General features: G+C 44.0%; 1 long non-coding RNA gene across 2 annotated transcripts; it reads right to left on the bottom strand.

Annotated features, from left to right (window-relative positions):
* Positions 1-49,532: 49,532 nt before the first annotated feature.
* LOC148539625 (uncharacterized) lies at positions 49,533-112,645 on the bottom strand. 2 transcript variants are annotated; one of them, XR_015870097.1, is made up of 3 exons: positions 112,528-112,645; positions 72,923-73,054; positions 49,533-50,616 (listed from the first exon to the last, which is right to left on the bottom strand). It is a non-coding gene; the product is annotated as an uncharacterized LOC148539625 (long non-coding RNA). The 2 variants fall into 2 exon arrangements; XR_015870094.1 differs by lacking the exon at positions 49,533-50,616 and adding an exon at positions 54,109-54,505.
* Positions 112,646-144,179: the final 31,534 nt, after the last annotated feature.

Genomic DNA, 144,179 nt, shown 5'->3' with positions numbered 1-144,179 from the left:
TGCATTTAGTAAGGGTGGGGAAATCTGCATTGCATTTAGCAAGGGTGGGGGGGATCTGGGCATTGCATTTAGTAAGGGTGGGGGGGATCTGCGCATTACATTTTATAAGGGTGAGGGTATCTATGCATTGCATTTAGTAAGGGTGGGGGGATCTGTGCATTGCTTTTAGTATGGGGGGGTATGTGCATTGCATTTAGTAAGGGTGAGGGGGATCTGTGCATTGCTTCTGGTAAGGGTGAGGGGGATCTGGGCATTGCTTCTGGTAAGGGTGAGGGGGATCTGGGCATTGCATTTAGTAAGGGTGAGGGGGATCTGGGCATTGCATTTAGTAAGGGTGGGGGGGATCTGTGCATTGCATTTAGTAAGGGTGGGGAAATCTGAATTGCATTTAGTAAGGGTGGGTGCATTTAGTAAGGGTGGGGAAATCTGTGCATTGCATTTAGTAAGGGTGGGGAAATCTGAATTGCATTTAGTAAGGGTGGGGGGATCTGTGCATTTAGTAAGGGTGGGGGGGATCTGTGCATTTAGTAAGGGTGGGGAAATCTGAATTGCATTTAGTAAGGGTGGGGGGGGATCTGTGCATTGCATTTAGTAAGGGTGGGGAAATCTGTGCATTGCATTTCATAAGGGTGGGGGGATTTGTACATTGTATTTAGTAAGGGTTGGGGGGGATCTGTGCATTGTATTTAGTGAGGTTGGGGGGGAGGGGATTTATACATTGCATTTAGTAAGGATGGAGTGTTTGTGTGTGCACTCTTTGCATTTAGTCTGCAGACTGCAAATTAAGTATAATTGGTGGGATCTCCATACTGGTTAGATGTAGAACATTAAATTTGATACTGTGCACTACATTTAAAAGGTATATTTCAGAATATCGTCATATTACAACAGCGACATATAGAGAAAATTATTTTATTTGATCTTTTGTTTCGACACTAAACAGTATAATTGTTGTGCACAGGACACTTTATCATGGGCGTCAAAAATGATTTATGTTGGGGGGCCTGTTACAATCAGTGAGGGGGAGGCGACACATAATAAGTCAGTGGCTGAGGAATTTTATAGGGGATGGAGCCTGCTACAATCAGTTAGGGGGGGTAAGGGGGGAATGTAATAAGAGGGGATGGGGATATGGCGCTATCAGTGAGGGAAAGGGGACATTGATATATAATGCAGACAGTGAGTAAGGTGGGTGTAATGAGTATTACAGTTAATGGAGGCCTGCTACAATCATTTATGGGGGGGGGGGGGGCGATTAGAGGTTCCCCATTGCAGAGAAACCCCCATTATTTTATTGTTATTTTATTAATATAATCACTTTAGTGGGTTGGAATATATAATTTCAATACCTCTCTTTGGGGCCCATTTATTAATGATCGCATTTTGTAATGCGATCAGGGCCTACAGTACCGCCCATGATCACATTGCAAAATGCGATCATATCAGCCGGATGTATTAACCGGCACATGCAGGGTGACGGGTTCCCGCGGACTGCACATGAGTGGCGCCCATTGCCGGCTTATATGCAGTAAGTGCCTATAGACTACAGCGGCTAACGTTATCGTAACATGGCGTTAGCTGCTGGTGCCAATATCGGGAATGCTTCGCATTCCGGATATTGGTACATTTGGCAGCATCGCATCCCCCATAGAAACCTATGGGGAAGGCGGCTGCCAGTGGCAATGGAGGGATCGCAGTAGGTATCGGAGATACCTACTGCGGTCCCTCCTTCATACATCCGGGGGATACTTAGTATTTGAGGTAGACCCCCGAAAATGTGTGTTTTCAGGGATTTTACCTCAAATATTGAATGATAAATGGGACCCCTAATGTTTATTTTTACATTCCTTTAATTTAACCCAATATGCTGCACACACCTCCTCTCTGGAACACATGCTCCGGGCACCCTGGCAACACGGTATTGTACCTCTGCAATAAAAGACTACACTTTACCACATTGCTATTGTGTTCAGAATTTTAACTAAACCAGGTCTGTGGTCTGCCAGTAGTTCTGGTACCTCATTGAGACACCCTTGTGAGTCATCGGAAGGAAATTTGCCTCTCTATTTAATTTAATTGCTCGGTTAGCCATTTATTGAAGTGTCTAGGTATTTATATTTTGAAATGTATATTTCCTTGTCCATTGAAGTGTCTATTTAATTACCAACAAACAAATGATCGAATTGTCCAAAGAAACTTCATTGTCCATAAATGTGTGTTATTGAACGTGTTATGTCAGGGTTGTCTTTAGCCATCTTAACAACTTTTAATCTAGAAAATAAAGGGTTAAAGGATCTCGATGTCAGTAATTGAGTTGGGAGTAAGTAAGCTTTGCCAGTACCATTGCCTCTGTCACTCATATTCATTCTCATATCAGCTGAATCTACATTGCGAGGAAGAACGAAGAAACGTGTGGAAGAATGAAAGTCTTGGCATTGTAGTCACTCCCTTCCTCCAGAGTGTTACAGATGACTAACTGAACTGATATGCACCAAACGTCATTGAATATTTACTATCTATAGCTTGCACATATATAATAGTTGCTTTTGGCTTTCACCGTATCTTAAAATAACAGTATACTATGATATTGTTTTATCATTCATTATATATATATATATATATATATCCCCCCCCCCCCCCCGCTCCGGCATGAGTGTGCACCCATGCACTAATAAAGGAAGGCGGCACTCCGATTCCTGAAAAAAGATGAAATTGTATTCAAACAAGCGACATAATCATGGCAAATACATGTGTCGTGTCAACGCTTCAAGACACCTAGGCCTTTTCATCAGGACATAAACGGAAGACAAGAAGACAATAGTGTCCTACCTTAAATAGAAAAAGGAAAAGTGCTGGAAAGCACACACTTACTGTACCCGGAGCCACAAGACAGGAGCGCCTGCCAGAAGTGGGGACTTCACCAGACGTGGCACGGCTCTGTGGTTGCCCAGCTACTTGCAACGTGTCTCCTGACAGGCCCCTGGGGATGGACGGTGCTGTGAAAAAGAGAATAGAGAAAACACTAACATAACCCAAAAATGTGAAAACAAAATAAAGTGCATGCAGAGTATCAGAAAGAGTCACTATATACAGATAAAGACAAAACTATAAAGAATATAATTCAATAGCAAACAATACATAATCACATCAATAATGCTGGTAGTATATATCAAAGAAACACAGATCCTACAAATGCAATCTATTTGAGAAGGCCTTACTAATTGTTAGAAACGGATATTATATTAAAGAAACACATTTAACATATTCTTCTCATTAAGGCCCCTAAGCGCTATGGTATCTAAATGGTGAATCCAACAAGCCTCACATTGACTCAGACACTTAGCTCTGCCCCCTCCACGAATGTCAATAGGAATGTGATCCACAATCTTATATTTAAAGGTAAAGAAATAGAGCAACCAGTGGCACAACATTTTCGGCAGGCCAACCATACTTTAGCCAGTCTTAAATATAAGATTGTGGATCACATTCTTTGTCCTGAGGAAGGGGACTTGACCCCCGAAACATTGGCAATAAATCACCCTGTCATGGGGCTTTTTGTTTGAATAAGCAAGTCTCCGAGTGCCGCCTGCTTTCTATACACACACACACACACACACACACACACACACACACACAATATATTTACAATGGGAAACGTGTCACTTAAGTACACGGATGTTTGTTTTTATCATGTGGTCTCCAAGATGTCGGATTCTACATTTAGCAGACATGTTTTTATTATTTCTTTACATGCTGCTTTCCTCTTAGAAACGGTGTTAGTCCCGGGACCCGATGACATAACTTCCGGTGTGAAGTCATGGCCGAACCTGGAAGTGGTGTGCTGGATGCCGGTAGAACGGGTTGACGCGCTGAAGGATGAGTGCACCTGACTGAGTATAAATCTGCACTGTGTTATATATATCACTGTTGGTCCTGATGATGGGGTGTCCCAAAAATGTTGTATTAAAGCACCAGCTTTTCCCTTGCTGTACAAGTCCTGGAGTGCTGCTTGTTTACTTGGAGTGTAAACACACACATACACACACATATATTATAGATACATATACACACACACACACACACACACACACACACACACACGGTATATATAAAAATAAATGATATATGTACACATACACACATGCAAGCACATACATTTTGGTAATTGAGCCTTTATCCATATATCGGGAGCATAATAGTATGGTAATATTTTCTATGATCAATTTGGAAACTGACATCAGGGTAGTGATTCGTAGTTTGTTTAGTCAGGTGGTTGCAACGCAGCTTTTTCACTATGATTAATTATCAATTTAGAAATTGTTTAATTAGCACCGGAGTGGTAGTAGTGAGTATACAGATATGCAGCACTAATATGCTGATCTGTGGTCCCCCCCCTGCCACAAAAAGGCTCCTTCAAACCACAGCCAACCCAAATAAAATACCATACAAGAGATTGTAAAATGAACCTGCCCTGGCTGACAAAATAGGATCATTTCGAATACAACATAGACCGACTGTAAAGAAATTGCCTCCCATCAACAGAAATGGACAACATCACTGTAAGCAGGTTGTAACAGGGCTGGGGAATCAATACCATCTCCTGGGGTAGATGGCAATGCACAGCAGCTGAGAGATCACACAAAGTCCATTGGTCTGGTGCAACTGGCCTAGGCCAGTTTTATTATAAAGCAAAAAAACAAAATAAAAATATCAACACCTTTCCGTCCAGCAGTAACTAAGCACAGAATGCTCCTAGCTCACTAATAAAATACAATACGTTTTAACAGGCATAGTTTGCTTGATTTTGGCAGCATGTTTCTCACACAGAGACACTGTAGACTCTCCTATTCCCCAGGTAGTGTGTCTCCCAAATGATCAGCCTGACAGCCTTAAAACACACATACACAGCTGCAAGCCCCAATTAGCCTCCTGTAAGGCAAAAAGCGCCAAAACCCAGACTTGGCCTAATGAAAGGAGCCCACCCTCTCTCTCCATTCATAAACCCCAGGAACCCTTTTCCAGCTTTGTCAAAAAGCCAACAAAGCTGTTAACAGACATTTTCCTGGGGTTTTTAGAACACAGGTTAGGAATCTGGGAAAATATGGTGACCTTCCAGCACTATACCAGTGACCTTGTCACAATATGATAAGACACAATGAGGGCTGAAGCCTCAGGACAGAAAAGCCAGAACTACCAGGGCCATGATAAAGTACAAGATCACACAACAAGTTCACTAGCCATCAAAGCAAGCCTGACCTGCACAAGGATTCCCATTATTCTAATAACATATGTAACATATAAGTCAGTACTCCCCAGGTGATAACCCACTAACAGTTACCACAGAATCAGGAAAGGTAGAGAGTTTAGGAAAAATAAAAATGGATGGGGGGTCTCAGGTGAACGAACAAATCAGAGATTCAAGTCACCATTAGGGGGATGCAGTGGGCACCTGACAACAATGGGCAGAGTGGTTACAGTTGTATGATTTGATTTTCAGGGCCTATTGCCAGAGTGGTCTGAACAGGAAAATCTGATGTGGCTATGGTGGGGATAGCCCGAGGGTAGCATGCAGTGCTTGACAAACCACACAGAATAGGTACCTACGTAAGAGGTGTCTACAGGTGGACCAGGAAAAAGTCCTCAACTATAGGGAGTGGCAACCAACTAAGCAGAAGCCATTGACACTGGAGATTTGTGTGTCGCGAGATGTCCCTAGGGAAATCCATGTCCCTGCTGATGTTCATGATAGCGCTTCAACATATAGAAAAGGGTCTGCAGCAAACCCCATAACGTTGCAAGAAGGAAAGGCAAAAACTGCAGCCATAGATGTCACCTCCAGTTTGCAAAAATGAAAGGCTCCATAAAAAAAGGTCAGTGCATATGCCAGCCAGAACCACGCAAGGACCAATAGAAACACCTCAAAATGGGAGAAGCCACAGCATGCCCTCTATCCTGCGTGCAGTAATACTTGATAAAGCTGAATGTAAAGTTGCAAAACAAAAAACCTGTGAGATTAGCAGTAATGAGAACAAATTGTCAAAATTGTAAAACCCACCAGGCAGTAACCAAACAGGATACAAATCAATATGTTACAATGACACAGGTCAGTAAAAGAAGGGAGCCAAGCATGGCCAAATGAATACCACATTAAATATACAGACTATAGGCCAGATGAAGCTGCAGAAGATCCTACAGCAAGCAGTAACCTTATCCTTTCAGGGAATAACTGCAGCGTTAGCAGAATGTAGATGAAGGCATCAGTCAATAACCACACTATAACCTAGGCAGGATGGGAATACTCTCTGTACCTAAAGCATCTATGAAGTGTGGGGAACAAACTAGAGCAATAGCCTAAGGGTGAGGTATTACCACAGACCTCCAATAGTTCTGGAGATGAGTAGGCACTCCGCAGGGTTGGAAGGCTATGGAACTGTCTTTTGTCAAAATACAGGGACCAAAAGGAAATGAGTCCAGGTGACGTTACACATTCCATTAGTGGGGGCAAATGGTGGTGGACCCGGGCGATCCTTCTTCAAAAATTTTTTGCATTAGAGTAGCCATAGGCTACCATAAGCTAACGCTACCCTACAGATGGTGACAGCGGGCAGGGCTAAGCATTCCGGAGCTTGGTAAATCTGACCAATTAGCAGCCTACATAGAAGCCTACTGGGCAGCTTTGCGGTTGGAGTTATCTAATGGGGATCCACCTTCTTAAATGCTAGAGATACTGACATTTTGTGAGGATCTACCGAACAGCTGTTTTTGGGGAGTTTCTATAAATATGCCCCTTCTGTTCCTGCTCCTGTGGACCCAGAAAGAATTCTTTGCTCATTAAAAATCTGCATAACGTTGATCTATTATTCAAAGAATTCAAACTCCCGCCAGAATAGCTCATGAATTTGTTATCATAAGAACTACATGTGCGTCGGACCATTTTTGATGGATTTGGTTTTGATTCGTCATTTGGATTTGCCAAACCGCAGTGACTGGTTTTGGATTTGCTGAAAAGCTGAAATCACATAATTTTGGCCTTTTTTGTTCCTAGAGTATTATCCACCTCAATAACATTCATTTCCAGTCAAGTTTAACCCCCTCACAGCTGTGTGGAGTCAGACTGCTTTTACGCACACAGTACTTACGCACACAGACTGCTTTTACAGTCTACTGGGGTGCAGTGCACAGTACAAACAAATATATATTTTTTTAAATTGCCAGCTTGGCTCACACTGCATGGAGTCAGACCGCTTTTATGCAAACGCTCTGTGTACTGGGGTTCAGTGTGCAGAACAGTACAAATAAATATATATATTTTTTTTACTTTTTTTGCTGACAAATGTGGAGTCACATTGTAAACACAGTGGGTGGGGCCTGCAGAGTCACAGCTGTACCGCTGTGATGGAATTAGACTAAGGGGACTGGACACAGTTTGTGGATGGACACAGCACAGCCAATTAGATGGCCACAATGACAGCACAGTCCCTTAGAGATGGACACAGTGACAGAACAGCCTGTAACAGATGGACACAGTAACAGCGCCACAGCCCCTTAGAAATAGACACAGCCCCAGCAGCACAGTTCCTTAGAAATAGACACAGCCCCAGCAGCACAGTTCCTTAGCAATGGGCACAACCTCTTAGAGATGGACACAGGGCCTGATTCAGAGCCGCTCGTAAGCGGCCGCTCGTTCGCTCCGAGCGATGTTCGCACAACTGCGCATGCGTATGGGTTGTAATACGCATGCGCAAACCAGTCAGTGCGGTCGGAAATAGTGTGCTCGCAAAATAGCGAATGCCTGCTAATTTGAGTGACAGGATGAGGCGTTTGTGGGTGGTAACAGGGGAACGTGCTTGAAAAACGGGGAGTGGAGATCCGAACGCAGGCATGCCAAATGGTCAAAACGGGCGTTTTAAGGGTGTGCATAATTAACAAAGCAGCGTCATCGACCACGTCAATTGGTTGTCCTTTAACCTGAGCTGCTCGCATGATTGCAGTAGGAAAATCCAACCATACGCCTTTCGATGTACTCGATTAATCAAATAAATAGCGGAGATGACGTATGATGCGAGCGGCCAGGGGGCGTTTTTTAAAAAATAGCGAGCTCATGTTTCGTTCGCTCGTTCAGACATAGAGGCGTCAACAGACCGCAAAGAGCGAGCGCTTAATTTAAATAGCCAGCCCCTTTTTCTGAACGAGCGTCCGCAAATAGCGTCCAGCTCTGAATCAGGCCCACAGCCCCAGCAGCACAGCTCCTTAGAGACGGACACAGTAACAGCACCACAGCCCTTAGAAATAGACACAGCCCCAGCAGCACAGTCCCTTAGCAATGGGCACAACCTCTTAGAGATGGACACAGCCCCTGCAGCACAGCCCCTTAGAGATGGACACAGCCCCACTTGGACACCGCAGAGCACAGCATGCAGAAGCGTGACTGGACTGGAGTGAAATGGCGCCAACTCCCAGATGTGCCTCGGATGCGGCTCGGATTAACAAGTTTCAAACGGTATGGATTCAAGGTAACTGCTCATGTCTAATAAGAATCGATTCAGAGAGCTTTTAGCTAAGTGGTCTAGGATCAGCAAGTCCTCATATCAGGATTTCTCTATTCAATCCATCACAGGAGATGACAAATATTGCTTCATTCAGGTTTTGAAACTGTTGGATTTGCAGAACCAGTGTACTCGTTTGTCTCAGACTTCATATTAAATGTATTGTAAACTGGGTCGGATTAACGGGGGGGTTACAGGGGCGGTCATCCCTGGGCCCCCACACGTGAAGGGCCCCCACACCCATCGGGGTTAAAGTGGGCCGGAGGAGACGGAACCAGTTCCGCCTCCTCCGGCAACCTAAGCCCAGCGCCGCAGGGAGGCTTCATTTGCCAGGCGCCCGCTGAGAATGTAACCAGCGGGCGCCCGGCTCCTTCCCCACAGTGGCAGGCGAAGACTGGAGCGCTCCTGGCTCACGCAGTGCACTATGGGAGAGACATCATGATATCTCTCACATGGTGCAGAGGAGCAGCAGAGGGGACTGGATGTGGATGGCAGCAGACGTGGGAGCGGGGCTTAAGGTAAGTATCAGCTTTTTTTTTGTGCAAGCAGCTTTTCTACTGGGGCATTACTCATGGGGCACTACTACAGAGGGAGCATTACTATTGGTGGCACAAATACAGGGGCATTAGTGCTAGGGGAATTTATACAGAGGGTAATACCACAGGGGGCATTACTACTGGGGCCAATACCACAGGGGGCATTACTACTGGGGCCAATACCACAGGGGGCATTACTACTGGGCACACATAGGGGCATGACTACTGGGGGCACAACTACAGGGGTATTACTACTGAGGGCATTTACTGTATACAGGGGGCATTACTATTGGGTACACTACCACAGGGGGCATGACTACTGGGGGCACTACTAATGGGAGTATTGCATAGAGGGCACTACTACTGGGTGCTCTGCATAAAGGGCATCCCCTACTGTGGGCTCTGCATATAGGGCACTACCACTGTGGGCACTGACACTACTGGGGGCTCTGCATAAGGTCCCCATTGTGCATACCCCCAGTTCGTCACATTTAATAGGAGCCCCCACATTTTGCCCAGGGGTCCCCACAGACCTTAATTCGGCCCTGATTGTAAGTGTACTCCCATTTCTGATACCTACCTGCATTCTTATTTAAATCAGTTATAAAGATGTTATGCTACCTTTGGTATATAATAAACATACTGTTGTTTCTTTGATATGCTCTTTTTGCCTGTTTGTTCTGGTACCCTTATAGATATAGTAACAGGATGACCCTGAGAATACGGTCTCTAAGATCCCTGTATCGACACACACCAATCTCTTGAGACACCATTTAGGTAAGCCTCTGAACTGCAAACGTGAATGGCAATGCATGAAAATTGATATCAGGTGAGAGTTTGGCGAGACAACCTTAGCTACTTTGTTGTGTTTTCTTAAGTGATTTGCTGCCAAGCAGTTACTATGGTCTGACCCACAGTCCAAGACAATGTTGCTAATGACATGTTTTTATACTGTAGTACACAACAGACAGTAATTCATGTATACAACTACTTCTTGCCAAATCTAAGTGCTTCGAATATACCAAATGGTAAAGACCTTAAACAAATTAGAAACAGTTCAGGTGTTAAGCCATAAACTAGATTTTCTAAACTATAGAGAGTTTAGATAGAGAAATTAAAACCTAAGAAAATATTAAATTGGGAAATGTACAGCCAAAGAGGTTAGTCAAACTGGGGATTAGTGCTGGAACTACAGCAAACAAGTACAATCAATGGCTATTGTCTTCAAAAGAATGAGAAGAGAATGAGGCAGTTTTGTAAATAAATGTTGTCCCCTTTTATGCTAGTAACATATTGACCAGAACAGTAGTTGCAAACATTAAAAGGGGCCTCTTGTCCATAGCAACCACTCAGCTATTAACATTTATCTAGCACCTTCTAAAAGATAATAGCTAGAATCTGAGTGGTTGCTATGGGCAACATCTCCACTTCTAAAAATTTACCCCTTTGATGTAGTGAAACTTACACATACTGAATTTAGACACTTTCTGCTGATGAGGCCAGTTGTAAATGACATGGGCTGATTCAGCAGTGGATATAATTGCACAACCGCACACAAGCGGTTTTGTAATTCTGTTCTTCTAAGATTCAAATGCTGCAGGAGGGACTCTGAAGTGAAGAGACACCCTGTCAGCATATATTATCCCAGCGCTGTGACCATCGCAACCATTGGTGAGCGGCACTGGCCAGCTGAGTAAACCTTGCAAGGCCAAGAAGTCTGCATCCATGGATCCTCGGCATCCCCGTACGCCCTGCAAATGCTTCTGCCTGTCAATCAGGCTGAGACATAGGGGGGCCTGTGTGTGACCTTGCAGGACCTGTTCTGCACATGCACAGATTCCCGATAATCAGGATACAGTTTGTTATGTCTTCTAGATTTTGTTTACATAATATATCGTTGCTGAAATGTCAATTTGGAAGACAGGATCTTGGAATATATGAGGGATTAACTCCCCTCAAAAAAAGATTTTAATATAGGACAATAAATAAAAGTTAGATGTTGTGTTTCTGCAAGAGAATACATCTGGTTGCTAGTGAGATTGCTAAACTTAATAAGTTTTAAATGGAAAGTACTGGCTTCGGCGCCTTATAACTTCAAAGCCAGAGGTGGTGTTATTCTTATAAAACAGTATGTTACAGTGGAAGTGCTTTTTACTGAGGCTGACCCTGACGGTCGTTTTCTTTTATGTGAAATAGCTGTGGCAGGTCAGAAATATTTATTATGTAATGTATACGCCCCTAATATTTACTCCAAGACCTTTTATAAAACACTATTTGCAAAACTGACCCCGTTTGCAGATACTCCATTAATTATTTGTGGAGATTTTAATTTGGTCTCCTCTGTTCAATTGGATAAACAAACCCCAACTAGAGGCAGAGGAAAGCCACCTAAGTTTGGTATCCCAACATTTGCTCGAAGATTACATTTATTAGACATGTGGACTTTTTCATCCTACTGAGAAAGATTTTTCATGTTTATCTGCAGCATATTGAACAATGTCTAGAATAGACTATGTGTTATGTTCTGCTGATCTGTTGCCGAAAATCCCTAAAATCATAACGGAACCTATTAATTTATCGGATCATGCTATGATTTGGTTTGAATTAAAAGGTAGATGTTGAGCGGAAGGAGCTTCTCCTTCCGAACCTGGCGTTTTCCCTCTGCTTTGACACAATCTTTAAAATTTCGACAAAAAATAGAAACCACTTGGGAGGAGTATAAATTAGATAATCTGCTGACTGCAGTTGAGGACCCAGTACTATTTTGGCAAGCGTTGAAAGCAGTACTAAAGGAATCCATTTTATCTTACACTACCTCTACAAAACGAACAATGAGAACAGATTACATTCAAGCCCAGCAGGCTTTAACCTCAGCTTTTCAGGATTGTCAGTCTTCTAACACTCCAATCACTAAAGCTCATTATCTTGAATCTAAAACTTATTTTGACGGTCTTCTGTCAAAGTTAGAAAGTAGTTACTCTTTTTGGAAAGACTATAGGTTTCATAAATTTGGCAACAGATCCAGAAAACTCCTCTCCAGTATACTTAGGGAACAGAGAGCTCCAATAGTTGCCCGCCCCCTTCGTTTGTCTGATGGGTCATATACGACTTCCAATGCCCAGATAGCATGAATTTTGAACGTTTTTTATGCTACATTTGTATTCTCATCCCCCTTCTTCTCCGCAGATTGTGTCACAATTTGGGGAAAATCTGTCAATTCCCCAAGTGCCTACTTCTATGGTAGACTCCTTAATAGCTACCATCACAGAATCTGAAGTCTCCCAAGCTATTATTAGGCATCTGAAAAATGGGAAGGAGCAGAGTCCCGACAGGTTTACAGCGGAATATTACAAAATTCTTACTTCCAGAATTTCTATATTAACCAAATTTTATAACACACTTCTAATTTCTTATTTGCTTCCAATTTATTTCAGGTCAGCGACACTTAATGTGCTTCCCAAGCCAGGCAGAGATCTGTCGGATCCAGGATCATATCGTCCAATCTCGTTGCTTAATGTTGATTATAAAATGTTAACAAAAAAACTGGCAGATTGATTGAAACATGTCCTATCCACTCTGATCAAACAGGTTTTATTCTTGGCAGGAACTCTACTGTTAACATTCGAAGAGTGTTTGCTGCTATACGATATGTCCATTCTTTTAGTAATTCTCAGCCTAAGGCCATTTTATTTTTGGATGCGGAGAAAGCATTTGATATGGTACATTGGAATCATTTGTTTAACTCTTTGCAGAGATTTGGCATACCCGATACATTTATTGCATTCATTAAAACTACTCTATATACAGCCCTCATCTAATATTTTGTGTAATGGTTTTCTTTCAGACTCCTTTTTAATTCAACGAGGGATAAGACAGGGATGTCCCCTGTCACCGCTATTATTCGCAAAAGCACTGGAACCACTTGATATTGCAAGGCATTTTGATTAAGGACATACTGTAGATCTTCGTATTGCATTACTTGCAGACGATATGCTGCTTTACTTAACCGATCCTGTTTCTTGCTTCCAATAGTATTGAATATTTGACAATTAGGGTCATTTGAGATATAAAATCTGAGCTGATGCCATTACGTACGAATATATCTTCTCTTCAACTATTACCTCCTTTTAATGAAATGCGGATTGTAACTACCCAATTTAAAATATTTGGGTATCAATATTCCACTTTGCCTTTCTAAATTATACTCAATTTCCCGGCGCTGATCTCAGCTATTTCTAAACGATTGGACAGCTGGCCTTTATCGCTTTTAGGGAGGATTGCGGTGGTTAAAACCATTATTTTTCCAAAGTTGGCTTATACCATGCAAATGATTCCTCTTAGCATTTCAAAGTCAGATATTAAAAAACTATATGTAACGTTTCAAAATTTTATCTGGAAGAATAGACGTCCTCGTATTTCTAGAGCTAAATTGTATTTGCTCCGAGTGGATGGTGGTTTGGGTTTGCCAGACTTGTTATATTTTTCTTATTCTAGATTTTTCCGCTACATTGTGGACTGGCTTCTGGAACGTAGCACAAATACTACTTTTGCTTTGGATTTTTTTTCTTGCACTCTATATATTCACCAGGTGCTTTACCTCATGTCCCAAGAGCGCAAATTCCTCCACATTTTTTGCTGACTTTTTTCAGGGATACTTATTTGGCTTGGAGAGCAATTAATAAAATATTAAATAAAAATCTGGGATACTCATGTATGATTCCTTTCTGGGGTAATCCATTGTTCTCACCTGGATTGGAGAATTACACATTTGTAAGGGAATTCGTAGAACGGCAGATGTTATTGACCCATGGGGGGGGATTTCTATATTTTTTTGATTTACAGGATAAATTTGGTTTAACTAAATTTCATTATTATACATACCTTAAGATGAGGCACTTTGTAAATTCATTTCCATTGGTAACATCCTCTTTAGAGAACTCAGATTTTCTTATGACTTTATCATCACTTATCCATCTGTGCCTTATCTTTCACAGTGATAATAGGAAAACAGGATTCTTAAGAAATACTGCTGTAGATACTGCTTCTGCCCAAACACATTTATTCAAGATGTTATCATTCATCATACTGTAGATCGAGCTTTCTCCACTATAGTGTGATTTGCATGCTCACTTACACCATTCTGTTCTGTGTGCAATATACATTGATCAGTTGACGTTCAATGCCATACTTCTTTAGGAAGGGTTCAACAACTTTGTTTTGATATCCTCCTCCATTTTCAGACATGAAGACTTAACTTGTGACCAGTTTCAGTTTTTACTATCTCTTGTAATTTGTAATCTTGCTCATTACTTTATTCTTTGGTCTGATTAAATAATGTCATTCATGTGAAGTCATCAATAAATGTTATGAAGTATCGATATCCATTATAAATTTTACTATCATTGGACCACACACATCTATATGCACCAATTCCAGGGGTTCCTCAGCTCTACATGCTGACTTGGGATGGTTAAACTATTTCACATCGCTTTTTATATTGTTTGATGAAACTTTTATTTGATTAATTTAAAGTAATATATTTTAAGTTTAGTGCACCCCTTACAGATCACAGTTGTTGTATTCTATAGATCTGTGGTAGCACCCGGACCAACAATACTAACACAGTATCATTATTAGGGGAATTTATGACATTGGAATGGTATTACATTTCCTGTTCAACAGATCACTCTCGCTCTTTTTTGGCAACATAATTTTGGGAAGGGGAAGTGGCTATGCTTGCCTATTATATAGCTCTCACCCATTGGTGTTTTTGTGGTCTTTAATTGTTACTCATGGATATTCCTGTCACCAGCATGTTTCTGGATGCTGTCATATCCAAGATGTCCTAACAGCCTGAGACAGAGTTCCATAGATTGTGTGTCAGAAGTCATCATAGCATAATACTTGTCTGCATCTTGGACATAGTTATTACAGTTCTTTTGTTCTGTACAATACACTATCCTCCTGCAAACTGGAATGTTTTCTGCTTTAGGACATTTATGGCAATGAGGTTTGTCTCCATATTGGTATGTATAACACATATTCCAACTCTGACTTTAATTTTACCCACTATTTTGAGGTGAGCCACGATTGTCCCAACTCTTCTGGCTGTAATTACCTTGTCTCCTATTCTTGTGACTGCTATAGTATTACACAGGCTTATTGTAGTGAACCACTCTTGATTGCAACTGACATGTCTTGTGGCACCTGAGTCAATATACCAACAATCTCTTCTATACATGCCTGTGTCACTTAAAGTGGACTTATTCTTGCTGTTACATTTCTTTATCTGTGATGCACTGACATTTTTTTTGCATTCAGATGCTTTGTATCCTACTTTATGACATACTAAAGTACTTATACTTGGTTTTTTTCTGGGTTTATCATCTTTTGTGTGTAATGCATTATTCTCAGCACTTAATTCAACTGGAACACATTCCTGGAACTGCAGCAGTTTTGTCCTCACAATCTCTGTTGGATATATTAACTTCTAGAACTACTACTAGGAAATTGAATTCAGATGTTAACATGTGCATACAACAAACATAACATTTTGCTGAAGACAAGACAATGCATACAATGCTTTCTGTCATAACATGCACTATGAAATTTGCATTTGGATTGGGCATTTTTTTGCAGGCTTTAGATAAGGCCACTCAGTGGAAGTCACACAAGATTGACCTTGGTACTTTCTAAATTGCTGACTTCTATATCCTGCAAGTTGCTTGTATTTCAAGATCACCAGAAACACACTGCAATTTGTTGCGAATTAGAATCACTGAAAATGTAATCCTATTATATTCTCAGGATAGTAAAGGTATATACAATTATCAAGTGATCACAGGTTTAATGCTGGATTAGTAGAATACAATGCTCAAGTACAATGAAATGATATAATTAAACTTGTGGTTTTGAAAATAACAGCAGGAGCTATAGAACAGGTAGCTTTATAATAGTAACTGCAAACAAATGACACTTTCCAATATTAAGTAAGGTGATACTTAACATAGGTGATGCAGGGAAAAGGAGTCCATTGACCAAACTGGATTAGCAGACAGATACCAGCAGTTCAGAATTTTCACCAGGTATTCAGATCAGCTAGTTTACACCAAGGCATGAAGCTATAACTTAAGGTGCATACGCACGTAACGTTTTTTTGTTTGATTTGTCGATAACGACGTCGTTATCGTTAAATCATTCAAAAAAATAGTTGAGTTTATGAGTTATAACGATGAACGATAACAAATGCACACTCCCGTTTGTAGTTATCATTCATCGTCCATTTCAGACTGTCCTACATGACGATTTTCATTAAGGGAAGGAACATTATTCGTTCATAAAATCGTTCATTACACTTCAAAAAATCGTTCACTTTTTCAAGGTTAAATCTGAAAGAAAATCTGACAGAAAATCGTTGGTTACAAAATAGTTATGTGTGTATGCACCTTTACAAAGAGGTGAAAGTCTGGCTGCAGTTTAACACACACACACACACACACACACACACAACAATAACAAATAATCAATTAGGATCAACCCCCTGCAAGTGAAATAAGTTACACATGTGATGCTGCACATAGGAGAGCAACTAATAAGTACCCCAGCAATTAAACACCAGCTACAGACATTCCTGAGCAGCTTCTGATCACATACACTGGCATCCCGGTCTCCTAGCAATGACCAGGATCAGCATTCAAAGCGGCTACTGACGCTGGAATTCAGATTTCCTAGCAACCAGTGGGACCTGAGAAGGTAGTGAAATGCTGCACTGACCACTATGGCTCCTAACAGTTGGGGAAAATGATTAGACCTATTTACAGACTTAGGGCCGTATTCAGTTTGAGGTGAAAAGCCATTATTTTCGCCTATTGTCTTTTTCCCCGTATTCAATTACATTGACTTTTCGCGAAAAGTTAATTTAAAAAAACAGGGTTAATTTTTTGCCAGCCTTTAGCTGGCGAAAAAGGGCAGAATTGGGGTTTAGGGGTGCAGGGTTAAAAAAAAAAAAGCCTTCACCCTTGGGAATGCCCCCTAAAAACAATCTGTGTAAAATAAATAAAAAAATCAGGATACTCCCCAAAAAAATATTTACGTTTTGGGGTTAAAAAAATATAATAAAAAATATGGGAAAACATCCTAAAGTACCCAAATAGATTCCAGAGGGGTTCAGAATTATGCGGCAGGTGTTTGCTTCATTGTGGGGAGAAGCGGCAGGTGCATTTTGAAGAATTTTTAAAAATCATTTAAAGGGACTTAAAAATATGCTTGCATCCATTTTAATGTACCCCAAATTTGTTGGGCATAGTTATTTTTCCCCAAAAAAATTGCTAAAATGCTCTTCTGCATCACCTTCTTCAAAGCCGCATTTATACACCTGCCGCGACTAATTAAAAACCTGACTGCAAAACCCATAGTGATCCCCCATGTCTGGACATAGTTAGGGGGGTCCCAGGATAATTTCCCCAAAATTCATTATTTTTTTTTCGCTGATCCAAGTTTCACCGGTTCCCGTTTTCGCGTCCTTATAAATTGAATACGGGGAATATTGGGCGTGTGCGCGATACTTTTCCGTCTGGAAAACAGGCGAAGGAGGTGAAAAGTCTGGACTTTTCGCCTCAAATTGAATACGGGCCTTAGTCTTCTACTGTACCGTTTAGGGGTTGTCGCTATGTTTTATGCACTAGAGAAGAATTGTTTAATCCAGCATATATGTCTTAAACTCTGAGTGGCATGTAATAACACAGTTCCAGAATATTGCTGCTGAGTGCGTAATCAGTCTTTTGATTAATTATTAATTAAAGTCCTTCAGAGTTGGTGTTCCCATTTAGAAGATAGATGTAAAGTCTACCTTTCATATGCTGCCCCTTCATGCTGCTTACTTCAAGTTATAGGATTCATGCTCAAGGATGGTTTCTATATTGACATATGTCTGCCTATGATTTGCTCTGCATCAATTGCATGTTTTGAGCAGATTAGCACTTTCTTATAATGGTGTATGTGTACGGATATGGCGGAGTGTGGGCTAGCACACGACCATGATTACTTTTTTCATATTAGTTTTGCTGGTTTTTTATGCTGCAAGGAACTACTGTTTTCTGTTCAGGTCCTATTCACTGAGCTAATGGTTCCTGTTGCACATGACAAAACAGAGCATCCATTGCACTTTCATACATTGGCATATAGACACTTTATTGTGCTGCTGTCACCTTCCATCAGATATGGTAGCAAAGTTTCACTAAGCCATTGCTTTTGCTGTTGTGGCTGGGGATGTAACTTTGGACAATGTGCAATCTCTGCTGGGTTTTCCAGAGTTTGCATGCAGGGCGATTCTTATGGGCATTCAACATCATGTCTCAGCAGGCCACACAATAGTATTTGTCTGCCAAATTCAGGAGAGATCTTCTGGATTGGGAACATTTCCTGTTGCAGTGTAAGGGGGATCTTTTTCTGGAACTCTTCTGTGTTGCCTAGTTCTCAGTTATAGTTTTACATCAATGGAGAATGCTCTTCAGAGTTTGGGGCTTATTTGTAGGAGATGCCTGGTATGTCATCTCATGGCCAAGGAGTAGGTTTGGCAGGGCTTGAACGGGAACATTCTCCACTAGCTTTTTCTTATTTTTGTCATTCTTGAGGTGTGGGGAGTCCACTGGAAAAACAACTTTTTTTTTAACTTTAGGTGGTGTTCAGGTAATCAACCAACAATGATTTTAGTAGTATGGGGGAGAAGAAGAAAACTCTCTTGTTGGGGGCACTCGAATGTAAAGGTTATAATAAGAATAATATATAAAAAATAACTTTTATTAGATATATTTTAAAAAACCAAAAACAAGTCTGAGCCTGTTACTTATTGGCATTACTGTTGGAATAACAGCTATAAATTATCACAAGCAGAACACGAACATACATAGAACATAAGACAACATATAATACAATACTTATCACAATTATGTGAAGCTAAGTGAAATATTACAAATAGGTCTATAATTCTCTGTCTCATACAATATTGAGACCTATATAAAACATATACTAGTTCAATGACCTCATAATGTCGTCATAGCACAATGGCTAATCAGAATTACGGCAGAAGCATACAAGGAAATCTTCTAGAAAAGAATGTGATAATAACCATACAATATTCAATATAGGTTACGTGAGATGTCACAGCACAATAACACTGAACAGTAATCAGAGAAATACAATGATAAGGGGGTCAGATGAAATAATAGCTGACCCTGCAAATGTCAAAATGAATATAAGTAAATCACAGGTTGTAATGAGAGGCAGATCACACGTAGGTCGTCTGTGATGCCACCCAGGTACTTGTAGACAGTAAGGTTATAGGAAAAAGTAAAGCTACTCCTTTATGTGGAGTTTGCAAAATAGCAGCTGCTGCATGCCATTGTATAACCATTGAATGGCATGTGAGCGTACTATAAAGGTACTCCCAGGGTAGGGAATAAGTACAATGAGTATCTGCTGTTGGACTGCGTTAAAAAGAAGGTCCTGGTGTAAACATTGTAGGAACCTCTAATAGGCGCAAACTTGTCTCTGCGTTTCACTGTCGCTTCCTCAGTCAGATGCATCTGACTGAGGAAGCGACAGTGAAACGCGCGTCTCAGACCCGCGAATCCGGCTGTGTACAGGCGGGATTCGTCATGGCAGCATACTGACAGGCTCTTCTAGTGGCAGATTTTCTATACTACACACCGGCTCCCTGGAGGGGAGCGCTCAGGTACTTTTCATACTACACTTTCTTTAGCGCACTGAGTGGCTTTATTTAACAGAGACAAGTTTGTGACCCTGCAATACCTTTAGGGCAACAGAGCTCCACTTGTCCTGTACTAGCCATAGTGGAGCTACACTCATACTCTTTCTTCCTATCACTGCATATACGATCTGGGTTTCCCACCACTCACCACTACCTTTGGTATATGACTGGCAGCAGCACAGATCGCAAACCTATGCTGTGTTATTTCATTACGATAACTATTGTCTCTATGAGTACTCTCATTGGGGTGCGCCTATTAGAGGTTCCTGCAATGTTTACACCAGGACCTTCTTTTTAACGCAGTCCAACAGCAGATACTCATTGTACTTATTCCCTACCCTGGGAGTACCTTTATAGTACGCTCACATGCCATTCAATGGTTATACAATGGCATGCAGCAGCTGCTATTTTGTAAACTCCACATAAAGGAGTAGCTTTACTTTTTCCTATAACCTTACTGTCTACAAGTACCTGGGTGGCATCACAGGCGACCTACGTGTGATCTGCCTCTCATTACAACCTGTGATTTACTTATATTCATTTTGACATTTGCAGGGTCAGCTATTATTTCATCTGATCCCCTTATCATTGTATTTCTCTGATTACTGTTCAGTGTTATTGTGCTGTGACATCTCACGTAACCTATATTGAATATTGTATGGTTATTATCACATTCTTTTCTAGAAGATTTCCTTGTATGCTTCTGCCGTAATTCTGATTAGCCATTGTGCTATGACGACATTATGAGGTCATTGAACTAGTATATGTTTTATATAGGTCTCAATATTGTATGAGACAGAGAATTATAGACCTATTTGTAATATTTCACTTAGCTTCACATAATTGTGATAAGTATTGTATTATATGTTGTCTTATGTTCTATGTATGTTCGTGTTCTGCTTGTGATAATTTATAGCTGTTATTCCAACAGTAATGCCAATAAGTAACAGGCTCAGACTTGTTTTTGGTATTTTAAAATATATCTAATAAAAGTTATTTTTTATATATTATTCTTATTATAACCTTTACATTCGAGTGCCCCGAACAAGAGAGTTTTCTTCTTCTCCCCCATACTACGTTTATCTATACTCTCATGGGGAGCACCTCCACACTTTACAATATTTTTGCTTGACACCTATACTAGGGTTTGATATTTATAATTGTGGATTTTCATTATTCTTTTGACTAATTATATCCAATATATTATATCCTGTGCTCAAACTATATCCCCCTATTCCCCCCTTCCCTGGTCATTTATGTTTCAACAATGATTTTAGTCTGAGTGATTTACTTGATTGTATAAATAGTTTTATAGAATATAATGTTTGGACCAGACATGCTCTAGGGGTAGAAAAGGTCATTGCTTATGCACAGTCTAGGTTTAATTGGGTTAGCTTTAGGGAGTTGGTACAAATTGCTGACATGGCTGGTGGGCTATGCCATTGTTAATTGGCAAGTTGTCAGCCTGACATGGATGGACTAGCTCAGCAAGCTGTCATCCCTGCGATGTTACAGACCTATAAATCCATGTGGATGATGCGTGGGCAACTCTGTGAGATAAGGGGAAATAGAGGTAAGCATGAACATCTATTGGGGCATCAGATCTAGAGCAGCCATAGCTAGGGAACTTGCCAGCATTTTATATTTTATTTAATTACCCAACAGTGTGATCTCAAAGGCTTGGCTAGGTCAGGTCCTGCTTAGAAGGATAAAAGGTCATTTTTGGAATTTTATTTGCTTCCTCATCAAATAGCTGTAATTAACAAAGTTGGTTGCTCCAGGTATAAGGTTTTTCTTTTTCAATTGGCCTTTGCTAATAGAGTTTAATTTTTTGGAGCATGTGGCACTAATATGTATGCAGTGACTATTCCATTTTCTAAGGTCCTTGAGAATTCCATTTTGTGCAAGATTCAGCACGCTACAATCAATCAAGTGTGGAAGGGTCTCTGAGTTTCTTTGGTAATCTGCAGTGACATGCATATATGCTGTCACAAAATGTCCCAGTTGCCGCTGCCACACAGTTACTCACCTGTCATCCCGCTCCATGATCTAGCTCTAGGACAGACTTCCCCCAACTGTGACTTCTTCTCATCTCCTGCAGTCTCCCTGGCTTCCACATGCAGCATTCCCACCCATGCTGGCTGCTGGGCACAACCATGGTAATCTGAGTCAGGTGCCTGTCCATCCTCCAACAGAAAACCAGTATGCAGTCACATAATGCCTGCAGCCAATCCCTGACAAGCCCAGGGGTAAGGACTCTCCCTGCACACAGCACTTACCAGTGCAATGTTGTCCACAGCCTAGCTGTGTGCTTCTCAGTGAGCTTCTGCAAATTCCTATTATTCTACAGAGACACCAAGTGCATTTTACCATCTTGCTGCACTGCTGGCTCCAGTATCCAGTTATATCTTGGTGATCCTGCAATCCGATAGCTGTTATCACCAGGGCCTGTCTGATACCCGTTACCATAGGCTCCAGTCCCACATCTATTACCATTGGCTCCAGTCTGATAACCAGCACCATCGGCTCCAGTCAATTACATGATTCCATCCAATCTGGCTTTCAAACCAAACTGATCACATTCTGGTGTTCAAGCCAATCTGGATCCATTCCAGCCATCTCTCATCTAGTTCCATTCCGGTGATCCAGTGTTCTGAACCAGAGCTATTCCTAGAGATTCCTGCACACATCACATCTCAAGTCAGCCAGCTTCAGTCACTCGGACACCAGTCCAGTTCATAGCCCAAATCCGGATCCACAAACAATTTCAAGTACAAGCGTGACAGTTTGCTCTGGCAACATGGATCCGGCAAGCAGTACAGGACTGGCACCAGATCTCTTGCAGGAACCATCAAGTCATCTGAAGGGTCTGGGTATATCAAAGTCCAGTGCTTATAAGAACTTTCTGCCAGACAAGATAACCTCCAAAGTTACTCTGTCAGGATTTGGGGCCCCACCCTATCCTGAACATTCTGCTAACAGAACTTTGGCCCTGATTCAGAGCCGGACGCTCTGACAGAGCGCTCGCTCTGAATCAGGGCCGTCCCTCCTACTTTTTGGAGCGGCCTCCTGGCCGCTCACATAGCTGTGGGTAACCACCCACAGCTATAGCGAGCGGCCAAAATGATGGTCGCGATGGTCAAGACCATCGCGACCATCGGCTTGCGATGAGAGCCTTGCGGTGGGGTCTCGCTGCCGCAAGCCCTGGAGTGCTTTTGGCTAAAAGCACTCCCACTGACATCACTAGTGATGTCAGTGGGGCTGGCCCCAGACGGTAGGCGTTCCCATAGGAATGCTTCCGTCTGGGCAGCCACGAACCCGGCACGCCCACCAAAAGGGATGTGCTGTCAATCACCATTGACAGCATGCCCCCTTTGGTGCGAGACCCATAACGACAGCTTGGCCGTCGTTATTCGGGTCTTGCGCATGCACACGATGGAGCCGCCTCCGTCGTGCACATGCGCACCTGGGCAACATCGACCCGCTTGCGAGCGCTCAGCGCTCGCGAGCGGGTCTGAATCAGGCCCTCTGTTTTATCAAACGCCCAGTGCAGTGAATGCTGATCGACAGAGGATTCTTCATCTAATGCTAGTACAGCTACAAGGTCTTCTGACCAGTATTAGCTCAGTAATACTCAAATTCCTGTGGAATCCTTCAGACACAGTAAAGACTGCCACTACATCTCATGCGTCCAAAGAGCTCTCTCATTTAGGCTCCCTTTGGAACCAAAGTCTCTTCATCCACGCAGAGAAAAGATAAACATCTGAGCTATCCTCAATCCAAGCTGTCCGAAGCAGAATTCCAGCGGCACAAGGAGTTCAATCTCTGCCTTTCCTGTGGAAATTCTGATCTTTGTTAAAGATGGCTTGTGAAGGGTACAAAGAGAAGGTCACAAGTCTCAGTGTCATAGTACTCGTGTCTCCAAGCCATCCTGTGTGCCCTCTGTAGTTTCCACTGCCACTACTCTTGATACTCGTGCCTCCAAGAAGCACTTCAAAATCTGTATCCATGGACACGAGAATTGGGTATACTTCTGTCTTCTTCAAACAGTGGTTCCTCTGAGAATTCAGATCCTCAGATTTAATAATTTACCCAGTATTCCAAGTAAAAGGTGGGTGTACAGTCACAAAATGTCCCAGTTTCCACTGCCGCTGGGTTACTCACCTGTCACCCTGCTCCATGATCTATCAGTGACAGGCTTCTTCCCATCTCCCGTCATCTTCCTGGCTTCCACATGCAGTATTAACTCCAGTGCTGGCTGCAGCCGTGACTGTTAGGTGGCTGTCCATCCTCCAACAGGAGACCAGTATGCAGTCACATGATGCCTGCAGTCAATCTCTGACAAGCCAGGGGTATGTAAGGATTATCCATGCACACAGCACTTTTACATCAGGTTAAGTTTAGTGATGACATGCATAAGAAAAGAGTGGTTGTATATATTAGGTGTACAAGAGTTACATTAAGTAAAACTTCACTTTTAACTGAATGTTTAAAATTGTTGTCCCATTTCCACTTGGGTAGGGTAAAGTCAACAGTGAAATAGAAGAAAAACAAACAGATATATATATATATATATAAAATTGATTTTTGCATTGTATCACATTGTATGAATTATTCATCAGTTTTTTTTCTACAGCTAAGGCCAATGTAAAACTGAGTATCTCAACAGATGTGGTATAATTAAAAAGGATGTATGAAAATATACTCAAACAATAGGGGAGAGATAGGTCTTATCTCCATTAGTTACCAAATATCCAGAAACTTGAACCATGGATCAAGGGAAAAGATGGATATAATTTCTTAGTTATTACAAACAGCTACATATTGATAAACCAACATATAAATAAAGACAGATAGGCACTTGTTTTATACGCTATCTTTATTCTTCTAACACAATTTATAGATAATTTTTCTTCATCGATTTTAACCTTAATATTTCACTGTTGTCCCATTTCCACTGCTTAGGGTAAAGTCAACAATTTTAAACATTCAATTCAAAGATTTACTTAATGTGGCTCTTGTTCGCCTAATATATACAACCACTCATTTCTTCTACATTTCAAGTTTAATCCTGATTGTTAAGGCTGCATCCCACTCTGTGAGAATACCAGATATCACGTTATCTTACAGGGTCATTTAGTAATCAATAACTATATATTATTATGTGTGCATATATTTGTTGTTCTCAAAATTTTCTTAAAGTTCAGAGATGAGCGGTTTAGATTCGTAAGAATGTGACTAACTGTACTTGGGGTTTCAGAGTCAGACCAACTCTCGGCTTGGGTCCTCCCGACAAGTTTGGTTCCCTCGTGGTCAGTGGCGTCACAAGGGGGGTGCGGGGGGTGCGGCCCGCACCTGGGGGCACCCCCCGAGGGGTGACACCAAGGTGCAGGCTCCGCCTCAGTGACAGGAGCCGGGTGCTGCACTTTAGTATTTAGTGCAGCACTCGGTTCCTGTAAGTGAGGGAGCCGGCACCGCACATGCCCGCGCCTCCTGCATCCCCCACCGGCACCACCCCATTGATAGATTTTGGTTACCACGGCCACGGGCCGTGTTCGGGCCACGGGACCATGCTCAGTGTCACGCCCCTTCCTTGAAGACCAGGGCCGTGATGTCACGCCCCACCCAAAAGCCACGCCCCCTTTTCATCAGGTGCCGCGCGCATGGCGTCTCTCCCCGCACCGGGTGTCACCACGGGGAGAGACGCCACTGCTCGTGGTTTCAGGTGCCATAGGAGAGTGCATGGTTAGGGTGTGGGCTGTAGTTGTGCTTTAATGGTCACCACTACATTATTACAGAGAGTTGTAGGTGGTTGGAGTGGGAGGGAAAAAAGCTGTTAAGAAGGCACCATTATATTATTATTATAATTCATCATTACAGAACATTGTAGGAGTCTGAATCTGTGTACGGAATGCTATGGTGCAGCGGCCGCAACTTTTTAAACAAAGTTCCCTTCTGTTTCATTTACAGACTATGTAAAAGTAATATTGCCAAAATGTCATACACCACAAGCAGTGGAAAGGCTCAAACCATGGCCTTTATTTGCAATTTGTGGTCCTGCTAATGCGCTTTCAGGCACTACAGTCGAATGCCTATTGCAAAAGCCAGGGCCATACACAGTCAGGCACCTTCTAAGCCTAGGTGCGTCACCTCTAAAACAGTCAAAAAAATGCACAATAAGTACACCTAGGGCGGTGTTAAAATGAGTTTTGTGTCGGCGATAAAGTTTCGCCTGCCTGACTTTTTGCCTACATCGCGCGTTTTGGATTCAGAAACTTATCGTGCTCGCCCCCACTATTCGCCCTATTCAATTCCAAAACCATGTGAAAACTGCGACATGTGAAGTCAAAACAGGCAGAAAGTGGTGTCAGAAATGGGGAAATCAGCATGAACCCCCCCCAAAAAAGATGCAAAGATTGGGGATCAATGTAGATGTGCCCAAATAATAGCTATTTGGGGTACTTAAGTTGTTTCTATAGCTTCCTATTAGCGTCTTTGCACAAGTGGTGAAGAAAGGCAGTATTTGTGGGTGAAAATAAGTAGTCCTGTCAAATTCGGGGTACTTTAAAATGGGTGCTAGAATATTTAAAAAAGTCGCTAAAGTGAAGTTGAAATAAATTGTGAAAAACGCACCTGTTACAAGCACCTGCAATAAAATAAACACCTGGCCCATCCTTGCAGACCCCCAAAAAATCTTTCGCTAGTTTTTATGCTTGTCCCCCCACTTTTTACTTTTTTGTACCCAATAAAAAGAACATTTTTGGGGTAACTTTTATTTCCTGATTTTTTGACAGTTGTCCTTTGGGGGGCTGTACCAAGGGTTCTGAGTGGTTTCCCCATGTTTGAATAGCAGGAGAAAAAAAAAAGTGCATTTTTTTTAATTTTGGGATGCAGAGGCGAATCTTTTTCGCCCATCACATTGCATTGACTTTCCTCGTACGCGAAAAGCGTTTGGAATTGAATAGACATGGGTTTCTTCCACACGAAAAGCTGAGATCGGCGATACTTTTCCGCAGATCTCAGCTTTTCGTGGCTAATTGAATATGGCATATATCTTAAGAGCAAATTATGTGTTCAGAAACTTCAGATTTCTGAGGAGAGTATAAGGGTGTCCACAAGAGCTATGTGTGAGTCCGACAGTTCTGATTCTGACACTGTAATCTTAGAGAAGAGGAGCAGTAGTAAAAAGTAATGATGATGGTTTTGACAGAAATTGAGGTTGCTACTTTGGAAGTGCAACAAGATGACAGGGATAATTGTGTATCTGACACTAATAAGGATGTTGATGAATGCGTTGGAAAAGAACAACTTGATAAAATTCAGTGATGTTGGTGTGCAAAGCAAGTCAGTCACCAATAGCAGCACTCTATGCCAGTGATCCTATCATGGTCATGTCTAGGCAAAAGACAAAAAAGCCTCCTGCTCCATGTGGAATTATTTTACCCAAATCCAGACAATTTGTCAGGGCATCTGTGGCATTTGTAGTGTCTAGGAAGTAGAGGTAGGATAGATACCAGTGCATGCAATCTCTACTGCCAACACCTTCATCATCAACCACCTCAGTAGCTTTTGAGGTAGTCTTGCACTTGATTTGCAAAACAAACAGTCCCCTGTCCACAATACCCAAGAAGAATCCTTGCACGCTAGGGTTGGTGAATCTATACCAGGGAAGGGGACCGAGAGAAAAACAAGTAGTTTCACACAATTGTCTGTGAAACAATCATTAGCAAGAGGAACCAAATATGACAGCGGCCATCTTTTTGCACAGCGGATCACTGAAGTCATGATGGCTATGTTAGCATTAGATCTTCATTCAATATCCACCATTAATGCTTCTAGTTTTAGTTGATTTGAGGTAATGCGTTTGCACTACCAAATTCCATTTCTATTCTATTTTTACCAGGACAGCAATTCCTCACCTGTACCGAGACATTAAACAAAAAGTTATTTTATGCCTAGAAAATGCCATTGAGTATCCTATTAACTGCAGCTATGTGGACAAGCAGTACTGGTCAAACTAAAGAATTTAGGACTGTGAAAGCCCAGTGGGTGTATTACATTCAGCAGCAGCAGTATATGCTGACTGTGGCCCATAAAGCTTCTGGGCTTTTTAGCCATTCAGCAACCACATGTAGACCATTGCAGCAGCTGCAAGAAAAGTTGGTTCAGCAACTGGAGAAACAGCATCAAGCCATCATGATGTACAAATCAAACCATGTGATAGGTGGTAACATGTCCTCCCTTCCTGCAGCACACTGGAGAATACTGTTATTTTATGCAAGCTACTGAAAACCATTTGAAATTGTAACCTATAAAGTGAGTTCAGAAACTGCCAGCTAGTCAGGTCATACCCTTAATTAAACTACTAGAGAAACAGCTAGAGAAGCTGAAAGAGATACAACTAAGTGATTTTGCTAAGTATGTTAGACTTTTGCCAAATCTTGCATTAGCATAATTACATTTTGGCAGCCATGTTTGGTCCTAAGTTTAGTAAATATACCACTACAGATGACTTAAAGTGTGGGTTTTTAGAAGTAGAAATGTTGCCTATAGCAACCAAATTCTACATATCTTCTAGAAGGTGCTAGATAAAAGGTTTATTAGAATCTGATTGGTTGTTATAGGCAACATCTCCACTTCTAAAATCCCACACTTTAGTAAATATACCCCATCATGTCTTTTTTTCCAACTGACACAGATCTTAAGAAACGCAAAGAGCTCCTTGTGAGCAAGTTGTCAACTGAAGTATCATGCTTTAGTTACTTTTGCAAATACAGCTGCCAGGAAAAAAACTAACATTTTCCAAGAGACAAACTGGTGATGAGTCAACTCAGTGCACCAGAGTGAAATATTATGACATCTGCTCAGGCTTAAAATAAATGCCAAATATATTAACACCTCTTTCGTGACTAAGGGGGAGGATTAGGGGGTATTGATTAGGGATAGGGGTAAAATTCTCACTGGGATGCTGCTTTTTTTTTTTTTTTCGACGTCTCCGCCATAAGTGCTGGTCACATGGCTACTGGGACCAAGAAGACTACGCCGAAGGTGCTGCTGCCACCTGGATCAGGTAAGTTACTGCTGGGCCTCCAGGGATGTTAGGTTGACATGACATCCATGTAAATGAATGTCAACATGGTCACTGTTGACATGCAAAGCATGTCAACTTTGACACTCATGTCAACCTGATGCATTTCAACATGAGAACTGTCAACCTAGCATCCATGCCCACTGTATTAGTGTAAAGACCTCTAGTCTATTACTTCATTTACCTGTTCAGGACTGAAGTGATTTGCTGGTTGGAGACGTTTGTTATTATATCTTCTTCTAGGAAGTCACTATGGCACTTCTACTAGGAAGTCACTTAGGGCCTGATTCAGATCCGTTCGCTATATGAATGTTCTCACAAGCTGCCCGATGTGCTGCGTACGTGCAGAGCCAGCCCTAGCCAATTTGGTGCCCTAGGCAATATTTTGGCTGGTGCCCCCTAGCACGCATATATATATATTTATATACACACACAATTTATTTATTTTTTTCCGTAAGGCTGGTCTTATATATATGTATAGATGACAAATATAATATATCTATTTAGCTATCTATAGATGTATAGATATATTATATTTTTTAAGAAGGGCCTTAAGGAAATATATATATATATATATATATATATATATATATATATATATATATAAAATCACAGTATGTCTTGGGGCTTGGAAGCGGCACTCCTCAACATGTGCAAATAATGCATTAAGTACCTAAAACTGGTGCCTTCTGATCTGCTGTACACAAGTTGCAGAGACTCAACATATACATAATGGCAGCACTCAGGCATGAAAACAGGCTCACAAGGTGAGTTTCCAACATTTCAATGCTGTATTTGGTCGTGCATTTTCGGCTTGCACCCTGACGAAAATGCATGTCCAAATACAGCATTGAAATGTTGGTAACTCATCTTGCGAGCCTGTTTTCATTCCTGCCGCCAGTATGGAGAAAATATATATATATATATATATATATATATATATATATATATATTTATTTAGTAATAATAATAAATGTATATTTTTTTTCTTCAGCCAGTGCAGGGATTGGCCCCGGGGCACACTGTGGGCCTGATTCAGACCCGGTCGCAAGCGATGCCCAGAGCGCATGCGCACGACGGAGCCGGGCAATCCGTCGCTCCGGGTCTCGCACCAAAGGGGGCGTGCTGTCAATGTTGAGTGACAGCACGCCCCCTTTGGTGGGCAGGCCGGGGGGGGTGGCTGCCCAGACGGAAGTGTTCCCATGAGAACGCCTACCGTTTGGGGGCGGCCCCACTGACATCACAAATGATGTCAGTGGGAGAGCTTTCGGCTTCGTTTGAGCCGAAAGCTCTCTGGGGCTTGCGTCCACGAGACCCTACCACAAGGGTCTCGTCGCAAGCCCGATGGTCGCGATGGTCTTGACCATCGCGACCATCATCCTGGCCTGGCAACCCACAGCAATGCGAGCGGTCAGGAGGCCGCTCCATAAAAAAAAAAAAGACACCCTGATTCAGAGCGAACGCTCTGTCAGAGCGTCCGGCTCTGAATCAGGGCCTGAGGGTATACATTTTACGAAAGAGAAAGTATATATATATATATATATATATATATACACACATATATATATACATATATATATATACATATACATACACACATTTCTATATATATATCTATAAATATGTTATGTTTTTTAAGACCCGCCATAAGGAAATTTTACATATTATATATATATATATACACACACACACACACACATACATACATATGTGTGTGTGTGATATGGTGTGTGCATATATATACATCATGTAACAATCAGATTTCTACACACATACACACGCGATCACACACATTAAAATCCAAAACCCACATATTTACTGTAACAAAAAAAACAAGCACATGTTATATGCCTGTTAAGTTGTTGGTCCTTTACCAAACCCCTTCCCTACCCATACATATTGTACACAGACATCCTACACCCACACACATCTTACCTGGTTCTGGAGATTATAGGGGTAGTCATGACCACAGAAAGAAGGGGTATGTCAGCCACTGGGAGGAGAGGAGTGGGAGGCAGGCAGGAGAGGAGGTGCCAGTCTGTAATGGAACTCATTGGTGGCTGGTCTCAGGGGAGGAGCCAGCCACTGAAGCATAGTACTGGCTAATGGGGCTGGCAGGCCCGCAGACAGCTGGGCCCAAGTAAAAAAAAAAACCACACTAACACTTTTGCAGAGCCGCTCAGATCACGGCTGCAGCGCATGGGGGGAGATGCAGAGCCGTGGAATGCCCCAAGGCATTCCAAATGCCCTAGGCATTTGCTTAGAATGCCTAGGGCCGGCTCTGCGTACGCGCATGCTTTGTTCTGCACGTGCGCGAACTACTCAGTGATCGCATACCGCTCGCTCGCCCTGCAAAGACAGCCCAGTGTAATGAGTGACAGGAGAGGCCATTTGTGGGTGGTAACAGGGGCTGTCCTGTAATGACAGGGGGTTGGAGATGCGAACGCAGGGGTGCCAGAGTGTTTCAACAGGGTTTTAGAGGAGTGCATAATTAACTGGCAGCGTCATAGTACACGTCAATTGGCTTTTTTATTTAACACTGAAATGCTCGCAGAGCTTGCGGTAGGGTAAGGCTACCACAAGCACTGCATTCGCATCAGATGGTCCTCGATGTACCAATGTTTTAATACACTTCCTGGAGATGACGTGTGCCAGTGGGCATCTACATACGCTAAGGGGTGTCTGCATAAGCAGAGCGATCGCTCGCACAGCCAAAGTGGGTGTGCTTATGCCTTGGCAAGCGATCACATCCCATGACATCAATTTTGAAAATTTGCATACGCTCAGTGAGTGTACGCATCTAGCGACCGGGTCCGAATCAGGCCCTTAGGCCTGTGATTTACTGTTAAGGGAAGTGTGTAATATATTATCTTTTCTACTAGGCTTTTTCTTTTAGGCTACTAGTTCTGGAATAATTAAACATCATATAGGGTTGTATAGTTTGTTAAACTGCCATCCTGTCTTCCACTGCTTCATAGAAACGTATTGTGACGCTGCTCTGCCACTTAATTTAACCAGCTTCTACCTTTGTCCAATATTGGTGAATACAATATTGTGAGCCGTTTCAGATGGTCTGGAAATGAATGTTGAAGTTAATAAAACACAGGTCCAAATTAAAATTGTAAAAAAAAAAAAAAAAAAAGTAGAAGTAGTAGAAAAAGTCATGTAAACAAGTCCAAAGCTAAAACCAAAACATATGAGGGTGGTTTTGCCGAAATCCAAACAAAGCTACCCGTCTTGGTTTCCAAAGGGTCTTGGCAATCTTCTCCAAGAAAAGGGCTTAGATGAATTTACATGTGGCCATTGCACAGGATCTAAAAGTTAAATATAGTGTGTGATGCATGTTTAGGCTGGTCTTATAATATATCATACCCAGATTTTGATGGCATTGTTGGGTGGAGCGGTCATGGATTTGGTGATGAAAATGTTTAGTGTCTCAGAAGCTCAAATCTGTGTTGACTGTCAAGGGACTTGTAGTTAAGCACAACCAGATTAGTTTTAGGATACCCACTTTTATAGGCTCGATTTAGTCCATCTCATAAATGAGTGCCTTTTTATTGTAGACAAGCAAAGTTGGTATGCAGGTTTTGGTTCTATACTGAGACTATTGCTTTGGTGTGACAGTTCAGTGGCCATCTTGGTGCAGTCATTTGTTGTTTTATACTCTTCTTAAATGTACGGTTAGCCTAGTATAAGGCTACAGGGGTCAGAAACACCAGTCTGCCAGATGGCTATGGCATCAGTCATTTTACGTGGAGTTGGATACCTGATGTTTTGATTGATGTACCTGTGGAAGTTGGCCCAATCTCAATGCATTTAGATACAAATTGAGTGACCAATAAATAAAATGTGTGAAGAAATTAAAAAAAGTAAGTGATCACTTAACTTAATATCTGTTTATTTTATGGGTTAATATTTTGCTAAAACTCATGAACTTTTGAAACTATTTTTTTACTCCATACAAGTTTATTAATAGAGCTGAGAAATTGTAAATCTCATGGGTCTATAGTTCGTTCTGCATAGTTTGACTTGAGGGTCACAATCTGTCATCATCAACTGATAGGGCTTTTAATCTAACTTTATTCCATGCCAACTTTCACGGTTAGTAAAAAATAAGAGTTATGGTAAAACATACCTTAGTTAACTCTTTCGAGGTGCATAGGGTCCACAGGAATTACCATGGGGTGTATAGTTGGAGCGATCCATTGCACCAAACAGCAAAGCTTTGAGGCTCCCAGCATGCCCTGGTCCTCCTCCCTATATACCCCGCCCTCAGCCATTCAGTTTGTAACCAAGCCTAAATGGCAAGAGATGGAAAGTGGAGAAGGAAGTATCCCTGTGGACCTCAAAGTTAGTTAACTAAGGTATGTTATACCATAAGTCTTATTTTCTTCTTCAGGGTCCAATGTAATTACCATAGGAACATCCTAAAGCAGTTCCCTTAAGGGTCGGGATGCTCCTGCGCAGAGAGGATAATCTGCCGCCCAAAGGAAGCATCCTGGGAGGCAAAAAGTATCAAAATAAAGTATCAAAAAGACCAAGTGGCTGCCTTGCACAGCCGTTCAGCCGAGGCGCCATGTCGAACCGCCCAAGATGGTCCCACAGACCGAGTGGAATGTGCTGTCACCCTGTTCGGCGCAGGGAGATCAGCTTGTGTGTATAGATCTGAGAAATAGTCATACGCAACCAGCGAGCCAAAGTCTGTTTGTTTGCTGGCCAACCTAGTTTGTGAAATCCATATAACACAAAAAGAGAGAATCTAATTTCCTGATGGAGCTGGTCCGATCCCCATGGACGCGTAGGGCTCGAACCACATCCAGGGAAGCTTCACCTGTAGACAAAGGCTGGGACTACGATTTCCTCATTTATATGAAAACAGGAAACAACCTTTGGAAGGTAGCCCGCCTTGGTATGGAGAACAGCTCTATTTTGATGATAAATCAAATATGGCGAATGACATGACAGTGCTGCCAAATCCAACTCTGCGAGCTGAAGAAATGACAAGGAGTAAAAGGGTCTTTGCTGTCAGCCATCGCAAGTCTACCCTATCCAAGGGTTCAAAGGGATGAGATTGCAATGTCCTGAGAACTAAGGATAAATCCCACGGAGCCACCGGTGGGAGAAATGGGAGGTTGCAGATAAAGAACCCCCTGAAAAAAAATGTTCTAACATCTGGCAGAGGGGCAATCTTGCGCTGGAACCAAACTGTCAAAGCAGAAATTTGGACTCTCAGGGTAGCCAGGCGAAGACCCAACGCTAATCCAGCCTGCAGAAAACCAAGTACTCTTGATACCTTGAAAATCTTCTGTGGGAATACCAAAGAAAAAATGAATGCCAAAATCTGCGATAGATGCAGGCAGAAGCAGACTTCCTTGCCCTCAGCATCGTCTGAATCACAGAAGCAGAGAAACCCTTGGCCTTTAAGAAAGACGACTCAAGAGCCATGCCGTCAAAGCCAGTCGAGGTAAATCCTGGTATAGACAATGATCCTGCACTAGCAGATCCAACGGCAGAGGCAGTAGAAATGGACTTTTATAGATAGACGTGTCAGATCGGAGAACCAATGCCTCCTGGGCCAGGCAGGGGCTTATTAGCATAATCCTGCCACCTTCCTGCTTGAACTTTGACAACTCTGGGAAGGAGGGAGGAAACAGGTATGCCAACCTGAAGTTCCACCTCACCATAAGAGCATCCACGATGGCGGCTGAGGGGTCCCTTGTTCTGGACCCATACCTGGGGACCTTGTGGTTGTGACGTGACGCCATGAGGTCTACCTCCGGTAATCTCCACTTGTCCACCAGGAAACACGTCCGGATGAAGAGCCCATTCTCCGGCGTGTATGTCCTGGCAACTTAGGAAATCCGCTTCCCAGATGAGAACACCTGGGATGAATATTGCAAAGATTGCTGGAAGATGGCATTCTGCCCGCAGCAGAATCTTTGCCACTTCCTTCATGGCTGCTGGACTTCAAGTGCCTTCCTGACGATTGATGTAAGCCATTGATGTTGCATTGTCGGACTGAACCTGGACAGGCCTCTGTAGGGACCTGGAGAGGAACTGGGCATAAGCCACCATGTCGGATGTGGCTACCATAGAGCACAGAATCTGCACAGCCAAGTGAACTGACACTGTTTGCTTGCAGAGTAGACTTCGCACACAAGATTGTAGTGCCACAACCTGGTCTTCGGGTAGAAGAATTCTCTGTCCCAGAGAGTCCAGCAATGCCCCCAAGTGTACCATCTGCTGAGATGGAGAAAGAAAATACTTTTTCCAATAGATTAACCAGCCGTACTCTTGTAAGCAGACAATGGTCATCCACAGATTATTATTATCCATTATTTATATGGCGCCACAAAGGTTCTGCAGCACCTTACATAGTACATAAATGAGCACACAAGAAAAACAGTTAGTAATAAAACAATACAGGACAAGGACATTGTTTATAAACATAGCTGCATAACACAAGCAGCAGGACATGAGCAACCAGGTGTTAGTGTCATTTACTCCTAACTCCCCACAACGGCACCTAAGTAGAGGGAGGAGAAGCACGTGAGGGAAGAGGGCCCTGCTCGTGAGAGCTTACATTCTAAAGGGGAAGGGTAGACAGACAGGGGCGACAAAGATGGGGTAGACAGTGAGGAAGGCGCATGGAGCAGTGGGTTAGGATATGTGTTGCGGAATGTGTGTTTAAGATGACCTGCTGTTATGTAAAAATTAAGTCCTTCATTCATCTATCTCTGTGACAGAAAATAGATTTTGTTTATGTGTTATTTATATGAGAGATGTGTAAAATAAAAGTTGTAGCACTTTAATTATAGTTTGTTAAATTTTAGCATCTACATACATCCTGATAAAAAAATGCAGCTATTATGGGACTGTCCTGCCATCCTAATACAGTAGTGAATACTTTAGTCCCAGCTGCTGGGTGCTATGCCATGCTCCTGTGAGGGGGTGCATCTCACATGCTAAACCCACCCACAAATGGGTGCAGCCATGCCCAACATGATCTGGTCCCACAGGATGTTTCAGTACCCGGGCCCAGAATTTCTCTTGGCAGCCCTGGAGGTGACAGGCAGAACCAGGGCATAGTGGTTGGGTAACAAGGCTGTGAAGGGAGGGAGGTGGTTGAGAGTGGAGGGACAGGAAAGGTGAGGGAAAGAAGCAGAGGGTTGGAAAGCAGACTGATGAGAGAAAAAAGGGGGAACAACAAGTGGAGGAGACAAGAGGGGGAGGATAGGGATGGATAAAGTAGAGGATTATGTGGACATAGGTGACATTGTAATATCTCCTGAGATTGTGGCAGTATCCTGACTCCTTGCCGTCCTTGCCGTCTGAGATGAGCCATCATGACTGCCATTATTTTGGTAAATACCAGAGGAGCTGTGGCTAGATTGAAGGGTAAAGCCTGAAATTGGTAAGGTTGCTGATCTACTGCCAAATCTGAGAAAGCTTTGGTGGGACCTTGCAATCGAGACATGCAGATATGCATCTTGTATGTCCAGGGAGACCGTGAAATCTCCAGGCTCCATCGCCAGCATAATTGACCATAGGGTTTCCATACGGAATTTGGGCACCTTGATGAATCTGTTGAGAGATTTCAGATTCAGAATAGGGCGGTATGATCCGTTGTCTTTTGAATCAAAAATAAATTTGAATAACCCCTTCCTTGTTGCATCACAGGAATGGGGATTATGGCTCCAGATTTCAGGAGGGCCCCAATAGACTCCCGGTAGGCTAAACTCTGCCTTGGCTACCCAGGCTACAGCCATAGCCGATCTGGTAATAGCTTCAGATAATTTTTTTAAATCAATTTTTTAATTATCAAGTTTTCTGTCTGTAACCTCTTTCAAAGAGGATTCTGCCGGAATGGGTAACTGGTAACTTAGCGCTCTTGATCAATCATGTAACATGAGCATCTACAGTCAGGGGAACTCCCATTTGTTACACTTACCAAGTGCAAATGGGTATCAAGAGGTTATATTCCTTGTAACATGGAAATGCTTACTAGGAGTACTCCATGCTTCAGACATGAGCTCCATCAGTTGCTGAGACTGAGGGAAATAATCCTTTGCCATCTTTGGATGTCTAAAGACGGGAGCCTTAGATGTCAATGAAACCTCCTCTTCATCCATATTGAGGACAGTTCTAATCGCTCTCACCAGAGAGGGAACATTCACAAGTGACTGTTTGAAAAAACAGGCAGCAGCTAGCATACAGTCACATACAATTCATAAATACGCACAATCGCTATTGCAAATGGACTCTGTATCAACTGACCAGCCCTGAGGGGGTTGTGGTAGGATGAATAGTGCTATATACCAGACCCAGGGGAGAGGTATACAGGGAGACAGACCAGAACCTCTGAGACCAACAGCTTCAGCAGTACAAACACAAAAGCTAACTGCAAGCGTCTCCTTACATAAGGTGGTCAGATACAGTGAACCAGGCGCGGGAATCCGTACCCGGAAGTTCACGTCTGGAGTGGAGGAGCGCCTATCTCCCCATGACTGCGATTTTGACGGCCAGGTACGCTGACCTCACAGTAGTAAGATGTTGCTTAGTGCACTGTAGTGCGTCTTACTACCCATTCCCAGCGACAAACGATATGGCCAGACCTCAGCGAAAGCCGCTAGCTAAGCCATGCATGAGGTGTTTCAGCGTCTGTGGAGTCGCGGTACTGCGTCATTTAAGCGGTACCTGCCGTGGATACTCTGAAGTTTCAGAAAACTAAGGTAAATCATTAACATAAGAAAGCCTAGGACTGCCTAAGCAGTCCTGCTGTTATAACAGGTGTGACTGGTCTTGCCACGCACCAAACAAAAAACTGAATGCCTGTGGCTGAGGACAGGGTATATAGGGAGGAGGATCAGGGCATGCTGGGAGCCTCATAGCTTTGCTGTTTGGTGCAATGGATCACTCCAACTATACACTCCATGGTAATTCCTGTGGACCTCAAAGAAGAAAGTACATTAGTATAAATTGCAGAACACAATGTACTTCCTTATAAGTGCTGAAACAATGCTAAACTGAATCTCAATGTTTACTTCTGTCACACCCACAAGGTAATGAATTTCTATCATAAAGAACTGAAAGATTTACAATCTGTGCCTGATTTGTTGAGCAACAAAAGAAAATAAATGTGGAGGATACAGCTGTCATCGGAAATAGAACTGCAAGTACATTACAACGCAATCACACATTAGCTCATGGCTTGTTTTGTTAAAAGTTACACATGAATGCAGTTAATGAATATGTTAGGAGCTACAATGACACTTATTGACTAATTCATATAAAATGTTGTTCTTTCCAACTGTAACCAAGGCTATATACACAACAGTTCACTAAATAGGCATCTGCAGTATTTTTTAGTTAAAGTGTTGCTCTATGAGTTATGAATGAAAGCTACACTAATAGCACAATAGTGTAGAAATAGACATTGCATAACTATGACCTTAATGTATCAGGAAATAAAACATATTTGGCAGGTAATGTATGTATGTATTTGGTCTGGCCAGAAAACGTGGCTCATACATGGGATTGTAATAAAAATATATATTATACTTATATAAATTCTGACACTGTATATATAAACTCCTCAATTTGATTTTAATAGGGCACCCTCAGTTGTAACAGTAGAACCCCAACATATAATTTAACTTTTTAATTTAATGAGATGGGAGAGATAGTGTTGGGGAATCGGAGATGATAACACTTAATATGCTTAATTACCTTGAAAAACCTCTAAATTGGGGCTAAAATCAATTGTAAAAAATCTAAATTCCCCAAAGCTTCAAGGACTACGCTGTCTCTGCCATTTTGTTGCATTTAACAATACTACTACTAAGTTTCCATATACAATGTGAAAACCGTGTGAAAAGGGACAGACACATGCTTTGTTGCGGTGTTTACATTAGTGTAACATAATAAAAGTAATCATTCATTACAGTTTAGTCTATTTGTCCATTTTCACATTGTACAGCACAATATTCAAACTGCATCAGTGAATTTTTGAACTAAAATAGATTTCCATGGAAACTTTCTTCCCATGTACTTATGAGTTTCCCTGCCAAATTTGGTGACATTCTGGGTGTCCTATTGAGCTACAGATATGCCCTTCCTCATCTATCCTCCCTGCATTATGAGTCGTGTTACACAGGGTGCGTGAGAGCTGCTGGCTCCATTGTGACTGCAAGCAATGTGTATAAACACACAAGCAGACTTTGCTGATTAATATGATATGCGGCATGTGTATATTGTGTGTAACAGGTTGTAAAATCATCACCACGGAACGTGGTGTGGAAAATAGCCGCTGACACACTAATGTGGCATTTTGCCTACAGCTGCAGTCACACGCAGAACATACACATGCCGCATATCATTTTAATCAGTAATGTCTGCTTGTTTGTCTTATTCACATTGAAGAGTTTGAGTTATATGGGAAAGTACTGTAGGTAGAGAGAAAGACAAACGGGGCTGACAAAACACTAGTGTGTGAACATATTATATATATGCATCTATATTTTTTTTTTTGGAGAGCACCAGTATATATTTAGTTTGCCAATATTGATTACATTTTGAAATTTGGTTATTCATTTAGAATTACAGTGTAATATCATGTCTGGATAGGTTATAATATATCTTCAGAGTGCACCCAAACTAATTTTCCAATAATCAAAAAAATATTAAAACCAAATTTAAATAAAAGCAAAAACGTATAAAAATGTTCACATAATACAGAATTATCATCACCCTTGAGAGTTACAATGTATACTCGTTAGTTCCCCATTGGGGTAAAGTTCGGATGTTGACCAGTTCGAAACACTAAGCGACAAACGGTATCAACCAAAGCGTTTCGTCAATCATGACTTCTTCAAGGGTGTGTTTAAGAACACAAAAATGGGTGTCAGTGTATAGCAGATAATTTTTTTTCTTCAATGCAATACATCATACTTGCAAAATCATAATGTTAATTTTATATATAATATCCATTTGAATAGAGGTTAGGTACAGAAATATTTACTTTAAAAAGATTCCAAGGGTTTAGGTATGGAAACTTTAGAATGGAAATAGGTCTATATAGATCTGTTAAAACATACATGATAATATAACTTCTAGCTATTAAAAGTACACGAAGAGTAAATGGTGTCAATTCAAGGTAATTTCTTTGAAACAATTATAGTGCTGTAGTTTAACAGCATCTCAATGACATACAATTGGTAACACACATAGGGTTAATTCCCTGTTAAATTAATGTTAATTAACTAAGACTCAATTGGTACCATACCTCTTAGCTATTACAATTGGTATTGATGGCTCAGGCTTCTCAAATTAAGTGTATAATATAATGCTTATAGGTTGAGGTTTTTTTTTTAGTCCTCAAGTAACAATCCTAATAGATTGTTAGAAACTTAGACAATATTTTTTTGAGCTTACACTTTTTTTTATATTTATTCAATTAGAATACGTACTTCATATTTTAATATGTGAAGCTGTTAAACAATCTTTTAAAATCCGCTTTCAATAAGGATTAACTGTTAAGCTGCATACACACACAACGATTTAGTTAATGAACGATTTTAGTAAACAATTTTCTCCCTTGAAAAAAATGAACTAAAATCGTTTACTAAAGTTGTTCATTTACTAAATGTAATGAACGATTTTTTAGAGCTACAACCGATTTTTGCATATTAACTTACTGAAAATCGTTCAGTTGACATGTCTGACTGAACTACAAACTACAAACGTGAACGTGCAATGAACGAAAATCGTTCATCGTTTGACTCAGAAAGTGAACGATTTTTACAAACGATTATCGTTAAACGATATCGTTCAAAAAATCGTTGTGTGTATGCACCTTTAAGCTGCATACACGCAACGATTTAGTAAACGAAGGGAAAAATGAACGAAAATAGTTTACTAAAATCGTTCATTTACTAAATGTAATGAACGATTTTTTTGAACTACAAAACAATTTTTGCATATTCCCTTAATGAAAATCATTCAGTTGGTCAGTGCGACTGAACTACAAACGTGAACGCGCATGAACGATAATCGTTCATCGTTTTAACTTAGAAAGTGAACGATTTTTTCAACGATTGAACGGTGAACAACATCATTAACGATAATCATTCAAAAAATCGTTGTGTGTGTATGCACCTTTAGACCTATTAAAGATCATGATTAAATTATTCTCCAGTCATCATTATTTTAAAAAGGACTCTTACATTATTACTTTCTTATTAGGCTAATTAGATATATACTTACTAATTTTGTAGGTGAAGCCTTTCAAACTTAGTTTTCAAAAGAGGCTAATTAGGTAAGCTTTAACCTATTGAAAATAACCAGATTTAAATAGGTTTATAAGATAGTATTTCAATCTAAACCAATATTAAAATGTAACTCTATTATAAATCAACTTGTCCTTCCATGCAGCTCAAAAGTCTGTGGAAATGAGCTGAAATTGGCACCATTTACTCCGAATACTTTTAAAATCACAGGGGTCCATTTACTAAGCAGTGTTAGGAGCTGATTGGCTGGCACCTTATCACTTTTCACTCTCTGTCTCCTAACTGCCAACTGCCATCTGTCTCCTAACACTGCTCAGTAAATAGACCCCTAAGTTATATTGTCATGTATTTTTAGAACGTAAATAGCTCTATATAGATCTATTAAAGTTCCCATACCTAAACCCTTAGAATCTTTTAAAGTAAAAATTTCTGTACCTAACCTATTCAAATGGATGAATATATGATTTTATATATAAAATGAACATTATGGTTTTACAACAATAATGATGAATTTTTTTTTTTTTTATATCTGCTATACACTGACACCCATTTTTCTGTTCTTAAAGACATCCCTGAAAAAGTCATGATTGACTAAACACATTGGGTGATACAGTTTGTCAATTGTACTCACTCCCGTCCCTAAGCCACCCTGATCAGGTCGGTTTAGCAGACAAAATAAAAAAGGAAAAATAATTGTCCCATATTGGCATTAGGACTGTTCTGATACTCCTGAATAATTTCTATAAGACCCCTAGGGCAGTGTTGGCTAACCTTGACACTCCAGCTGTTGTGGAACTATATATCCCAGCATGCCCTGCCACAGTTTTAGCATGCCCTAATAGCAAAACTGTAGCAGTGCATGCTGGGTTATGTAGTTCCATAACAGCTGGAGTGTCAAGGTTAGCCAACACTGCCCTAGGGTCATATAGGAAGGGCTTCTGCCTATAACAACTGCCAGTTGTTCCCCTAGGAGTAGAACACACTCACCGATACTTCATTTGCCACCAGGGGGGGGTATTCAATTAGGTGCGAAGTGTCAGTTTCTACGGAGAAGTTTCGCCGGTGACGTCATTTTGCCAGGTGAAAACTTATCCCCGTATTAAAATTCCAAAATACTTTTCGCCGGTGCAGAAAGGCAATGCATTGAAATAGGCTAAAAAGATTCACCTATGAAACTTGTCGAAAAAAAGTGCAGAATTGGGGTTTTGGCGTGCAAACTTGCGGGAACCATCCAGCACCCTTGGGACAGTCCCCCAAAGTTAAACTGTCAAAACAAGTAAATAACATCACAAGCCATAGGAGTAGAAAAGAGAGAGCAAAGTCTGGAATACACAAGAAATCACATTCTCACCAGAAGGAGATGGAAAAACCGGTGACCAGAGCAAAGCCCATATGCAGTACAGGCACGACAGGGCGGGAGTCCTGTGGAACCCTATGGACTTCGTAGAAATAGAGAAGTTCTTACCATATCTTATTTTCTACTGCAGGGTCCATAGGGTATCCACAGGATACCTTGGGGAGGTCCCAAAGCAGTATCCTTTAATTGTGGGGACGCTCCTGTGCTGAAAGGAGAATCCGCCGCCTGAAGGAAGCATCCTGAGAGGCGTAGGTATCAAATGCATAATACCGTTCGAAAGTATGGACAGATGACCACGTGGCTGCCTTGCAAAGCTGAACCGCTGCAACGCCACGTCGAGCCGCCCACGAAGGACCCACAGACCTAGTGGAATGAGCCCTAACAGAAGATGGGAAAGGAAGGCCTTCATGAACATAAGCTTCAGAAATAGCCAGGCTGATCCATCCTGCCAACGTTTGCTTAGTGGCAGGCCAACCCTTCTTTCGGAAACCATAAAGGTCAAATAGAGTCGGACTTCCTAAAAGAAGCAGTGCGGTCAACATAAATTTTTAAGGCCCGCACCACATCCAAGGTGGCCTCACCAACCAAAAGGTCCGGAGAATTAAAGGCCGGCACAATCATTTCCTCGTTGATATGGAAACTAGACACCAATTTCGGAAGAAAAATCAGGACGAGTGTGAAGCACCGCCCTGTTTCTATGAAAAATGAGAAATGGAGGGCGACATGACAGGGCCCCCAATTCCGAAACTCTCCTGGCCGATACAATGGCCAGAAGGAAAACTGTCTTATGCGTAAGCCATTTCAAGTCCACTGAGCTCAGTGGTTCAAATGGCAGTCCTTGAAGAGCTCTTAGGACCACAGCCAAATCCCAAGGCGCCACAGGTGGAACAAAGGGAGGCTGAATACGCAATACACCTTGCATAAAAGGTGCGGACATCAGGAAGCGTAGTAATCCTACGATGAAGCCATACAGGTAGTGCCGACGCCTGCACCTTCAGAGAGGCAAGGCGAAAACCTTGATCTAAACCCGCTTGTAAGAAAGCCAGCACCCTGCATAACCGAAAAACCTGAGGAAAATAACCTCTAGGGCGACACCACTGAAAGAAAGCACGCCATACTCGATGGTAGATGCTGGCAGATGAAGGTTTCCTAGCTCGTAGCATGGTGTTGACCACCGAGCTGGAAAAACCCCTGGACCTCAAGAGGGTAGTCTCAACAGCCACGCTGTCAAAGACAGCCGACCCAGGTCCAGATGATGACAAGGACCCTGAGATAACAGATCCAGATGTTGAGGCAACAGCATCGGAGTGTCTACTGAGAGACTCCGAAGATCTGAGTAACAGTGCCGTCTGGGCCACGCTGGAGCCATCAGTAGGAGCGTGCCTCCTTCTTGCTTGAATTTGTGTATCACTCGAGGAAGAAGGGAGAACGGAGGGAAGAGGTACGCATACTTGAAGGTCCAACTGACCGAGTGTCCACCAGATAAGCTTTTGCGTCTCTTGTTCTTGACCCAATCACTGGCAGTTTGTTGTTGTGTCGAGAGGCCATGAGATCTATCTCTGGTAGGCCCCACTTGTTCACCAGTAGCTGAAACACCTCCTGGTGAAGAGACCACTCTCCTGGATGCATGTCTTGACGCCTGAGAAAGTCTGCTTCCCAGTTGAGGACTCCTGGTATGTACACTGCCGATATTGCAGTGAGATGCCTTTCCGTCCAGGCTAGAATGCGGGACACCTCTGTCATGGTGGCGTTGTCTGACTGTACCTGCATGGGTCTTCCGTGCAGGACCTGTCTTGCCTGCTGGAGAGCCTTGAACACTGCTCGAAGCTCCAATATGTTTATTGGAAGAGCAGCTTCTGCTGGTGTCCACCTTCCCTGGAAGAAGTGAGGACCAGTCACCGCTCCCCATCCTCGTAGACTGGCATCCGTCGTCAGAAGGACCCAGTTAGCAATCCAAAAGGGGAGCCCCCTGTTCAGGTGAGTAGTCTGCCGCCACCAGGCCAGAGACAGACGTACCTCCGGGAAAAGCACCATGGTCTGTGTCTTTATCCGCTGAGGCAACCCATTCCATTTGGAGTGTATCAAATTCTGCAGAGGTCTGGAGTGGAACTGGGCAAACTCCACAATGTCGAACATCGACACCATGGAACCCAGTAACCTCATCGCTGAGTGAATAGACACATGGCGACTCCGCAGGCAAAGGCGAACTTTCACCTGTAATGCAGAGATCTTTTCCTCCATTACAAAGATCCTCTGATGTTGGGAGTCCAACAGAGCTCCTAGATGGAGCATCCTCTGTGATGGTACCAGGGAGGACTTCTTGCAATTTATCAGCCAGCTGTGAGTCTGCAATACAAAGACTATCAGTTGCAGATGGCGCTGAATTCTCTCTGGACACTCCGCCAACAACAGGAGGTCGTCGAGATGGGGTAACAAGCGAACTCCCTGCATCTGCAGGTGAGCTGCTATAACTTTGGTAAATATGGGAAAGATTTCTGGACTGCACACCCTGTAATATATATATAATGGGAGGTGCTACCTGATGAGACTAATTGCAGGCACAAAAAACAGACAAATCTCAGGTGCACAACTCCAAACTATTAATATATAAATGCAATAAAATTTTGCAATCAATAGAGGTTTTTAGCATAATCTTGGCCAAGGTTATGGGCCTACCCACCACATCCAGGTAACCTCTTTAGGGTAGGTCCCTAATGTACTAGGATTCAAATCCAGAGCGCAGGACACCCCCAAACTGGCCCAGCTAAGCCGCCCCAGGGCACCGCCATAGTAAGAAAAGTGCAGTGTAAAAGAGATAAAGAGCAGCCACAGCTGCATATAAAGAATGAAAATAAAAAAGTGAAGTACATATATAATAAACAAACAGTGAAGGGTTAAAATGTGTTATAAAAGAAAAATGTGTTATAATGCGGTGCCCTGAAACAGATCAACAAAGGCAATCCAGGGGTACCCACGCCCCAAAAATGAACCGAAGTTGCACTACAGTATATAACTTTTAGGACTTTCCTAGAATTGTGCCTAATACCAGTGTGCATATACTATACCAGACTCCATGGTTTTAAACCAATAAGGTAGGGGTGCCAAGTTGTATAACTTTGGTAAACACTTGAGGCACTGTGGCCAGACCAAAGGGCAGTGCCTGAAATTGGAAGTGGTCTTGGACCACTGCAAACCGGTGGAAACTCTGGTGCACCGAGACAATAGGGATATGCAGGTAAGCATCCTGAATATCCAGTGACACCATGAAATCTCCAGGCTCCATCGCTAAAATGATGGTACACAGGGTCTCAATCCTGAACAGAGGAACCCTCAAAAATTTGTTGAGGGACTTGAGGTTGAGTATTGGCCGGTGGGACCCATTGGGTTTCTGTACCAGAAAAAGATTGGAGTAATACCCCAATCCCCTCTGAGACAAAGGAACTGGCACTATGACCCCATCCTGAAGCATAGAGTATACTCGGAGCATACTCTCTTGAATTCCAGGGCCCTGTCCTGATTGGACTGAAGACCCGTGGTGAAAAACCTGCTGGGAGGCCTCCTGCGGAAGGAGAGGGCGTACCACTGAGAAACTACTTCTCTTACCCACATGTCTGAGGTGGTCAGACACCAGCTCTGGGCGAATTGCAGAAGTTGGCCTCCCACTTTGGGGTCCCCCAAAGAGAGGCCTGTCCAGTCAGGCCGAAGGCTTGTTGTCAGACTTGGGAGCAGGACGTCTGGCCTGCTTCTTTGGCTTTGTAGGTTTCTTGGCGGCCAGCCGCCTCGGAAAGGACTGCACCCTGGGCTTACTCTGGGTTCTATAGGGCCGAAAGGAAGAAGAACCCGACCCTGATGGGACAATAGCCGATGGCAGGCATGCAGACCTAGCAGCCTCCACCGTAGCCGCAAATTTGTCCAGATAAGGGCCAAAAAGGACTTCTCCATTAAAGGGTAAACCCTTCTTGGAATCAGCACCCGCTTTAAAGAACGCAACCACAGGTTGAGACGAGCTGCCACAGCTGCTGAGGAGATCCTAGAAGCAAGAAGGCCTATATCCAAGGCCGCCTCATTAATGTAAGTGGCTGAGTCCCTGAGATTACCCACCAACTCCACATGGTCAGGTGATGAGTCCGGGTCCAGAAACACCTCCAAATATCAGCCCAATGCTCCATGGCTCTAGCCACCCAGCACACAGCCATTACCGGTTTGGATACCCTTCCTGCAAGGGAATACATGGATTTGAGACATATTTCAACCTTGCGATCCATAGGACCATTAAAGGAGGACATGGAGGGCATAGGCAATGTAGCACTCTTCACCAAGACGTGTGACATGAGAATCCACTTGTGGAGGGGTTTCCCATTTGGAGAAATAATTTTCCGCAAAGGGATATGCCACTGCCAACCGCCTCTGAGGCTGGAAACGTTTACCTGGAGTTTTCCACGCCTCCTCTAAATGATCCACTAGCTGACCAGATAGGGGAAATACCGTAGCGTCACCTTTTAGATCCTTGAAAAAGGCATATTTGGATTTGGCCGCGGGGGGGTTCATCATCTTCAATAACCAAGGCCGTGCGGACCGCACGTATAAGGCCCGGTATATAGACCTTAGACTTAGATTCTGTCTCTAGTACGGAAAGTCTCCTGGTCAGTCTGGGGAACCCCTGTATGGGAGACGACACCATAGACTGCTGTAAGAACCCCATTTGGGGAAACGCATGGGGCGTCGCTAGCTGGCCCACTAGGGTTTTAAGTGCCTTAGCAAAACAAGCCCAGGGCGGCTCCTGCACAGGTGCAGTGACAGAAATCGGGCATGCTTGTCGAAAACACGCCTTACATAACCCCTCAGAGTTGCCATCACCCTCCACCAGTGGTACAAGACATATAGTACACTTTGGCTGAAGAGGAAACTCGCATTCACTGTCAGAAATGATGAGTGAACCGGAGCTGTATGTGACACACCACACTGACAAATACTTTTATAGTGAGGCAATAACACCCTGAAACACCGCACTGCAAAGGCTTTAGCAGAGAAGATAGGGATAGGTAAAATGGCTGACAGAGAAGTGAAAGTACAGACAGCAGCACTAGCATTAAGTCACATACAATGCAGAATAAACCCTGCACTATCAGCGCTGTGATCAACTACACAGACATCAGCCTGGTAGGAAACAGCGCTGCATACTCTGACCTTGCACCGGAGGAGAGGTATGCAGGGGGACCCAGACCACCGTTATCAGCGTCCAGCAGCGCTTGCAAAGTCCTTAGAAAATAGCTGACGAGGAGCAGAAAGGAGGCTGGCCCGGGGGAGGAGCGCTTGCAGATGCCAGACCACAGTGGAAAGGCTGTGTGCAGTGGGGGAGGCGCCGGCTGCTGTGCAGGAAAGGCATGCTTGCCTGTCATGCATTCAACCCCCAGGACGCCGGACGTGATCTGATATAGTCGCGGCCCGCTGTCCCAGGGGGTAGTGGAATAGCAGGTTTATGGGGCCTGGCTCCACGCTGCAGCCAGTCCCCAGGGAGCCCCTTGCCTGGGGACTTTGGACTGTGTTGTTCAGCAGGGACTCACCGCTTACCTTGTCTCCCATAAATCCAGCCACAGTCCAGATAACCGGGGTCACCGCTAGCTGTGACCCCAGTTACCCACCAGGATCCTCGGTTCAGTACCAGCGTTCTCGTACCAGCGGGATGTAGGAGTGACGGCATGGACGTCTGTACTAACTGTCCATGCTGTGCACTCATTTGTGTGCAGCCATAGCTGCTAGAAGAAACTTCAGGGGCCTTAACAGACCCCCCTCTGTACAGGTGCATCCGACTCCAAGCCGGGCACCGATGAAAACTGAGTGCCTGAGGTTCGGGGGCGGGGTATAGGAGAGGGACCCCAGTGCATCCTGGGAGGCTGAGAAACTTAACTGTGTGGTGCCCGGATGTCTGCCGCCATCGCCTATACCCCAAGGTATCCTGTGGATACCCTATGGACCCTGCAGTAGAAAATGACTTTGAAAAAGGGGGCAAAAAAGTACAAAGTTGGGGGACAAACTTAAAAACTAGCGAAATAGACTCCAGGGGGGTCCCCAAGTATTCCCCAGGTGTTTGCGGCAGGTGGATTTTTAAAACTTCACTTTAACAACTTCAAAATATGCTAACACCCATTTTCATGTACCCCAAATTTGCTGAGACTTCTTATTTTCAGCAAAAAAACTGCTAAATGCTATTCTTCACCACTTCTGCAAAGACAATAATTAGCAGCTATTGAGATCATTTAAAGTACCCCAAATACCTTCAGTAGGCCTATTCGAGAAGAGCTATAGTGATCCCCAATGTCAGTGCATCTTTTGGGGGATGTCAGGCTGATTTCCCCAAATCAGACAGGACTTTTCACCGGTTTCGAATTCGCCGGGTTCTGTTTTCACCGATTTCAAATTGAATACGGGGATAAGTGAGGACGAGCGCGATACTTTTCCGCATGGAAAAGCAGCGATGATGGTGGAAACTCCAGCATGCGAAAAGTCCAGGATTTTTCGCACCTAACTGAACACTCCCCCAGGTCTTAAGCTTCCGGACAATAGGGGCTTATATAATTATCAGAAGATCAAGGGTGATGATAGTATAATCTTTCGCTGGCAGGGCATAGTGAGGCAGACTTCCTTTTACAGAGTAGGGCCCAATCAGAGGTCTCATAGTCCAGCCCTCTACATGCAGTAACCTGATTAAGCCGAGTGCTGGATGCAGTTAATTGCATCCCGGCTGCTGAGTAACAGCCGCGACCAAGAATCAGTTTGGCAGCTTGGAGTCCCTGGTCACCTAGCAACTTTCAGGACCATCAGCCCCTGCGGACGTGCCAATGAGTCATCCTGGTTGCCTAGTAATGGCCGAGACCCACCAGAAATATGAACAGTGGTGATTCATAACACACACACTAAGAACAAAAACAATAATAAAATCTAACCTTTATTAAAATCATGCACCTACCTAACCCTGTACATGGTTACCATACCAGTAAAAAGCACTGCAACCCCACCACAAGAGACCAGTAAGAATGGTATTGCTGTATGAAGTGTGGCTAGGTTGCCAATGCTGGCCTCTTACAAACATAAAAAGTCAGCCTAAACTGTGCTGAAAAACTCAAAGGGCATAAAACAAGATCACTCAGACAAGATGGAAGCCTCATTAATAGTGGCACATCATACAGTATGTGTTGGGGATTCATGTGTCATGTGTTATAAAGGTAACACTCCATCTCACTCTTTTTTTAATAGGAGCATTGGAGCCCATCCCTTCCGATGTATGCTGCAGAGATGGTATGTGCTCAATTACCAAGCGAGCACTACTCAGGCATAAACTGGCCGATCGGGCTCCACCTCATACTCCCTTTTTGAAGTAAACTTATCTGGCCTTGACATGACTTCACAGTATCGTGACAGCCAGATATCTGCACTCCCTGTAGCACTTCCATTTAGCAATATTATCACAGCATATGACAGATTACAATTCAAATTAGCCAAATACTGTCTCCACAATCTTTTTCCTGTGAGCCAGGGAATTCCACCACCATTCCACCTGGAGTTTATTCACTCAGGAGAGCACCCACAGACTGTTTTGGGGAGCGAGGGGGGGTGGGGCGGGGACTCCAGACTGGACCACTGCTGGATCTCAAGGCCCAGAAATCTGGGTAGCATCATTGTCTTCTTCCCCAGGAGAGAGAGTCCATCCTCTCCAGGAGGTCTTTTTAGGAAACACCGGAGCTTCACAGAAGAAAGAGGTCTAGGAGCTCTTCCACACATCTTGGCAGTTAACACAGTGGGAAATATTTTGACATGTGTCTTTGTTGAGAGTAAATATATTTTAAGTAACATATTTTGCTTTCCTCATAGGAAGCCATGGGTTTTGCATAAGCATAATAATGCGTTTTTCTCCTAAACTCAACATGGGAGATAAACCACTTCAGTCTAGTGGGTCTTTAGCATCAACACATTGCGTGAAATTTAGACAAGTCGGTCTTTGTCGAGTGTGAAGTAATTTCAACTGGGGTTTGATACCTGTTGAAAAAAGGAGTATTGAAGAGCAATTTAGAATTTAATTTTGTTATCAATATTATATACAGTAAACTGATAAAAATAGTTAAAAAAAAAAAAAAAATGGCTTGGGATCCCCCAAAAGCATAACCAGCCCATAACCTCTGAGCCCGGTCTAGTAGAGGAAAATTTAAGGAAAAACTGACATTTTAACCGTCATTTTCCTTTAACCGGCACTGGGCTGAACCAGCTGGGGGCTTGCACTACACAGACCGGGCCCAGAAATCTGGGTAGCATCATTGTCTTCTTCCCCAGGAGAGTGTCCATCCTCCCCTGGGAGGCCTTTTTAGGAAACACCAGAGCTTCACAGAAGAACCAGAGGTCTAGGAGCTCTTCCACACAAGTCTTGGCTAAGAGACTGTGGGAAATTTTGACATGTCTGTCCTTCTTGTGAAGATATTTTAAGAAATAGCCTTTGCTTTCCTCACAGGAAATAATAGGCTTTTGCATAAGCAGTGAGAGACAGTGTACGGTACCCCAAACTGGTCATCTAAGGGCTGGCAACCTTTGGAAAGTGGGGACCCCACAAAAAACTGTCCCCTCCCCCAGAGAATTAGCTCTTCTCTGCATCCTTGGTGGCATTGGATGCAGGGGTAATGGTTTAAATAAATGATTAATATTGTTTTTCACAGTGGAACTATAGGACTTGCAGAACTAGCAAGCCACTTGCACTGGTACTTCCACTGTGGAAAAAATATATGAAAAAAAAAAAGTAATGGACACCAATTGTTTTATTATTTTACTAGCAACCTGATCCGGCTTTGAACGGGAGCAATTTTGAAATAACGGCATAAATCTTTTTTTTAACTAAGGTCTTATAAGATTGCCTTGTAGACGACATTAATCATTTTTCCTCCTGACATCAACACAAAAAGATTAAGATTTGACATGACATGCAAAAGAGCAAAATAAAATTGTCCAGGAGAAAATCAGTCTCAACATGACTAGAGTTAACCTAAGTGAAGTGTCTGTCCCTGTGCTTTATTTATTGTCATGCCAAAGTAGCCTTACTGGTAATTTTTCACAGAGATGAAATCAGAACAGTAACAAAAAAAAAAAAAATCCTGAAATGGAGCTTACATCAATTTTTCTACAGAAACTGGTTAATACGCAGGGTTACAGGGTTTAAAATAAAGTCCTTTGTTGTGATATATTTTTAACAGGGAGCGTTACTTTTGAAAGCACTCGCACGTCTTTTTGACTTGCTTCACTAAAACCTTCATTGCTCGGCTCACTATTGTCATTCATGGTTTCATATGCCTAGATCTTCTTTGACAAATACTGTATAGAATAGTGAAAATTGCATCAAAATCCATCCAGTGGTTCACAAGATTAGCCCAAACAGAAACAGACACCTAACCAGGGACTTTGTATAAACCTATACATAGTATAAAATAGTCACTCACTCATTCACTCGCACTCACCCCCACGACATACTTACCTACTCCCTGGTGCAGGTCAATCCTCTTGTACAGCAAGTACTGATGTGTCTTACGTCATGGTTGTAACAGTAGAGTTAAAAAGCCCTTCCAGTTGCACCTAGGCCCATGCAAGTTTACTCATGCCGTGCGTCTTTTTCACTGAAAATACGGCTTATGCTGGGTATACACTATACCAGAGCTTCCCACACAGAGTCCTCAAGGCACCCCAACAGTTCAGGTTTTAGAGATCTACATGGTTGAGTACTGATGGTTAAATCATATTTACTGAGGTACTAATTAAGTCACCTGCGGTGAAGCATGGATATCCTTATAACCTGGACTGTTAGGGTGCCTTGAGGACCGCGTTTGGGAAGCTCTGCACTATACAATAATCTGTCAGATATCTGTCCAATCTGGCTGGTTGAAATTAAAACCTGGTAATATATGGGAGTAAATAACAATCAACCATTTGCTCACAAACACTGGAAAACAGACAAAAAATGGTCAAATTTGTTAAAACACATCAAGTTGGTTAAATTTAACAATTGTTTTGTTTGTTTTCCAGTGTTTAAAACCATATGATTGACTGTCATTTGCTCCCATACATTACCAGGTTTTCATTCCAACCAGCCAGATTGGACAGATAATTGTATAGTGTATGCCCAGCATTACTTGCAATGTAATGCAAACACAATGGACAAGCAGACTTTGCTGATTAAACTGATATGCGGCATGTATATGTTCTCATGCGCCCTGCAAAATGAGACTCATTATACACAGAGGATAGACAAGGAAGGACATGTGTATCCAGGCTTCAGATAATGAGTTATCTGGAGTCCACGGACCGCTATTCTGTATCTACAGTATAGCGCTAACCGAATGACAGTTCCCACGTGTTTCCTGCACCTTAGCCGTGATTGGTTAAGGTCAGCCTGCTTATCAAGTGGTCATTTTCATAGTAACCGGCAAATGATTGGCTAAGTTCAGCTGAAGTGCAGGAAACCTTATGGGTTTCCAGTCATTCAGGTAGCGCTATACTGTTTGTGGTTTGGTTAAGGCTTTTGTTTCCTTTTCTGAAGACTGGGAAACCTACCGGACAAGAAGACTGACCTGTGACGGGGTAGGTAAGTACGTAGTGTGAGTGGTAGTGAGTGCATATGTAATAAAACATTCATTGTACATTTTTTGTCATTCATTTTATATTTTTGGGGGTACTGGTAGAACTCGTTCTGGCAGCCTGCTTCCACAAGTGCTACAGGGCAAGCACACTGGTACTTGTAGTTCCACTGTTATAAACAATATTAATCCATTTATTTAAACCAGTGGTTCTCAAACTAAGGTCCTCAGGACCAAACACGGGTCATATTTTCCAGGTCATCCAGTAGGTGCACTGGTGTATTCATTACTCAATTAAACATTTAAAAGATCCACAGGTGGAGCTACTGTAGTTATTTCACTTGTGATTCTGTGAGGAGACCTGGAAAACAATGCACTGTTTGAGGTCCTGAGGATTGAGTTTGAGAACCTGCGATTTAAACCATTGGCTCTGCATCTACTAACATCAGGGATGCAGTGAAGAGCACTGGGCTGGATATTGCTCAGAAGGAGGGATCACATTTTTTTTGGGAGGGCCCCACACTCCAAAGGAATGCCAGCCCTGGGCTGACCAGCTTGGGGATGGATTACATTAGGGCAGTGAGCACCCCCTGGCTGGTTCAGCCCGACAAACAGGGTAATCGCAAGAGCCCACTCAAACAACAATTTATGCAAAGTTGTATTCACGCAGTCCATAGCAAACATACATATTTTATAAATATCCACAAATACAAGGATATTATCACACCTCTACAGGTCTAGTATCAGAGACTAGACTCAGTTATCTTCAAGATATGCTTTGTAGTTAGGATGACCTCATAACAGTCCAGAGATGTAGTTTGCATGGCTTGTGGCCACACATTTTCAACATGGAGTTTTCCTACCTGAAAAAAGTTAGAGGCATGATAATATGTTCCTGATAGACAAATTTATTCTCATTGTTGTTTCTTTAGATCAGATCATCAATAAACAGTGCTGTACAGAGAACACAAATAATCCACAACAGTCTCTGGCCCATAGGAGTTTGCAGTCTAAATTCACTAACACAAAAACTCAAAAAACACACAGACACCTCTTTGTATGTGTCCCCATTGACAGGGTGAATTTACATTAAGACAGCTGGATTTTTGAAAGAGTAAGTTTGGACTATAACAAAGGAGACCAGCAGTATTATCACAAAAGCCCATTCCAACAATAATTCATGCAACATTGTACAGTGTGAGAATGTAATTTATATATTAGTCCCTGCCCTATTGGAGCTTACAGACTAAATGTCCTGACACAGTGTTGCATGAATCTCTCATTGCTCCTGTCCTTGCTGGCAGAGTGACTTCAAACTATAGTAAAGGAAACAAATGGGGTAATTACAAAACAAGTAATTTATGTAGAGCTGTACACAGAATATGTCATTCATATTAGACCCTACCCTACTGGAGCTTATAGTCTAAATTCCTAACACAGAAGTGTACGTACACACACACGTAGATTTGATTAGCCACAGTTTATCAAAGCCATTGGCAGCATTAATAACCCATGCAGACGCCCAGGTACACATCAAAATGACTCAATGATCCTTCCAATTTCCCTTAATCCCTGAACACAATATTGAGCATACACTGTGCAATCCTTCAAGTGAAGGAATGATTTAACATGTCATTTGATCATATACAATTTATTGTTGCTCCTGTACACACTAGAACCACCATCAAGAGGAGATATCTTGAGGTCAAATCAATATGACATGACATATCGCCTTGTCGAAGCTGGATAATTGGCTGAGACAAGATCAGCTTAAAATTAGATCGTAAAGACGCCATCTTGCGACTGGCCGCAAGACGCCATTTTAGAAAATGAGATCGCAAGACGCCATTTTGCGAATGGCCGCCCAAGCGCCATTTTAGGTAAACTCACACTTAAGTACATATGGCAATATTACTATTAGCATCATGCGGTTGCATCTTTCACCATTTCTCACACACATTAATACGCACAATTGCGCTGTTAACTAGTCGCATATTAGCGAATGCATAAGATCCTGTATGAAAACGCTGTTTATTAGCTTCATGCGCACGCACCTGCCCCAAGTTAACTAGCATCTTTATATCAAACCCCAAATACTTACACAGTACATATTCACATAAAAGGTCTCAAGCTTTAAAGTATAAGATTCAAGTTTGTTCATTTATTATAATTGCTGAGAAATAAAGGTTATTTGGTAGCTAAGGTTTAATACATAAGTAAGTCATGTTTGATATTATACTGATCTGCACTCTTTCAACAGCATTTTGAGATAGTCAGTGTGAAGATCGCAACATGCATTCTCAACTTATGGACCGCAGAGACTTAAAGCACCGAAATGTACATTATATGACCAACTGTTAGGATGTGCATGAACAGGAAACCAGAGACAACCATTTGTTAGAGGCTGGACTGTGTCTATTTGAATCAACCTGTTAAATGCTCTGCAACAGATGCATCCTCCTGGGAACCAATGGCATCAGCAACAAGCCTCTCTATTGTGTGGTCTGTTTCTGTGAGAGTATAAACGTGTGTGTTGTGACCCCAATCTGAGTCTTCTTGCTGAATGCTGATAGACGGGGGTTTCTTGCTGAAGCCTACATCTGGTCCAGAGTGCAGCGTATGTATAACTGTACTTGGGTCTGTATAATTCTTTGCGCTAAATTGTACTTCGATCATAGCGTGTAACTGACTGAACCACAGGTAAAAGGTCTGGAGTCTTTACTTACTATATGACTGCGTACGCAAAATAGTGTCATCCTTAGAGGTTTATAGGCAGGATATTAGAAGGTATAGGCAGGATATTAGAAGGTGTATAGAGGTTCTAATTCAATATCCTTAGCCTGGTCACATCACAATAAGTTCTGATAGACCGTGCAGCACAGCCAACCAGATGTCGTAGTTTACGGCGCATGGGAACACACAATTCAGTGTACACTGTGCGATTCACATGATTTGTGATTTTGAAGCAAATTGAAATGACCTATTATTCATATATCGCTCTATTGTGTACCTGGCCTTAGAATATTTACTTTACAATGTTGCATAAATCTCCTTGCAGGTGTCCCTATTGAGAGAGTGATTTTGCACCAAGACAAGCTGATTGTTATCTTATCTGTAAAATCCTTTTTTGGGGATCCATCGGGGACACAGACTGTGGGTATAGATGGAGCTGCAGAAGTCTGCGCACAAAGGAGTTCTTTTGGCAGCAGCACAGGCTCCTCTTCCCTTATACCCCAGTCGTAACAAACCCAAGGAAGGAATGGAGAAGAGTAGAAGACTCCTACAACCTCAGAACCAGGTGCCAGAAACATGAAACCTCCAGCCAGTTACAGGAATGAGGATGAGCACCCAGTGTCCTCCATGTATTCAGAAAAGATATTACAGGAAAGACAAAAATCCACTTTCTCTCATCCAATGGGAAACAATAGGACAGTGGGATATCGCAAAGCTGTCCCTTTAAGGGAGGGAATGCTCCTTGTACTGCACTATAAAAACTTGACTCCCAAAAGCCACATCGGCAGAGGTGAAAGTGTCAAAGCTGTAAACTTTGAAGAAGGTATGAGCAGAAGACCACATGGCAACCTTACAGAGTTGCTCTACAGAGACACCATGGTGAGCCATACAAGAGGCCCCCTAAGACCTAGTTGAATAAGCACTCACCGAGGTCAGGAGCAGTTTCTTTGTTTGGAAGCTGGCCAGCTACACTTGTGCAAGTCATAAAGGACAAAGAATCTGACTCTGAAAGTCCTTGGTCCAATCAACATAAGTGCAAAGAGCCCAGAAGACATCAAATATAAGCAGAAAATGACCAGAGTCCATAGTATCCAAACCAAAACAAAAAGGAACCACGAATTCCTGATTAATATGGAAACATACCACTTTTGGAAGATAGTCCAGAAGTGTACGGATGACAGTGCGGTTGGAGTGTAACACAAGGAAAGGTTCCTATGGGCTGAAGCAATAGCCAGTATGAACACCAGGTTCCACATTTAGCAATGCAGATCGATAGAATCCAATGGTTCAAAGGGAGATTGTTGTAGCATCCTCAACACCAAGGTCAGGTCCCACAGTACCACCGGGGGAACAAATGATGGTTAAAGTTGTAGGACCCCTTGCAAGAAGGTTTGAATAGCAGGAAAACAAGCATTCTTACATTGAAATAAGACCTAGAATGCCGACACCTGTTCCTTCAGGGAAGCAAGGCGAAAGCCCAAATCCAAACTCTCCTCCAAGATAATCCTGTAAAGACAAAAAGAAGAGTACCCACCATGGGCAGAACATTACCTAAAATGTAAGCTATACATAATAGATCTTCGCAGAGGAAGATTTGAGTGCAGATCATGGTCTGGATAACCAAATAAGAGAAGCCTTTGGACTTTAGGATCGAGGTTTCAATAGCCGCCTCATCAAAGCTACTTGGTTAAGTTCAGGATGAAGACATGGGCCTTGGGAAAGAAGTTCTGACCAGGGAGGGAGGTGCTACAGGGATGTAATGGACAGACTGTGAAAGTCTGCGTACCAGGTACTCTGATCAGTCCAGTGTGATGAGAATGGTGGAGACTACCTCCAGTTTTAACTTGTGGACCCGCAGAGGGAGAGAAATAAGAGTAAAGTGGTACATTAGTAGAAATCCCACAACAAAAGTAATCCACCGATCGGAGGATGCTACTTACTTCATGGCTCCATACCTTCTTGAATCACCCTGATGCCATCGCAATGCCTTGTTGTACCCTCACCCTCTTGCGCTGAAGTAAAGGCATTGCCTAACAAAAATGCACTGTGGACCGCTTCAAGTTACAGGACATTGGATGGTTTGGTAGGCAAGCCTGGTGATCACTTGCCTTGACCACCGCAGACAGCTCCCCAGCTGCGAAGGCTGGTGTCTGTGGTTAGAACCCAATAGTGGATTTGGAACAGACAACCCTTGTCAAGGTGAGACGACTGGAGCCACCATAGGAGAGTGTCAGACTTCTGTGGACAAAACGAGCATCTAGGATTTTGAGATGTAAGGAATAAGGATTCCACCACTGTAGAGATACTAGTTGCAGCGGCCGGGAATGGAATTGTGCATATTCCACCATGTCAAAAGGTGGAGACCAGATTTCCCAGAACTTGCGTATAGAAATGTAGAGACTTTGCTGGTGGAGAAAATGTTTGTTGAAGGTCAGCTTGTCCCTGGAGAGCAAAATCCTCTGAAATTTGGAATCCAGGAGAGCACCCAGATAAAGTGTTTCCAGAGATGGAGCCAGGCTGGACTTGCACCAATTGATCAGCCATATGTGTGACTGCAACAAGTCTAGGGTGATACGCAGGCACTCTTCAAGAGACTGAGTTAACAGAAGATTGTTGCTGAGGTATCTGAATTCTGCCGTAACTAAACAAAAGGTCGGCAGTCATCATGGCCATGACCTTCATGAATACCCGAGGAGCCACAGAAAGTCCATAAGGGCAAGGCCCGAAATTGGAAGTGGTCCTTCAGGACAGCAAAATGGAGAAACCACTGATTATCCTCCTGGATAGGTATATGTAAGTAGGCATCCTGAATGTCCAAGGAAGCCATGTTATCGCCGCGGCTACATGGTCTGCATGACGGAGCGATGAGACTCCATTCTGAATCTGGGAACCCTAAGAAACAGGTTGAGTCTGGGCTGGTTTTGGGGTGAGATACATTTTTATAAAAGCCCATCCCCCTCTGGGGAACAGGAACTGTGACTATAATATTGGAGGTTAAGAGAGTACTGATGGAGGGCCAGAGGGCAGCCACTGTCATCATTGCCTGGTAACCTGGTGGAAAAGAACTGAACTGGAAATAATTTCCAACAGGTCAAAGAGTATCTTCAGGACATTATGCCCATTACCCAGGCATCCAAAGTTGTTTCCAGCCAGATGTCAGTGAAGCACAGGAGACAGCAGTCCACCCTGTCATGCCACAGGCTTAACAGCTTGTTTAAAAACTTGGTGGTGGACTAAGCTGGCCTGACTGCTTCTGGACTTGGGACTTTTGATGTTAGATCCCTGAATTGTGCTAACCTCTCATCTTCTCCTGATGTAGAAAGGAGCAAAAGGAGAATCCCTGGGACTTCGGAGCTGCCGAGAGTAGGAAGGCAGATTTGGATGCTGCTACCATGGTGACAATCTTATCTAGCTCGGGGACCAAAGAGAACCTCACCAGAGAAGGGCAGACCTCCAGAGCCTTTTTGGACTGTCTGCTCTCCAGGAGTGAAGCCAAAGTGCCCATCTAGCTGCCACAGAGCAAGCAGACACCTTTGAGAATAGGATTCCTTGCCCAAGTAAGAATGCGCCTTTCCACTATGGAGAGGTGGTCTGACCAATGAGCCCCTGAGCAGAACCCTTCCTCTAGAAAATCAGTCTAGCAGCCCAAGGCTTTGAAAAGAGGCCAAAGCAAGAGCAGCATTTAAGGCATCCCAGGCCGGTTCCGAGAGATCCAGGATACCAGTTGAGATCCACCAGAAGCAGTTAATGAGGGCGAGGCTGTCTGGAAAGCTACTAGCGGAGATGCCAACTCCACCAAGGCAAGCAACAGTGAGGTTGTCCAAGCAGGTTCCTGTGGGGTCACCACATCCGAGAGACTGACTAGTGTTCTGCGTAGGCACAAGATGAGTCACAAAAGCCAGAATTATTCTGTGCCAAATATGAAATGTTTTCTTTACAGGCTTTACAAGTATAAGCATGGAGCACCCCTCTCCTGGGATACCTTTGCAGAGATACCCTTGGAGGACATTTAGCTATAAATGAAAAAAAATAAGAAAAACAGACACAGTATACAAACTAAGTAATGTTTGTGTAGGGGGGGCAAGAGCACTGACCAGAGAGACTATAGAAAAGAATAAGAGATCTAGTGGAACTAAATTACTGTAATTCCCAAGTACAATGTAGAGACTACAAATAAAAAAGTATATACAAATTTGACAAATACCAACACCTAACCTGACTAAATTATGCAGGCAGAACTGTATTATAATAGACTCTAAACTAACAATAACGAATGACTAGCAGACAGCATTATCAAACAAGTATAGATAACAAGCTCAAGTACATGCCGTTGCCCTGGTTTATATCTTAAACTCATTAAATTAAACATCCCAGACAAAATTGCCACCCCACTGAAGTTTTCATTCAAATCCATCCCATGGAAGACCCAAAACAGGCTCCCTGGGTCAAAATTATGCCCAGAATACACTAATGGGAGGTCCAACTGAGACCTCAACCTCTAGTATGTCTTCTGGGATCCATTGTTAACACTCTGAAGTTTGTCTAAATCTCTCCAGTGGAAGGCCTAGAACAGGCACTCTGGAGTACACTGGGCAGAACTTTGACCCAAAGGGAGGTCCGAAGTGGACCCAAACACCCTTAAAATCTAGAAAGGATCCAACTGGACCACATCATGTTGGTTTCATCCCAATTGGAGCAGGCGTGACCAAATGCATAACCAGACAGACCAACAAACAAAGCAACCAATTCATTTTATATACAAGCTAAAATAATAATTGCAACCTGATATCTAATAAGAAAACTAAACTGTGAAGCTAGACTGATGAAACTAGCAGAGACACAGAAAATGAAAAACAGAAAATGCACAATATTGCCAACAACCAGCACCAATAGGTGAGGAAGAGGATTAGAAAACCTGCACCACAAGAGCATGGGGTAGCTTACCACTGACAGCCCTGATTCAGAGAGGATTAAAAAAAGTTAACAGGGGCTGCAGCACAGCCCTGCACAAAACATGCCCTCTTCCTGAAGGCAACAAGAAAAACTGGGTTCAGGTGAGATAGGGAGAAGGAGCCTGTGCTTCATGCAATTAGTTAACTCCTTGGTGCTCAGACTCCTGCAGTTCCAAGTATATTGACAGTCCCAGTGTTCACCATTGGTGTTTTTGTCACCTCGAAAAAAAAAAGTAATCAAAAGATAAGTACCATAACTCTTATTTTGTTCTTCAGGGTCCATGAACTACCTTGGACATGTCCTAAATCCAGTCCCTTAAGGGTATGGATGCTCCTGAGCCAACAGGAGGATCCGCCGCCCAAAGGAAGCATCCTGAGAAGCAAAAGTATCAAAATGCATAGAATTTGATAAAAGGTATGGACAGAAGACCTAGTGGCTGCCTTGCACAGCTGTTCATCCGAGGTGCCATGTCTAACTGCCCAGGAAGATCAGTCTACATATAAAAACTTGACAAAGTCATATGCAGCCACCGAGCCAGAGTCTGCTTGTTAGCTGGCCAACCCCGCTTGTGAAAGCCATACAATACAAAAAGTGCATCAGATTTCCTGAGGGAGTTAGTGCAATCCACGTAGATAAAAAGAGCTTGAACCACATCCAATGAATTTTCACCAGCAGAAAGGCCTGAAGACTTCAAAGCCGGTACAACTATTTCTTCATTGATATGAAAATGGGATGCCACTTTTGGAAGTTAGTCAGTCCACATACGAAGGACAGATCTATCCTGGTGGAAAATCAAATATGGCGGCCGACACGTGAGTGCCACCAAATCAGACTCTGCAAGCTGAGGAGATAGCGAGAAGAAAGTGTCTTTTCTGTCAACCATTTGAAGTCACCATATTCAAAGGGGAGAGCCTGTAGTGTCTGAGAACCAAAGACAAATCCCACGGTGCCACTGAAAGAACAAAAAGGTGGTTGCAGATGGAATACACCCTGCAAAAATGTTCTAACATCCGGTAAGGGGGCGATTCTATGCTGAAACCAAACTGACAGCGCAGAAACCTGTACTCTCAATATGGCCAGACGGAAACCAAGCTCTAATCCAACCTGGAGAAAAGCCAGAACTCAAGAGACCCTAAAAATCTTAGGTTCAATTTTTTTTATGGGAACCCCATAGAGAAGATGTAGATGCGGCCAGAGGAAGGCTTTCTTGCCGCAAGCATTATATGAATCACTGACTGCTTTTAAGATGGAAGACTCAAGAGCCAAGCCATCAAAGACAGACAATGTAGGTCCGGATGTAGGCAAGGACCCTGCACTAACAGAGACACTGCTCACATTTCCTCTATGGCTGGATCTATGGAGAGGCACATCAGGTCGGTGAACCAATGGCGCCTGGGCCAAGCCGGAGCCATTAGAATCACCCTGCCGCCCTCTTGCTTGAATTTTCTGAGAACTGTTGGTAGCAGAGAGATTTGCGGAAACAGGTAAGCTAACCTGAAATCCCACCCCACTGCCAGTGCATCCACGAAGGTGGCTGAGGGGTCTCTTGTCCTGGACCCGTACTTGGGGACTTAGTAATGTTGCTGTGAGGCCATGAGATCCACATCTGGCAGTCCCCACCTGTTCACTAGGAGCTGGAAGACATGCCCATTCACCGGCATGTATGTCCTGATGACTCAGGAAGTCTGCTTCTCAGTTGTGGACTCCTGGAATGATTATTGCAGAGATTGCCAGAAGATGACATTCTGCCCATGTCAGAATGTTTGCCACTTCCCACATGGCTATTAGACTTTACGTGCCTCCCTGATGGTTGAGGTAGGTTACCGCAGTCACATTGTACTAGATCTGAACAGGCCTGCCCTGAAGGAGGTCTACTGGTAGAACCAGCGCCCTGAAAACTGTCCAGAGTTCCAAGATATTTGTGGGCAGGTGACTTTCCTGAGACCTCCACCTTCCCTTGAAAGTACGACCACTTTTCACCGCTCTCCATCCTCGAAGACTTGCATCCGTGGTGAAGAGTACCCACCTTGGAATCCACAGAGGGCGACCCAAATGAGAAAACTGACGCCACCAGGCCAGGGAGAACTGAACCTCTTGGGAGAGAAGGATCGTCTGAGACTTTATCCACTGATACTGACCATTCCAACAGGACAATCAATAGCTGCAAGGTGCTGGAGTGGAACTGGGGGTATTCCACCATATTGAAGGCGGAAACCATGGACCCCAGGACCTGCATTGCTGAGTGGACTGACACGGATTGTGGAGCAATTGTGCACCTGCAAATATAGAGCTGAAATCTTTTCTACTGGTAAAAAGATCCTCTGCATCCGAGAATCATCCCGGATGCATAATTCGCTGAGTTAGAAAAAGTGACAACTTTTTCCAATTGACAATCCACCCATGCTCTTTTAGGCAGGCCACTGTTACTTGGACAACCTTCTGATATTGCCTCAACCTCTGGGTTTTGCTTCATCTCCAGCTATGGTAGTATTCTGATCCGTTGTCGTCTGAAATGAGCAGTCATGACTGCCATTATATTGGTAAAAACCCGGAGGAGCTGTGGACAGGACAAAGGGTGGAGCCTGAAACTGGTAATGTTGCTGACGAACAGCAAACCGTAGAAACCTTTGATTGGCTAGTGCTACATGCACATGCAGGTATGTGTCCTGTATGTCCAGGGAAACCTTAAAATCCCCAGGTTCCATTATCAGCACAATTGACCGTAGGGTTTCCATACAGAATTTGGCTACATAAATCAATCTGTTGAGATGCTTTAGGATTCAGGATAGGGTGATGATTCCCATTTGCTTTCTGAATCAAAACATATTTGAGTAATATCCATATCCCTGTTGAGACAAGGGAACAGGAATAATCACCCCTGAATTCAGCAGAGTCCTGGAGGGCCAGGGCCTTGACAGAGTTTGATGGGGGATTTGTGCACAAAAACTTGCAAAGAGGCTGTTGCCGAAAGGTGATTGTGAGAGACCACTTCTTTGACCCAGGCATCTGTTTGATTCCAGGTGTTGGAAAACTGAAGAAGTCGGCCTCCCATCTGGAGGTCCCCCAGGGGGAGGTGTGCCACATCAGGCTGAGTGTTTGTCATCCAGCTTGATGTCTGACAGACCAATACTTCCTCCCTTGTTGTGGCTTGGTAGTTGTGCGATAATTCAACTGCCTGAAAAAGACTGTCCCTTAACCTTCACTGAGGGAGAAAGGACCGAAAAGGAAAAAGGTCTCTTATAAGTGGCTGTAGATGGTAAGACAGCAGATTTTGCAGCTGCCACTGTGACCACTATGTTATCCAATTTTGGAGCAAACAGTGTTTTACAAGGAAAAGGAAGGGATTCCAGAGCTTTCTTGTAACCCACATCCGCCTTCCAGGATCTTAACCAGAGGGCTCTACGTGCAACAATTGAAGTTGACAATGCCATGAGAGATAAGATAATTGTGCATTCGTAGCATCTGGCATAGTATCTTCTAATACCGCCATCCACTCCTCCATGGCCTTGGCTACCCCTATAACCGGCTGAGAAATTGCCCCAGATAAAGAAAACACCGATTTCAAACAGGTTTCTAATCTCTCATCAGAAGCATCCTTAAGAAAGTCTGCAGATGAAATGGGCAACATGGAACTCTTAATTAAATGAGTCACGTGAGCATCCACTGTAGGAGGAACTTCACATTACTCACATTCACTTGCAGAAAAAGAACATAAAGAGGATAACTTCTTTGTAGCATGGAACAGTCTATCCGGACTATTCCATGCCTCAGCCATAAGCTCTGAAAGCTGTTCAGACTGAGGAAACATCCTTAACCACCTTCTGTCGTCTAAAGAGCGGAGCTTTAGACCTAAGAGGTGCCTTATCATCCTCTAAATTTAATATGGATCTAACCGCCCTAACCAAAGAGGGAACGTCCACACAGGTATGATGATCCTCCTCCTCAGATACAGACTCCAAGGAGGAACCAGGTGCAACATCCGAATCATTGGATGATGCATCAGAGTCTAAAGGCTGGGTAGAATGATGTGATTACCTGTTCTGGCCATGAACTTTAGTGGTCATCAGTCTGCCTGTCTAGATTCTAGAGAGGCAGACTGTTGAACCTTACCCTGTGAAGAATGAGCATAGGCATTACAGCAGGATGAAATCATAAGTGGTACACTCATAGCAGGTTGCAACTGCTGTGGAAATCACACAGTAGGAGGCAATATAGGCACCACAAAGTGGTCTGCTAAATGCAACACAATCTGTGACAATGAGGACACCCACGGTGGCTCTTGCTCAGGAGCTGGTACACTGGATTGGTGTGATGGAACTTGACAAAACACAAACCATCCTACATGAAGATGTGACAGGCCTGCCTAACAGGATTTACATGACACCTACACTGGGGCCTCAGCCTCATGTTTACCTTTAGCCTTAGACATATAAGATGAAAAAGTACAAAGTAATGCTAATGCCACTTTTTTTAATTTCACCCCAGCATCTTTATGGTGCATACACACGGTCAGATTTTTCCTTCAGATATGAACGATAATGATTTAAAAATCGTTCAGCCGTTCATATCTGAAGGAAAATCGATGGACGATCAACGATGCGCGTTCCCGTTTGTCAGATAACGATATCTGACATCTGATGTGTTTGCAGTCAGACTTGGACGATTCCATTCATTTTAATGCAGTCAAAAATCGTTCATCTGACAAATCTGACCGTGTGCAAGCTCCATTAGAGGGATGAGGAGAAAAAAAAGTGATAGAAATAACTGACAGTTTGAAACAGGCAGTATACACACACACACACACACACACACACACACACACGTGCTAGCACAAAGTCACATACAATGCAGATACAACTTTTATTTGCAACTGGGCTCTGAATCAAGTACTCAAAACCCTAACAGTGTTGATTGGTAGGACATAGAGAGCGTTATATACCTGGTCCACGGGAGGAGAGGCATACAGGGAGATTCCAAACCACTTTCACAGAGCACTGAAAAGTGGTCTGAGTCATACAGGAGGTGGGCGGAGCAACCCAAATGCGCAAAACCTCCATAGCCCGGCATCGGGCCGAAGGACTGCCGGGGTGAGAGTGTACCTCCTATATGCTGCACAACCAACCTTGAATGCTGACCTCCCAGCAACAGAATACGTCTGAAGCCTGACCCTGGCGCCAGGCAATATGACCCGGTTGATCTAGTTTGGGAGCGGACAGAATCGGGCCCTCACTGCAGCAGCTTCCAACATCTCCCCGCTGGAAGTAAGGACTGCCTTACTCCTAGACTTCCGTGACCTCCAGTCCAGGCCGTGACATCGCAGCTAGCAAACTCCGCCGCGACCCTGCCAAAAATCACCAGACCACACAGGTGAGTGGTGTTGCGGTGCCGACGGGGGTAGAAGAAGTCGCTGAACCGGTATCTCACAGGACACTCTGCTGCTAACTTAAAAAAAAAAAAACACAGAACCAAAAAACTTGGGACTGCCTAAGCAGTCTTCCCTATTCTAAAAAGGTGTCTCCAAAATGCTATTCTTCACCACATGTGCAAATAGGCAAATTGAAAGATATTGACACACCTTAAGTACCTCAAATAGCTTTATTAGGGTTAATCAGGGGCATGTACATTGATCCCCAATGTTAGTGCATCTTTTCGGGGATGTCAGGCTGATTTCACCAATTCTGACAGCACTGTGGCTATTTTGCATTCACTGGGTTGCGTTTTTTGCGTGTTTTGGAATTCAGTATGGTGAATCGCGGGTTTCTGCAGCTAAAATATGCGATGTAGGCGCAAAGTCCGGCATGCGGAAAAATATTGCGGATGCAAAACTAATTGAATACGGCCCTATATTGCACAAAAGACTCGGCATCAAATAAGAAAACATGTACTGCAGCATCACTTACTGTAAAGTGCCCATTTTATATTAAATATTGCACAGACTAGGTAGATATACAGTCAGGTCCATAAATATTGGGACACTGACAGAATTTTCAGATTTTGGCCTCTATTCACCACCACAATGGTTTTGAAATGAAACAAACAAGATGTGCTTTAACTGCAGACTTTCAGATTTAATTTGAGGGTAATTACATCCAAATCAGGTGAACGGTGTAGGAATTACAACGGTTTCTATATGTGCCTCACAATTTTTAAGGGGCCAAAAGTAATGGGACTATCAACTCAAAAGCTATTTCATGGACAGGTGTGGGCTATTCCTTCGTTATTTCATTATCAATTAAGCAGCTAAAAGGTCTGGAGTTGATTCTAGGTGTGACATTTGCATTTGGAATCAGTTGCTGTCAACTCTCAATATGAGATCCAAAGAGCTGTCACTATCAGTGAAGCAAGCCATCATTGGGTTTGTTTTGATTTTTCAGCCTATCAGAGAGATAGCAAAAACATTAGGTGTGGCCAAATCAACTGTTTGGAACATTCTTAAAAAGAAAGACCGCACCGGAGAGCTCAGCAACACCAAAAGACCCAGAAGACCACGGAAAACAACTGTGGTGGATGATAGAAGAATTATTCCCTGGTGAAGAGAAACCCCTTCACAACAGTTGGCCAAATCAAGAACACTCTCCAGGAGGTAGATGTATATGTGTCAAAGTCAACAATCAAGAGAAGACTTCACAAGAGTGAATATAGAGGGCTCACCACAAGATGCAAACCATTGGTGAGCCACATAAACAGGAAGACCAGATTAGAGTTTGCCAAACAACATCTAAAAAAGCCATTACAGTTCTGGAACACCATCCTATTGACAGATGAGAGAAAGATCAACTTGTACCAGAGTGATGGGAAGAGAAGAGAAGGAAAGGAAATGCTCATGATCCAAAACATAACACCTCATCAGTGAAGCATGGTGGTGGTAGTGTCATGGCGTGGGCATGTATGGCTGCCAATATAACTGGTTCCCTTGTATTTATTGATGTTGTGACTGCTGACAAAATCAGCAGAATGAATTCTGAAGTGTTTCAGGCAATATTATATGCTCATATTCAGTCAAATGCTTCAGAACTCATTGGACAGCGCTTCACAGTGCAGATGGACAATGAGCCGAAGCATACTGCAAAAGCAACCAAACAGTTTAAGGCTAAAACTTTTAATGTTATGCAATGGCCAAGTCAATCCCCTGACCTGAATCCGATTGAGCATGCATTTCACTCGATGAAGACAAAACTGAAGAGAAAATGCCCCAAGAACAAGCAGGACCTGAAGACATTTGCAAGTAGAGGCCTGGCAGAGCATCACCAGGGATGAAACCCAGCGTCTGGTGATGTCTATGCGTTCCAGACTTCAGGCTGTAATTGCCTGCAAAGGATTTGCAACAAATTATTAAAAAGTGGAAGTTAGATTTAGGATTGTTTAGTTTGTCCCATTACTTTTGGCCCCTTAAAAAGTGGGAGGCACATATAGAAACCGTTGTAATTCCTACACCGTTCACCTGATTAGAATGTAATTACCCTCAAATTAAATCGGAAAGTCTGCAGTTAAATCACATCTTGTTTGTTTCATTTCAAAGCCATTGTGGTGGTGAATAGAAGACAAAATATGAAAATTCTGTCAATGTCCCAATATTTATGGACCTGACTGTATGTACGTATATATATATATATATATATATATATATATATATATATATATATATATATCAAACTTGCCGACAATCAGCTCCAGCCTTCCGGGAGGGAGCGGTTTGTGGGCTAACAGCGGGGCCGGCCATTGGGGGCGGAGCCAGGGCCGGTCAGGTTGTTTCTCATTGGGGGTGGAGCCGGGAGCGCACAATCGCGTCATCGTGGCTCCGCCCCCTCTTCACAATGCCGTTATTTTCGGTGTTGTGAAGCAGGGGGCGGGGCCACGATGACGAGATTCAGCACGAATCGCGTCACCACCCCCCCCCGCTGTGGGGGTTTCTAGTTGTTTCAGGGGGAGGTAGGGAGGGACAGAGACTTCCGGGAGGCTTGCCTGCCTTTCCGGTGGGCCGGGAGCGGCACCCGAAAATCGTGAGGCTCCCGGCCAAATCGGGAGGGTAGGCAAGCCTGATAGAGAATATGAATAATTATATATTATATATATATATATATATATATATATATATATATATATATATATATATATATATACACATATATATATATACACACACACACATATACACACACGTTTGCAAATTAATAAAATGTTTTCTACTGTGCAGTACACGTGCTGCAGTCCCTGCAATATCAATGTTTTAAATTATTGCACAGAAAACCCAGCATCATGTGGGAAGTATATTGCAGGATAGAAAAAAGAAATATGGCAATAGAAATGTGTATCTCCCTGATTATTATTGCACAATGTCTATGAACATAATATAGAAAACATGTGCTGCACAATCAAATCAGTATAGTTGGTGCAGCAATATAAATACAAAAATGAACGGACAATAGGGCGAAATGTAATAGGGTGAGAGTTTCGAAAATGTTTCTAAACTCGCCCGATGCAAGAGTCCGAAACATGCAAACTCGCATGTTTTTAGACAAAAAAAAACAAAAAAACCAAACACGATTGAAACCCTCATCCAGATGTTTTCCCATTTTGAAGACAAAACTCGAGTTTACTGCTAAACTCTCCCCCTATTACATTTAGCCCATTGTGTGTGTATAAAGAGATGGGCCTGGAACTAGAAACACCGCTGTTTTTTTCCTGTTTCTATAATACAGTGGACGGAAGGTGAGAGAACAGCTGGTTAGTCCAGAGAGAAAAAGAGTAGGGAGTTTCTGCTGTCAGGGTAAACACCCTTTTGTAATAATACATTGCAGGGTGATGTCAGTGGGTGCCCCAATGAGAGAACCCCGATATAGAGTACCTCCTAAGAGATGTTTATTTTTATTCCTTCTGAGTTCCCCTCTGTGACTGGACACTGGGAATCATGTGTGCACCACGAGTACCCGGAAGTGGTGTAGTACGACTTATGTTTCGCCGCTAGTGCTAGATAATAGAAAAGACTGAATTTAAAAGGGGTCCAGCATTTATGTGGATAAGGCAGTCTAGCATGTGCGATCCCCGCCGTACTCACAGCGGGAGTTCCTGCATGCCAGTCCGCCTTACCCACAATGTAGAGGTACACTTTGTACTCTTTCCTGCACTCTCATCGGTGCCGACCTGCAGGAGTCAGAAACAGCTTTACCGAAAGCAGATGCAACTAGCTAAACTGAATTAGGGGGATGTACTCATTTCTCCACTGCACCCATACTAGGAGAAATGAAAGCAGATGCTGGACCCCTTTAAATTCAGTCTCTCTGTTATCCAGCACTAGCTGTGAATCTTCTCTCACCATTACTGCCACTTTACATTGAGAGCACTCATTGGTCATTGGATGCCAGAGGCTGATGGTTAAAAGCAGAATCTTTTGTAGTTGTGCAGCCCTTTTATGACTCTTGACCTCTACTCGCTGGCATATATTGAATCTGTAAATGCTTTAACAGTTATACTGACATATGGAAGAATATTCTGTATAAACGCTGTTTAAACATTGCGTGTGCAGAGACTCTCCCTGTCTTCACAAGATATTAGATGTATCCAACAGGATAATAAATTCACTCAATATTCAGATGATGCATTACTATATTATTTTTGATATGGGATACTATATTATTTTTGATATGGGATACTATATTATTTTTGATATGGGATACTATATTATTTTTGATATGGGATACTATACATGGGTAATAATCATAGCATTGCTCATCTGATGCCTAGTATAAAATGCGCACAGAATACCTGGCGATTTTAGCCAGGATCAAATGCATAAAATGTGCAAGATGTAAATCATTAATTTTCAGAAACTCACAACTATCAATACTGGATGTATACAGCTATAAACAACAGAATCTATATGCCTATGGGAGAATACTGTACATCAAAGTAAATCAGAAGAAATATAAGAACATTACTAAACGCTGATACAAAGTGATTACAGATAGTGACATCAGGCACATAAAACTGGAATTGTCACTGAACATGAATAGATCCTCTCGATTGGCCAGAATATATGCCAATCTTCTTTTGGGACACCCTGATAGAATCTAGCCAAGAGAAAGCTTTCATATACCTGTCATTTTACTCTTTGAGCATGCTGATTGGCTACACTCCAGCAAAGATACTAAATCACTGCCACCTACATGCTGTATCTGAACAAGCCCATAGGCGGGACGAAACGTACGTCATACTACACCACTTCCGGGTACTCGTGGTGCGCACGAGTCCCAGTGTCCAGGCACAGAGGGGAATTCAGGAGGACCAAGAACAAACATCACTCTTCTTAGGAGGTACACTATATAGGCGTTCTCTCATCAGCGGAGCGCACTGACATCACCCTGCAATATATTACAACAGGGTGTTTGACTCTGGGTTTACCCTGACAGCAGAAACTCCCTACTCCTTTCTCTCTGGACTAACCAGCTGTTCTCTCACCTTCCGTCCACTGTATTGTACAAATGGAAAGGAAGTAAAAACAGCTGGGATTGTAGTTCTAGGCCTATCTTTTTATATATACACACACACACACACACACACACACACACACAATTTGTCAGTTAATTTTTGCTGCACAAACTATACTGATTTGATTTATGCAGCACATGTTTCTAAATTATGTTCATAGGCATTGTACAATAATTATCTGGGAGATACACACTACAGTACATATGGTAACTGCACTGCTGTCGCGCTGTAAGTGCAATACATGCTTTCTATTTAATGCCATATTTCTGTTTATGGAGTACATGTTTTTCTATCTTGCAATATACTTCCCACATGATGCCGGGTTTTCTGTGCAATATTTAAAAACTGTTGAAAAACTGTTGATATTGCAGGGACTGTGCAGTACATGTTTATTATTTTGCAAACATGTTTTGTATATGCCGCCTGGTCTTCTGTGCAATATTTAATATAAAATGGCCACTTTATGGTACAGTAAATGATGCTGCAGTGAATGCGCAGTACAGGTTCTCTTATGTGATGCAGAGTCTTTTGTGCAATATAAATCGGTTATTTATGCTGCAGTAATTAGGCAATATACTATATGCTTTCTGTCTGTGCAGTACACTGTTTTTCTTTGCACAAATGCTCTAAATAATTTGTATAAATTACCTTAAGAATAAAAGTTTAAGAATTTTTTTCTTTTCCCCCTCCCCCCTCTTTTACTGTTTTATAAAAGGTATACATAGGGCAATTAGATGATACTCTTCTACGACTAGAATAATCCTTAAATACACACTTTAATTGGTGCCTAATACTCATTAGACACACGCTATCTGTATTTATCAGTACAGACATGAGTATATAGATTTAAAATATTTTCAGCTGAGGCACAAATACTTAAGCCAATTATTCCGTTTTCTTCTTTTTGATTATAAATATCAATTAGGGAGGATAAAAATGTAATGCGTCCATCCTAGTAGGGAGAACGCTATTGTGGATTTAATATAATTTTTATTTACATTTTTATTAAAAAGATATGTATATATTTTAACAAGAAAGAGTGCCCCCAAAGAGCTTTCTCATCTTGTTCTACTCTTGCAGAACAACACCCTTGTTAAATTTTCTTACACACAAGCACCGTGTAGCAAGAATATTAGAGTGATTTCACACTAAAGCAAGACAAACAAAAAAGCTCATTCAAGCAATTTATGCAATGCTGTACTTACAATTTATGTCATTAATATTAGTCCCTGGCCCTTTGGAGCATACAGTCTAAAATGCATAACACAAGCATTCACAGTCCATAGCAAACATACATAATATATATATATCCATGTATACCAGGAAGATATTATCACACCTCTACAGGTCTAGAACCAGAGTCTAGCCTAAGATGATTAATAATAAACGACATTTTTAATAGGGATGTGCAGGCTCGGTTCTACTCGGTTCAGTTCGTTTTTTTTTACCGAATCTTATTGGCTATCCAAAACTTGTGACAGCTGAAACCCAATAAGATTCGGGAAAAAAATCCGAACGGAGCAGAGTAGAACCGAGCCTGCACATCCCTAATTTTTAATTACCTGTCTTGGGTCTACTACTCCTGCTGTCCTATCAGTATTATATGCTTTGAAGCAAAGATGGTCTCACAAAAGTTCAGAGATGCAATTTGCTTGGCTGATGGCTTCACAATTTCAAACATGGAGAAGGCCAACCTTCAAAAAAAAATAAAAAAAAAATTAGAGGCGTGATATGTTACTGATATACAGTACATGCATATTTCTTCTTACAATTATTTTTTTATATTGTATTATCAATAAACAGTGCTGTACAGAGAACACAAACAGTCCCTGCCCCATATGATCTTACAGTATAAATTCACCAAGATACAAAAACTTAGAAACACACAAATTCATGGTGTTGCATAAATATCTCCTTGCACATGTCCAGGTTGGCAGGGTGATTTTGCACAAAGACGACAAGCGTCATTTTCACAAGTCCATTCTGATATTTTATGCAACACTCTACAGACTGAGAATATATGTAATTCATAATAGTCTCTGCCCCTTTTGAGCTTACAGACTAAATTTTCTAACACACAAGCACCCACATACTGTTATTCATGAATCTCTCATTTCACCTTTACCTGTTGACAGGGTGATTTTGCACATCAAAAAGACAAATGTAAATCACAAAAGCCAATTCCAACACCAATTTATGCAGAGCTGTACATAGAATATATGTCATTCATATTAGTCCCTGTCCCATTGGAGCTTACAGTCAAATGCCTAACACAAGCATTCACACACAATCAGGAAGAAGGGGGGGTTGGGTTTATTCATAATTGACATTTTTTTTGTTTTAAATAATTAGTTATGGTAGACTTACCTTGATAACTCTTTCTTCAAGGCCCATAGGGTCCACAGGGCTACCAAGGGGGTAATGTGGTTGGAGAGATCCAGGCACCAAACAGTTACAGCTTTGAACTCCCAGGATGCAGAGTCCTCCTCCATATATACCCCACCCCTAGCCACAGGCCTTCAGTTGTGTAACCTAGCCTTAAGGCAGGAGAAAGAAAATCTAATTGTACACCAGAAACTCACAAAATGAGGGAATCCATGACCAAAAGAAAAATAACCCAATTAAGCCAGGTGCATCTGGGTGGGTGCCCTGTGGACCCCCAAAAAAAGTTATCAAAAAAAGGTAAGTCTACCATGACTAATTTTCTTCTTCAAGATCCATAGAGATCTACAGGGATACCATGGGGAGGTCCTAAAGCAGTTCCCCTAGGGTGGAGGGGGGGGGGGGATTTACACTCCTGAGCAGAAAGAACTTCTTGCCATCCAAAGGAAGCATGCTGAGAGGCAAATCTATCAAAGGCATAAAGCCTAAGAAAAGTGTGGACAGAAGACCGCCTTGCATAATTGTTCAGCAGAGGCACCACGACTAAATGCCCACGATGGCCATACAGACCAAGCAGAATGTGCTGTCACCATATTTGGGACAGGGAGATCAGCTTGTGTGTACACCTGAGAGATAGTCAAACGTAACCATCGAGCCAGGGTCTGCTTGTTAGCTGGCCATCCTCGTCTGTGAAAGCCATATAATACAAAAGAGAGCATCTGATTTTCTAACAGTTTGTATGCTCCTCATAGATATGGAGAGCATGAACTACATGAAGGGAGGCTTCACCTATAGAAAGGTCTAGAGCCTGAAAGCTGGAACTACATTTTCTTAATTCACATGAAAAACAGGATACTACTGTACCTTAGGAAGGTAACCCTACCTTGTACAAAGAACAGCTCTATCCTGGTGGAAAAAAAAAAGGAGGAGCAACAAGAGTGCTGCCAACTCAGAGACTGCGTGCCGAATAGATAGGGAGGAGAAAGTGTGTCTTCACTGTCTACCATTTCAAGTCTGCACAGTTCAGAGGTTTAAATGGGGAAGCCAGAAGCCCCTTGAGAACAAAAGACAAATCCCATGATGCTACCGATGGGATAAAAGGAGGCTGAACTCGCAGAACTTCTTGGAAGAAAATGCTAACATCTGGTATTGAGGCAATCTCCCTCTGAAACCAGACTGAGTGTGCTGACACCTTTACTCTCAATGTAGCCAGGCGGAGACCAACGTCCAATCCAGCCTGGAGAAAAGCCAGACCTGGGGAAACCCTAAACAGTTTAGGGTCATACTTCGTGCTAAAACACCATTGACCAAAAGGTATTCCAAACTCTTGTCGAAGCCAGAATCTGTTTAAATCAAAATCTGCACAACACCATTTTGCGAATGGCTACTCAGCGCCATTTTGCGAATCCTACACAGTATACGGTACTATGTTATTATTTAGCGTTGTGCATTTCCTACGCAATAGAACACTTAAAAGTACTTACAAAAGCAATACGTACATTTATTAAGACTACACATATCAGTGATGACAGACATGTCTGGTGGACATGTTTGTGACAAATAATTAAGAATACACAGGGATACTGGAGTGTTTGCTCTGCATATTGATACAGTGTGTATGACAATTGAAGTATAACAGACACTGATATGCTAAATGTAGATTTGGAAACAATGGTCAGACGTTTAGCAATTGTAGGCCTTGTATCCAATGTTGATGTGGTTAAGTAGAACAGTTGTATTCTGGAGAGCCTTTTGTTAAAATTATCAGATTGTTTGCCAAAGCTTGCCCCATCTATGAACAGGACAAACCCCCATTGCCTGTCATTCTTTTAGTTCAGACAGAAGTAATATTAATAACAACCAGTTTGAAGGTATGTATGTATACACATACAAACACACTTAAACAATCACATGGGTATCCACAATGCGTGTGCACATATATATACAGTTGCATTTGTAAATTGAAACACACAGCGCATGTTTTGGGCTGTAACACAAACCCTGCACACAACGCACCTTTTTACACTGCATGTAGACACACAACGCATACTTACATAGAACCATAAATATACACGCACTCATAAAAGGTTCCTGTACATTATGGTTTATATTAAAGTTATTAATTATGATGTAAAATGTATGTATTTGATATTAATGGTATACAACATGATAGACATGGCATGTTTGGTACTAAACTGACACACTATTTACAGATATCTGAATCTACCAGCGAGGGAGTCGCATCTTGCATTCGATGGTTATGGAATATAGAAAATTATTGGTTAGAATGCATTCTGTATGTAGTGTCTATTTATTAGTTAAAACACACACAGAGCCATTGGAGGGCTGAACTACCATTGTATAAACTTGACCTATGACAGAAGAACCAAGAGGAAGAACCAATGGGATTATGCCAACTCGTTCCTATTGTATTGCCTGCTCTCTGTAAGGGTATATAATATTCAGGTGCTCTGTATTCAGTAGTTAGTCATATTCTTTTTGACGGAGGCTTCACCTTAGATGCCGGAAATCTGGATCCAGAGCGCCTGTGTAATGTATCGACTGTACCTTATTTCTTTGCGCTAATTGTATTTAGATCATTAGCGTGTAACTAAAATGATTTTTTTTTTTTAACAACTTTTGTGCTTTGGAACCACACAAAGTCTGGAAAGCAATTATTTCATATGCGTACGCTATGCTAAACAGCGACATTTAGGTATATAGATCATTAGGAATTCATACTCTGTAATAGATGCGGGCAGAGGAAGGCTTTGCATTAGCAAATCCTGTCGTCAGAGGCAGAGGATATGGACTGTCTATGGACAGATTCTTTATGTGTGAACCAATGACGTTTGGGCCAAGCCAGAGCCACCAGTATTACTGTTTTCCCCTTCCTTCATGAATTTCCTGAGAACTCTTGGGAGGAGTGAAATTGGAGGAAAGATACACCAGCTTAAAAATTAATTTTCACTGCCAGTGCGTCCACGAATGCCACTGATGGGTCTGTACCTGGACCGGTAGCAGGGGACCTTGTGGTTGTGACGTGATGCAATGAGATCCACTTCTGGTAGACCCCACTTATTTACCAGGAGCTGAAACACTCTGGTGTGTATGTCCTGGTGACTTAGGATGTCTGCTTCCCAATTGAGAATTCCCGGTATGAATATTGCAGAGATGGCTGGAAGAGGACGTTCTGCCCAAATCAGAATTCTTGTCACTTCCTTTTATTGCTGCAAGACTTTACATGCCTCCTTAATGATTGAGATAGGCTACTGTAGTCGCATTGTTAGACTGAATCTGGACCGGCCAGCCCTGAAGCAGGTCCTATGCCATAATCCCAATTTGGACCATCTCCCCTGAAAAGTGTGATGGTCCTTTCTCAGTCACTACAGAAGGGAGTGACAAACCTCTGGAGTGAGAAGGATCCTCTGGGACTTTATTAGATGATACTGTCTGTTCCACCGGGAGAGAATCAAATCTTTGTAGAGGCCTGGAATGAAACTGAGCATACCCCACCATATCGAAGGTGGATACCATTGATCCTAGGACCTGCATTGCTGATAGAATGGATACCCTTTGCTTGTGTAACAGCTTGTATATCCACTATATCCATAGGGCTGTAATCTTGTCCTCTGGCAGAAACACCCTTGGTGCCCAAGAGTCCAGAAATGCTCCTAGCTGTACCATCTGTAGTGTTGGAAGAAGAGATTACTTTTTCCAAATGATGATCCAACTGTGCCTTTGTAGGCAGGCTATTGTCAATTGAAGGTGGTGTCGTAAAACTGGAGTCTGCACCAATATCAGAAGGTCATCCAGATATGGTAGTATTCTGATACCCTGGTGCCTTAGGTAAGTCATCATGACTGCCATGATTTTGTTAAAGACCCCACGGACAGTCGACAGACCAAAAGGCAGTGCCTGAAATTGGTAATGTTGCTGCTGGACAGCAAATCATACAAATCTTTGGTGGGATGATGTAATGGGAAGATTTATTTGCACCAGGCATCTATTAAAGAAATACCAATGTTGTCTGGAATACACTGATTTTCTAGGTATATTGTCTTTATATAGTCAGATCTTAATATATAATTAATATCGGTAAACTCCAGAATGACTTATCTCCTAGATTCATGTGATGCTGTTTAGGCTGTTTGTTTGTATTAGAATTTTATGACTTGTACCTGGTGTGGGCAAGGTTATTGGGGGTTGGTGCAATCAGTGGCTAGACATGTTATGGTTCACTATATACTCAGTAGATTACAAGGCTGCAGGCTTGTACAAGGCTGCATAGGTTTTTATTTCAAAGTGGTTTTTTTTTCTAAGTGGGACTACATGTACAGCATAACTTAAAGAGTTAGACAGGAGTTAAACAGGAGGAAGACAGGAGGACAACAACATTTTAAAAAGAACTCTCTATAACTTGGAAAAAAATGCAAAGGATCTTCTGAGCTTCTGGATACCCTGCAACTCAACCACAGCTTTCATTATAACCTGGACACACCATTTGCCAACACCCTGCTTCAGCATTGCAAGCAACTACCTGCTTGCTGAACATTTAATTCTTGTATGTTTGTTTCTACTCTACACTGTTTAAATCATACCGGTACCACTGTCAATTTATCTCTATCCACTGTAGTATCTACCATTGTTTCACACCTATACCTTTTTTTTTTATAATCATACTTTATACCAATTCTAAAGTCTTGCAACTTTTTTATAAACAAAAGGAGTTTAGAGCCGTTATACTATTGTAGTTGTGCCTTTACATCTTTTATCTGATTTTGACATTTGAACTGTACTGCTCCTGTATCTCACAATTACTACTACTGACTTTTCCCTCCCCCCCCCCCCACAACTGCCTCATCAACACTAGGTCTCATTTCTTCTACTCCTTCCACACTCAGCTACACTATTTTCTCCTCTACCACCAGTTTTCACCTCTTTTCTCCATCCATAGTCCCCTCTACGTTCTCCCCCTCCTGTCTCTCTTCATCACATATAAGTCTCTCCACTGCATCTCCCACAACTCCAGTATTCACTTCTCTTCCACCATGGTCCTGTTGCACCACCACTAAACCCTGCACTCTTTTCTCCAAGTTACCTGTACTCTCCTCCCCCCACACACTATACTTCCACCTTACCCACCACCTGCTGTCACCCTTTCCAATTCAGAAGCCAGCCACATACCCCACACACCTTATCCCCCTGCTCTAGATCAATATCACCTCCACACTGCATCAACCCTAATAATCTCTTTTTCCTCTCGCCTCTTAACTCTGTCCCTCTCTCCTGTTCCCTCTGGAAAGCCAGTTCTGTCTATAATGAACTGGTCCCCGTTCATGAGCGCTTCATCTGCAATGCCTTGATTTTCCTTGCCAGCACCAAACCCTGGATTTACCCATCTGACACCACTGCTCCTGCAGCTATCTCCTTTGGAGGCCTCATTCTCTCACACACCCTGGCCTGGAGGTTTCCATGGTGGTGGTCCTATCCTTGGGTCACTCCTACCAACTCTCACCTTCTGAACCCGCCATCTCATTCTTTCCATTCGAGACTCATAACATTTTCATCTTCCAATTTCAAGTACAGGTAGCTGCCTTTTTTCATCTCCCTGGCCTTCGCTCAAAATTCCACCATCACTTGACTTCCTAGCTCTTAATCTTCAAATGGGCTCTCAAGACCCATTTCTTCCTCAATGCTTTCCAGCGCTCGTCCAAACCCACTACTCTATGCTCCTTCCACACTATCTAGCCCATCTGTGTCACCCCCCGTTTGTCTGATCCTCCCCTTTAGAATGTAAGCTCTCGTGAGCAGTGGCCTCTTCCCTCCCATGCTGCTTCTTCCCTTACTTTTACTTTCATTTACAATGGCACCTAAAGCTTGGTTACTGACACCCTGCTGCTTATTTAGGTGTTATGCAGCATTGTTTATAAATCATGTACTTGTCCTGTACTGTTAATAACTGTTGTCTTGTGTGCTCGTTTCTGTACTTTGTAAGGCACTGCAGAACTCTTGTGGCCCCATTTAAATAAACAACAACATGTAGAGACGCATTCTGAATGTCTAGGGAAACAGTAAAATCCCCAGGCTCCATTGCCAAAATAATTAACCGGAGAGTTTCCATACAAAACTTGGGAATATGGATAAACCTGGTCAGGATTTTGAGGTTCAGAATAGGGCGATCAGCCCCATTTGGTTTCTGAACCAAAAACAGATTGGAATAACCTGTCCCCTGTTGTGACACAGGGACTGGGAATATTACCCCTGCCTGCAGTAGAGATTGAATAGCCTTCTGAAGGGCCAAGGCCCTGACTGAATCTGATGGGGGGGATCTATGCAAAAAAAAAAAAAAAATACTTCTGGGGAAAATGCCTCCTGAAAGTAAGGGCATACCCCTGAGAGACCACTTCTCAGACCAAGGCATCTGTTAGACGCCAGTAATTCACAAATTTAAGTAGTCGGCCTCCCACCCTGGGATCCCCCAGGAGGCCCGCACAGTCAGGCCAAAGGTTTGTTGCTTTGTTTAGAACCTGGACGTTTTGTCGACCCCAACCCCCTAGTTTGTAGCCTTGAAAACTAGCCGGTCTGGAGAAAGAATATTCCTTTGCTCTCCCCCGAGGTCGAAAAATAAAAAAAAACTGTGTAGACTTTACCGTAGGTGTGGATGGCAACCCTTAATTTAACATAAAAAAAAAAAAAAAAAAGGAAAAAGAAGGGGTTGTTGCTGGTGCACTCTTGAATGATTAATTCAGAAAATTATATATAAAATAGTACCTTTAATAAAAGTGTTTAAATCATAAGGGGATATCCTTTTATTTTAAACACAATATACACAAAATCAGATCAAATATGTTAATTAATATATATGGCAAAAATATAAAAAGTACCATCTCAAACCTCCGGATGAACAAAATTTTAAAGAGTCTAGAGAATCTCAATGAATAATTAATCCAGATGGTGATAATCTAGTAAGCCTGGTAACAGACCATTAAGTTGATGTGCTGGTTACTTTAACCAATGATTGCAAGGGAATGCAGCTACTGTTAGCATGACAAGTGCTTTGCTATGTATCTCTCTGTCCCACTTTATTTAAATAAAACACGTTACAACAGTATTTGCATGAGCTTACCTTTAACTGTATCACAAGTAGCAAAGCTGATACAAATATCACACTATAATTTTGCAGAGATGTTGAATAATCGATAAAAAAACAGTAGCCTCCTCTAATGCCAAGGGTTTATCTGTTATATCAGTGTCAACTCAGTATACCAAGAGAAAAATGTTGGTTACGAGTGTTCACATAAGATGCAATAGTTTGAATATAATTCAAGTACACCAGAGGATAAATAGATGCACTGGTATTGTAACAATAATTAGATGTCAAATAATACAATAATTAAAAAGAAATCTCAAAGCACTGAGTACATGCAGTATGATACAGGTCAGGTCTACAGCCAGATCTCACTAGGAAAAAGTTTCTATTTTCTAAAAAGTTTCTAAAAAAACGTTACTCCTACAATATATATATCACTGCATCAATATGCCAAAGGGGTAAGTATCAGGTATAATGCCAAAAGGATTAGGTATGTATACCACAAAAAAAAAATACTTTACACAAAGGTCTGACAGTATAGTAGTTTCTATATACTAATTATCCACAATAGCCTGCAACAGTCAAAAGATAAAAAGCAGTAAGCATGGTCAATGGATGGCAACCCTGCTGATTTTGAAGCTGCCAGAATAGATATTATCTCATCTAACTCTGCTCCAAAGAGTATCCTTCCTTGGAAAGGTACATTTTCCAGAGCCTTCTTTGATCCTGTATCAGCTTTCCAGGATCTTAGCCAAAGGTTCCTGTGTGCTACTACTGAAGCTGCTGATGCTTTGGAAGCTAGAATTCCAGCATCCACTGCAGCTCTTCCCAAATAGGAAGCGGCTTCCCGTATATGGAAGACATAAATCATCTGTTCTCTGGTAGAGAATCCAACGCCCCTGTCCATTCTTCAACAGGTCTAGCTACCCAGGCTCCAGCCATAGCTGAATGGTTAACTGCTCCACAAGCTGAAAATAGTGTATTAAGACACACTTCAATCTTTGTCTGTAGCTTCCTTCAGAGAGGATGCCGATGAAATGGGCAATGTTGCATTCTTAACTAAGTGCAATACATGAGCATCCACAGTAGGAGGAACCTCCCACTTAGTACATGCAGAAGCTGGGAAAGGATACAAGGATCTTAATCTTTTATCGACATAAAACTGTATCTGGGATACCCCATGCTTCCTCGGTAAGCTCAGTGAGCTGCTCAGATAGAGGAAATTCCAGAGCCTTATTAGGAGCTGGTTCATCATCCTGAATATCTAGGACAGATTTAACCACCTCCACCAAAGGAGGAACAACCACTGTGGATGGAATGTCCTCCACCCCGAGCTAGACTCTGGAGAAGAACCCTGGGCATCATCTGATTTTTCTGAGGATGTGTCTGAATCCATAAACTGAGCAGATCGTTTGCATTTGGGCACCTTAGTAATCACCTTCTTGTTTTCAATATTTGACGGTCCGATACTCTGGCCATAAATATGAACACAAGAAGGATGCATAGGAGGAACAAACATAAGCTGTGGACACCACGTACAAGGCATTGTGGGAGCAGCCATGTGATCCACAAATTGCTTCATTACCTGGGGAAAAAAAAGAAGATACCCAAGATGGTTCTTGTATACTGGACTGATGTGGCTCTTTATAGCTGGCAATACACAAACCATCCCTAATGACGTCCTGAGGATACAAACTTGTCGCACAGGATTTACATGAAATTAGCACAGGAACCGTTACGTCCCGTTTACTTTTATCTCTTGACATTTTCAAAGTAAAGGAACAATACAAATGCAATGTAACAGCCTTCACAAAATCAATTTAAATGTGAAGTACCCAGAGCAAAACCCCCACCCCAGAGTTATGGAGAGAAAACAGTGATAGTTATAATTGAGTCATAAATAAAGTACAGCATCAATACAGCAGCTAGCAAACCGTCACATACGATGCATATGTAAATAATCGCAATATACTCTAAATCAACTACTCAAACCAAGGCATGGTAGGATATAGAGCAGTGTATACCTTAACTATAGGAGAGATACATGGAGACTGACCCAAACAGTAGTGCACCAATTGTAGGCCTGTGAGTGTCTCATACACGTGGAGGGTAGGCCGAGCGACCCAGACGTGCAAATCCTTATTGAAGGCTACGTATGGGTTGGGTGAGGAACTGCCGGTGGAGCGCCTACCTTCCCATAGCTGTGTTAACCAGCTGGGTACGCTGGCCACATAGCAGCAGAAAGAGTCTGCTGCCGATCCCTGGAGTTAGACGATAAGGCCCCGGTGGTGTATTGAGGACGCAGACAATCCCTGACTGCAGGAGCTTCTTTTGAGTCTGACACCAGAAGCAAGGACTACTGCTCGAGATTCCCCGTAAGCTAGGAATCGCCAAACCGGCCATCACTGTGTCCAGTTGCAGCCCAGGTCTCAGCGTAGCTGCTAGCAAGCTAAGCAGAGACCCGCCGAAATCACCAGCACAATTACTGATGTTTTGGCCCGGCAGAGGTAGATATAGTTGCATTATCTGCATCTTAATACAGACGCTGAGTACTGCAGATTCAAAACATAAGAAATAAAACATAAAATAAAAAAGCCAAGGACTGCACGAGAAGTCACCTGTTACAAAAAGGTGCATCTTGATCCTGCTGCACCAAACAAACAACTGAAAACCGGTGGCTAGGGGGTGGGGTATTTATAGAGGAGGACTCAAGTGCATCCTGGGAGCGGAAAGCTTTGACTGTTTGGTGCCTGGATCTCTCCATCCACAATACCCCCATGGTATCCCTGTGGACCCTGAAGAAGACATTTTTATTGAAAGTGGCAGTAAAATAAAAACAAATTACATTCTAAGAAGCAATATGAAATGCTTCCTAGGTAAATAGTTCAAAGAGTCTGGTTGATATTTTGGACAGTCAGGAAGTCCAAAAGCTATTAGATAAACAGACAACATGGTACATGATATAATAGTATAAAACTCAGTGTCTCATGCCCAGGGGAAGAGGGACAGCAAAAAAAAAAAAAAAAGAAGATTGGAAAGAGGAAATACCTGTTCTCCTATGAGGAACCATAAATTAATCTGACCATCATCATCAGGCAGAAGAGCAATTTGGATTGGGGGGCAAAGTAGTGCATTGAAGGCAATTTCTAATTCGCGTCTTAGTGGAAACAGGGACGGTGTCAATATGTTTAGCTCACCCATAGAGACGTTCGGTGCGAGTTTCCTGAAACGGTTATCAAGTAGCAGTGCAACAGATTTATTAGAATTGGAACAGAAAGTAGCTGAGAGAAAGATACAATTTTAACTAGATCACCTCAACCCATATAAAGATAGCATGAGATTCTGCCAGCCCTTTAATTTGTCCAATAATAATTTAATATATGGAGTTTTGTTCCGAGAGTAAAAAGTTTGCATTGAATATCTAGGTAGGGGAGGCAGTCTCAAGCACACCAGAGTGGGTAGGTTCCTCCTCAGGATGGGTATCTGCGATGGTTATGTAGCATCACAACAGATTTATCAGTATTAACAATGAAACCAAGTCAATGGGCCAAATTAATGTATTTTGTCTACAATTAGGGGAGAGAAACAAGGGTCTGAAATTTATAGAAGGTTGTCCACGATGGCTGATGGTTCAACCTTTTGTTGGCCATTGCGATTTCCCATAAAAGCTGTTCATTTTTGCAAAGCCCACAAGATAGGACCTAGGACAAGATTTAATAAAAAGGGCGAAAGTGGGCAACCCTAGTGCATTCCATGTTCCATAGAAATATTATCTCAGTTAAATCCATTGAGTAAGAGGTAGTAAAAACAAAAACCGACCCAAACACCCTTGTCTCAAGAGCAGCAAAGAGATAGGGCCACAACTTCATGTCAAAATGCCCTAAAAGGCATCCTGACTTAAAAGCATATTGGTACAGGCAGTCTGTTGAGTAGAGGCAAGAACTGCAGCAATAGCAGTACAAATTCAGTATAGAATACCTACCATTAACAAAATCCAGTTGATGGCTTGTGAGTAATTGAAGCAAGATGGATTGCAATAGCATTGCCATAATTTGAATAAGGAGTTTGACGTCAGCATTTAAGAGGGTGAAGGGATGCTAAGAGGATAATTGTTGTAGGTCTGTCTCAGGTTTAGGGAGTATGGTGAGGCCTTCAGTGAATGTGGGATAGTGGGGAGTATGTATTGCTTGGAAAAGTGCAACTAGGTTGCGAGCAATTTGATGCTGTAGAAATTTGTAAGGCGCTGGACAAATCATCTGGGCTGAGAGCTTTACAGAATGGAAGGGATGATATAGTGGTAAGGACCTTCTGCAAAGATATGTTTTCTCTGCTGATTATCACGATGTATCTGCGACAGTTTAGGAAGATTGGCCTCAGCGAACACACAATAATGAACTGCCATGTTAACAGGGCAGATTTATATAAGGTAATATAATATACTTGAAAATTATCTAGAATATCAGCAGATTTAGTATGCAATTGTTGAGTAGGGTGATGTTTAGTGCCAGTTATAAAATTGTTACCTCAACATGCGACACATCATTGCAAGATGTCGTCCCATCTTGACGTTAAATGGTAGATGCTTGCTAAGGAGGATAGATACACACTGAGCATTCTTATTGTATGGAGCCAAAATACATGCCCCTATCCAAGGATGCAGCTTCCCAGGTGAGTTCCTACCAGTTTCCTCATGACAGGCGTGTTCAGTCCACCAGCATTCCAGAAGATTAGAGTTAGGTTGGCAGTAGAAGTGGATGACATGACTAATCTAACTTGCAGGTGTGAATCTTGGATGGCATATCATTCCAACTAATTGGGAATTAGACATCAAGGGGTGAAGGGAAAAAAAAAAAAAACACCCTGTGCAAAGAGTTAAAGCAGGGTTCCTAAACTTTTTTTAATCACAGCACCCTAGAGCAGAAGTTTCCAAACGCGGTCCTCAAGGCTCCCCAACAGTTCAGGTTTTAGAGATATCCCTGGTTGACCACAAGTGGCTAAATCAAATTGACTCAGGTGCTAATCTATAGATTGTAAGTTTGCGAGCAGGGCCTTCCTACCTATATATCTGTCTGTTATTACCCAGGTTTTGTTCAATTAATGTTTACAATTGTAAAGCGCAACGGAACACGCAGCACTATATAAGAAACTTAATAAATAAAATAAATAAATAATTAAAGTCACCTGTGCTCAACCATGGATCTCTCTAAAACCTGAACTGTTGGGGAGCCTTGAGGACCGCGTTTGGGAACCTCTGCCCTAGAGTATCAGCATTTTTTCCACAGAACCTCTAGGCCAAAAGTTTTATTGAGAATTTCCGCAAAATTGAAATGAAGTAAATTATGCTTATATATCACCCGTAGGTTTTAGTTATGTGGTGGTTGACAGGGCAGCGCTTCTTTTTGTCCACATATTTTTGATTGGCAGTCATTAGCACTGGTTTTGCATATCACACTGGCTAAAAATAATTTTATTTGGTACTGGACTACCAAACTGAGGCAACCCTGCAAGTGCCCGGAGGAACCCCAGGGTGCCATAGCACCCAGTTTGGGAACCACTGAGTTAAAGTAAAAGTTAAGACACAGGCATATTGACAGGCAGTAACAAAGTAGAGATATGGTAAGAACTTACCCTTGTTTTCTCTTTCTATGAGGTCCATAGGGTTCACAGGGTGACCTTGGGGTATAGGTGATGAAGAGTTATCCGGGCACCTTACGCAGTAAATTTTTCTCCCAGGATGCAATGGTTCTCCCTCTATACCCCGCCCCCAGGGCGGAGGCTCCTCAGTTACGCAGCAAGCCAAAGGCCGGAGGAGGATAAAAGAAGAAAGTCTGGAACACACTAGAATCACATTCTCACACAGGAGACAGAAAACCGGGGACCAGAGCGAAGCCCAACTGAAGCACAGGTGCGTCAGGGCAGGAGCCCTGTGGACCTCATAGAAAAAGAGATAAAGGTTAAGTTCTTACCTACTTTTCTACTTCAGAACCATAGAAGGTCCACAGGGTGACCTTGGGGGATGTCCCAAAGCAGTACCTTCAAGGGCGGGGATGCTCCTGTGCAGAAAGAAGAATCCACCGCCCGAAGGAAGCATCCTGAGTGGCAAAGGTATCAAAAGCATAATACCTCAAAAATGTCTGGATAAAAGACCATGTGGCCGCCTTACAAAGCTGAACAGCCGAGGAACCACGACGAACTGCCCACGAAGGACCCACAGACCGAGTAAAATGAGCAGTAACAGGGCAGCACAGGAAGGCCCTCATGAGTGTAAGCCTCAGAGATAGTCATACAAAGCAATCTATCCAAAGTTTGTTTATGGTTTCCACAAGAGGGGATGACCGGCCAATAAAGTACAAACAAGGAGTCTGACTTCCGAAGGGAACTGGTATGATGCACATATATCTTGAGGGCACGTACCACATCCAATGAGGCCTCACCTGCCAATTGGTCTGGGAATTAAAGACCGGCACGATCATTTCCTCATTAAAGTGGAAACTAGAGACCACCTTTAGGAAGGAACCCAGGGGGAGTTCAAAGCACTGCCATATCCCTGTGAAAAACTAGAAATGGGGAATGACGAGAGCCCCCAAATCAAACTCTTCTGGCAGAAGCAATGGCCAGAAGAAAAGACAAACAAACAGTCTTGGCAGTAAGCCATTTGAGGTCCAGTGGTTCAAATTAGGGATGTGCAGGCTCGGATAGGTTCGAGTTTGCACGTGGAGTTCGGATTTTTCCCTCCAAAAAAACGGAACTCAGAACGAGGCAAAACGTCATCTTACATGGACGAACATCATCATTCCTGGTCTTTTGTCCAGGAATGATGATGTTCGTCCATGTAAGATGACGTTTTGCCTCGTTCTGAGTTCCGTTTTTTTGGAGGGAAAAATCCGAACTCCACGTGCAAACTCGAACCTATCCGAGCCTGCACATCCCTAGTTCAAATGGAGGGCCTTAAAAGACAACAGCCAAATCCAAATCCCAAGGTGCTACAGGAGGGACAAAAGGGAGGCTGGCTACGAAGGACAGCCTAGAAAAGGTGCAGATGTCAGGAAGAGAAGCAATTGATCGCTGGAACCACACTGAAAAGGCAGAGATATGGACCTTCAGTGTAGCAAGGCGGAGACCAAGGTCCAAACCCACCTGCTGGAAGGTCAACACTCCGGATATCCTAAACACCTGGGGGGGGGTCATAACATTTTGGACGACACCATTCAAAATAGGTATGCCACACCCTGTGGTAAATTCTAGCAGAAGCAGGTTTACGTGCTCTGAGCATGGTGTTAACCACAGAGCTGGAAAAACCTCTGGACCTTAAGAGGGATGTCTCAAGAGTCATGGCATCAAAGACAGATGACCCAGATCTGGGTAGAGGCAAGGACCCTGAGACAGCAGGTCCGGACGTTGAGGCAACAGCCACGGAGTGTCGATTGAGAGACTCCGAAGATCTGGGTACCATGGACGTCTGGGCTACGCTGGAGCCACTAGCAGGACCGTGCCTCCCTCGTTTGAACTTTCGAAGAACACGAGGAAGATGGGAGAATGGAGGAAACCGGTATACAAACTGGAAGGTCCACTTGACTGAGAGCGTCCACCAAGAGAGCTCTGGTGTCTCTTGTCCTGGACCCATACTGTGGCAGATTGTGATTTAGTCGAGAGGCCATGAGGTCCCACTAGGAACTGAAACACTTCTTCGTGAAGAGACCATTCCCCGGGATGCATGCCATGATGGCTGAATAAGTCTGCTTCCCAATTCAGCAATCCTAGAATGAACAGCACCGATATGGCTGGTAGATGGCCTTCCGCCCATGTCAGAATGCGTGAAAACGGTCATTGCTGCCTGAAGTAGAGTTCCTCCTTGACTGTTTAGGTAACCACCGTTGTGGCGTTGTCTGACTGCACTTGCACAGGCTTTCCGTGAAGCATCAGCCCGGCTTGTTGTAGTGCCCTGAACACTGCCCGAAGTTCCAATATGTTGATTAGTAGCGCAGATTCTTCTGCGGTCCAGCTTCCCTGAAAGGAGTGTTCTCAAGGATGAGAAAGGACCAACAGGTCTGAAACGCGTTGAAGAGGACAGCAGCAGTGCCTGACCGCCAAGTCCGATCGTGCCACCCGGCGTCTGACGTCACTACCCGGCGCCGCGACTGTGCAAGGCTGTGCTGGAAGGAAGAAGTCTCCGGAGGAAGCGGTTACCCAGCGGCTGACTCCGGCGATCGCAAGAGAAGCCCCCGATGAGAGAAGGAATCCATCACTGACAGTAAGGTAGGGACAGTTAGATTAGGGATTGGCATCACGGACTATTATAGCTGCGGAATACCAACAGGACGCTCACTGCCTCAATTTAGTCTAAATAGACTATAAACATCTAAATAGGCGATTGTTTTTATTTTATTTCATTATTCTTTTAGCGCTCAAACCTGAGAAAACGTTGGTGAGTTGGAGCAATCAGAATATGCAGGTATGCACCCTGAATATCCAGGGATACCATAAAATCCCCAGGTTCCATAGCCAGTATAATTGAGCGTATGGTTTCCATCCTGAACCTGGGTACCTCGAGGAATTTGTTCAGGGACCGGAGATTGAGAATAGGATGGCAAGAACAGTTTGGCTGGAATAACAACCTGTACCCCTTTGTGACAACGGGACCAGTACAATGACCACTGCCTGCAGCATGGATTGTACCACCTCTTGAATAGTCAAAGCCTTGTCCGAGTTTTTCGGAAGTCCTGTGCAAAAGAACTAATGGGGAGGCCTTTGGTGGAGGGAAAGGGTGTACCCCAGAGAGACCACTTCCCTCACTCAGGAATCCGTGGTAGTCTGACACCAGTACTGGGCGAACTGAAGTTGGCCTTCCACCCTGGGGTACCCCAGGAGGTGGACCGCCCTGTCAGGCGGAGGGCTTGTCATCAGGCTTGGCAGCCGGACGCCCGATACTCCAAGCCTGCTTCTTAGACCTGGCGGATTTCTTGGCGGTGGATGGCCTAGGAAAGGACTGCGTTCTAGCCTTAACTGGGACCTGATAGGTCCGAAAGGACAGAGAACCTCATTCAGACCCCGAAGAGAGAATTTCTCTTGCTCCGGAGCTCACTACAAAAGGGGCGGCTGTCGATGGTGATCGACAGCTCGACCCATTTTGTAGGCGGGGCAGGGGGGGTGGCTACACAGAGGCATTCCCAAGTGAACCCCTGCCGTTTTGTGGGCGGCCGCACTGACATCAGCAGTGATGTCAGTGGGAAGCTTCCTGCTCGACCAGAGCAGGAAGCTCCCTGGGGCTTGTGTTTGCAGAGACCCAACCTTAGGGTCTCGTCGCAAGCCCCGATGGTCACTATGGTCTTGACCATCGCGACCATCACCCTGGTCGGTCGCTAAGCAAAAAAAAAAAAAGGTATTCACGATCTTGTCCAAATTAGGGCCAAACAAGACTTTTCCATCATAAGGCAAACACTCCAACCCCCTCTTGGAGTCCGCATCTGCCCTCCAAAAACAGAGCCACAAAGAGCAGCGAGCCGCAATGGCTGCCGAAGAAATCCTGGCATTTAATAAGCTAATGTCCAATGCTGCCTCATTTATGCAATTAGCAGAAACTCAGGTTTTCCACAGGATTCAGCTGTTCTCTGGTAGCATTTGGGGCTAAGGATGTTTCCAGGCTATTAGCCCAACATTCCATGGCCCGAGCCACCCAGCAGTTAGACATAGCTGGTCTGCACGCTGGTCTAAACAGATTTTAGGCAGACCTCTACCTTCCTATCTGTAGAATCCTTCAGGGACGACATGGAAGGCATAGGTAGCGTTGCGCTTTTTACCAAGCGCGTGACGTGGGAATCCACTGCCGGTGGAGTCTCCCACTTGGTAAAATAATTCTCAGCAGAAGGATAAGCAGAGGCTAGACACTTCTGTGGTTGATAACTCTTCCGTGGCGTTTTCCAAGCTACCTCCAAGTGATACACCAGTTAATCAGACAACGGGAATATAGGACCTCATTCAGAGTCAGTCGTTACGACCGTGCGGCCGCACGCCACCAATGTTCGCTAAACTGCGCATGCGTAAAATTTGCAATGTGCGTGCGCAAACTAGCTGTTACGATCGGAAATCTCTCTCCTTGAACTTGGCCAGGTCGTTAGTTTGAGTGACAGGATGAGGAGTTTGTGGGTGGTAACAGGGGAAGGTGCTTGTGAACGGGGGAGTGGAGATCTGAATGCAGGCGTGCCTGACTATGCAAACAACGTTTAATGGGAGTGCATAATTAACAAAGTAGTGTCATAGCACACGTGATATGGGAGGATTTTACACTGACTTGATCGTAGAGCTTAAGAGAGGGTATGGTCAACCTTAAGCTCTACGACCAGCTCCGATGGTCTCGATTAATCCTTATATGCCCGGAGATGACGTGTAAAGCGAACGAGAAGGGGGCGTATTTTTTGTCTTCCTCGCCTCCCCTTGGTCGTCCAGGTAACGATCCCATCTTAACGACGCAACTTGCGAGTGCATGATTTGCACATCCGGCCCGTTTTCACTTACGACCGTGCGGCCGCAACGACAGACTCCGAATGAGGTCCATAGTCTCAGCCACCTTTTCTTCCATGAAATATGCATTCTTAGACTTAGGCGCAGGAGGCTCATCCTCCTCAATGATCAGGGCTGCCTTCATAAACTGTATAAGACCTGGAATGTATATTTCTGATTTGAACTCTACCTCTTGAGGGAGGAGATCAGAGTCAGACTCATCGGGGAGCAGTCAATCAGATACCTCATCATCATCACACAGATTTAGATGACAGCAAGACCCTTTTAGCTGGTCTGCTGATGGGTGCGTCATTTTGCCGTAACCCACTGGGGAGGAAACACCTGCATCAGTGTAGACTGTTGCAGCAGGTTCTGTGCTGGCATAAGGTGCTGCTGTTGAAAACCCAACTGGGGAAACACACGAGGGCCTGCCATATGCCCCGCAATGGCAGTTAGTACCTTTTTCAAAGCACTCCCATGGCAGCTCCTGTTGAGTGGCAGAAGCTGCAGAGGGACCTGGAGGGGTATAACACTGCAAACATAACTCCTCAGAGGTTATAACAGAAATACACAATAAAAAGTCCCAGCACTCCCTACTAGACCAGTAGTCCCAAACTTCAAGCAAATAGACATTCTAATCTTCATAGATGATTCCGCATCTACAGTGATTCTTCTTATTCCCCACATAGATGTCCAATGGAGACTCGGAGGGGAAGATATCTAAGGCGTATGATTCAGTCGTCTGCGAGTCAGGTGACGCGATGTGTTACACGTGATCTCCCATAATACCTCATAATAACCGGAAGTGGTTTTGGTTGGAGGTTTTTATCTAGTTAACGACGGCATTTCAGCTCCCGATTGGGAATGAAGGAGTAGGGAAGAATAAAAGGTATTGTGCCCATGAAAAGGTGATATATAAGAAGGTATATTTATATGGTTTATGGTCACTTCCTGTCATTAACCAATGACAGGGGAGGACCAGGTATAAGAGGGATCACTTTGTAGGATACCAGCACACCTTGATAAAGACTAAGAGTTGAAACACGTTGGTGGACAGAGGAAAGGAGCAGATTTGAATGTGGAGGGACTTTGAGTACATCAGTGGAGGTGGATACAGGTGCTCTTCCCAGGATTGCTGCTTGTAAAACACATGTTTGCTGGTGTACATATACACCCCCATATCTGGTATGCTGCCTATATCCTCAGTGCTGGTGGATAATTTTATTGTGTATTTTTTGTGGAAATGAAAACAGTACTTCACTATATTTGGTATACATTTCTCTGTTTCTATGTACTCCTGAATCACGTTCCATTGGACATCTATTTGGGGAATAAGAGAAGATTCACTGTAGATGCGGAATCATCTATGAAGATTAGAATAAGTCTATTTGCATCAAGTTTGGGACTACTGGTCTAGTAGGGAGCACTGGGACTTTTTATTGTGTATTTCTGTTAGTATTTAATAGGTTTGTGACCTCTATTTGGATCATTCTTGCTGCACCAGTTAGTGAAGCGCATTTTTGATCTTTGGTATTTCCTCAGAGGGTATGTCTCACGCCCCTAATACCGCTGTAGTAGTAGTTTCTGTTGAGAATAAATGACAGCAATGTGATCTAAAAATCGTTAAAGTCATTTTCACTGTCCATTTCCAGAAAATATCTCACCGCTTTCAAACCATCCTGATGTTGAATGGATGTGTATAGAGACTCTACGTCTATGGAGGCAAGTATGTAATGATCCTCCAATTTAATCCCATATATTTTCTGCAACACATCCCTGGTGTCCTTCAAATATGATGGGAGAGTCAGGACATATTCTCTCAGATGAATATCCACGAACTTGCTTCCTTGTTCCGATAGGCTGCCTATGCCTGACACTATAGGCCTGCCAGGGGGGTTCTTCAGATTCTTGTGTACCTTTGGAAGTGCATAAAATGTAGGTACCTTAGGGGATTTGACTTGTAAAAAGTCAAACTCATTTCTTGTGATGATGCCTTCTCTAAGAGCTCCCTGAACCATTTTGTTATAAAGGGAATGAAAGTTCTCAGTTGGATTAAGCAACAGTTTAGTATAGCACGAGGTATCATTAAGTTGTCTGAAAACCTCTCTCATATACATTTCCCTAGGCCACAATACCACATTACCTCCTTTATCTGATGGTTTGATAATTATATGTATCCATTCTTTCATGGTTTTCAATGCTAGTTTCTCGGTTTTTGTGATATTATGGTTCATTACACGGAATTGTTGCTGTTTCTCCTGTAATATATCCATATCTTTGGAGACCAGTTCCATAAAGACTTGTACCTGTGCACAAGTATTATCTGTTATGATTAAATTACTTGTGATCTCTACCACTAACACATTATATATTCACTAATTAATCACAAAAATGTTTAGGTTATGTTTATCTTTTACTCTCATATCAATTTTAGTTATTAAATTATTGTAGGCACTATAGCCCAGTAGTAAGGGTGGTTTTTTCACTGTTAGACTTGGTTGTAGTTTATGTATATCACGGACACATGATTAGTTAGGTTTGTACACATCACATTCACTCGTAATATATTTTTGTCCCCAACCTATATTGATTGGTAAATATTCACTGTTTAATTGAGTACACACATTTATATTCTAAATTATTTTACACATATATGATATTATTGAGTTCACTCACACCTGTCACTTCATTTCACACTTAATAAGCACTAACACTTAACATAACCGATTCACATTATTGTTCACTTTATTGAGGAGATTATAGTTTATATATTAATCACTATATGTAAATTGGGTTGTTTTACTTAATCAAATATAAGTATGGTTAATATGGAGTGACTTAGACCATATTTGTTGATAATTATCATTTGCATAGATTTATGAGAACATATATTATAGGGTGGAAGTGACCTATAATTATTACCTTTCTCCAAAGGAACTTCTATACACGAGGTAATTGCTATCTGAAACAGTGACACTTTAAGGATGCGTGGGTGCTACATAAGGATCATATTCTCTTATCATTATAACTTCTAGCTTGGATGGTCAGTAGTGCAACTGACCTTCATATACACTAGCGCTCGTATACTGATATAAGTATTAATTATTTCTTCTAGTGATACCGTAGATAATTTCTATCCATATGTTATGTAATACTAATTCATTTATGCTCAGCTTTGGATTAATCTTAACAATTAAATATGGTGTTGAAGAAATACCACTGACATGTATCCCTTCTTTGATCCCCTTTATCCTAAATCTTATATAATTTATAGTATTAGGAATGAATACTGCAGCCATATTATTGGTAGGGCAGTCCGGTATTAGTAAGGGTTAATTATGAGACAACCTGTCCCGATACTCTATCCTCCACGAACCGATACACTGATAAGCTGTACTATGAGTCAGTCCAAATCCCTGGAATTGATTGGTCAGCCAAACCTACACACATGTATTTAACAGGAACTCTGTCACATGTGATTACCCTTGTGACCAAGCTCTAGCGGCGAAACGCGCGTCGGGGACAGACGGGGCGGATGGGTGCTCATGGCTGTACGGCGCAGCATCCTCACCACAAGTTTGTACCCGGTTCGGGAATTTATTGATTGTGGTTTATTTATTTTGCTGGACTGTGCGCACTTTTGTTATAATGGAAGCGCACGCTCCATGTCTGTCCCAATCCCAATGACCATAGCCGAGATACTACCCCCACAGAGGCTATACCACTAGGACAGGAGCAGGATATTATTCTTATATAGCCAACATATTCTCACTACCTTTTAGAAAGAGTCACATTTACATTCTCTTCTTATGAAATGGCAATCATGCCATGTACAACTTGCTATTGTTATTTCACATCGTAATAGTAATGTTAAGTACTGCTGAGTTCAGTCCCTCATTCATGATACAATCAGGCACCAGACTCATGCATTGTGGGGATCAGTACAATTTCCAGTCCCCCCCCTATTTTTGGGTCTGTTTGTGTTATTTAATGACTTGTCAATCTTGAATAAAAAAACATTTTTTGTGTAATATATGTATCTTGATCTACGTGAAAATTATTCCTAATTTGCATCAGAGGATCTCCCGCATATGCATAAATGTCCAATTTAATATAGTGAGTGGATGTGAGAATACTCCTAATTTGCATCAGGGGAGTTCCCACATATGTATCAGTGTCCAATTTGTTGTAGTGAGTGGATCGTTTATTTCTCATTATTCTTGGGCTGAATGTCCAGACACTGCCCGTGAGGCGTTAATTTTGGGATATATAGACCATATCAGCATAATATCTATGTATATTTAATTATGAATATTGAATATTATACATACAGTTGAGTTTTCATGTTTTTTTCATATATCACGTGACTTTTTATGATGTGCCAAACAGTATACAACATGATCTGATGTCTATATGTACAAATAATTAAATTTTGAACGTGACAACAGGAGTTATAAAACACACTTATTGGATCTGAATACTATCTGACCGTATTGTTCTATTGTCATTTTCCTTCAGTGTGTTGCTTTGCTTTATCTCTATTAACTGAGGACAATCTCTAGCCAGTAATTCTCTCATTGAGTGTCCAATGCGGGTAGTATGACACTCAAAAGCAGAAATGAAACCTGAGCAACGTCTGTTATTCTGTTGTTTCTAAGGGTAAACTGCTTTCCGGTAATCTCTCACCCCTCACAAATAGCAATCTGCATAGGTGAGGAGCAGCAGAATGAGGAATAATAGTACTATACCCTGACTTTTCTAACATTCTATGTTGGCTATGTCCTTACGTAATAAAACGATAGAGGGCTAAACTCAGATATGTTCTATATGTCAGTGATCTATGTGTTGAATTGGTCAGAGACTACTATTTAGAGTGTTATAAAGAATGGGGGTTCCGATTCAACACTAGATGTATTTGAATATATGACATCAAGGACACTATATCTACTTTGCATGTTCTAACAGTCCTGATACCAGATATAAATATATGTATATATGTATGTCTATAGTCTTGAATATTTCGCCTCAATTTGGATGGATTAATAAATAATGATGTTTTCACAGTGACACTTTCCAGTTTACTGTGATATGCAGTAAATATATTTTTCTGTTTTGTCTTATATGTACATTTTAATATCTTGTGGATCTTTATCCGATGTTATGTCTATACATGATCTATTCTCTTTATTTTAATATATTCATTAAAAGTTAAGATTTAATTAATTATTTACAGAAGGAGTGCTCACCAAACAGAGTTCTTTCTATTTCTTTTTGACCTCCTCCTGTTTTACAAGATACTCCTCTTTGACTTCATTATTTTGCGTCTGCTTGTATTTCCTAAAGGAAATCTTTTTTGTTTTCACAATACTTGCTACCTCTTTCCCAAACCACACTGGCTTCCTTTTCCTTGTGGTTTTCCTAACCCTTTTGATACAAAGGTCTGAGACCATTGCACCCAATTATTGATGGGAGGATGCCAGGAACCACGCTAACTACTTAAAATAAACTCACTTTTAAATGTACGTTATAAATATAACTAACTTGAATATGTCATTGATAGCCATAAGGTAGCTTCCAATAGAAGCCTAGACATGCATGTCGCTGCATAATAGGCTGCCAGATATATAGAAGTCGATTATTAGCCGACTTGTAATCCAGATACAAAATAATTATATATAAAGATTACTTTTACCCGGTGCTTTGATAGTGAATTATGCCGATGGTGATTCTCTAGATCGTAATGGCTCTAGATTCAGTATCAACAGAATTTTCACAGGAAAGAAACCATATCTTCAGTATCACTAGCCCTATTCTCCAAAACCAATAACAGGGAGGAATAAGTCAATACATGCCAAGCAGATACCAAACTGGCATTAAAGATTTTCAAATTTTTTTCTATGAGGGGCATCACAGTATCATGGATTTCCTTCGCAGTTAAGGGTGAATGGGGCAGAACACCGCCATCAGGTGTAGGAGAAGGGTGAGAGGTTGATTTGTGCCGAGTGGGATTTGGTATTACCATTGTGGAGGAGCGGGGTAGTTTAGGAGCGGAACACTTGTCAGTTTTGTCTAGGAATTTCTCCATGTTTATCTGGGCAAGGCACAGTAGAAGGATAGATCACCTAAAAATGTATAGAATAATCCAAATGGAAGTGTAATAATGAGAAATCTGTTAGCTAATCCCCCGGGGAGAGAAGAGGGAGGGGGGAGAGAAGAGAGAGAAGAGAGAGGGAGGGGGGAGAGAAGAGAGAGAGAGGGGGGAGAGAAGAGAGAGAAGAGAGAGGGAGGGGGGAGAGAAGAGAGAGAAGAGAGAGGGAGGGGGGAGAGAAGAGAGAGAAGAGAGAGGGAGGGGGGAGAGAAGAGAGAGAAGAGAGAGGGAGGGGGGAGAGAAGAGAGAGAAGAGAGAGGGAGGGGGGAGAGAAGAGAGAGAAGAGAGAGGGAGGGGGGAGAGAAGAGAGAGAAGAGAGAGGGAGGGGGGAGAGAAGAGAGAGAAGAGAGAGGGAGGGGGGAGAGAAGAGAGAGAAGAGAGAGGGAGGGGGGAGAGAAGAGAGAGAAGAGAGAGGGAGGGGGGAGAGAAGAGAGAGAAGAGAGAGGGAGGGGGGAGAGAAGAGAGAGAAGAGAGAGGGAGGGGGGAGAGAAGAGAGAGAAGAGAGAGGGAGGGGGGAGAGGAGAGAGAGAAGAGAGAGGGAGGGGGGAGAGGAGAGAGAGAAGAGAGAGGGAGGGGGGAGAGAAGAGAGAGAAGAGAGAGGGAGGGGGGAGAGAAGAGAGAGAAGAGAGAGGGAGGGGGGAGAGAAGAGAGAGAAGAGAGAGGGAGGGGGGAGAGAAGAGAGAGAAGAGAGAGGGAGGGGGGAGAGAAGAGAGAGAAGAGAGAGGGAGGGGGGAGAGAAGAGAGAGAAGAGAGAGGGAGGGGGGAGAGAAGAGAGAGAAGAGAGAGGGAGGGGGGAGAGAAGAGAGAGGGAGGGGGGAGAGAAGAGAGAAAAGAGAGGAGAGAAAAGAGAGGGAGGGGGGAGAGAAGAGAGAGAGGGAGGCACTATCCCACCTGCCGATATCCCAACACTGCCAGCCTGACATAGGACTAAAGATAGGCGTCGAAATCCTGACACCTATCATTAGCCCCACTTTAAAATCCCGGGAGAGTTAGGGTAGGGAGAGGGGGTCAGGGTTAGTCACCCTTCAGGAGGGTTGGGGGGGGGGGGGGGGGGAAGAGAGAGAGAGAGACATTTAGGCACTAACAGGGCAGTTTAGGGTTAGGCACTAAGGGGGGGGGGGGTGAGGTTAGGGAGCACTAAGGGAGGGTTAGGGTACTTACATGCCACAGTTGGGAATTATGGATGTCGGGCATCCGCTGTCGGTATTTCATCTGGCAGCTGTCCAGCCGCCGGCATTAAATATAGATTCAATACTATGAGAAAGTTGCAAGGGAAACTAAAACATGTTGTGAAACAAAGACAAGTCCTCAATATCATATAGAGACACTAAAAAAAAAAAAAAAAAATGCAGTATGGTCACAATTAAATAATTTTATATTTTTAAAAAATTGATAGCAAAGTGTCCATAAACACCAAGAACAACAGGCCAGATGTGGAAGGGCTAGAGTCAATCCCACTGGGGTGCCCAGATAGGCTACTGGCTAGGCAGAGCTGTCATTAGAAGATGGCCAGGGCTAAGGCAGTAGATCTGCCGGGCTGCTACCAAGTGCAAGGGGAGCCACGAGTCCAGGATGTATGCAATCCAGTAAGTAACAATCAGCATGCCCAGCAAAACAACTGGGACTCCACAAGGATGTAGAGAGGGTGGGCAGGCACCTATGGGTGCAGGGAGGGGGACCAGACCTCAGCAACGGCAATGCTCCAATGAGGGACCGCTGAGGAATACCGGCAGGAAGGACAGATGAGCACAGGGACCAGGAAAGCTGGTTAGGTAAAGCCTCTATTGGAGCTGGGGAGCAGCAATGGTCTTCCCCCAAAATCAGCTATAATAGCACAGGTAGGGATTAAGTGTGGGAGAGCCAGGTAGGTAAGGTATCAAGTGTGGGAGAGCTCAGTTGCTGAGGTAGAATCAATGTCATAGTAGAAATGTGTGGGTAGGCTGGAGAAAACAATGACATGGCATCCAGTGTGACAGTCCACTCAGAGCAGCCAGTAGATAAGGCTACAGGTGGGGGGAGCAGAGAAGCTCAATAAGGTAGTCAACTGACAAATGCCAACGCCAGGAGAATGCACTAGTAATGCCATGCTGCACACCATGCTGTCCTGAAGGCCACTTCAGATAAGCGACAGAATTTGGCAGAGAATTCTGAAAAACCCTTTCCAACAACAAATTATGTAGAGCTGTACAAATATACTCATACTTGCCAACATCAAGCTCCCTCCTTCCAGGAGGGGGCTGAATGTCAGCTTACAGCAGGGGGCGTGGCCGCATGATAATGCTGTAGTGGGGGCATGGCCACGAGAATGTGTCATTGCAGCTCCGCCCTCTCTTCACAATACCGAAGTAAACGACGTTGTAAAGTGGGGAGCAGGGACACGATGGCGCGAATCGCGTCACCGGGCCCCCCCGCTGCAGGGGTTTTGCTATTAACTCTGCGGCGGGGTAGGGAGGGATGGCGGCTTGCAGGAGGCTTGCCTGCCTTCCCGGGGGGCCGGGAGCGGCACCCGATAATCGGGAGGCACCTGGCCAAATCGGGAGGGTAGGCAAGCTTGAATATACTGTAGGCCATTCATATTAGAAAACACAAGCATTTATACGCTCGGCTAGATTTTTCTAAGCTACAGTTTACCAAAGCGGCGATAATCAGCAGTTTTGATAATGCATGCCTGTGGGTGAAATGCTGCCTAGGGCACCCAGACACCTTGCACCTGCCCCTTACAATATATGCCATTCAGAATAGTCCCTGTCAAATAAGAGCTTACAGTCTAAAATTCATAACATACAAACATTCCCACACGCGCACTAGGGTAGATTTTTCTAACCTGCAGTAAATCAAATTTGTGACAATTAGCATTTTTGATAAACCACACCTTAAGGTGCCCATACATCTTCGACGGATTGTCGTGATGCAGGGATGCGATCGGAAATTTCCGATCGTCCACCATCAATGTTCAGCGACCCGTCACCGGATCGCTGACATTTGACATGTTAAATGTCTCCGATTTGACGATCGATCATTTTTTGATCGCGATCGTCAAAATCCAACATGTTGGATTTCTGCGATGCCTGGTTGCAGGATCGCGGCGATCCATTGCAGATGTATGGGGCCCAAAAGAAGATCTTGCCCAGTGTTGCACAAATATCTCCTTGCATATGTCCCTGTTGGCAGCTTCATAAAGACATACACACATCAGTGGCAAATGCAGGATTTCTAGAGGGGGGGGGGGGGTTTTCCAAATGCTCGATTTTAGAGTAAGTGTGGCCAGTCCATGAAGAGGGCATAACTAGCAGTTAACCAGCGTTAATATGCATATGTATTGTGTGTCATAATTCCAGGATATACAGGACCAGCGATCACAGTAAGCCATTAGGTGCGGCAGTAGGTCCATCCTACCTGAGCTGAAAGTTTTTATTTTAGATGTGGGCACCATTCCAAGAACATGCAGCACTAGTAAAATTCTATTAGATCACCATTTCTATTGTGGTAATGGTGTGGGCTGGGGAGGGGGGTTTCCAGGCAGACAGAAACCCTCCCTGCGTTTGCCTATGCACATTCTGTGTTGTATGAATATCTCATTGTATATCATAATGTCAGCAGGGTGATATCGCACTATAACAAAGGAAACAAACGTGGTAATCACAAAAACCTATTCCAACAATTTACGAAGAGCTGTACATTCATTCATATTAGTCCCTGCCCCTTTGAAGCTCAGTCTAGAGTTCCTAACACACAAGCACACACAGTTTCAAATACATATCCAGGGGCGGCTTGGGCCAGCGGGAAAGTCCCCGCTGGGCCGTTCCCCTGTCCCCTCTGCTGGACCGCTGTACACTGACTGGCCGGCGGCCCTGATGGCCGCTACCGCGATCGGAGCACAGCTGCGCAGAAGCTCATTCAGCAGTAAAGTGTAATGACCGAGGGAGGGCTGCTGCGCATGCCCAGCCGCAGCAGCTCCTCCCATGGGCCATTGCGGAGCACGTGAGGGACACGGCTCCGCCTCCAGCAGCCACCAGGGCAGGAACCGAAAAGGAGAGAGGGGGCAGGGCAGCCGCAGGACTCAGAAGCGTGCAGCCATGACTGGCACAGTGAGTCACATTTGTATGTATTGTGTGTATATATACAGTATCAGTAACAATGTACTATATCATGGAAAACTTACTTTATATTCCCATGATCAAGTAGTCACTGTTTAGTTTTGTCAGTTATCAAGGTCATTCCAGCAGCCCACAGATGTCTACATTCAGTATTTATACAGCTCCTTTCTCACTCATCAGCATTACTTTAACAGCAGCAATGCAACATACACACATGATATATATCCTAGGTGCTACTTATATGGTTGCACCATGTTAATTCAGAGCGATTATTATTGGGGGGGGGGGGGGGGGGAAGAGAAAGAGATACATACACACCATACTTTATGAATTTAAGGTATATTCTAGTATATTTATTCCCCTCCAGGAATGGACCAATGAATGAGGGGGGAGGGGTATTTAAAGGTAAAAGTCAGTACAGCCCTATACACCTTGATAAAGGCTTTCTTAAGCAGAAACGCGTTGGTGGTGGAATTGTGAGGAGGTGACCATCCAGACTGGGCTGCAGCAGGTAGATTCTTGGTCCCAGGAGGTATCCTGTGTAAAAGTTATGCTGAACGCTTGATTGTGTTTGTATACCAATGGTCTTGGGGTACGCCGATTCACAAATTGTTTTAATTAAGGAAATTTGCCTCATAATAAAACTGTATCACACTATTTGCGACCCGTCTTTGTTCCCCTTCTTATTATTTGAGGAACAAGGTATATGCACGCTGGTGTGAGAAGAAGATAAAGTGACAAATTTGATTGGGCTGACTGTCTGGATTCTAATGGGGGGCATCCACTAGACGATTTTAGCAGGCGATTGAACGATAACAATATAGTTATCGTTCAAAAATCGTTTGCAAATCGTGCAGAAATAGTTTCTAACGATGCGTGCTCCCGCTGATCGTGTGATCGTCTCCTCCATCGAGTGAACATGCTGGTCAATTTCACTTGATCGCTTCTATATCGCTTGTAGATCGTTTGCAAATCGTTCAGGGTGAACCACTCCCTGACACTATTCCGACACTCCCACATCTCCATTTTGTTTATTCTGCCCTGACGGAGCATCTGACAAGAGGCAGCATTTTGAGGACCACGCGGATCCGAAATTCAAGTTCGGCAAGTATTTATTTGTAAACCACTGTCCACCAATGTAGCACTCCCTGGGGACTGGCACTGGGAAGGGGTACAAGAGGGGGCACACAAGCGGGGTGTGGCACTTGGAGGGTGCTGCATAGAGGTACTTGGGGGTGTGCTGTATAAAGGGCATACTGTGGGGGGGTGCTGCATAAAGGGCATAGGGGGGGAGGCTGCATAAAGGGATTGGGGGTGTGCTGTATAAAGGGCATACGGTGGGGGGGGTGCTGCATAAAGGGCATTGGGGAGAGGCTGCATAAAGGGCATGGGGGGAGGCTGCATAAAGGTTGGGGGTGTGCTTTATAAAGGGCATACTGTGGGGGAGGGGTGCTGCATAAAGGGCATAGGGGAGAGGCTACATAAAGGGCAAAGGCTGCATAAAGGGCATAGGAGAGAGGCTGCATAAAGGGCATAGGGGGGAGGCTGCATAAAGGGCATAGGGGGGAGGCTGCATAGGATAATGCATCTTTTTTTTTCCTCACTTGCAGACATGACTGGAACTCAATCCAGAGCGTTTGTGACCGGATTCATTGAGATGTACCAGGCCAATGAGTGCCTTTGGAAGCACGCAGATAGGGACTACTCCAATCGTGACGTCAAGCTTCAGGCACTGAAGAAATTGTTAGTATACAGTCAGGAGTGCGACAGTGATGTTGGCATAGAGTGGGTGAAGAACAAGATCCAGGGTTTGAGAACAGTGGGCCTGATTCAGAGCTGGACGCTATTTGCGCTCGCTCGTCCAGAAAAATGGGCCGGCTATTTAAATTGACCGTTCGCTCTTTGCGGTCTGTTGACGCCTCTATGTCTGAACGAGCGAACAAAACATGCGGACTTTTTTTGTAAAAAATGCCCCCTGGACGCTCGCATCATACGTCATCTCCGCTATTTATTAGATTAATCGAGTACATCGAAAGGCGAATTAACTGCTCGCTATTCTTGTGGTAGCATTTTCCTACCGCAATCATGCGAGCAGTTCTGGCTAAAAGACAACCAAGTGACGTGGTCAATGACGCTGCTTTGTTAATTATGCACTCCCATTAAACGCCCGTTTTGACCGTTTGGCACGCCTGCGTTCGGATCTTCACTCCCCGTTTTCAAGCACCTTCCCCTGTTACCACCCACAAACGCCTCATCCTGTCACTCAAATTAGCAGGCATTCGCTATATTGCGAGCACACGATTTCTGACCGCACTGACTGGTTCGCGCATACTAATACGCATGCGCAGATGTGCGAACATCGCTCCGAACGAACGAGCGGCCGCTTACGAGCGGCTCTGAATCAGGCCCAGTGTTCCTGAAGGAGCACAAGAAGTATGAAGAATCAAAATGTTCGGGAGCAGGTGAAGTCATAAAGCCAAAGTTATGGTATTATGACTTGCTCAAATTCGTCCTTGACCAAGAGCCAAAGACACGGGCGCGGTCTTCGCTGGTTCCCGAGGAAGAAGAGACCCTCGTGGAGAATGTGGAGGAGCAGGACCAGGTATGCCATTAAACTATTGTATTTTTTAATTGGACATTGGGCCCGATTCAGAGTCGCTCGCTGTGACAGAGTGCTCGCTCTGAATCAGGACCGCTATAGCGAGCGGCCATGATGATTGTCGCGATGGTCAAGACCATCGCAACCATCGGGCTTGCGACGAGACCCTTGTGGTAGGGTCTCGTGGCCGCAAGCCCCAGAGAGATTTCGGCTCTAACAGAGCCAAAATCTCTCCCACTGACTTCACTCGTGAGGTCAGTGGGGCCGCCCTCAAACGGTAGGCGTTCTCATGGGAACGCCTCCGTTTGGGCAGCCACCCCCTTGGCCCGCCCACCAAAGGGGGCGTGCTGTCACTCAACATCAACAGCACGACCCCTTTGGTGCGAGACCCGGAGCGACAGAGTGCCCGTCACTATCCGGGTCTCGCGCATGCGCACGACGGAGCTGGCTCAGCCGTGCGCATGCGCTCTGGGCCACCATCGACCCGGTTGCAAGCGCTCAGCACTTGCGTCCTGGTCTGAATCAGGCCCATAGTGTATTATTTTTTGCTAGGATGGACAGGATGGTGATGCTCCAAATGTTGTGCTTTTTTAATAAAAAAAAAACTTGTAAGACACTGTATATGTTTATTTTGTTAATATCTAAATACTTTTATTATTTGTCTGTCATTTTTCCAAAGGAGGAAGTCCTGGATGTGAATCCTGTCCCTTCAACCAGCAAGACCACAGAGGTTATGGAGTCTACAATTGAGAGGCCGGCAGTGGCAGCACCCGCCAAGAAGCAGAGGACGGCTTCCAGGACTCCATCCTCTGGCCCGTCAAGAAGTGACAGATTTTTGAGTCACGCAGAGGAGGTATTACATGCACCCCCCGGTCCAAATCAAACTTTTGGTGCTCACATCGGCAACGAAATGGACAGCATGGTTCAAAACCAGCTGTATCATTTCAAACGTATTATATATAACGCTATGTTACTAGCCCACGAAGGAAAATTGGACGAGCATAGTAACGTAGGGTCATATATGATGGCACAGCCCACCCCATTGTCCTCTGACAATTTCCCTATCCCACCTCATAGACCCGCGTCCCAACTAATGCCAATTCCTCCTCCATCACATCCCCTCACCTATCATGCGTTGGGCGCCCCACAGACACCAGTTCCCATTCCCACCACATCCAGCAGTGAAGTGCGCTCATCATGGATGAGTGCACATGCCACGCTGGAGGCAGATGATGAAGTGTATTTTAATTATTAGTTATTTTTTAATGTTCGGGTTTTTTTAGTGATTCAAAAATTTGACACCTTTTTCTTTGGTTCTTTGTCAAGGCTGAATTTGAGCATGTACATAGTGCCTTAACTTTGGCAAATGTACTTCATTTGCACCTGTTTTCCGAACGTTTTGATTTCTGCATACTTCTTGTGCTCCCATGGACACTGTTTTTGAACCCTATTTCTTGTTCTTCACCCTGCTTATGTTGACATCACTGTTTAGCTCCCGACTGTATATTACACTTATTTCAGTGCCTGAAGCTTCTCATTTTTGGAGTAGTCCCTACTGCAGAGGCACTCAGTGGCCTGGTAATATTCAATGAATCCGGTCCAGTTTTTTTAATTTATTTTTTTGATACTTATAAAAATGTTAAACTTCAATACTCTGGTCTTGTGTTTTTCTTTCTTGATGGTGCATTCGTGTAGAATAAATGTTTGGTTGTGGGTGAGATTTTCATTAACCAATGTATGTGAATTGAATATGTGTACCATTCATCCTATGTATACTGAACCTGAATAATTTGTGAATTCAGGGCCTGATTCAGACCCGGTCGCAAGCACTGAGCGCTCGCAACCGTGTCGATTGTTGACCACTGGGCATGCGCACCACGGAGGTGGCTCCGTCGTGCGCATGCGCGAGACCCGGCTAGCGTCAGGAGCTCCGTCGCTCCAGGTCTCGCACCAAAGGGGGCGTGCTGTCGATGTTGAGTGACAGCACGCCCCCTTTGGTGGGCGGGCCGGGGTGGTGGAAGCCCAAATGGAAGCGTTCCTGCCGGAACGCCTGCCGTTTGGGGCCGGCCCCACTGACATCACAAGTGATGTCAGTGGAGAATTTCCGGCTCTGTTAATGCCGAAAGATCTCTGAGGCTTGCGATGGCAGAGATGCTACCACAAGGGTCTCGTTGCAAGCCGGATGGTCGCCACGGTCTTGACCATGACGACCATCATCTTGGCCGCTCGCAATAGTTGTGGGTGGTCACCCACAGCTATGCTAGCGGCCAGGAGGCCACTCCATTTTAAAAAAAAAAAAAATCCCTGATTCTGAGGGACCGTATCTGAATCAGGCCCACAATTTTCCCACCTAATCATTGCTTTATACCCATATTATATTCAGATGTTGTTCGAAAACCAAAAAAAAAAAAAACCAGAATAAATTACAAACGAATTTATCTAAAAGCATAAGCAACTTTAAATTAAGAACATTTTGGTACATAATCTAATGACATTTTAGTAAATTTAATTCAAATAAGTATCCAAAAAGTCAGAGCTTGTAAAAACTTTTTTTGTCATTTTCAAAATATTAAGTATGGGTAAAATAAACAATTAGATGTAATTATCTTGCCATTCCATGGCACCCACACCATTGAAGAAATGGAGGAATTCCTCCATTATTGCTTTTGCACGCTCTGACGCAACCTGAGGGACTCTGGATTGGGATACTGATGGCAAGAGTTCATTGTTAACCGTTTGTTCGGGCCGCTCCAAAACAGAGGTAGGCAAGTGTGTTTGCAATGTTGCTTTACGCTGTAACAAGTTGTGTTGAGCACAGCAGGCCATTACTACCCATTCAATTTTTGTAATTTCAAGATTAATAGGTGTATAGAAAATTCTAAACCCGCTGCACATGATGCCAAACGAATTTTACACAGTACGCCTAGCCCTTGAAAGGCGATAATGAAAGATACGCCGCTCTTTGGTTAAACCCCTTTGGGGATAGGGTTTCATAACATTCTCCTGTAAGGCAAAGCTACGAACACAAAGTTCAATTGATGCTTGCATTGTGAAACAGGCGGTAAATTGAGGGCTCCAGAGATCATACGATGGTAAAATTCAGTGTCCTTAAATGATCCACCATCTGATGCACGGCCATTTTTACCCACATCTATAAAAATAAATTCGTAGTTGGCGTTGACAATGGCCATCAACACAAGGCTAAAATAACCTTTATAATTATAGTACAGCGAGCCACTATTAGCTGGTGGGACAATGCGCACATGCTTCCCATCAATTGCCCCACCACAATTTGGAAAGTTCCACTTATCTTCAAATTGCTGAGCTATCGTTTGCCATTCCTCCACGGTAGATGGAAACAATCTCTTTTTGCATTTTTTTATTTATATTATTTTGTTTTAAACACTTTGGGGTAGATGTATGATAGCGGCACTTACCGTGCCCCTATACCGCTTCATGCTTCGCCTCTTTTCCGAGGCGAAGCAGGAAGCACTACCAATGAGACGTAAGAACATCATCGGACGGAAAGGGGGAGCGTTAAATCCCCCCTCCGGCACTAACCGCTAGAGAGCACAGCGCATCAGCCTAGTGCTGATACACTGTCTCTGTCCCGGCCGGCTCCACTGAAAATGCGCTGGATCTCGCCACGTATCGTGAGATCCCCACGTGCAGCCCTAGAGCCAGCAGCAGCCCCAGAAGGGACAGCGCTGTCCCTGTTGTGGGTATAGGCTAGCGCCAGGCTGTAGCTGTCCACAACGACAGATACAGCCAGACAAATGGTCATGCGGTATGGCCGTTCATATATAGCCCTTATGCTCGGCGCTGCTATCTTGTAGATAGCAGCGCCAATAATGACAGAGGCACATAGCGCCCCTATCATTTACCGTCCAGACCCCCCGATCATACATCGGGGAGAAGCGGTATCAGCGCACATAACATGCGCTGATACTGGTTTTGGGCTTCATACATCAACCCCATTATATTCCATTTTAAAACAGATTATTAAAAAAGGTTATGTGAAGTGTGTTTTAGCAGATAAAATTACTCTTGAGTCCCGCACATACACATTTCAGGGAGGGGGGGGGGGGAATAATGGGGTCCTGCAGCATATAGTAGAGGGGCAGCACATGATATCTGAGAGATTAGGGCAGACTGCGGGGACCTGCAAGTGTATACAAGGAGTCCTGCACAAACACATTTCAGGGGGGGGCGGGTGATAGTGAGGTCCTGCAGCATTTAGAGGGGCAGCACATGATATATGAGAGATTACGGCAGACTGCAGGGACCTGCAAGTGTATACTAGGAGTCCTGCACATAAAATCATTTCTGAGGGGAGAGGGGGGTAATGGGTTCCTGGATCACTTAATAAATGAACAGTATAAAATGTGATTACCTTAAATACTCAGCTTTCAAAACCATAAATATGGCTCGACAGGTCTCCGGAATGATGCGACCTAAAGTTTGCGCAGAGATGAGGGTGCCAAACTTTAAGTCAGCCAGGGATCTGCCAGTCACCAGGAACCGCAGGGTAACAATCAGCCTCTCCTCAGGGGGTATGGCCCGTCGCATCTTCGTATCCTGCCTCTCGATATAGGGCGTCACCAAACTCAATAACTCCCGGAAAGTGACATCATCCATCCTCAGATAGTTTCGGAAGTCATCAGGGTTGTTCTCACGAAGTCCCATCAGCAGTGACATGTGCGACAGAGTATCCCTCTGCAGCAACCACTCCCTGGTCCAGCATGAGTGCACCCTTCTCCGTCTCTCAGACCTCTCCCTATCAGCTAAAAGCACGACTCCAGCATATGCTGTCATCACACTATAGCGATAAGAAGGATCCATGAGGAAGAGAAATAAGCAGTTTGTTTAAAGACAAGCCAAAAACAAACCACAGCAAATGAGCAATGCAACAGCGTCCAGCAGGTATAAACCAAACTAGCCACAGAGCATAAATGTAATGAGTAAAATGGCCGCCACCTATTTATTCCCTCATTATAGCCACGCCCACCCCTCTAAAATATTATCTGCCCACTATAGCTGAAAGCTGTCAATCACAGTTTGAAACGTCATCGTTTATCCGCAAATCGTTTGCAAATCGTTCAGAGTGGAAGATCAAATTTCAAGGGAAAATTCAAGGGAAAATCGTTTAGAGGTTGGACAGGGCTAAAATCGTTTAGTGGATGTGCACCATTAGAAGCTATTTCTACCCTTAGAAATACCCGGTATCTTGGGAACGGGGAAGTTCTCTCCCTATTAAGTACATTTCAGAACTTTTTTTAGTCCATGTGTCAGCGGACATTTGTATTATATTATTATAAGACTGTGATCCCCAATTAAGGTTTGCTCAGGGTTTGTTTTATGTTATTTATTAGCATAAAGTCACAGATGAAACTGCAGCAAAAAACACAAGGAATGCCACAACTGCGTCCAACTCAGAATCAGGCCATATGAGGAGGGACCCCGTCCCCTCATCAGACTACGCCCCAATTAGGGCTGCTTCCATAAATTTCCATCCCAATCCACCCCTGTACATATCTTACTGTACCTCTCATTGCTGTGCTAACCAACTATTTATTACCCCTTAATTTCTAAAAAAAAAAGTAGGCGATAAACATATTAACCTACTTTTTGGATCCCTCTGCAGGATGGCGGCTATCTTCATATGCATGCACAGACTCGGTTGATGCATGCACATCAGTTAGAGGTGGCAATGCAAAGCTTCACTACTAAAGCAGCAGTGTTAGATATCACAGGGACAGCTGGTTTTCTGATCAGTTGTCCCCTCACTGGAGCAATGTAGAATTGAACCAATATTTTAGTATTTACCACTGCAACTCACAGCGAGTTAGATACCAAGGGGCATATGCAGGGCCGCCATCAGGGGGGGACTGCCGGGCCTGTAGTCCTGGGCCCGGAGAGAGAGGGGGCCCGGATGTCAGCGGTGGGGATCAATCATTCATTTGCTGGCAGCCAGGGAGGAGAAAACGCGTAGGCAGCATTCCATAAGTTGCCGGCCGCAAGCCAATCACGAGCGGCCACTCCTGATTGGCTGCCAGGTCGCGAGCAGTCAATCAGCAGCGGCCTCTCCTGATTGGCTGCCGGTCCACAAGCTGTGATTGGCTCGCGGCCAATGTCGTATTTACATGACGCCGGCACTGTTTCTTCTCCCTGGCTGCCGATGCAATTCACAACGCTGACATCCAGGCCCAGTTCCTCCATGCCTGACTGGCTGCCAGTGATAGGTAAGCATATTGATCCTTCCCTGCACTCGCTTTATAGTCTAGCCAGCCTTCCCTGCGCACCCTTCCCAGTCCAGCCATCCTTGTCTGTCCTTTTCCCCCTCTACTCCAGCCAGCCTTCCCTGCCCTGTGCCCCCCTAGGCCAGTCAGCCTTCCCTGCCCCGTGCCCCCCCTTTTCCAGCCAGCCTTCCCAACCCTGTGCCATCCCTAGTCCAGTCAGCCTACCCAGCCCTGTACCCCCCTAGTCCAGCCAATCTTCCCAACCCTGTGCCCCCCCTAATCCAGCCAGCCCTGTGCCCCCCCCACAGTCTAGCCAGCCTTCCCAGCCCTGTGCCCCCCACCTAGTCCGGCCAGCCTTCCCAGCTCTGTGCCCCCCATCCCGGGGAAGGGGGCCCTTCTTATTTTGTCAGTACCGGGCCCCATCATTTCTGATGGCAGCCCTGGGCATATGTATCAAAGCTTGATGTGAGATAAACATGTGAGATATATATCACCAATCAGCTCCTAACTATAATTTTTTAAACACAGCCTGCAAAAAGTAAGTTAGAAGCTTCTATGTCCCTAAATTAGCACTGCCACTCTACTGGCAGAGATGAATAGACCCCTAAAATGGCAGGATTACGGCAAGGTGATCTTTCACTATAGCAAAAGACAAGTCTTCTAATCACAAAAGCCAAATTTCCCATCCTCAATCCACATGAGTTTGGCCCAAAGCTAGAGTTGCAGGGGACCTGGTGGCTCACTCACACCAGGCACGGACACATTTCATCATAATATACTGCATCCCGTCAGAAACAAACTAATGGACAGAAATCAGCACAAATCAGAATGAAAGTAGTGAAAGTATTCAATTTATGCTCTATTCCTCTACCATAGCCAAACCACGTACACAAATAACACATTACAGTAGCTGCCAGATAGGGTTATGATGCATAAGAAAAATAAATAAAAAAGCGCTGCCCTAGACAGTGCAGGACCAATAAACTATCTAGTTCACAAATCATGCCTATACACCCAGAGAAGGGGCGATGGCAAATCAAATGCGACAATGTGTGCTCACATTTGCCACCAAAAGGAGTACATATTTGTATGTACAGTATATATTTGCTAAAAACATCAAACTCCCAGTCAGTCTAACGGAACCCATAAAAGGACAGGCTATTGGAGAGCAATGCAATACCTCAATGTAAACAGAGAATTAAAAATATAACAGCGCATACTGAACTAGTGAGAAAATAGATATATATCCCTAATTATGATCAATCTGGCAGACATGGATCCCCAGACCCACACAGGTAAAGGCCCCCATACATCAAAGATTGATTGCAGCAATCGTGCAATTTGCAATCGATTGTGTATGAAAATCTTTCCCTTTTTCAATCGATTGTGGCAATTTTGCAATCTGCAATCGATTGAAAAAGGGAAAGATTTTTAAACACAATCGATTGCAAATTGCACTATTGCTGCAATCAATCTCTGATGTATGGGGGCCTTAAGGCTGTATGACACCAAGGGGCATATGTATCAAAGCTTGATGTGAGATAAAATTGTAAGATATATATCAATCAGCTCCAAACTATTATTTCTTAAACACAGCCTGCAAAATGTAAGTTAGAAGCTGATTGGTTGGTGATATATATTTCACAATTTTATCTCGCATCAAGCTTTGATACATATGCCCCTATAAGCTGAACTTAAAACAATTATCCACAATGATAAACTCCAGGTTACTCATGGTACCTAACTAAAAGGGAAAAAGGAAAAAACAAACAGTTCCTTGCAATAGAGCCTTATCCGTATGGCTTAACCATACAACAATCTTATTATAGACAACATCCGGTCCCATTCCTAGAGTATAGGTAACCTGAAGAGCAATAAAGATAGATAGAGATAAAGGGAATATATATATATATATATATATATATATTAAAAACAACACATATTACATGTGGATAGCATGCAGCTGGTAATGCACTTACTACAGCCAAAAATAGGATCACATTTGCTGGTAGCTGAGAATTGTAAGTATAAACAGTTCACTATAAGATCACTGCCCCAGACTGGTGCAGACATCCAGTCAGTGATGAGGTACTGTGCACAGTCCAGCCTTACCTATCCTAGGCTGTGGCCATCTCTTGTGGAATTCAGCTATAATCTCATCGTGCTTAATTCTGTATAACAGCCCAGCATTTCTTAACAGAGATCAGTAATGTGAGTGGTAACTCCTGCATTGCTGAGAGCAATCAGAAATAGATGGTGCTAGCATACACAGGTGACGGTTAATTTTAATTCCTTTATCGCTGAGAGCAATTATGAATAGGTGGTGTCAGCCAGAGGTTCCCAAATGCGATCCCCAAGGCACAGCAACAGTTCAGGTTTTAGAGATATCCATGGTTGAGCACAGGTGGTAAATCAAATTGACTGAGGTACTAATTAAGTCACCTTTGGCCAAGCATGGTTATCCTTATGCCTTGAGGACTGAATTTGGGAAAATCTGGTGTCAGCATACACAAGTGTAAAGCTGGCCACACACTAGACCACAGGTTCTCAAACTCGGTCCTCAGGACCCCAAACAGTGCATGTTTTCCATGTCTCCACAATGAATCAAGTGAAATAATCAGCTCCACCTGTGGACCTTTTTAAAATGTGTCATTGAGTAATGATTACACCTGTGCACCTGCTGAGTGACCTGCAAAACATGAACTGTGTGGGGTCCTGAGGACAGAGTTTGAGAACCACTGCACTAGACCAACTTTCATCCAACCAGCCAACTAGTTGATTAGTTGGAATGAAAATCTGGTAACATATGAGAGTAAATGATGATCAGCAATTTGCTCCTAAATGCCATAAAACAGATGAAAATGGTCAGACAAGTTTGTTAAATGTTTGATCTAAACAATTTGTTCAAACAACAGTTTTTGTCCTTTTTCTGGCATTTGGTAGCAAATTGTTGATTGGAATGAAAATCTGGTAAGGTATGAAAGCAAATAACAACCAATCAACTAGTTGGATGTACCGTAAGTTGGTCTAGTGTGTGGCCAGCTTTAGCCACTTCAGTGCTGAAAGCAATTATAAACAGATGGATGTCATACACAGTGGACAGTTAATGTTAACTCCTTCACTGCTGAGAGCAATCAAACAGATGTTGCCACCATACACAGGGATAGGATACTGTGAACTCCTTCACTGCAGAGCACTTATAAGCTTTTTTTAATACACAGCTGAAAAAAATGCACTTTTTGAAAATCTGCACCAGTTTAAAATTTTTTAAAATTGGGGTCATATTTCTGAAAATAAGCAATATATTAAAGTAGCACTCTAGGAGCCAGCAGAAGATCTGCGCTCTCCAGAACGGTCCTCTGATAATTGGATCCTGAGGAGCAGAAGTCTCTTACCTCCTATGTCACCCAGCGCTGTTTAAGAAGCAGACTCCAGATGTGCAGCAGTAGACTGGCAGCCAGCTTTATAAAGTAGAGAGGGGGGGCCAGCTCCCTTGCTCAAAATAGCGTTCCTAGAATGTCAGCTGCCCTGTGATCCCCTACTCTGTAACTGGAGTGCTTATTACCCAATAGTTACAGGACATGGCTTCTTGCCGCTCCTGGCTAGCCAGCGCTACCCATCTCTAGTAGGCTGTGGTGACCGCACTGTAGAGATCATGACTACCATTTGTGGCACAGCTATGAAAGCCAATGGAGGCTTGTGCTCTTTGAATATAGTGCAACTTGTACGTATCACATGCATAGGATCCCAAAGCACCCATAGGTGTGGTGATCCACTGCAGATGGTGGGAGGAGCAGTCTGCGGTCAAAGACTGCAGCTACCAGCACTGCTCTACTACCAGCTCCTATAATAAACCTGATCACACTAAGGGGATTCAGGCTGCTGTATAAAAACTTACTAGTAATAAAAACCTACAGCTCCTAATCTGCATGGCTCTCCTGAGGCACTAAAAAAATAACTGACTAGCTGCAGCAGGTGGGAGGGCTTAAGTAGGGGCGGGCAATTATTTAGTGCTATTTCATTATTACTATAGCCCAGTATCAGTGTTCACCAGAAAAGACGAGAGGAAATCTGTGTAGCCAGCTATTGGGAGCAGTATCTGGGCTGGCTTCCAGTCAAGCCAGCTGTGAGGACATTATCTGGGAGTTATTATAAAAGAGAATTATATTCTTACCTTTAAAATCCTTTTCTTCGACTCCATAGGGGGCAAAGGGATGACAATGGGGTATAGCCTGGAGAGAGAAGAGTCTGGGCACCAAATAGTTAATTTTATTGCCAGTAGCCCAGGCTCCCTCTCCTCTATACCCCGCTCCCAACCACAAGCAGCCAGTTAAGTAAGCAAGCCCCGGCAAGGAGTGAGGAGAAAGAGAAGGAAGACCGGCAGACACTCCGAATCACACACATAGGCAAGGTGAACAGAACAGTACTAGAGCAACCCCATAGGGGTTCTTCAACCCCTATGGAGTTGAAGAAAAGGATTTAACATAAAACTCCTTTTCTTCCTCAACTAGGGAGCACAAGGATGGAAATGGCATGTCCCAAAGCTGTCCTACTATGGGAGGGGAAGCTCCTGGGCTGCACTGAGATCACAAAGCTGCGTCCAAAGAGGCATTTGTGTCAAATACATAGAAGTAATTAAAATGTCGGTGGAGAACCACATGGTAGCCTCCCAAAGAGGCTCCACACTGAGACACCCAAGAGGCTCCCACTGGCCAGGTGGATAGTCACCACAGCAGGGACAGGAAAATCCGCTGAAGAGGCACATAGTCAAGGCACATAGTCAAATGGAGCTACCTGGCCAAGGTCAGCATAGACAGGACAAACATAGAACCCATCCTGCGGAAATCTCGTCTTGTCCACGTAATTCCGGAAAGCCACGACCAGGGTTTCTCAGCATAGGGGACGATGGGTATTACCTGTGAGGGCACTGTGACGTGGTCCTTCCGGCGGAGGGGCTGGTGTCTGGTGGCGGGCATTGGCTATGCGAAGTATTCCGCGGGTACGGTCATTCAGGCCGGGGTAAGCCTGGTGGTGTTTCCATTCTGCTCTGGTATGGGCACCTCCATCTTGCCTCTGGTCATGTGACTTAGCTGCTCCAGTCCTGGTGTGTCACATGCTTTCTCTGACCTATCACGATTCTGCACTGGGTACTTGAGGGAGTTCAGAGCTACCCATAGTTGCCAGTGCAACGTGTTTCACAGAGCATGCTGTGAGAGTTCCTGTGCTCCTGAAAACCTGTCTGTTGAGTGCTCACCTGTGATCTTGCTGAATCCCAGCTTCATAGCAGCCTACATCACCCTGCCTGCTCCTAGCCTCCTGCTGGAAGCACCCTACACCTTCTATCTACCCTTTCTCTGCCAAAGGACCCAAGTGTGCAGTTAACCTTGTACCTACACTGCCTCTATTTACCTAGCTCTCTGACACTGAAACCTTGATCAGTAGTGCAGATTTAACTGCCCTGATCAGTGCCTCTACATCCATCTGTGACAGAGCCATTTGGCAATAAGGAAGTCTGAACTGAGATGCTAGCTACATGTTCCTGAGGAACACTGAGGCTGGGTACACACCTAAAGATTTTCTGTCCAACCATCCAACTAATTGATTTGTTGGAATGAATATCTGGTAATGTATGGGAGTAAATGATGATCAGCAATTTGTTCCTAAATGCCAGAAAACAGATGAAAATGGTCGTTACAGTTTTTGTCACCTGCAGGAAAGGAGCTGTGCTAATCCCTGCACTGAATGCATGAATGATTGTGTCCACGGTGGCAACTGCACATTTGCAGATCTTGTACAGCAACATTGCTTGTAGGACCGTGGTTGCTGCATCCTTATTGACAGGCTGCAGGTGTCCCAAGGTGGAGCCAGGGACTATTTCCCAAAATGGTGGCGTGTCACCTTCATTTTCAGGCAGTGTTGAGGACAGAAGAGATGACGCAGCCGATGCTGTGACTGGGATGGTCATGAGCCGCCAGTTCAAACCCTGCACAGTCAAGATCCCAACAGGAGTGGTAAGTGATCAGTAACCTTATCCCCCCTAACCCTAACTTCCCCTAGTGCCTAACCCTAACCTCCGCCCAGTGTTACCTACCCCTAACCTCCACTTCCCACACCCTAAACCTAACCCTCCCAGGGTGGGGTGCCTAACCCTAACCCCCCCCATCCCACAGCCTAACCTGCCCAGGAGGTGCCTAACCCCAATCTCCCCCCCAGGGGTGCCTAAACCTAACTTGCCCATCCCCGGGTATAGTGCGGGACAGTGCGTTACTTACCTCCATCCGGAAGCCGGTATCCTGATTTAATTCGGGATAGAAGTGTCAGCATTTTGCTGGCGGGTGGGATCCCAGCGTCGGTATATTGGCTGCCGGCATTTTAACTACATCCCCTGTGACTGATAGTTGCGATGCATCTTCAGATCCGAGATGCCAGCAGTAGGCATCTTTTTTTATACTAGACGCCTAGTGCAGCATTAGCATACTTCAGCAGAGCCGATCCGGCTGTGCAATACCGTCCATCTCTGAATCAGGCCTAAAGTCATTCACTCTTTTTTGCTCTACTCACAACTTAGAATCAAGCCCTTAAGCTCTTTTACAAAATTGTTCCATCAGCTTCAATGCACACACTTTCCAAAGGTAATTATTTGTGAATTACGCTGTGAAGCAGAGGCGGATTGGGAATTTAAAGTGGCCCTGGAAAAAACTCAGTGGCCCTGTGTGTGCACGCCTAAGGTTCACGGTGAAAAGAAAAGGGCATGGCCTCAAGGCAAGGGGCGTGGTTCACGTGAAATGCCATGCCTGCAAGCCACTCCCTGACGTTTGTCATGCTGGGGGCAAGCTCACCGCTCGAGGAGCTGATGTGCATGCCCACAGTCCTTCCCTCAAGTGAATAAACATAGCTTGTGATTGAGTATTTTCTTACCTATATGATTTCTCTGCAACGGGGAACCTCTGAAGAAATTGATCCTGGACAGGCAGTGTCTTAAGTCGATAAGGCACTATTCATGCAGGAGATCACATGGTCTGGAGACCACCTGCAATTGTAGAAATGAAGTTATCGGGCCATTCATCAAAAAAGGTAAAGCAGAAGATATCAGATATCTCCTGCTTACCTTCCTCGCTGTCCCCATACACTAGTATGGTGACAGAATTCATCAAGCTCCGAAAATATAATAATAAATTTCGGAGCTTGACTGCAGGAGCATTCGCCATTTCACCGCTCACCCTGCTCCATGCCTATTTGGAGAGAGGTCCGTGTTGCGAAGAACGATCTTTTTGGAACCCCCCGCCCCTGTCTGGGTCCTTTTGCCGCACGTCATGGTTCTTGTGCGCATGCGTGACATGTAAGACACGCATGTGCACTTGTCTCACTGCTCTGAAAATAGCAGTGAAACTTCGGGGAGACAGCTGTCTCCACGCTGGAGCAATGGTGAATTGCTCTGGCACTCGCAGGGAGATGGGATGTTAATCAGGGTCCGTTCGGACCCTGATAATTAACATAATGAATAGGCCCCATAGTAACATAAGTTTTTGGGCAGGACAAATGTGCGTTTCCCTTATCAAACAAATTTATATTAATAAAATATATTTGCTCATTTGGTACCATTTGCATCAGGAATATGGTTTCATTAGAATTGTTGTTTTACTGAAGATTACTGTCCCCCAGTCTTTTCTTCTAATAGTACCAGCAGTCCTACCATCCTCTGTGTGTCTCCTGCACCATCGCCTTGGTGTCTCCAGCCCATATCCCCCTATGTGTCTCTTCAGTGCTTTCTCCCAGCGCCTCTCCATCACCCTGCGTCTCCCCAGCGCCATCCTCCTGCGTCTCCCCAGCGCCATCCTCCTGCCCTAGCACATAATAGCCTAGTCCCCAGATAAATCATCCCCCTTAGATAATTTGCCCCTAGAACAGAATAACCCCCCATCCCCCAAACAGGTCATCATTACCCCCTAGCCCCCCCAGACAGAAATCCACCAGCCAGTGCAGCTCTGCAGGCAGCCTGTCAGTCTTTAAAAAATGTCCTGAAAGCCGCAGGACTTTTGTTTTTTTAAAGACTGACAAACTGGCTGCAGCAGGTGCCGATGACAGCGCAGTCCTGCAAATTGCAATGTCACTCAGCGACTCTTGCCCTGTCTGAGTCTCCTGGCCACCCTTAACTACAATATCTCCACTCCTGTCCTCTACGAGTCCTTTGTACAGCCCAGCTGGCAGGCAGCAGGTGGAGGCCCGAGAAGTGCAGTACAGACAGTGCTGCTGAACTATCTTCCAGATTCTAGTTGTGCAGATGGAGACGGTGAGTGGGCATTGTCAGCACTGCTGTCTCCCCCATGAATTATGTGATTGCTCTATGCCTACAGTTTATCAGGAAGATGTGCCTTACCTTTCCTGCCGGTCCCGGACCAGCTCTGCTGCCTCAGAGGTGCGTGATGTCACTGGCCGGCGTTGTGGTGCGAGTTCTCTTTCAACTGGGTGGGACTTGAAGCCTCTCCTCTTCTCGCGATAACATCCGGGAGCCGCACTATTAGTTGTGACAGGCAGGCGGCGGGCTGCCTGTCATGAAAGAAAGCCATGGCCGGGGACTTGCTAAAGTAAGTATACTAAACCTCCCCCCCCCAACCCTCCCTTAGTGGTGCCTAACCCTAACCTCCCTCCTAGTGCCTAACCCTAACCTCCCCCTAGGGGTGCCTAAACCTAACACCCCTTCCGCACACCCTAAACTTAACCTTCCCTCCAAGGGGTGCCTAACCCTAATTCCCTCCCCCCCCAAACCTAGCCCCGCTAGACTCCCTAATACTAATTAGTAATGCTAAGGGTGCTCTGGACTTACCTTCGTTCGGGCTGGCGTCCTTGGCATTCCGGCATTGGGATTAGCATAGGCGTCGGTATTTCGAAGCCCATGTTACATCCCTTGTCGGGATTCCGCTGATGGCAATGAGACGGTTTCATCGCTACATCCCCTTCAAAACAGGCATTCTATGCATTACAGCTTCCCCTCTTATAACATAACCTGTGCACTAGCTGATCTACTATATACAGATGTGTCCTCATACATCTAGCATCAATATGCCACGCAGTGCGACTTACCTGGGGTAAGTGAGCCAACAGGTCCCACTACACCTCTGCCACTGTTGAGCGTTTTTTTTGCCAGAAGTGTGTCTAAGTTGCAATGTGGTACACCTAGGAAGCAGCAGCAGTCTGTGCTGAGTAACTGTGCTTATGCATTTTTAGCAAAAAATAAAAACATAAAAAAGATGCCCGGTGCTAGCAGTCTCTCGGGACCTGGCGCACCCAGGAGGGGTTTTTTAGCGCGACTGTAGCAATCTGTATGCAGAATGACAGTCCCAGTATTTGCAATTCCCAGAAAATGTCCACATTTTGCACTATTGACCAACTGCTTAATTAAAATAATCTTAAATGCCCTATCGACAATTGACACTAGTATAATAAACTTATGCATAAACACTTTTAAACATAAATTTATGCTAATAACAACACGGAGACAGATGTGGAATTTAAACTGGTAGGCCTTTTTATTAATTATCATCAATGACTTAACTATGGTGGCAACCGAAAGAAACAGCCATCAGTGGTCAGTGACTGCCAAATCAGATGACTAGAAAAACTTGCCAATTGCCCACTCAGCAAGGCCATAGGTCACATGCGACTCCCCCGTACCTTCCAACACACTGGTAGCCAACCAAGGGCCTGATTCAGAGCCGCTAGTTAGCAGCTGCTCGTTCGCTCCGAGCGATGTTTGTACAACTGCGCATGCGTACGGATTGTAATACGCATGCGCGAACCAGTCTGTGCGGCGGAAAATTGTTTGTTCGCTAGATAGCGAGTGCCTGCTATTGTGAGTGACAGAATGAGGCGTATGTGGGTGGTAACAGGGGAAGGTGCTTGAAAACGGGGAGTGGAGATCAGAACGCAGGCATGCTTAAAGGTCAAAGCGGGCGTTTTATGGGTGTGCATAATTAAAACAGCAGCGTCAATCACGTCAGTTGGGTGTCTTTTAGCCAAAACTGCTCGCAAGATTGTGGTAGGAAAAACCAACCACAAGACTAGCGAGCAGTTCATACACTGTTCGATGTACTCGATTAATCTAATAAATAGCGGACATGACGTATGATGCGAGCGGCCAGGGGGCGTTTTTATCAAATAAACGAGCGCATGTTTTGTTCAGACATGGTGGCGTCAACAGACCGCAAGGAGCGAACGGTTCATTTGAATAGCCACCCCCTTTTTCTGACCGAGCGAGCGCTAATTGCGAGCGGCTCTGAATGAGGGCCCAAGGCTGCTGACACCAGTAGGGACAATCAGCCAAAAAGTATATAAAAGGGGAGTGACCTTTTAATCAGTTCACTGACCTCCTGGGTGCAGTTCTTTCCTGCCCAATGCCAAAGATGCCCTAAGTAAACTGTTCTGCCCTGCATGCATGGTTGCCGTCAGTCTTCATAGACGCCTTATTAGCAATTGACACTAGTACATAAACTTATGCATATATAAACACTTCTAAACAAATGTATACTAATAACAACAACAAGGAGACAGATAAGGCATAGAGAGCCGTATTCAATATGAGCCGAGCCGCAATACTTTTTCGTGGCCCGGACTTCCCGCCTACTTCGCCTGTATGGCAGGCAGAAAAGTATCACGTATGTGCACGCTTTACCCCGTATTCAATATGAAAGTACGCGAAAACGGCACCCAGCGAAACTGAAACAGGCGGAAAGTGCTGTCAGATATGGGGAAATCAGTCTGACACCCCCCAAAAGATGCTCTGACATGGGGGTTAAGTATGATACCCCCCAATTTGGCTTGCTGAAGGTATTTGGGGTTTTTAAACGAGCTCAATAGCTGCTAAATAGCGTTTTTCCAATCCGTGGTTTGTATTCAGGAGTATTTTTTCTGAAAATAACTTATCCCAGCAAATTTGGGGTACTTGAAAATGGGGGTCGGCATATTTAAAAGTTGCTAAAGTGTAGTTGTAAAAATTGTGAAAAAATCCACCTGCCACAAGCACCTGTAATCAAAAAAACACTTGGGGCATACTTGGGGACCCCCCAGAGTCAAGTCCACTAGTTTTTAACTGTATACCCCAACTTTTTTTTTCCGCCCCTTTTCAAAGTAATTTTTTTTGGGGTCCTTAAGTGTTTTTTTATTTTTTTTTGACAGTTTACCTTTGGGGGACTGTCTGAAGGCTGCAGGGGGGTTCCCGCAACGTTGCACCCCAAAACCCCAATTCTGCACTTTTTTCCGCCTGCTATTCAAAACTTTTTTGCCTGGTACATTGCATTGATTTTCCACCTAGGCGGAAAGTCCTTCAAATTGAATAGGAGGTAACACCAAAACAGGCGAAAATGACATCACCCGTGAAAAAGTTTCGCCAAAAACATGCGAAAACGGCTTTTCACTCCACAAATTGAATACGGGCCTTAGGGGCCTATTCATCAACACTAAAATAATGTGAGGTGGCGAATAGCAGAATCCACTTACCTGTATCTGCGTGTGCAGGTCCCCCGACGAGACCCTCCGGCACTCTGCTCCGTCCTCAGGCTCCGGAGGCTGGTCTGTCATGTGTGCTCCCCAGCAGAGCACAAGAAAGTTTAGAAAAAGAAAAAACATTTTATTTTTTTTTCTAATCTGTCATGTGGTCTGCTGGGAAACCACATGACAGACCTGCAGGACGGAGCCGGAGGCTGCTGCGCGGACAGGCAAGTCGGGGGGGGGGGGGGGAAGGTGAGCGGAGGGGGGGGGGGGGGGGTACGAAACTTACCGCATCTGTAGGCAGTGCTGCGCATGCGCTGGTTTTACAGATGTAACAGCGCATGCGCAGCACTGTTTCCAGACGCGATAAGGTAGTGTAGGCAGGGAAGTGTATCTATTTCCCGAAAAGCTGTCATCGCAAAAATTACAGCTTTTCGGAATAGATACTTATGGAGAGGTGGAATGATGAATTCCACCTATAATTAGCTAGAACTCCATGAGAGTTCTAAAGCTAATTATCTCCAGAGAATTTTAATGTTTAATGAATAGGCCCCTTAGTCTGGTCGGCCTTTTTATTAATTATCAATTAATCAAGGTATCGAAAGAAACAGCAGTCATAGGTAAGTGACTACCAAATCAGAGGACTAGAAAAACTTGCAGGGCAAAACGCCCACTCAGCAAGTCCATAGGTTAAACGAGAATCTCCCATACCTTCAAACGCCTGGTTAGCCAAACAAGGCTGCTGGCTCCAGTAGGCACTATCAGCCAAAAGGTATATCAAAGGGGAGTAACCTATCAATCAGTTCAATGACCTCCCAGCTGCAGTTCTTTCCCACCATGCAAAACACCGGCCAGGAGCCAAGCCCACTACCATAAACTCGAATTAAACCATCTAAACATCTATAAACATGCTTTAAAAATATATGAACCCCAAGTTCCATAAGATGGACCCAATCCGGCAACATGTAACTAGGAACACAACCACCACACCAGCAGGGCCAAAGCCCTTCCCATGTATAAAGGGAGTGCAAACTAGGAATGACCATTGATGGTTTACAGATATCGATGGCTTAATCGTGATTGTCGACTGCTAAGCCCCATCCTCATTTTTTGATTGGCCGACAGCTTGCCAGGCACCCGGCAGTGGTGCCATCGAGTGGTGCAAACCATTGATAATTATTGTACCATCGATGGTTATCACCGATGGCACCATCGATTGTGACCATTGTTGAAAAAACACCGATGGCCATCCCTAGTGCCAACTCAATCTTACCCACTGAGCCATCTGTACAGTAACCAAATAGAAAGAGGGACCTCCCACTAGCCAGGCCAATTACCCTTCTCAATGGAAACACACTGGCAGGGCCAATTGCCCTTCCCAACAGCAAATAGTAGGGTCTAAACCCCCCATACCAATACACCATCTAACACCAGCCAGACAGCCCTTGCCGCTGACCACAGGAGGGTGAAAGCAGCCTACAAGAAACAAAGAATCCGTCAGCTTTCGGCAACTCCCCCTCCCAGACATAAGCGAACAGCGAACGTAAGCGGTGCGCTACAGCAACCACTCCGCCTCCAGCCAGCCCCGAACACCCACTCCCCAAACCCCCACCTGCTACCCGCTTACACTTACTGGAGGTCTTCACTCCAGGTGCAGGGGCTTTGTCACGAGGGGCAACGTAGCCGCATGTCCCTGTAGTGTAGTGACGCTAGTAGGGCGCCAAAGAGTTCTGGTTAGGGACATCAATCATTTAATGAGGAGCTAGAGATTGGCCGCAGCAGAGTGCGTCCACTGGTCCCACTCATTTTGAAAAAGTGAGTCCCCAGTCCTTGATACCGGGTTAAATACGCACTATAGTGCGTATTTGCCATCACTGATGTAGCCATAGTCATCATTGTCGTGATGCACGCGCACAGTGTCATACATAGCGGAGTTCTCACCGGGCTGCGACTAGGCGCGCTCAGCGTTCTCCCCATTAAATTAAGTATATGGTGTTCGCGTGCATACTAGACGCAGACATGCGAGTCGCAGCATAGATGAGCATGGCTACATGTGTGTGTGTGTGATATATATATATATATATATCTATCTATCTACACACACCTCTACTGTATATATCTGTCCACCGTGTACACACTGCCCGATCACTGTGGCCAGCAGTGATCAAGCCCATGGGGGACAGATTCAGCTGCACAGAACCCAGAAGGAGGTCCCAGGGGTGCCCATGGCTGGACACAACAGCAGGCTGGCTTCCAGGAGCCGCGGCTGCTTATGGATGACATGCCGGGAGAGGGGCGATAAAACAGTCACCCTCCAGGAGCCGTGGCTGCTGCTATCAGAGGGCAAGGCTGCCTTGCAGTCGCACCAGGCGAAGGATTATGCCGGCTTCCCAATTACTGCTGGCCACAGTCTTCGGGACACAGCAGCAGCCACGGCTACCAGGAGCCGCAGCTGCTGCTTCTATGGAACACACAGCTGCCCTTGCAGCCGCTATGGAAGGGGGGAGCTACCGGTACCCAATCACTGTGGCCAGCAGTGAACGGGACCTAAAGGAGGGGGAGCTGCGGGAGTAGAGGGACCAGGAGTCCCTCTGATATAGGCAGCAGTGGGAAGGTTAGCTACCCACAGCTGCGTTGAGGGCGTTTGACTGGTCGCATCAGAGGCGACCATGTCAGGGAAAGCCTAGTCTGGTGTGGTCGCATCTGATGCAACCATGCCAGGCAAGTGGTTAATAAATAATTCACATGTAATTGTTTGATATTTATTAGTTAGACCTGTGTATGCAGCACCACCCCATTTTTTTTATATTTGTCTGAGAGCCCTGGCAAAACTCAGGTGGTGTGCAGCAGCTTTCACATTTGGTCATTTTGATTACGGAGTTCCTACTAGGCGCCTGCATCATCTTTTGCAATTTACTACAGCAGGCCATCTATAAAACAGGAGCTAACACCCAGCCTGGAAAGTTCACAAAGTGCTCACCTGAGACCCTCCGACATGGGGCCCAAAGGATTAGAAGAAGACCACTCAACAGCTGGAACACCAAAACAATGACACCGCAATCCACATCTGAAAAAGAGGAACAGAAGATTGACCCCCCCCAGGAGAGGGCTAAACATTAGGAGAGGGCGCAGTGACAGGAGAGAAAAAGCAGTATATACACACACATATATATATATATATATATATATATATATATATATATATATATATATACACACACACACATATATACACACACACTTTCATCACGAATGCTGCTAGTGCAGAGACCCCAGCAGAATGGGAAGAGCCCCAATCCCACTGGCCTGAGCCACCAGAGAGCACCAGGGACAGAGATGCCTCCCAGGGGGCCCGCATGAAACGGAATATGCAACCGCAATAAAGCACATAATTCCAACTGTCGACAGAATCCAGTAGCCAGGGGAGAGGAGGGAATATATGCAAGTTCCAAAGTGAAGAACAATGGCCCTAACTCCAACAACATCGGCAGATCTAGCATACAGACAGGTGACACTCATGACTATTGTCCCCAGGGTATATCTGCCAGCAAAGTGAACAGCGAAATGGGACAGTGAAAGTTCTAGAACGACCTCCGACCATAGGTTATATCACCACAATGCAAATTAATTCCTCCATCTCCCCTAATCAAATCCCAGAAGAGGAAATGACTAAGGCCATTCAGAAATGAGACAATACAACAGGACAGCCATAAATTAAAAGAATGGGAACTGGCAGCAGCTCTTGGCCAGTAAATCAGTTAATAAAAGTTAGCCCAGGAACAGAAAATTAACAAATATTAAAAAACCCCATTTTAAAACTGGATCGGCATATGCCTGCTGTATCCGAATACGCAAACCCCACATCGCTAGGGCAATGGCAGGGAAAACACCCAATATCTCACCAATATGAGGCAGTAATGCTAACCAATAAAACCGTGCTGTAGCCGCATAATGTAAAGCTGAGTGTTGTGTGGAAAGCTGAGAGGTGTGTAGAGCAGGGTTTTTTTTACACTAGCAACGGGATTACCTAATCTTGAAACAAATTAAAACACTTGACAGATGGGACAACAAAACGGCATAGCCATGACATAAAAAGAAGGTGGAATGGAGGCAGCAGCTACACTATAGGCCAATATGCAAATTAAAATACAGCCCTGAAAGATAAAATATTGTCACAGCTGGGACTCAAACCTGTTACCTCACACTTTGCAGTCAGACATCTTACTAACAGCCATTTGCTCCTACAATAAAAACCCATAGAGAAGGTAAAAAAACAGAAAAACATAAGTATAAGCAAACTAACAGCACATACCAATTAAGCCCTTTACATCCACCTATCCACCATATACACACCCATAAAAAAAACATATGCCAAAGAGCACAGACATAAAAAACACTGCACCGATATAAGCAGTACAGTAGGACAAACACATAATACTATGCGAGCATCGACACAAATTAAACCACGGTCGGAGCTATTAAATCAGGGCCCAAGCTATCACATGAAACAGATGTGCATACATAATGCGTAAAAACAATGAGGCTGAAGTTAGCTTCTTATTTGGCCAGCTTATTATTCACTTCTTATTCGAGCTCCAGCTTCTTACTCATTTTCCAGCTTCTTATTCAGAGCATGTTATATTAAAACATTTTTATCAAATAGAATCAATAAACTTACATTGAATAAACAAAATATGGTATCTATTACAAAAAATTAAATTGTAATTTGCTTGGCCCACAAAGCTTTTGGGCATGAAATTGGGTGGTAAAGTGGGCACAGGGACCAGATTTTCTATATTTGAATAAGTAGCTGTAGTTGTGCAAGGGTTAACTAGCCTTGTGCAACAAATTTGACACTTGGGGCGGATTTCAATTGATTCCTGCCCCCATCGCACCCGACGGAGCTATTCAATTCTTGCTCCTGTCGGGCACGATCAGCTGACAGTGCTACATTTCAGCTCGCAGCCCCAGGGGGGTGAGAGCTGAAATGTGCGAAAAGTGACATGTTTGGGCGCCCAAACATCACTTTTCGCGATCGCGCCCTGGACTTTGGTCGGGTTTAGTTGCTTTACGCGGCTAAATCCGACCAATTTGGGCGCGATCAGCACGAAAATCTAGAACAATTGCATAGCGGCCCGCGATCTCCTGTCACTTTAGACGGGAGATGCGGGCCACGAAAACAATTGAGTTCCGCCCTTGGAATCCACAGGGGGGGTCGCTTACATATGACCCACTTGCAATTGGCCTTGCCCAACAAGCTTTCGGGCATGAAATAGGGCATTAAAGTGGGCACAGGCACCAATTAATACATTTGAATAAGTAGCTGTAGTTGTGCAAGGGTTAAAGAGCCTTGGGCAACAAATTTAACACTTGGAATCCACAGAGGGGATACTTATTCAAATGTATTAATTGGTGCCTGTGCCCACTTTAATGCCCTATTTCATGCCCAAACCTTGTTGGGCCAGGCCAATTGCAAGTGGGTCATATGTAAGTGACCCCCCTCTGTGGATTCCAAGTGTAAGATTTGTTGCCCAAGGCTAGTTAACCCTTGCACAACTACAGCTACTTATTCAAATATAGAAAATCTGATCCCTGGGCCCACTTTACCACCCTATTCCATTCCCAAAAGCTTTGTGGGCCAAGCAAAACACAATTGAAATTTGTGTAATAGAAACCATATTTTGTTTATTCAATGTAAACTTATTGATGGGTGTGGGTAAAAGCCGGAAACCATGAAAAGTGTATTGAAAAAGCCGGAAACCATGAAAAGTGTATTGAAAAAGCCGGAAACCATGAAAAGTGTATTGAAAAAGCCGGAAACCATGAAAAGTGTATTGAAAAAGCCGGAAACCATGAAAAGTGTATTGAAAAAGCCGGAAACCATGAAAAGTGTATTGAAAAAGCCGGAAACCATGAAAAGTGTATTGAAAAAGCCGGAAACCATAGTAAATGTATTGAAAAAGCCGGAAACCATAGTAAATGTATTGAAAAAGCCGGAAACCATAGTAAATGTATTGAAAAAGCCGGAAATCTTATTAAATGCATTGAAAAAGCCGGAAACCATGTAAAGTGCATTGAAAAAAATCTGGAAATCATAAGGACCATATCCAATCAGCTGTGAAAAGCTGCGGTTTGTCGAAAAGTTTACACTTGTGCAAACTTTTCACCAAAAATGCGCATCGTGCTATCCTAGTAGCCGCGGCTTTTTTTTTTTTTTTTAAGGCAAATGCCACATCGCGTCTTTTGTAATAGAATTGCCCGAAAACCTGCATATGCAATAGCGGAGAAAAGTGACACATTCGAGTGAAGGGTGCAAAAAGTTTACACACACGAAAACATTACCTAATAGAATTTTGGGCTTTTCCAATACATTTACTATGATTTCCGGCTTTTCTAATACATTTACTATGGGGAGTATGGAAATTAACGCAGGGGAACTTAGCAAGGAGATATCTGTGATATCTCCTGTGCTAAGTGGCTACATGAATACCAAAATAACGTTATTTAAGGAAAATGTCCTTAAAAACATTATTTTAGTGTTGATGAATAGGCCCCTAAGCCCTGCATCTAAGCATGAAAATACTACATATACTGTACAGACATATGAATCACCACAACTATACACACACCATACACAGACACCTGCACAAATCAACAAACCATCTAAGAATACACAAACCCATATACAGCAAACTGTACAAATGCACTATAAACATACTACCAGGTGGATATATAATAAGTGGAATGGGTGAGGCCAGAAAACCAGGTTCCCCAGCCAAGCATAGCTGACTATGGGTACTGCTTGTTTGATCCAGGGTGGAGGGGGCTAGGCAGCTGGCCTAACAGAAAGAGCCCAGCCCCCCTCCCTGGCTGAACAGAGAGCAAAGCACCGTGCACAGACACATAGTACCTATATATGTTCTAAATAAACACACAATGCCATGTGAGTGTTAGAATGATACTTGGCAGACTAACCCTCTGGCACAGCTGGCTTGCATAACAATACATCTAGCCACAGGGGAATCCTCACCCTCTGCTGGATTGTGAAGAGGCCATCTTGAGAAGTCAGGACACTCCCTAATAGAGATGGCTAGTGAGTGAGTGTCTCAACACACTGACTCGAATCATTCAGATGAGTGAACGATTCGAGTCACTCAGTGTTTGGTGAGTCGAGACACCCACCTCTCTCTCTAGCCTCTCTGTCAGTGGAGCTAGAGGGAATGGCAGCTCCGCCCCCTACACTGCTGATCCGACCTGATCCTAGTTCTCCACTGTGTCAGATCAGCAGTGTAGGGAGCGAAGCTGTCAGTGACTCACTCTGAGTCGCGCAGCTACTGCCAGGGCTCGGGGAGTGCAATGACTCAGGAGAGTCAGTGAGAACCCTGAGCTGTAATGCTGGGCTGCGGGGGGCGGAGCTGTCAGCGACTCACTCTGAGTCGCTGGCTCCCCTGCTGGCTACAGCACTGCCTAAAGAGTCGTGTCTCGAGACACTTCACTGAGTTGAGCCATGTGTCTCAACTCAGTGTAGTGAATCATTCTGCCCATCCATACTCCATAAAATGAGCAAAAAGGAAAGTGACAGTAACACTAATACAACACTTACCTCCAGCAGCACCACCAGCAGCCTCTCCTCACAGGAGGAAAAAGCTGAAAAGAAGCTGTCTCCTAGCTGCAAATGCTCTAAGTAAACTATAGCTCCTCCCATAACCCCGCCTTCAACTCTACCATTGGCTAGGAACTGAAACAGATTAACCCTTCACTAATCTATACAGCTGTGATGTACTACCACTGTCCTATAGCCTAGGTGGAGTTTGCCAACCTGTACACATGGGTGCCCTCTGTCTTAATTATCTTCCACTTGCAAACAATTATTACCTACCCTCCAACATAACCCATTCCACCGAGTACAAATTGCTCTGCTCCTGGACTTCCCACCTAATTTATGATTGCAGACAGCTGTGTTGAACTGGGTAATTGATGAGACAGGTGTTTCAACACAGGTGGCTGCAATCATAAATTAGGTGGGAAGTCCAGGAGCAGAGCATTTTTGTACTCGGTGGAACTGTACATTTTTATTTTTAGACTTAATAGGGGATATTTATAGGAGTATTTAAAATGCTAAGGCCCGTATTCAATTTGAAGTGAAAAGTCCAGACTTTTCGCCTGCTGGACTTTTCGCCTCCTTTGCCTGTTTTCCAGACGGAACCCAAATTTGATAGTTTTTTTTTTGTTAAAATAAATATTCCTAAGTGCTATTCTTCACCCCTTCTTCACAGCCGCAAATATGCACCTGCCGCAGCAATTACAAACCCCGACTTCCATCAGCAGGCAAAAATGGGGGTACCCATAGTGATCCCCCGTGTCTGGCATGTTTAGGGGGGTCCCAGGCACATTTTCCAAAAATTCCCGATTTTTTTCATAGATGGTGCCAAAAGTCAATTGAAAAAAACGGGGATAAATTTTCACTTGCCTTTAGCAGGTGAAAAAAAGTGCAGAATTGGGGTTTAGGGGTGCAGGCTTTAAAAAAATAGCCTGCAACCTTGGGAATGGCCCCTTAAAACGAAATGTGCAAAAAAAAGTAAAAAAAAAAATCGGAACACCCAAAAACAATTATTTAAAATTTTTGGGGTAAAAAAAAAAACAGTGGAACAATGTTTAAAAAATGCAAAATAGGTTCAGCGGTATTTTGTAGAATAGGCTATTAGCGGCATGTGCTTTTTTGCAGAATTTAAAAAAAATTGTTTAGGGACTTAAAAATATGCTAGTACCCATTTTCAGGTACCCCAAATTTAAGGGGACCACTTTTAAAATTGAAAAAAAAAAAAATTAAGTTCTCTTCTGCATCACTTCTTCAAAGTCGGGAAAAAAACACCTGCAGCGGCTATTTAAACACCAGACTTTCTTTTGCAGGCAAAAATGGTGGTACCCATAGTGATCCCCCAGGTCTGGACATCTTTAAGGGGGTCCTGCAATTATTTCCCAATTATTTCAGTGGATTTTAAAAAAATTATAGGATACATTATTCAGTGGGCTTTGCCAAAAAGTGTTATGTATTAAACCAGTATGGTTTCCCTGGCAAAAGGAGTAAAGATTTTCAAAGGATGATTATTTCTACCACTGAGTGCTTAATACATAAAAAAGTAGCTGTACACTCGATTCACAGACAATTACAACTGATTTAACTCATAAGGTACAATGTGATGCCAACCCCAATGTGATCCCAGATTAAGGTCCACATGGGCCTGGAGCTGAAATCTCTGAAGGGCCTATTGTGTGCCGCCACGGGTGTGTGAGTAGTAATGTGGGGTGCACGATCAGTGCTGAGGGGGTGTTGTCTGCACAGGGAGAGTGGCTAGCATCATAGAGGGCATAGCTAATACATAAACATATACACACATTTATACATAGTAACCAGAGGAGATTCGCCCAAACAAATAGCTTCAATTCATAATGGGTGCTTAGTCAATAACATAAAGATCCAGATAAACATTGACACATGTGCCAGACTGACACAGCACCAAGTAGTAAATATCAAAAAAGGTGCTTATTGCTAAATGATTTTCCAAGCCATGACATTTTTTTTTTAAAGTTCAAATAATGGTATACTTATATTCATTACGGACAAAGGGCCTGATTCACTACAGATCGCTATTGCAATCGCAGCTGCGATTATGCACGCAGGTCTGCTGCAAAATTATGCTAATGACTGCAAATCGTAAAGCCGTCACACAGCCAGCATAGAGGCGCCCAAAGCTAGCATAGACGCCCACTACTGCTTTCGCACATCTGTAATACTTTGCAATCCTGCGTATACATCAGGAACATCGAGTAACATCGGCCCCTCACGCACAATTACAACAGGTCTGACCTTACTCAGAAATTGCTAACCTCGTCGCACGCAGTGAGTACACAAGCTGCGTATGCCGTTGCAGTGGCAAATTTATGCATGCCCCTGTAATGGTGCTCAAACGGACAGGCACGCCTGCGTTTCTGCAATCACTCCCCTGTCACCACCCTGAAATGCTCATGTCCTGTCCCTCTATCTGCGGTGGCTTTGTATCTGCATGAGCAGTACGCATCATCGACCAATTTGCGTACAATGTTGCAATTGCGATCAGTTATGAATCTGGCCCAAAGTGTCAAGCCAGTAAAATCGTCAACCTGACAGCTGTTTCTGATGTACACTCTTAATTTCACATTGTTTTGCTGTATTTGGACAGTTTTGTTGAGAACCTACTACAGTAGGAGCAAGTGCAAGTTTTATAAATTGATTAATGAATCCACATATTATTGTTATTTATATGGTAAATGGAAACTACAGCTGGGACTAAACCAAATTCCAAAGACAGGATTCCTTCTTTTTTTACATACTGTATTACACGCATAGGACCGTATTCAAAGATGTTTGCTCGCTAATTCCACCACAGCTGCAAATATATATGCAGCGGCTGTGCGGAAATATGCAATTGTTGAGACGCCCACCAGCGGCTTCACAGATCCAATTGTCTGTGTGCAAAGACACAGTATTGGTCGCAGATCAGTCGATAAATAGATGTTCTGAGTAACCCTACAGTTGCGCAGAATGGATGCCCGAGCTATTTTTACTGCATATGTGATCACAGTCGCAGGAAGAAAAACCCTTAAAATTGTCCCAACACATCTGTGTTTGAGCCGCCAGTCAAACAGTCCCTGTGTGTCAATACCTTTGTGAATATATGCTCACTGCCAGCAAAAATGAAACTTGATGCGTGCGCAGTGCAATTCAAGACGCAGGCGCAGATTACTGATAACTGCTCAACCAAACATCAACATTGCAGCAGTCTCTAAATCAGGTCCATAGTACAGTCCCAGACAAGTACACATGACAAATGCATAAAAGGGCTTTGGACAAAATAATAAATTGCTTATCTTTTACACAATATTAATTTGTTAGATGAGGGGGAAGGGTGTAAGGTACTAGAAATCCCATATTAACAGATGTGATGAAGACAAAATCTTTCACTGAGACTATCCTTTCCATATAGAGCACCAGATGGCTATTGTCTCCAAAATTTCCTGTACCAGATTAAATAAATATATTCAGTGGGTAATTTCTGCTTTTGCAGTACCTTTTACATAGACACTTATGGTCATGCTGAAGACACTGCTGAATGCTGATAGCAGCACTGCAGCCACCAGAGCACATGACACCCCGTAGGCAGCAGCCAGCACCTAATGACTCACCGACACACAGCAGTAGGATAAGTCTCCATCCTGACTGAGCTGCCTTCACGGAGCAGAGCATGCATGGGCTTAGGAAGCTATTCTGGGCGCGGAGTCCGGACTCGCTGATGGTAATAGGACGGCATCTATATGACGTCACGTGTCACATGGTAAGAAAGGCGCTGCGCTGTCACTATGCATTAGAGGCGCAGGGAGGGGCGGGGCCAGAGATGCTAACCACTGCGCCAGACGAGTAGGCCCTGTCTTTTAATGACGGGATGCCGGGGAGGGGGGTTGCCGGCCTGCAATGTTTGAGTGGTCGGGGCCTCGGGCTGCCGCTCTCATGGGACCTCGGGCTGCTGCTCTCATGCTGCAGCAGGAAAACAAATCCTGTTTACAGCAGTGGCTGTCTGTGGGCCTATCTTAATGTGAGGCCTGGAGCTGTAGCTCCATCCGCCCCATGGTTAATCCGGCCCTGGCCAACCCTGCAAAAGGTATGCTCTACATTTCTGATGGGTCCAAGGCCAAGACCAGGAAAGAATGCTCCAGCCAGCTCATAGCAACCAATCAGCTTTGAAGGGGCACCTCCTCCATTGTCCACAACATATTCACCCCACTTAGGGCTGTAACTATGTATCCGCCCAATACATGGCACCCCTTCCCGGCACCTGAGAAGCCACCACACACTAGTGGAGAGCTCCATGTTAGACAATCAGCTGCTGCCTTCTTCTATCTTCTATGTCTGCATGCGTATTGCTACATCACTGTGTCAGCGGCTGTGACGAAGGGGCACCAAATTATAACTTGCCTCTGGGCATCTGGGATGAACTTACGCCACTAAATGGCACTGTCCCACTAGGAGCGAGATTCTGTTTTCATGCGATCCTGTCTTGTCCTCAAGGTCAGAATTCATATAGTAGTCACGCTCCGTCTGTCGACGCATGAAACTAAGCTGCCCTTACCTCTGTCCAGTCACTAACTAGTATCACTAGCAACAGGGCCGGATTCTCCGCTAGGCATCCTAGGCGCTCGCTTAGGGTCCGGCGGGCCCCTTTGCCCAAAGAAATCACTGATCACAGCGCTTCCAGAGGAGCACTGCGCGAGTAACCGCGTGATGTTCCATCATCCAACTAGCCCTGCCGTGGCCCACCCCAGCAGCCACTCTGCCAGCAAGCCTTCCAGGCCCGACGCCGCCCACAAGCAGCAGCAGCAGTGCTGCACCCTTCAAGGCCAGGTAGGGACCTGATGAGCTGTAAAGAACTGTATCACTATCTATCTATCTATCTATCTATCTATCTATCTATCTATCTATATATACTGTATATATAGTGCATATGATATGAAAATGTGTATCTCAATGAGAATAAATATATATATATTCTCAGCTAATGACATTGTAAAAACTCTGCATCTATACAGTAGGTGTCACTAGGTTGAGACTTGACCTAGTGACACCTAATGGATATATGCACAGTTTTTACAATGTCACTGGATTATATATATATATATATATATATGTATATATATTAGGGGTGAGCGGGTTCGGATTTCTGAAATCCGAACCCCCCCGAGCCCCCCCGATCCGAGTCCGATCCGAATCAGGCTCGACTTTTCCCGCCTGACGGATCTGAAATCGAGGCAAAACGTCATCATCCCGCCTTCCGAGTCTCGCGGGTTTTGGATCCTATATAAGGTACCCGCGTCGGCGCCATTTTCTCACTCGGCTGTGGACAGTGAAGAGGGAGGGTGGGAGTTAGGGCTGTGTAGTGTAGTGTAGTGTAGTGCTGCTGTTGTCCACTACTTCAAAGTCCATAGGGGCTGGCTGTGTTGTGCTGTGCTGCTGTTGTTAATAGGGGCTGTGTCCACTACTTCAAAGTCCATAGGGGCTGGCTGGACTGTGTTGTGCAGTCAGTTCTCCATAGGGGCTGTGTCCACTCCAAAGTCCTGTGCAGTGTCCCAGTCCTAAAGGGGTGCTGTAGTGTTGTCCAGGGGGTGCTCTGTCCATCAGGGGTGCTCCCCCCAAGTGCTAAAAAAATAATATATTTTCTGTGTTTGTGAATTGTGTGCGCAGTAGCCGCACGTGCATCAACAAAGTAGTGCCAAGCGTGCGCCTGTGTCATAAGTAAAGGGCCGGCTGGCTTGACCGTTAAGGGTGCTGTAACCCCGGAAAGTACACTCCAGTCCAAACCCCCAAAAAAATTATTTTCTGTGTTTGTGAATTGTGTGCGCAGTAGCCGCACGTGCATCAACAAAGTAGTGCCAAGCGTGCGCCTGTGTCATAAGTAAAGGGCCGGCTGGCTTGACCGTTAAGGGTGCTGTAACCCCCGAAAGTACACTCCAGTCCAAACCAAAAAAAAAATTATTTTCTGTGTTTGTGAATTGTGTGCGCAGTAGCCGCACGTGCATCAACAAAGTAGTGCCAAGCGTGCGCCTGTGTCATAAGTAAAGGGCCGGCTGGCTTGACCGTTAAAGGGTGCTGTAACCCCCAAAGTACACTCCAGTCCAAACCAAAAAAAAAATGATTTTCTGTGTTTGTGAATTGTGTGCGCAGTAGCCGCATGTGCATCAACAAAGTAGTGCCAAGCGTGCGCCTGTGTCATAAGTAAAGGGCCGGCTGGCTTGACCGTTAAAGGGTGCTGTAACCCCCAAAGTACACTCCAGTCCAAACCAAAAAAAAAATTATTTTCTGTGTTTGTGAATTGTGTGCGCAGTAGCCGCACGTGCATCAGCAAAGTAGTGCCAAGCGTGCACCTGTGTCATAAGTAAAGGGCCGGCTGGCTTGACCGTTAAAGGGTGCTGTAACCCCCGAAAGTACACTCCAGTCCAAACCAAAAAAAAAATTATTTTCTGTGTTTGTGAATTGTGTGCGCAGTAGCCGCACGTGCATCAACAAAGTAGTGCCAAGCGTGCGCCTGTGTCATAAGTAAAGGGCCGGCTGGCTTGACCGTTAAAGGGTGCTGTAACCCCCGAAAGTACAGTCCAGTCCAAACCAAAAAAAAAATTATTTTCTGTGTTTGTGAATTGTGTGCGCAGTAGCCGCACGTGCATCAACAAAGTAGTGCCAAGCGTGCGCCTGTGTCATAAGTAAAGGGCCGGCTGGCTTGACCGTTAAAGGGTGCTGTAACCCCCAAAGTACACTCCAGTCCAAACCTAAAAAAAAATTATTTTCTGTGTTTGTGAATTGTGTGCGCAGTAGCCGCACGTGCATCAACAAAGTAGTGCCAAGCGTGCGCCTGTGTCATAAGTAAAGGGCCGGCTGGCTTGACCGTTAAAGGGTTCTGTAACCCCCAAAGTACACTCCAAACCAAAAAAATATATATTTTCTGTGTTTGTGACTTGTGTGCACTGTGGCTGCACGTGCATCAACAAAGGAGCAGCGCCAAGCGTGCGCCTGTGTCCCATAAGTAAAGAGCCGGCTGGCTCATTTCTTAAAGGGTGGTGTAACCCACAAAGTGCACTACTCTCCAGCAAAAATAAAAAAATATTTTCTGTGTTTGTGTGCGCTTTAGCCGCACGTATATATATCAATATAACATAAATGGAGGACCAAACTTTCTCCGATAAAAATAAAATAGGGAAAGATCAAGAACCACTTCCTCCTAGTGCTGTTGCTGCTGCTGGGAGTTGTTCATCATCCCAGAGATGAGGATGAAGTACGACAGCAGTCATCCTGAAGCAAAAAGTATAACTGAGGCCTTGACTGCTATGTTGGTGTTAGACGTGCGTCCGGTATCCGACATTAGTGCAGTGGGATTTAGACAATTGATGGAGGTAGTGTGTCCTCGGTTCCAAATCCCGTCTAGATTCCACCTGCATCCTCAAAGCAGCAGCGACAAGCATGCGTCTGTCTGTTAAAGGGTGGTGACACCCTCAAAGTGTGCTACACAAACAATTAAAATATTGTTCTTTTTTTTTCTGTCTTTGTGAATTGTGTGGGCTGTAGCTGCACTTGCATCCTCAAAGCAGCAGCGACAAGCGTGCGTCTGTCTGTTAAAGGGTGTTGTAACTCTCAAAGTGCTCCAAAAAATCAAAAAATTTTTTTTAATGTGTTTGTGACTTGTGTGCGATGTAGCCACACTTGCATCCTCAAAGCAGCAGTGACAAGCGTGCGTCTGTCTGTTAAAGGGTGGTGACACCCTCAAAGTGTGCTACACAAACAATAAAAATATTCTTCTTCTTTTTTCTGTCTTTGTGAATTGTGTGGGCTGTAGCCGCACCTGCATCCTTAAAGCAGCAGCGACAAGCGTGCGTCTGTCTGTTAAAGGGTGGTGACACCCTCACAGTGTGCTACACAAACAATTAAAATATTGTTCTTTTTTTTTCGGTCTTTGTGAAATGTGTGGGCTGTAGCCGCACCTGCATCCTTAAAGCAGCAGCGACAAGCGTGCGTCTGTCTGTTAAAGGGTGGTGTAACTCTCAAAGTGCTCCAAAAAATAAAAAAATATTTTTTTAATGTGTTTGTGACTTGTGTGCGATGTAGCCGCACTTGCATCCTCAAAGCAGCAGCGACAAACGTGCGTCTGTCTGTTAAAGGGTGGTGACACCCTCAAAGTGTGCTACACAAACAATAAAAATATTCTTTTTTTTTTTCTGTCTTTGTGAATTGTGTGGGCTGTAGCCACACTTGAATCCTCAAAGCAGCAGCGACAAGCGTGCGTCTGTCTGTTAAAGGATTACATCGGTGACAGCATCCAAGTAGGCATGTCAGACAGTCCGTACCTGTACTGGCAGGAAAAAGAAGCAATTTGGAGGTCCCTGTACAAACTGGCTCTATTTTACCTGAGTTGCCCCCCCTCCAGTGTGTACTCCGAAAGAGTGTTTAGTGCAGCCGGGAACCTTGTCAGCGAAAGGCGTAGGAGGTTGCTTCCACAAAATGTGGAGAAGATGATGTTCAGTTTGGGGCCTAGTTTTGCAATGCCATCCTGTCTGCCACTGCAGTTTCACGCCTAGATGGGTCACGTGTTTGTGCCGCCCACTCGTGTCGCTTAGCATAGTCATCCAGCTACCTCGGTGCAACCTTTTGGACATAAAAACACTATTGTGAGGTGTGAGGTATTCAGAATAGACTGGAAATGAGTGGAAATTAAGGTTATTGAGGTTAATAATAGCATAGGAGCAGAAAAACCTACAAATTCTGTGATTTTAGCTGTTTTTATGCTTTTTTTCAAAAAAATACAGATCCAAAACACAAAACCCAGAACCCAAAACACGGAAGGGTGGTTTTGGCAAAACCAATCCAGATCCAAAACACGAAGAAAGATCCAGATCCAAAACCAAAACACAAAACACGAAAAGTGGCCGGTGCACACCCCTAATATATATTTATATATATATATATATATATATTAGGGGTGAGCGGGTTCGGATTTCTGAAATCCGAACCCCCCCGAGCCCCCCCGATCCGAGTCCGATCCGAATCAGGCTCGACTTTTCCCGCCTGACTCGGATCTGAAATCGAGGCAAAACGTCATCATCCCGCCTTCCGAGTCTCGCGGGTTTTGGATCCTATATAAGGTACCCGCGTCGGCGCCATTTTCTCACTCGGCTGTGGACAGTGAAGAGGGAGGGTGGGAGTTAGGGCTGTGTAGTGTAGTGTAGTGTAGTGTAGTGCTGCTGTTGTCCACTACTTCAAAGTCCATAGGGGCTGGCTGTGTTGTGCTGTGCTGCTGTTGTTGTTAATAGGGGCTGTGTCCACTACTTCAAAGTCCATAGGGGCTGGCTGGACTGTGTTGTGCAGTCAGTTCTCCATAGGGGCTGTGTCCACTCCAAAGTCCTGTGCAGTGTCCCAGTCCTAAAGGAGTGCTGTAGTGTTGTCCAGGGGGTGCTCTGTCCATCAGGGGTGCTCCCCCCAAGTGCTAAAAAAATAATATATTTTCTGTGTTTGTGAATTGTGTGCGCAGTAGCCGCACGTGCATCAACAAAGTAGTGCCAAGCGTGCGCCTGTGTCATAAGTAAAGGGCCGGCTGGCTTGACCGTTAAAGGGTGCTGTAACCCCCGAAAGTACACTCCAGTCCAAACCAAAAAAAAATTATTTTCTGTGTTTGTGAATTGTGTGCGCAGTAGCCGCACGTGCATCAACAAAGTAGTGCCAAGCGTGCGCCTGTGTCATAAGTAAAGGGCCGGCTGGCTTGACCGTTAAGGGTGCTGTAACCCCCGAAAGTACACTCCAGTCCAAACCAAAAAAAAAATTATTTTCTGTGTTTGTGAATTGTGTGCGCAGTAGCCGCACGTGCATCAACAAAGTAGTGCCAAGCGTGCGCCTGTGTCATAAGTAAAGGGCCGGCTGGCTTGACCGTTAAGGGTGCTGTAACCCCCGAAAGTACACTCCAGTCCAAACCTAAAAAAAAATTATTTTCTGTGTTTGTGAATTGTGTGCGCAGTAGCCGCACGTGCATCAACAAAGTAGTGCCAAGCGTGCGCCTGTGTCATAAGTAAAGGGCCGGCTGGCTTGACCGTTAAGGGTGCTGTAACCCCCGAAAGTACACTCCAGTCCAAACCAAAAAAAAATTATTTTCTGTGTTTGTGAATTGTGTGCGCAGTAGCCGCACGTGCATCAACAAAGTAGTGCCAAGCGTGCGCCTGTGTCATAAGTAAAGGGCCGGCTGGCTTGACTGTTAAAGGGTGCTGTAACCCCCGAAAGTACACTCCAGTCCAAACCAAAAAAAAATTATTTTCTGTGTTTGTGAATTGTGTGCGCAGTAGCCGCACGTGCATCAACAAAGTAGTGCCAAGCGTGCGCCTGTGTCATAAGTAAAGGGCCGGCTGGCTTGACCGTTAAAGGGTGCTGTAACCCCCGAAAGTACACTCCAGTCCAAACCAAAAAAAAATAATTTTCTGTGTTTGTGAATTGTGTGCGCAGTAGCCGCACGTGCATCAACAAAGTAGTGCCAAGCGTGCGCCTGTGTCATAAGTAAAGGGCCGGCTGGCTTGACCGTTAAAGGGTGCTGTAACCCCCGAAAGTACACTCCAGTCCAAACCAAAAAAAAAATTATTTTCTGTGTTTGTGAATTGTGTGCGCAGTAGCCGCACGTGCATCAACAAAGTAGTGCCAAGCGTGCGCCTGTGTCATAAGTAAAGGGCCGGCTGGCTTGACCGTTAAGGGTGCTGTAACCCCCGAAAGTACACTCCAGTCCAAACCTAAAAAAAAATTATTTTCTGTGTTTGTGAATTGTGTGCGCAGTAGCCGCACGTGCATCAACAAAGTAGTGCCAAGCGTGCGCCTGTGTCATAAGTAAAGGGCCGGCTGGCTTGACCGTTAAGGGTGCTGTAACCCCCGAAAGTACACTCCAGTCCAAACCTAAAAAAAAATTATTTTCTGTGTTTGTGAATTGTGTGCGCAGTAGCCGCACGTGCATCAACAAAGTAGTGCCAAGCGTGCGCCTGTGTCATAAGTAAAGGGCCGGCTGGCTTGACCGTTAAAGGGTGCTGTAACCCCCGAAAGTACACTCCAGTCCAAACCAAAAAAAAATTATTTTCTGTGTTTGTGAATTGTGTGCGCAGTAGCCGCACGTGCATCAACAAAGTAGTGCCAAGCGTGCGCCTGTGTCATAAGTAAAAGGCCGGCTGGCTTGACCGTTAAAGGGTGCTGTAACCCCCGAAAGTACACTCCAGTCCAAACCAAAAAAAAATTATTTTCTGTGTTTGTGAATTGTGTGCGCAGTAGCCGCACGTGCATCAACAAAGTAGTGCCAAGCGTGCGCCTGTGTCATAAGTAAAGGGCCGGCTGGCTTGACCGTTAAGGGTGCTGTAACCCCCGAAAGTACACTCCAGTCCAAACCTAAAAAAAAATGATTTTCTGTGTTTGTGAATTGTGTGCGCAGTAGCCGCACGTGCATCAACAAAGTAGTGCCAAGCGTGCGCCTGTGTCATAAGTAAAGGGCCGGCTGGCTTGACCGTTAAAGGGTGCTGTAACCCCCGAAAGTACACTCCAGTCCAAACCAAAAAAAAATTATTTTCTGTGTTTGTGAATTGTGTGCGCAGTAGCCGCACGTGCATCAACAAAGTAGTGCCAAGCGTGCGCCTGTGTCATAAGTAAAAGGCCGGCTGGCTTGACCGTTAAAGGGTGCTGTAACCCCCGAAAGTACACTCCAGTCCAAACCAAAAAAAAATTATTTTCTGTGTTTGTGAATTGTGTGCGCAGTAGCCGCACGTGCATCAACAAAGTAGTGCCAAGCGTGCGCCTGTGTCATAAGTAAAGGGCCGGCTGGCTTGACCGTTAAGGGTGCTGTAACCCCCGAAAGTACACTCCAGTCCAAACCTAAAAAAAAATTATTTTCTGTGTTTGTGAATTGTGTGCGCAGTAGCCGCACGTGCATCAACAAAGTAGTGCCAAGCGTGCGCCTGTGTCATAAGTAAAGGGCCGGCTGGCTTGACCGTTAAAGGGTGCTGTAACCCCCGAAAGTACACTCCAGTCCAAACCAAAAAAAAATTATTTTCTGTGTTTGTGAATTGTGTGCGCAGTAGCCGCACGTGCATCAACAAAGTAGTGCCAAGCGTGCGCCTGTGTCATAAGTAAAGGTCCGGCTGGCTTGACCGTTAAGGGTGCTGTAACCCCCGAAAGTACACTCCAGTCCAAACCTAAAAAAAAATTATTTTCTGTGTTTGTGAATTGTGTGCGCAGTAGCCGCACGTGCATCAACAAAGTAGTGCCAAGCGTGCGCCTGTGTCATAAGTAAAGGGCCGGCTGGCTTGACCGTTAAGGGTGCTGTAACCCCCGAAAGTACACTCCAGTCCAAACCAAAAAAAAATTATTTTCTGTGTTTGTGAATTGTGTGCACTGTGGCTGCACGTGCATCAACAAAGGAGCAGCGCCAAGCGTGCGCCTGTGTCCCATAAGTAAAGAGCCGGCTGGCTCATTTCTTAAAGGGTGGTGTAACCCACAAAGTGCACTACTCTCCAGCAAAAATAAAATAATATTTTCTGTGTTTGTGTGCGCTTTAGCCGCACGTATATATATCAATATAACATAAATGGAGGACCAAACTTTCTCCGATAAAAATAAAATAGGGAAAGATCAAGAACCTCTTCCTCCTAGTGCTGTTGCTGCTTCTGGGAGTTGTTCATCATCCCAGAGAGGAAGTAGGAACATCACTACTTTTACTAAACAATTGACCCTCCAACAGTCCCTAGCGATGAGGATGAAGTACGACAGCAGTCATCCTGAAGCAAAACGTATAACTGAGGCCTTGACTGCTATGTTGGTGTTAGACGTGCGTCCGGTATCCGACATTAGTGCAGTGGGATTTAGACAATTGATGGAGGTAGTGTGTCCTCGGTTCCAAATCCCGTCTAGATTCCACCTGCATCCTCAAAGCAGCAGCGACAAGCGTGCGTCTGTCTGTTAAAGGGTGGTGACACCCTCAAAGTGTTCTACACAAACAATTAAAATATTGTTCTTTTTTTTTCGGTCTTTGTGAAATGTGTGGGCTGTAGCCTCACCTGCATCCTTAAAGCAGCAGCGACAAGCGTGCGTCTGTCTGTTAAAGGGTGGTGTAACTCTCAAAGTGTTCCAAAAAATAAAAAACTATTTTTTTAATGTGTTTGTGACTTGTGTGCGATGTAGCCACACTTGCATCCTCAAAGCAGCAGCGACAAGCGTGCGTCTGTCTGTTAAAGGGTGGTGACACCCTCAAAGTGTGCTACACAAACAATTAAAATATTGTTCTTTTTTTTTTGGTCTTTGTGAATTGTGTGGGCTGTAGCCACACCTGCATCCTTAAAGCAGCAGCGACAAGCGTGCGTCTGTCTGTTAAAGGGTGGTGACACCCTCAAAGTGTGCTACACAAACAATTAAAATATTGTTCTTTTTTCTGTCTTTGTGAATTGTGTGGGCTGTAGCCGCACCTGCATCCTTAAAGCAGCAGCGACAAGCGTGCGTCTGTCTGTTAAAGGGTGGTGACACCCTCAAAGTGTGCTACAGAAACAATTAAAATATTGTTCTTTTTTTTTCTGTCTATGTGAATTGTGTGGGCTGTAGCCGCACCTGCATCCTTAAAGCAGCAGCGACAAGCGTGCGTCTGTCTGTTAAAGGGTGGTGACACCTCAAAGTGTTCTACACAAACAATTAAAATATTCTTCTTCTTTTTTCTGTCTTTGTGAATTGTGTGGGCTGTAGCCGCACTTGCATCCTCAAAGCAGCAGCGACAAGCGTGCGTCTGTCTGTTAAAGGGTGGTGTAACCCTCAAAGTATGCTCCACAAACAATAAAAATATTCTTTTTTTTTTTCTGTCTTTGTGAATTGTGTGGGCTGTAGCCGCACTTGAATCCTCAAAGCAGCAGCGACAAGCGTGCGTCTGTCTGTTAAAGGATTACATCGGTGACAGCATCCAAGTAGGCATGTCAGACAGTCCGTACCTGTACTGGCAGGAAAAAGAAGCAATTTGGAGGTCCCTGTACAAACTGGCTCTATTTTACCTGAGTTGCCCCCCCTCCAGTGTGTACTCCGAAAGAGTGTTTAGTGCAGCCGGGAACCTTGTCAGCGAAAGGCGTAGGAGGTTGCTTCCACAAAATGTGGAGAAGATGATGTTCATAAAATGAATTATCAACTCTTCCAGGGAGACCAGCCTCCAGAACGTACAGAGGGACCTGTGGTTCCAGCAGGGATGAATTAATACTCTGTGAGGATGAGGATGTACACACTGAAGAGGGTGAGGAATCGGTGGATGAGGAGGATGAGGATGACATCTTGCCTCCGTAGAGCCAGTTTGTGCAGGGACACATTAATTGCCAGCTTGTTTTGTGGGGGCCCAAACGAACCAATAATTTCAGCCACAGTTGTGTGGCAGACCCTGGCGCTGAAATGATTGATTTGTTAAAGTGTGCATGTCCTGTTTATACAACATAAGGGTGGGTGGGAGGGCCCAAGGACAATTCCATCTTGCACTTCTTTTTTTTCTTTGCATTATGTACAGTTTGGGGCCTAGTTTTTCTAACTGCCATCCTGTCTGCCACTGCAGTGTCACTCCTAGATGGGTCACGTGTTTGTGCCGCCCACTCGTGTCGCTTAGCATAGTCATCCAGCTACCTCGGTGCAACCTTTTGAACATGAAAACACTATTGTGAGGTGTGAGGTGTTCAGA

This window comes from Taudactylus pleione, unplaced genomic scaffold (genome assembly GCF_031769625.1).
Source record: "Taudactylus pleione unplaced genomic scaffold, aTauple2 ptg000025l, whole genome shotgun sequence".
NCBI classification, from domain to species: Eukaryota; Metazoa; Chordata; class Amphibia; order Anura; family Myobatrachidae; genus Taudactylus; species Taudactylus pleione.
Note: the sequence above shows the minus strand (reverse complement) of the source record. Positions and strands in the feature narration are given on the sequence as shown.